This window comes from Drosophila busckii, chromosome X (genome assembly GCF_011750605.1).
Source record: "Drosophila busckii strain San Diego stock center, stock number 13000-0081.31 chromosome X, ASM1175060v1, whole genome shotgun sequence".
Classification (NCBI taxonomy): domain Eukaryota; kingdom Metazoa; phylum Arthropoda; class Insecta; order Diptera; family Drosophilidae; genus Drosophila; species Drosophila busckii.
Window position 1 is genome coordinate 14,389,201 of NC_046608.1, and position 121,105 is coordinate 14,510,305.

At 40.2% G+C, this 121,105-nt stretch overlaps 8 protein-coding genes across 12 annotated transcripts; 4 read left to right on the forward strand and 4 right to left on the reverse strand.

Annotated features, from left to right (window-relative positions):
• Positions 1-24,173: 24,173 nt before the first annotated feature.
• Positions 24,174-24,918, reverse strand: LOC108606026 (MICOS complex subunit Mic10). The gene has a single exon (XM_017995852.1). It carries the CDS (start codon positions 24,710-24,712, stop codon positions 24,491-24,493), a length of 222 nt encoding a protein of 73 aa, XP_017851341.1. The 5' UTR covers positions 24,713-24,918; the 3' UTR covers positions 24,174-24,490.
• Positions 24,919-39,062: 14,144 nt separating this feature from the next.
• LOC108605963 lies at positions 39,063-40,236 on the forward strand. The gene is given in 3 exon segments (XM_017995782.2): positions 39,063-39,076; positions 39,156-39,590; positions 39,593-40,236. Coding segments are annotated over 3 exon segments (1,035 nt in total). The 5' UTR covers positions 39,063-39,073; the 3' UTR covers positions 40,190-40,236.
• A 2,506-nt stretch (positions 40,237-42,742) lies between these two features.
• Positions 42,743-43,643, forward strand: LOC108605062 (cuticle protein 16.5). Its single transcript, XM_033294445.1, has 2 exons — positions 42,743-42,807; positions 42,951-43,643. The coding sequence occupies exons 1-2, from the start codon at positions 42,805-42,807 to the stop codon at positions 43,527-43,529; spliced, it is 582 nt and encodes a 193-aa protein (XP_033150336.1). The 5' UTR covers positions 42,743-42,804; the 3' UTR covers positions 43,530-43,643.
• Positions 43,644-44,981: 1,338 nt separating this feature from the next.
• LOC117134941 (collagen alpha-2(I) chain) lies at positions 44,982-45,806 on the forward strand. Its single transcript, XM_033294494.1, has one exon. The coding sequence runs from the start codon at positions 44,982-44,984 to the stop codon at positions 45,804-45,806; it is 825 nt and encodes a 274-aa protein (XP_033150385.1).
• Positions 45,807-47,723: 1,917 nt separating this feature from the next.
• LOC117134626 (flocculation protein FLO11) lies at positions 47,724-50,886 on the forward strand. The gene is made up of 3 exons (XM_033294495.1): positions 47,724-47,753; positions 49,444-50,187; positions 50,260-50,886. Exons 1-3 carry the CDS (start codon positions 47,724-47,726, stop codon positions 50,884-50,886), a joined length of 1,401 nt encoding a protein of 466 aa, XP_033150386.1.
• A 1,849-nt stretch (positions 50,887-52,735) lies between these two features.
• LOC108606427 (probable Ras GTPase-activating protein) lies at positions 52,736-94,674 on the reverse strand. 4 transcript variants are annotated; one of them, XM_017996533.1, is made up of 9 exons: positions 94,325-94,674; positions 82,949-83,061; positions 82,790-82,822; positions 82,467-82,653; positions 57,751-57,871; positions 57,558-57,685; positions 53,574-56,972; positions 53,228-53,501; positions 52,738-53,161 (listed from the first exon to the last, which is right to left on the reverse strand). In XM_017996533.1, the coding sequence occupies exons 1-9, from the start codon at positions 94,401-94,403 to the stop codon at positions 52,942-52,944; spliced, it is 4,554 nt and encodes a 1,517-aa protein (XP_017852022.1). In that variant the 5' UTR covers positions 94,404-94,674; the 3' UTR covers positions 52,738-52,941. The 4 variants fall into 4 exon arrangements, with proteins under 4 accessions (XP_033150435.1, XP_017852022.1, XP_017852023.1 ...); XM_017996534.1 differs by lacking the exon at positions 82,790-82,822; XM_017996535.2 differs by lacking the exons at positions 82,467-82,653; positions 82,790-82,822; positions 82,949-83,061; positions 94,325-94,674 and adding exons at positions 67,894-67,965; positions 69,799-69,869; positions 69,936-70,328.
• A 3,097-nt stretch (positions 94,675-97,771) lies between these two features.
• On the reverse strand, positions 97,772-107,266 carry LOC108606546 (inositol-trisphosphate 3-kinase A). 2 transcript variants are annotated; one of them, XM_017996745.1, is made up of 6 exons: positions 105,286-105,595; positions 100,166-101,086; positions 99,583-99,832; positions 99,262-99,530; positions 98,316-98,426; positions 97,772-98,249 (listed from the first exon to the last, which is right to left on the reverse strand). In XM_017996745.1, the coding sequence occupies exons 2-6, from the start codon at positions 101,015-101,017 to the stop codon at positions 97,833-97,835; spliced, it is 1,899 nt and encodes a 632-aa protein (XP_017852234.1). In that variant the 5' UTR covers positions 101,018-101,086; positions 105,286-105,595; the 3' UTR covers positions 97,772-97,832. The 2 variants fall into 2 exon arrangements, with proteins under 2 accessions (XP_017852234.1, XP_017852235.1); XM_017996746.1 differs by lacking the exons at positions 100,166-101,086; positions 105,286-105,595 and adding an exon at positions 106,798-107,266.
• LOC108606548 (CG15745) lies at positions 107,259-120,551 on the reverse strand. Its single transcript, XM_017996747.2, has 2 exons — positions 118,885-120,551; positions 107,259-107,315 (listed from the first exon to the last, which is right to left on the reverse strand). The coding sequence occupies exons 1-2, from the start codon at positions 120,469-120,471 to the stop codon at positions 107,274-107,276; spliced, it is 1,629 nt and encodes a 542-aa protein (XP_017852236.1). The 5' UTR covers positions 120,472-120,551; the 3' UTR covers positions 107,259-107,273.
• Positions 120,552-121,105: the final 554 nt, after the last annotated feature.

Consider the following 121,105-nt stretch of genomic DNA (forward strand, 5'->3'; position numbering starts at 1 on the left):
TATCATTTATTTACTACTCAATTTTTCTACTACTTTAGTCGCGCGAGGCTCCCTCGTTGGGGGGCCAGTTGATTTCGTATGCCAAGTAACGGCAGCTCGGAGCAATTGTTGTTGCTGCAACTGCCACTGCCACTGCCACTGCCGCTGCAGCAGCTGCTGCTGCTGTTGCTGTTGCAGTTAGGGCTGCTTGCTGCTCTCACGCGACTTTATCCTTCAAATGTCCTTGCGTGCGTTACAAACGCCCGACCGCCCGACCGCCCGCCCGCCCGAGCGACCGACCGACCGACCCACCCGCACACTGCCGACCATTTTACGTGCCTCGTGCCCCATGATGTGGCAGGCAGCGGAGGCAGCTGTGGATTTTAATGGCTGCAGCGTCGCACGTCGAGAGTCCCAGCACACACACACACAAACACACACACACACACACACACACACACAATTGCAGCATGCATTCGTGATGGCGTTGCGTCCTTGCCACTGCCACTGCCACTGCTGCCCGCCTCGTCGCCATTTTAATTTCGCCTGCTGCACAACGTCGAATTTTCTAATCTTGTGCGGACTACGGCTCCCCAGTTGCCGACTTGCCAGCCTGCAGTACTGCTTTACTGCTTTTACCCCCTTTCAGCACCCCCGCACCCCTTCCCCCACCCACTCCTCATCACCCTCGCACTCACGCCCTTGGAGCAGCTGGTGCTTGTTGTTAATGCTGGCCGCAGCTTTTCGGCGCCAGGCAACTGCGTCCAGAGGTCGTTTAAAGGACTTTGTGCCTCAGGCCTCTGTGCGTTTACCCCCGCCTCCCATCCCCTTAGCCCCCAACTCCCCACCCTGCGCTCGTTTAGTGCCTGCGTCAAGATGGATGACGTGTCAGCTGGAATTGATGATGCCGAGCAAATGGCGGCTAACAAAATGGCGACTGCAGCGGCGCCGGCACCAGCGCCAGCATGCGGCCCACACGGCGTATGAGTGACGTGCAACGTGTGCACACATGCCACATGCAACGCTCGAATTTCCGCCTAAACTACCGCCACCGAATAATCAAACAAGAGTACGAAACACGGCAGAGCAGCGTACACTGAACAAAACTGGAGCTCAAGCAATTAAGCGAAAATTTAAAAATAAATTTAACAACAACAACTGGAGAAACTAATTGAGAAGTATTAGTAAATAATGAATGTAAACAGCAAAACAAAGTAGAATTATACTTTGAAATACATAAATAAATAAGATTAAAATTAAAAGTATAAGTAAAAGCTATGAATAAAAATATATGTAAAATTTAGCTATAATATGTTTAAAATATATAAAATGTAAAAATTGCATAAAAGGCTTAAAATATAAATTAATAAATCAAAAAGTTAAGAAAATAAAATATGTATATGTGCATAAAATAAATAAATAAAAAGTTATGCATATTTTCAAAGCAAATAAGAAAGTATACAATTACAAAAAAAAAAAATATATATATATATATATATCTACATATATAGCAACAGCAATAATTAAAATATTTATGTATATACATGTTTTTTTTTTTTAATTATAGAAGGAAATTCTGCGTTGTAGTCGAAAGTTTGTATGGAAATTTATTTGAATTATGAAAATATTGCCTAATCAGACTGTGCGCTCTCCCCTCTCTCTCCCTCTCTCGCTCTCTCGCTCTCTCGCTCTACTCAAAGTTACGCTTACTCATATCGTTATAGCCGCTGGGAGTCACTGCAGATTGACAAAGTTATTATGCCCTTCACCCAAATGCCACAGCAGCAACCATCATCAGCAGGAGCAGCAGCAGCAGCTGCGGCAGCGGCAGCGGCAGCAGCAGCAACCATTGTGGTTGGCAAGAGCTGAAAGTTAAACAGAGTTTATGCACATCTTGTATGCATTTACCGGCAGAATCCAATCACAAATTGCCAGCGATGCTTGCCTCTTGTTGCAAGTCAACGTTGATGCTGCGCATTCTTTTTATTGTTAGTGTTTATGTTGTTGCTGTGGATGTTGCTGTTGCTGTTGCTGTTGTCGTGGTCATGGCAGCGATAACATGCCGCAAGATTTGTTGGGCTTTTTGACCAGCGTTTGCCACATTTTGAATTCGACTTTGACTTTGACTTGCAGCTTGGAGAGTTGCTCTCAAATGCCCGCTGTTTGTTGTTGCTGTTTGTTGTTGCTGTTGCTGTTGTTGTCATTCCCGTTGCTGTCGTTGTGCTCAACATGGTGCCTGGCCAGGCCTCTCGGCTCAAGCTGAGGCGCATGTTGTGCGCGCGTTTCACTCAGCTGGTGAGATTTGTGCCAGGAGACAAGTGCGACATGATGTTATGTGTCAACAGCTTAATTCGCAGTGCAAGTCGCAAGTCGCGAGCAGCGAGCAGCGAGACGCTTGTGGGCGCCGACGGGGCGCCAAGCGTTGCCCAGGGGCGTGCACGGGCGGGGGATGTGGCAACGCAACGGTACTAAAGCTAAAGCTAAAGCTGCAGATGCGCTGCGCTCCAATCTAGCGTCATGTGTTGCTCTTGTTGCATGTGGCGACCATGTTGCATGTGTTGCAAGTGTGTCTGTGAGCTGCGATTTCAATCTAAGCCAAAACAAACGCACTCTCCTCCCAGCGATAGAGAGAGAGAGAGAGAGAGCGCGCACTTTGGGCATTCAATTATTTATTATTTTCCACTGTGGGGCATGTGGGGCAAGTGGGGCAAGTGCAGCCTAGTGACAGCTGCTCAGCACTGACAACTGGCTGGCAAAGCGACTTGACTAATTGAGCTCGAACTCGAAGCGAGGCAACGTTGAAATGCAAAACCTCAAATGATTGAAGATACAGTTTGAGAGCTGAACATAAGCAAGTTGATATTGAAACTTATTGGAGCGAATCAATATAAAACAAGCAATGTTTGTAAATTTTAGGTTATTGAAAAGTTTTATCAAACAATAACTCTGATTTATATTATATATAAATATTGCAAATAGCATTGCCTTAGATTAGATTAGAAAATAGGTATCACTTTTACCTCAACGTTAAACTCAAAGTAGCAAATAGTTCTATAAAACATTATTACTAAATCTTATAATAACCTAATGGCCGTCTGTTCGTCTATCAGTCTGTATAAGCAGGAAGAACTCAGAAACTATAAAAGCTAGAGAGTCCTTACTTGGCATAAATATGTTGTTAATTCGCAGCAGATCGCTTTTATTTATGAAAATTGAATAAGCTAATTTCCTAATAAGAAGAAGAAGCTAATAAGAAACAGTGCCTAACGGATTTGTTTCAAGCTCACAAGCCTGTTCTGAAACGAAACAATAAATTAAAGGAGTTCAGAAATGGGCAGTGTAGGCAAGCAGTCAACTCAAGCAGTGCAACACTCAAGCAGTGCAGCACTCAAGTCAAAGTATAACAGAGAGTTGACTGCGCTGATTATTATTCTGTCTAACTCCCTCTCTCTCTCTCTCTCTCTCTCTCTCTCCCTCTCTCTTCCTCTCTATTAAGGCCAGCTTAATTAGAGCTCACATATGGAGTCTTGAGGGAACTGCTGTTGCCCTAATTAGTCGCATGTGATTTTCCCACGCCCACCCAAATGCAATGCGTTGCTTGCAAGTTCGTTGTGGCACTTGTCTGGTGCTGATCGAAATGATCCATGAGCCATGGCATGAGGCAACATGCAGTGTTGCGCCACCAAATTTGGCAGTGGCACGGCGTTAAGCGGGCTCCTCGGCGAGCGGGGTGAGAGTAGAGAGGGGAGAGCGCAGAAATCAAGGCACGCTACTTGCAACGCAAAAGGTATTGAAAGCCGCAGCAACAACAGCAACAACAACTACAACAAACACTCAGCAGAGCAGCGAAGATGAGAGCCACAATAAAACTCATAAATCAAATAAGACAAAAGACTCGAGGCGAACGCAGGGCACAACAGGCAAAGGCACAGGACATGCCACGAAATATAAAAAGCAAAGAGCAGTCTAACAACAACAACAGCAACAACAACAACAGCAACAACAACGCAAGCTGCACTGGCGTGCGTTTGTGCGGGGGGCAGGAGCTGAGGCAACGCAATATTGAGCACGACTGCGAACAATGGGAGCAAATAACTGCAAGGCATACGGCATGGGGCATGCGGCATGGGGCGTGCGGCATGCGGCATGTGGCATGCAGCTTCAACTCGAGAGCGAAGTTGAGGAAGCTGCCTGGACTCTCCACTGTAGGAACTGAGCTGACTGCAGCTGTAGCTCGAGCCGGAGCTCGAGCTGGAGCTGGAGCTGGAGCTTGGCGAATTGCAGGCGACCACCGAAGCAGTCGTCGCCAGCGATTTTCAAGGTAAGACAAACAAAGCCCCACCAGCTCAAAAGCGAACTTCAAGAGCAGACTAGCGGACCAGTGAGCATATGACGAACTTTTGATGCACTTTGCGGACTTCTGAAGTTGACTAAATCAAAGCGTCAGGCGTTATATGAAAGAAAATAAATAAACTTGCTCACGCTTGAAAGCCGCTAAGCTCACTTTAGAGCTTTGTAAGCTACTTTGTAGTCTGATTAAAACTTTGTCGCAAGCTTTGCAAGCTCATTTAATAGTTACTGAAGAGCTTTGCAAACTTCTTGATTTAATTCACTGCTCTTGGTTTCCTCGCGAGCTTGTCCGCTGCTGAATAATAATTTAATTTAAAGCTTTCAAAGCTCATTATTGCGCAGCTTTCCAAGCTGCTTCATGCTCTACATATGACTTGTATCAAAGGCCAGCCAATTGCTTCAACAAAAGCAGTCAACAAAATGATGCGCAAGTGTCGCCAGCTCGCAAAGTTGCAAGTTGCAAGTTGCTGTCTGGCTGGACTGCGACGTTGCTTTATGCATCTGTGGCAACTGGAGCGAGAGTCTTGCCAACAAGATGAATTTCCAACGTATTGCGTTGTTATTTTTTGGGCCATGAGATTGTCTTCATAGTCAACGCGCTGCTTACTCCCATTGCTGTTGCTGTTGTTGTTGCTGTTGCTGCTGCTGCGGCTGCTGCTGTTGTCAAGTCGCAAAATATCTTGAACCCCAGCGAGCCTAAGCCAACTAGATAGTTTTTTGGGCGCTTCGTTACACAAAATCACGAACCAAATCGTGCACGACTATTTTGCGTGAGTTGAGCGCATGATCAGCTGCAACTTGCAACTTGCAACTGCAACCGCAGTCTCTCAAGCCTTTGGGCTTATTGGCTCTGCTCTGCTCTGCTCCGCTCTGCGCTGTGTGTTGTGCGCTATGCGCAGCTGTGACCTGCAGCACTCCAAAGGGCAAGGGAATGGGCGAATGGGGGAGGGGGCTAGCAATTGCACTTGGCCTGCAACGCTTTTGACAGCTTTCGCTGACCCAAGCTAAGGGCTTCGAGCCGAGAATTATTTTCATAATTTGCAGGCCTTTGATTGGCACACGTCACAGCAGCAGCAACAGCAACAGCAACAGCAACAAGCAACAGAAGGAAAAAAAAACAAAAACAAAATGACAGACAAACAGCGACAAATATTGTGGCAACAACAGCAGCAATCACACGCTCTGACAAATTCCAGTGACAAGGCACAGTGGGTAAGTGCAGCACATTTGCTGGCAAATTAATGCATATGTGAATATAATTTGATTGAAGAGCTGAGCAGCTGTTAGTTTAATTTGTCCAACCCTCGGATAAGCGGTTACCCTTAAGCCTTTTATTTACTCTGCTACAATATCTATGTATATATCTATCTATCTGTCTATCTATCTAATTACTGCACGCAAATGTGTGGGTCGGCATTTCCATTTTATGCAGATGGCTCTCATTCGACGATTTTCACAAAATTAGTCTTTGGTTAAATAGAAAAGTCCTCAAGGGACCTGCAATCAACCGCTGAACTGATGAAATTATTGATTTGAAAACAATAAAAGGGAGACCTATTAGTTATATGTTGACTGATAATAAGCAGGGGCGGCAATTTGCGTAATTTATCCACAGTGCATGTTGCTGATGTTGCTGTTGTTGCTGCAAGGTGGCAACATTCTGTGCGCCTAACATTGCACGAAAAACTAATTTAAATTTAAATGTACAATTCAGTTAGCACAAGTGTTAGAGCGAGAGACACGGAGAGGGAGGTGGAGCGGGAGTAGGCAATGCGATGTGTGGTTGACACCTAAACACTTGAAAGGTTATCGCGGGCAATTAGCATGCCAGCAACAGCAGCAACAACAACAGCAGCAGCAGCAGCAACAGCAACAGGTACAAGTCTAGACAAGTCTGACTCTTTTTTTTTTTGTTTACTAAAACGTCATATATTATTATAAAAAGATCTTATGTGCTAACACACACACAGTGATTAGCCGTGTCAACTTAAGTAGCTAGTATCATATTACTTGCAACAGCAGCAGCAACTGCAGCAGACAACATTGCGCTTGACGCTGTGGCAAGTGCGCTGTGGCAGCAGCAGCGGTTAATGAACACAGGAAATTCGTTTACATTTGCCATTTGTGCGAATTAGACAAGAGTCTGTGTACATGGGCTACAAACTAGCAACAACTAACAACAGCAAAAGACAACAAAACAAAAACAAAATAAAAAAAATCCAAATTCTCTTGTCGACAGCAATGAAATTTTCCAGCAAAGTTCAACAAGCTTTTGTTGTAAGATGTTGGCTTTTCGATTTCCTAGTCAATACACCAGCTCAGACTTGGGAGATCTCTTAATAATTTATCTAAGCCTCCTATAAACGCAAAAATGAATTATGAGCAACAAACTTGGTACCCAATTGACGACAATTAAACAAGCCTACATTTGTTATATCAAAAGTTTACGGACTGCACAAATAGTTTGGCATAGAACTAATTAAAATTGAATTCGCACATTGGGCTGGGTGATATACAAGGGGGTAATTGTAGTAACGATAAGTTGGAGTAAGTAACGAGTCAAAGGGACACTCAAATGAACACGATTAATAAGCATAAAGCACATCTTGACTGTTTTTTCGTATTAGCCCAAGTGCTACTTAACTTAAGGCTTTAATTTATTTTAAGCCTATTTCTTTGCTGTGAGTTTTCCGCGTCTGCTCAACGCAACTTTGAGCTTTTAATGAGCTTTAATCGCCTCTACATCTAACAATAAGCGCGTAAGCAGCTTTCAAAGCTCAAACCATTTAATTCTTCATTCAGATTTCAAGCAGCTTCAAGTGCAGCGCTCACTCCAAATTGTTTTAGAATATTTTCTAAAATATTTGCTATTTTTTTAAGTGTTTTTTGTTTTGTTAATTTTGTTGCATGCCCAGTGCATTTGGGTTTCATTGCTCAATCGCTGGCATTTTGGGTTAGTTGGCGTAAAAAACTTTGCGCCTGCCTGGCAACTGCTGACTGAGCAGAAGAACAAAGCGAATTGCCAAAGCTCTGAAGCGCCAAGGGGTTGGGGCTGGGGGCTGGGGCTTCGCTAGTGCCATCTCCATCTCTCTCGCTCTCTCTCTCTCCCTCTCTGTGTGTGCAAGTGCTTTCCACTTGATGTAACATTACTTTGAAAATCTTTTGCCTCACAGCAACAGCAACAGCAGCAGCAGCAGCAGCCCAAATGAAAAGCAAAGAGAAGATGTTCGAACAGACAAAGACGCCAATAGCAGCAGTGAGGGGTGAGGGGGGGCAGCTACTCGGCTTAATTTTCTAGCCGACTCGCGTCAATGGCTGGCAAGCCTGCAGCCCAGCCCCAATGGCCAGTGGGCGGTGGGCGCTTGTTCTGGCTAAAAAGGTGAACGGGGTGTCGCGGTCAACTGACCAAATGCCTTTGTTCGTTCAACATGTGTGTGTGAGTGTGTGTGTGTGTGTGCACGCCGAACGCTTCGCTGGACAATGAACAAGCGAAATTAGAGAATGTAAACAGCGCATTTTATCCTGCTCGTTGCCTGCAACAACAGCAGCAGCAGCAGCAACATTGACATGCACAAACATGCTGTGGAAACGTGGACCATTTTTCTTTGGCTTTGTTAGCGACACTCGGCGCCAGCTGATACGCCTATTTGGTTTGACAAACATTTAAGCAGCGGCGGCAGCAGCAGCAGCAGCTGAAGCACCAGCACCAGCACCAGCAGCAACAATTACAAGCAGCAACCTTTTGACACTGCACCCGCGATGCCACGAAAGGTGTTGCTGCTGTTTCTGCTGACGTCATAACAGTAAATTAACACAAGCACACACACACACACACGGACAGAGAGACAGACAGACAGACAGACACACTTGCACACAAGTACAAGTAAATTGAATTTTAAAATGAAACTTTAGACTACACACCCCCCACCAGCACCACCTCCTGCTCCACCATCCCAACAACAACAGCAACTGTTGGTCCAAAATCCTTTTTTTAAATGCGCATGTGAGTGCCTCGCATTGAAATGAGAAATTTCAAAAATGTGTGGCAAGCAGCAAACATCGCAGCAACATCCAATTAATACAGTGGTCAAACGCTATAGAAGATGCAACTATTCTTCTATAATACAGCAGATCACATTTCTTACAAGTAACTTGAAGTGCGCCCAATCCTTAGCCCAATAAGTCTGTCAAACTTACTGGTTGAGCCATTATCTCGTGATCAGTATAAGAAAAAGGTATAAAAAATATAAAATAAAAAAAGAATTGTCCACATTTTCAAAAACTCTATAAATTAAATTTAAGAGCTTAGATATTTACTTGCGTAAACAATTGCAACTATAATTTTTCAAAAATAGTTTTTAATTATTGAATTACAAAATGTCAAATAACATATAAAAAATATTTATATATATTAAAGACTTGAGATCAATTTATTTGAATTTGCAATTGATCAGAAATTCAAATCAAAACATCTCCAAATCAAATACGAGCTCTATGATAACTAATTTCAAAATTAAGTCGAGAGATTGTTGAATTTTCAGCAATATAAAGCAAGAAATATACAACGAAAGGTTATTAAAATTTCTAATACGACTTTATGAATTCATTTCAAAATTATAAATGCCTTAATTCCTGATTCACTCACTCTGTCAATTGCTCATCATCTCGATTCTGAGAAATGCCACTCAGCTTTCACATCAATTGAATTGATTCGGACTCTTATAAGCGATGCGCTTTGATTATGACATATGAAAAAGTTGACATAATCACAGGCGAGTTCAATTAGCATTTAACTCAAACCATACTCACTGACTAATTTTCTGATTGCACTGACTCTTTGCTAAACTCTTAATGTGTTTATGTTCTCGATTTTATAATCTTTCTAGAACGATTATGTTGTTTTAGTCAAAGTCTAAGTTCTACACTACGTCTCATATTTGTCAATAAACTATACAATTGGTTAACGTTCAGTTGGGCTGATTTTGTAATGTATTACGTAATAAATTAATTAGGGTTTGCACATTAATATAGATTGCTATAAATACATAGATACATATATAATTGACACCAAGTGACACAATGCTAATTTTTTTCATTTTTTTTTTTTTTTTTTTTTTTTCATTTAATTTCTATTACTTGTATTATATTATCTAATTTACTATATCTAGATCTGCATGAGCTAATGGATATATAATTGTTACTCATGGTAAGCTTAGCAAAACAACTTATCCTATCAACGGCCTTCTGAGCTTTCATACAATATTGATCTGTAATACAGATATTCGTAACTGTATCTGCCTCTTGAATGCTCAACATACAGTTTCATCTTAACGCATTTATTGTTCATATGTCATCTCGACTTATTTAAACTTTTAGTTAGCTTACTTCTTAAAATCTTTCTGTCTGGCAGACCCCATTTACATGTACATATATGTAATAAACAATCAGTAATTCACGATTGTTGTTGCTGATGTTAGATGCACCTTAGGCCAGCTGGGTTTCTGCAGAACATGATTTATGAAAAGCGTTACGTATTAGTAGCATAATCATAAAACATTTGCATATATACTGATAGTGTTGTGTGTGTGTGTGTGGTGTGCTGTGTGTGTTGAGTGTGATGATGCTTGGATTGCGAGCAGCCCATTGTTGACCAGTCAAAGTGTACGAGCGACTGCGATGAATTTAGCATTTATTGTTCGAGCATTTCGTGGTGCTAACTTGGACTTTACCCTTCGTTCTCGCGCAGGCGCCTCGCTGGCACTCTGGGATTGCTGTTGGGCTGGCTAGGGCTGGTTATTGTAAATGTTAATTAACGTTTGTCATGGTCTACTGGCTGCCAGGCTTCATCATTTCATACACTCGCAAATGTCCACACATTTGGGCTTCAAGTGTGCGGTGGGTGGTGGGCGGGTGGGAGGCAAACATAACAACATTTGATTCGACTGCTCTATGGAAATTTTTGGGAAGACCTGGCGACGTTTCACTTTGCCATTTGAATAATTTAGACATTTGCGCTTGATGAATAAACGTAAGCACATTGATAGCCAGAGATATGTACACTATACGCAATGCCATGCGGACAAATATATCTACGATATATATACATATGTTATGTATACATCCATAGACAGGCCAGGGCAAGCAAGGGCAGGGCAGGGAAGTCAGAGCGGGAGTCGGATGTATGTTGGCTGCTGCTCTGGAGTTTGAAGTATTGGTCCAGTCAAGTGTGTCAGAGTCGCAGTCCACACATTGTTGTCTACATATATTTGAACCATATAGCTACATATGTATTTCCATTTGTAGTTGTATATGGACCCGTCTAGCTATGGCTTTATCTATGGCTATTGTAAGCACTTGATTTCCGTTTTGGGCATTTTGTCTGAAGTGTTTAATTGCGAATATTTAAGGCTTGCTGCAAATTCGTTTAGACTAACTTATTCCTTAAATTATAAGCTGCGTCATATTAAGAAAGAGATGAACTGGACTGCACCCAAGTCACTCCGAGGCACTCCATCTAGTAGAGTCCGCATTTCAGTTCTCGCAGGAACTCTTACGGGAAAATCTAAGAGTACTTGGAGTACCTTACAATGAGAGCTTGGTGTTATTTATTTTATTTCTATTATAACCTTTTTATTTGATGAAATTAATATTTTTAGTATTTTGTAAGCGAAGTGCAGTTAATGAATTTCTTCCAACTATTTTGTTATTAAATGTGATCTGCTGATAGCAGAATGTGCTTAAATTATCTGTAAATATTCTGATAGATCGCAGCTGGAGCAGCTCACAGATTTGCTGTGGCAGCTGTGGTTGTGGCATGAAACGCACTTTGCTGTCGTTTGTGGCAAGTGCTGCAACTGAGGCTAGTGACGTGGGGTGGGGAGTTGGGGAGCTGTACTATAAACTTGCAGCACGCCAAACTCATATTAATTTTAATGATATAATATGAAGAGACACGCTAAATTGTTTACAAGCCACGGGCTGAGTTGTAAAACTGCGTCCCCAATCATATTATTAACGCGGCTCGACGCGTTGCACCAGCCACAGTGGGCACTGGTAGTAGAGGCCCAGGGCCAGGCCCAGGCCCAGGCACAGGCTCAGACTGCGTCTCGAGCTCAGGGCCCAGCTACAGTTGCGTGTAGCTCATTAACATTTTTAATTTTATTTTATTTAATTATACAGATGTTTATAGTTTCCGCCGATGCGTTGCATCTTGCCCAAGCGCTAAACTGTGCTAACTAACGCACACACACACACATAGAGAAAAAGAGAAAGAGAGAGGGAGACACAGACTAAAGGCCGTTTTTTTTTTATATATAAATTATAAGTTAAGAGCTGATTACACGCACTATAAACGTTTTTTTGTTTTCAGCGTGTTTTTTTTTTCGCGCCACTGGCAACAGGGCCAGCTACTACTACTGCCACGCCCCGCTGCGCCTACTGTCTGCCCTATGTGGCAGCTCCTGAGGCTGTGCGGTGGCCGTTTAATTGATTGGCCTTTAGCTGGGCCTGCATGTTTATGCTTCATATTATTTACGAGTCCATTTCAGCTTAACGTCTACTTATCAGTCCCAGTCCCAGTCCCAGTCTCTCTCTCTCTCTCTCGCTTTCTCTTCGTGTGTCTGTCTGTTTGTTAGCTGCTTGTAGTTGCCGCAGCGTCGACAGCACATTAAACAAATTAATTAACATAGAACCTAGTAGCACATCCCTAGGCATACGTCTCGCTCTCTTTCTCTCTCTATCTCTATCCCACTCTCCCCCTCCGCTTCTATTTAGACGCACAACTATATTTTACAATTATGTTGGCAAGCAATTAGCCTTCCCGCTCTCTTTCTCTCTGTTTGCTATTGTTAAGTAATAATAATCACCCAGAATTTCATCATCTTGCCACTTGTGGCAAGTAGCGACAAGCTAAATGGGGCAAGCTGCACTTATGACCGTTAACTGTTATTACCGTTATGCGACTTGTCCATAGCCCACGGCAAGCGACGCTCGCTCGTAAAAAGGACCACAAAATTTCAGATCGCAAAGGTGAGATTTGCCTTCTCTTCGGAGCGTTAGCAAGCAATACACTGAGAAAAAAATTCATTGAATTTGGTATTTATTTTATTGCTATTAACCGAATAACAAACAAATAAAACTTAAAAGTAAGCTACCTACTCATTTCAGATTGAATAAATTAAAATTTAAATTTATTTTTCAATAGTCCATAATATTAATTTATTAATAAATAATCAACTGTATAATACAGTGAGCCACCCACTTGACCTTGATTTTAGGCCACCCAAGGAATGTGAGACATAACTGTAAAAACTCTGTAAATATATAAAAAATCATTGCATTTACTTATTATCCTAAATAGATATATCGGAAATAAATACATATATAATATAACAAAATAAGAATTTTTAATGGGCTACTGAACTACTACTAAACAACTTGGATACAATAATAAAGCTTACTTCCTTCGTTCCTCTGGTGACACCTAATCTGAGGACCTTAAATTAAATTCTCTTGTCATCGAGCTTACCAAAAAGAAAATCGTATGTTTAAATTAAATTAAATATTTTCCGATATAGAAATATATGATAATAATTGAATAAGAGTAAGGTTTATAATAGAGTTACAATAGTTTGTAGTTTAAGTGGCTTATTAATCATTTAAATATTTTTTAATGAATACTCAGAGCAAAAATGTTCATGGTTTAGCATTTGTTGCTTGGAACACTCGATTCCCGTCCATGGATGGGACAATTAATCAATTGGCAATGTCTTTAGCAGTTGCTGACGATAATGTTAACACATAAACCTGAGGCTATCTGGCTGGATTTTCAGCCAGTTTGAATTAAGACTAGGGGGCATTGTTGTCCAGCATAACGCGACGCAGACAAATGTTAATCCATTACGAGTGAAATACGTCACAACAACGCGCAACAGGCATGTGGTGGGTGGGGGGTGTGGTGCTAAAGGGGGAGTGGTCCACTGGCTACTGTTTTAGCAGGGCTAGGCGACCTGCAGCTTAATTGGCCAGCGGCTTTAAGCCTGCCGGCGGGCTAAGTGCAGCTCTCAAGTGCATTGACTTGGATTTGCAAGAGTGCAAGACAAATGAGTGTCATAGCTCGCGGGGCAGCGGCAAAGGCAGCGTCAGCGGCGGCAGTTGGGGCAACAACAAATTGGCAATCAGCTGCGTGCGGTGCGCACTTGCCACTGGGCAGGTGTTGGACAACTGCAAACAACTTAATAAAGCTGCAGCTGAGCCAGAGACAAACCCAGACCCAGACTCCCCACCCAAGCGAGAGAGAGAGAGAGGAGGGAGGGAGAGCCATTTTGGCGCTTTGCTTAGCGCGTGCCAAGCGCAGTTTTAAGTGCCTGCTCATTAATCGTAATCGACTGCGCCAGCTACGATTACGATAACCATAAGAGGCGTGAGTGGGGGGAGGGGGCAGGGGTTGAGATTGGTTGCACGTTGACAAAACTAGCATCGTTTGCGAATCTAATTGGGAACTGGCTGTTGGCTCTTGGGCTGTTGGGGCTGATGGCAACGCCTCTTTGTCATTTGTCAGCGCCAAACGTTTTTAGGTGTAAATATGTTAATGAGTGTGAATAATTTCCAGGAATTTCCTGTGCACAGTCCGTCCGCACACATTGCACTTAATTGCAATTGCATACGATGTGCATACGTATGACGTATGCGAGCGATTAATTTCGCTCTGTGAGCAATCAACTTGAAAATTTATTGAAGTCGCAATAATTGCGCCCAGTCGCAGTCGCAGTCAGCGTCGCAGTTAGCGTCGCAGTTAGCGTCAACAAACGCATCTTGCCAAATGCCTAAAAGCGCTCATTAGAACAGCAAAAGCTTTTGCTGCTGCTTCTGCTTCTGCTGCTGCCTGCGTGCCGCTGATTCTAGACCGCAGACTCCAATTGCAAGTGCATGTGTTAAAGAGAGGGGGAAGGAGGAAGGTAGAGCTACGCAGGCTTAGACGTCAGCTCAATGCACCGATAAAGCACCAAAGTCACTTGTTACACTGCAAGAAATTCAGCAGCCTGTCCAACTCTTTGACTAGTTCACCATGCCAAGTTTGTCTATTCAAATGTGCAGTATACGATTCGCTCAACAAAATGCTTACAATCCTTCAAACCCCAAGCTCTTAAGTACAGGGTGCTCCAAAAAAAAGTAGACAAATAAAAATTACAAAATTTTAGGAGTATGTTAGCATTATATTCATGATATGTCATTAAAATCATACATTTATTAGTCTTCGACTTTGTTAAAGCTTATTTACTATTTTAAACTTTTTTTTAATAAAAACTTACTATATTTTATCTATGTTTTAAATATAATATTGATGGAAATCCAAAGCAGAATAGAATACTAATTATTGCCGAGCAAGTTGTGTTAGTCAGCTGAAAATTTATTGCTGATGTCGCCCTGAGCAAAGTCAAAAATTGAATTCCTTATATATTTTTAGAACTAGAGCGAATGTCATTATAATATTTAACCAGATAATGAGTGACCAACCTTAGAATACCTTGTGATACTTTCGCGAAAATACGTCGTTATGTTTGGTCTTAGAAAAATTGGTTGAGTTGGTTAAAAAGTCTATTGCCCAAATATTTCATAGCTTAAGTTTAATTGAGACGAAGAGCATGTGAGGAAGACACTGGGCTTCGATCGCCTACAATTTAGCAAATATATATCATACCATATCAGTAAAAGACCTAACGGGACGCTACTATGGACCCCAGCAAGACTTCTTGTGAGGCTGCGGTAACTTTGAAGAAATATAAGGCATCCAAAATTTCCTGATTGACTGTCTGGCACTTCAGTTAAGACTTTACTGATTTTTGGATTAGAAGTTTATCGACCCTACCGGATGCTTTCATGGGTGAGCACAGAAAGCACCCACGAAACCCAAAAACGAAACATTGCCCAAGTATCCAATCCACCTTGCCCAGCCCTTGCAACCAGGGCTCATTTTCCCTTTAAAATTGACCCTCCGAACTCTCTTACTTAACCTATCCTAACTAAATATGAATTGCTCTAGCTGCAGCACCCAGTATACATGACTGAGCATGACTGCGTGTATGCGTGTGTGTGTGTGTGCGCGTTTCATGTTTCATGCATGAATTGTAGCATAACTTTTGTTGTTCTTGTGCAATCGAGTCAAGTGGCGCACAACCGCGTTGAATGAAATATGCTCCGATTTGTGTAGCCGGGCTTTCAATCACAGTGAAGTCAGGCTACGTCTTACCTACACACACACACACACACACACACACACACGCAGGTGCGGTTTACTCACACAGATACAGACTCAGAGAACTTAAGACTCTGGAGTTTAAAGTTGTTTTGGGTGCAGCACTTAGTTTAAGTTAAAGCCTACGTCTAGTTTTAATTGTTTTCTGTTTTGTTTTTAAAGCTGTTTTGTCGACTAATTGCCAAAGATATTATCGCGTATCTGTTTCAAATGTATAACATTATACGATATATTGTGTGGGCTAGGGTCCCTTTTCGGTTCTATATATCTTACACTCGCTGCCCCTAGGCGAGTTGCAAGTACGGCTGCAACCTGGCGTTAAATTTATTGCAACAAGAACAAACAGCAAACAGCTGAGCGGCTGGAGGGGAAGCGAGCGCGAGTGCAGTGGCTGCTGAAAAATTAAAACAATTGCATAGTTTGCATAATTTTAGTAAACAAAGTGGCCGAGGCGAGGCCCAACGCAACGCAAATGTGGCAGCCAGCAATCAGTGGCACAACAAACGAGACAGAGAGAGAGAAAGAGAGAGAGAGAGAGAGAGAGAGGGAACCGAGAACTGCTAAAAAACGCGCCAAAGTGCGGATTAAGCCAAACCAAGCCAAGCCTTAAGCCAAGTTTTAAGCTTCGCTGATTTAATGTGGGCGTAATACAAACACATGGTCAGCCAGGGGGAAGGAGGGGCTGGTAGGGGTTAGCTTTAAAATTGTTTTGGCAGACGCTGCAAGTTTAGGCGGAAGTGCAACTGCAACATGGCAATCGATTGCCAAATCAGTTGGCATGCGTTTGACTATGTATGTGTCTGTCTGTCTGTGTGTGTGTGTGTGTGTGTATGTGTGTGTTAGCCAGTTTTATCGTTATAACATGAAAAACCTTTTAAGTCAGCACAACACTCAGTGGGTGGCATAGGCTGGGGGGAACGCCAGGCATTGGCCGCTTATCAAATGTTATCGATAGGCAGAGGCTCAGCTGGGCCGCCATGAGTTGCTGCTGCAAATGCACAATTCGCTCTCTCTCTCTCCCTCACACCATCTCTCTCTCTCTCCCTCACACCATCTCTCTCTCTCTCTCTCTCTCTCTCTCTCTCTCTCTTTGAGTGCCACACATAAATGGATTTGCAACAGTTTTCAGTGGGAAAACTAATTGTTTTTACTTTTGCATGTCAATTAGCTGCATGTCAATTAGCTGGTAACATTTGTTCGATTCGTCTTATACGTCTTCAAACTAACTCTCAACAATTAGCATTCAAATTTACTGCAAGTCCAAATTTTATTTTATTTATTTATTATTATTTATTTTATTTATTTTTTTTATTTTATTTATTTTATTTATTTTGTTTATTAAAGTTTGTTTATAATAAATAACCCTTAAATTGTTAGAGGGTTGTAAAGTCTCTTGTGACTTTTAGCAAAATTGGTGGACCTACAAATGAAATACTTTAGCACAATGGATAATGAAAATCAGGATTTGTCGAATATGTAAACGTTTGTTGATAATATTCAATCAATTTAAAAAACAAGTTTAAAGAAAAACCCCTACTCAAATTTCATGAAATTTACATTATTAACCAATTTTATTACATATAGTTAATTCAGCAGTACCTAACATTATGCCCTTTAATAGTAAGATAGGTAATAAAAAATTTTAAGGTAATCTTAAGTAACAGCAAAATAAATACGAAAAATATTGAAGTCAGTGAAGAATTTTGGATGGCAAGCAACTTAGTTTAGTCTTATAATATGTCTTATACGCATTTGCATCTTGGCAAAATATTATTTTGAAATTATTGCTCCCCTTCAGGACACAACTAATTTAGAGTTATTCCGTATTTATATATATATGTATTTGGAATATGCTGTCTTAACCCAGTTATTATTCTCTCTTCGACACAATTGCTGTCCCACTTATGCACTAATACCCACCTAATCCAAATGTTCCCTCTCGCTCCCTTTCTCTCTCTCTCTCTCTCTCTTTATTTATTTGGCTCCTATTTGCCTTTCTCCTTTACTAATTAAATGTTAATTATGCAAAATTGACACTGGCCATTATGACAAGTTGCTTCTCACTCTCTCTATCCCTCTCTTACACACACACACACACACATACATACATTACTTCATACTCAGTTGCCTTGGACTCAAGGCGAAAACACTTGCAACTGCAAATTTAATTTAATTGCATTTCATACGCCCATTTGGCCACAACCTTCTTTCTTACTCACTCTCTCTCTCTCTCTCTCTGTCTGTCTCTCTCTAGCTGTCTGTCTTTCGCTCCTACTGTTGGCGTAACACTTGACTTATTTAGGCAAAGGCTCTGACCGCGACTGCGGCAGCGGCAGCGGCAGCGGCTGGCAGGGCGGCTTAAGCAGCGGCTGCCTTTAGTCAGCGCAAAATTTTAATTGCCTGTGCCGCAGCCAGTGGACGCGTCTACGCTAAATTTGGTTGCAAGCAGCAGCAGACTGTCAGTCCGAACAGCTAACGACATGGACACTGCGGCTTGTCTGTGTGCAACACACACACAAACATAGACGTGCAACAGTTTTAGTTGCAGCGCTTCGCTGACTTGGCAGCGCTGTGTGGCAAGCAAAGTTGCTGGCCAGCGCTTATTTTGGGGCAACGTTACGAGCTTAGCCCCCAAAATTCGGCACGCACAGTGGCCAAGCCGCATGCCACTCGCCACTCGCCAGTCGACCACTTGCCACTTGCCACTGGGCGCGTCAAGCACTGCAGACCGCCAGCGTTGGGGGCACGCATTGAGCTGGCGCGCGAAATAAATTAGCAGCCGCACGGTGTTGACATTTATTGTGCACTCCAAGAGTGCGCGTTGCAAGCAGATACGAAAGCGCGCACACACACACACACACACACATGGTAAATGCCACATGCCACATGCCACGCTTGCAGCACTTGGAGGCCTGACACGACTGTCCGCTCAATTTCAATTTATTTCCAACTTGCAACAAGTGACAATGCCACAGCCACAGCCAGAGTCCCTTTGTGCAACAAATTCAATTTCGTTTTCAATGCAAGTTGCGCCTGCGCTTTAATTGGTGCGTTGTGCTCTTGTGTGTTGTGTGCTGTGTGCTGTGTGTTGCATGCCACAAAAGCCTGCGAGAGTGACAACGACAAGGCGCAGCGGCGACAGCATCGACGTCTAAATTGTCGCACCTTTTATAATCCAACTCTAAGCTCTCAGCCCGATCACGACAGCGCCAAGATGCTGAGAAAAAGTTGAGATCAGTTTAAGAAATGGTTGCCCAGTAGTTTATTGTTATTATTTAATTTGCATTGTGATTTTCTTTACGACAACATTTTGAATTTCTTATGACATAACAAAAATAATTTCAAGGCATTGGTGAAATTAGAATTGGTTAAGCTAACATGGCGATTGCATAGGCAGTCCCCAGTGCATTATCATGAATCACTCATGAATTCTTAAACAATAACTTAACTTATTTCACCGCTTTAATTGCTGAGCTCACCAACACCAACTACAATGCACACCAATGGCCACCAGAATTCAAAGCCAAATAGTCTAGAGACTTAAATACTTGTTATCGAGTTCAATTGGTAAGACAATATATTTGGAATAGTTTTATTTGCTGTATGAAATTCATTGATTATTAAGTTTATTCAAATACTCTGAGCTAAGCATTTCAAATGCATTCAAATTGTAAAAATAAATGAAAAGACTGTTGTGCATTGTTAATTGAATTTCAATTGAAAAACTCAATTAAGTCAGGCCTGCGACATTTGCAATAATAGAATTAGTAATAGTAAAACCCAGTCCCAGTCCCAGTCCCAGTCGCTGTCTCAGTCTCAGTCGACGTCAGCGTTGGCAGTGCAAACACTTCCGTTCCTGCTGCTGCTGTCGCCAATCAATCAAACGGACGACGGGGCTCTTCTTCTTCTTTATTGTGGCTCTTGTTCCTGTTGTTGTTGCCCTTGTTGCCGCCGCCGTTGTTGTTGTTGTTGCGGCTTTTATTTATTTTGGCTCATTTTTACGCTTTATGCACTGCCTCTTGCAGTTCACCAAAGCTGCCCGCCCGCCCGTCCAACCCCCCGTTGCCTTAGCCTTTGCCTTTGCCATGCATTGTCTGCGCCCTCTGTAGTACTCCATATGTGTGTGTGTGTGTGTGCCTGTTGGCCATTAAATTTGATACCCACTTATTTGGCCAATAAAATTAACCTACCTCAACTTGTTTTGCGGCCCCGTTGCCGTTGCCGTTGCCGTTGCTGCTTGCGACTTTGCCTCACTTTAATTTTTAATGTCTGCCGGCATTTAAATGGCCTGCATGACTTTAAGCAGTCTCTCTCTCTCACTCTCTCGCTCTCGCTCTATCAATGGGGTTGTTGGCTGGGGTCTAATGAGTAATAAGTTGTCTAGGCGATGAACATTGAAGCTGCAGCTTTAAGATATTGCCAAATGGTTAAGTCGTTAGCATTTGATTTTTATTTAAAATAAGCTTAAACTAAAAATTAACAAATAATTTGCATTACTTTAAAATGTCATTTTAATTTAAGAATATTTTGCATTCTACATTTAATACTAAAATTGCATTAAATTCAAATAAAAGTTATCAAATTTTATATGTAATAAAACAAAGCAAAAGTCTTTAGTATTCGATGGAGAACTTAAAAATGAAAACAAATGTTGTGAAAAATGTGGTCAGCCACCAATGAAATGAATGCTAATGCAAACTAATAGAAATTTGAGTAATAGATATGTCAAATGAATGAATATATAGCAAAATATTAGAATAATAACAATGTGGAGTAGGCTGTAATCTTTTAAGAATTTATGTGCTCAACGCTAACAAGCAATTCACATAACTTGGCTGCAACTGCAAATGCGCATCTCAAGAGGGAGAGAGTTAAAGAGACAGAGAGAGAGAGAGAGAGAGGCTGTGGGTAATTTTCACGATGCTTGGGTGTATCAACATCGTGTAATCTGCTTAGCCCACGCAAGAGAAGAGCGAGTGAGAAAGAGAGAGCGAGAGAGAAAGAAAGAGTGAGAGAGAGAGAGAGAGAGAGACGCATGATCTCACGTTTGCGTTTACGCATTATTTAATGGGAGCTTCGTGAAAAGCGCTCAGCGATCAGCTCAGCTCGCTCAGCTGTTGATGAAGGAAAGTGGAGAAGAGAGCCGAACGCTTCCTGCTTGCACCCACTGTTGTTGGAGCAGTTGCATGGACGTGCCGCACGTTAAGTTCAAGTGGTGGGTGGAGTGGGCTGCTGGGTGGGGTGGAGGGGTGATGGGTGCCCGTACAACTTTATCACTTGCCCACAAAATATCTTCAATTGGTTCCATTAAACTTAAGATGCGACCGTGCACGTTCAACATGACCAAGGTGCAGGCGCAGGCGGTGGGAAGAGGGGGCATGGGGCATGCGGCATGCGGCAGGCACTTGAGCTTGGACTTGGTCATATGCTCAGCTTAGCTTAGCCTATTTGGCCTGGCTCTGGCTTCGTGCGTTGCCATCATCATCGTCATCATCGTGCCCAAAATTAACCTGCCCAGAACGACTTTTGGGCAGTTGGAGGTGGAAATTGAGGTGGTGGCAAGATCATGAGGACGCAGGCTACGCGCAAGCGCGCTATAAATTCCCTGGCCGTATCTATCTACACTATTTCTAATTTAGCCGCAGACTCTCAGTGTGCGCACTGCTCTCAGCTTTGAATTCAGTTTGAACGTGGACGCTTCTCTTATTGTTGTTGCCTTTGCTTTTGTTGTTGTTGTTGTTACCTTAGTCGTTGTCGCTGGCCAATTTAAGTTTAAGTGCTTTGGTAACAGTTTCGCGCTTTCGAAACTTGAGTCGTGATTTATTTTTTTTCTTTTTCTTGTTTCTTGCAACTTGCTCTCTGCTCGGGCTGCTGCTGCTGCTGCTGCTGCTGCCTCTTCCACCAATTTTGTGGCTGCTGCTGTTGCTCCCTTCTGGCGTTGAAGCTGCGGCTTTTGGAATTTTCAAGTGCCGTTTTTCACGCCACGACACGCAATCGCTGTGCTCAAGTAAATTAGGAAAATTGATCTAAATTTTCTTGGGAACCTTTCCATTTTATTTTGTTTTCTCTCTTCGCTTCTCCTATTTCTTTCTCAGTTGTTGTTGTTGTTGTTGCTGCTGCTGAACTGGCTGCGCTTTATTGTCAAGATCGTTTGCAGTTTGCCGTTTGCCGTTTGAAAACCGATCGCCAACAAGCCATCAAAATCAAGCACATGTTCTCCTACTATAACTATCCGCACTTACAATGAATTCCAAGCCATGGGTATCTCGAACTCACACCGAGTGCAGGCCCATGGTGAAGAGATAAACAAATAAATAGTTTAATAGGTGCAGCAATGAGAAAAGAAATACAGCCTAAAAATTTTTTTATAATTTATATATTATTTTACAAACCAAATGAAATTTGAGAGAATAAATAATTAAAGCAAATTCTTAAATCAGCTGCAGTCAATCGATGAACTTGATGAACTTGGCTAAGTTTTCCAAACAACTAATATTACTATATTGAAAACATCAGTTAAAAAATATAGACTTATAAATTCAGATGCAGCTCTTCATAAAAGTAAATAAAGCGAAAAACTGCATTCAATTTGAATTAGAATCAGGTAAATGCATTTAAGATAACAATTCAAATTTAATTTTAAAAAGGCAACTAGTGCAATATCAAAATAATTTTTGGCGCGTAATTTTAATTCAGATTGGGAAACAAAGGAATGCATATCTTAGTTCAAGATGAATTAATCAGTCGAATCATTCACTACTGAATGCACTCTATGCAGATGGGTATTTTAATTAATTAAACTATTCATTTAATTAATATTATAATTGTAAATAATGATGGCACGATTAATCATATGAAACACAACAATCGATTATTTCGTTTCAAATAGCGATTTAATTGTATCTAAAAATGGGTTTCGATTAATTGAATATATCGCACATTTTTAAAAGCGTTGCGGCCATTTTTAAGTTGCTGTGAAATTGAAGAAGCATCCAGATTAATCAAGAAATGCCGTACAATAATAGTTTACTCGAAGCGTAGGAGAAAATCGAATGAAAATTAGCACCGGCAGACCAAGAGAAAAATGTCTGGAAGGTAATCTAAGCTGTGAAAACAAGATTGAACTTTTTATATGCTAGAGCGCTTTATAAAATTAATATCATACATCGAGCAAGTGGTACTACATTTTACTCAACTCTGTAAGTGATTTAAACTAAAGGTGAAGATGAAATAATTTAAATTAATGACTGGAAGGAGATGCGATTGGTCAAAGAATTTGAATGATTAAATCAATATAAACGCAATATTAACGAATCTGAAATGAAGTAAGATAAAGCTAAATGCTGCTTGTAACCTAAATAGTGTAGATTGTAATCCAAGGATTAGGCCTAACGGATTCAATCGCCATCACATTTAGCAAAGTTAGTTTCAATTCAATCGCTTTTGAGCCAGAGCTTGTCGAATTGTCTAATTTGAGTTTTTTTTGCTATGACAAGCGAAAAAGCGATCGAATGTTATCGCTGGATCGATCAATGGCAATCGGTGGCAAGTGTGGCATGTGGCATGTGGCATGTGGCAACTGTGCTTTCACACAAACAGCCAGCGGGCAAGTGCGCGCATAAAGCCCAATCAGTAAATCGCATTAATTTCAAGCTACACAACATGGTGCTAATGCGACAAGTTGAGTGCAGGAAAAGTTGCCACAGCCAGAGCCACAGCCACAACCAGAGCCAGAGCTGGAGCTAGAGCTTGTGGCAAGAGTGGCGCAGCGAATGCGAATGCCTGGACGACTGACTGACGATAGATTGGCCATGCCGGGCAATTATAATATATACAAAATGCAGGCAAGTTCAAAGGGCAAGCCTAGACATAGAGCGAGGGGAGAGCTGCCGGGCTCGCGGGTTGGGTGGAAGGGGCTGGCTGAGCTATCGATAGCGCTATCGCTTCATTGGCAGCTTTGCACGTCGACGTTCGATCAGTTGCACAGAGTTGAGCTCAGCTCAGAGCCTGTAGCGCCGCTGTCCATATCAAGATGCTTGAGCTTATTGAGCGGCCTCTCGTAGTCAGCCAGAGTCAGAGCCAGAGCCATAGCCATAGCAATCGTGATCGAGTGCTGCCTGTGTCCGTGTCCATGTTTGTGTGTGTGCAACAGAATTCGGCAGCAACATTGTGGCAACGATGCGGCGACAGATTCGTTTTGGGGGCTCTACGCAGGCTTCGCTTCGATCTGGTCTGGTCTGGCGGCTGGGCCAGCAGCTGCGGGCGCCCACAACACGAGCTGGGAAGACAACAACAACATTGGCACGTTTAATAAGCAATTTTGATTTGGAGCAGATTATGTGACGGCCAATGCGCCAAGTTGCATGCAACATGAGGCGCGCTACCGACCAAAACGTGAGCTAGCCTGCTTGCTGCACTTGACTCTGCCGGCTGACCTCTCTCACTCGCTCCCAAGCTCCCAAGCTGCGATACTGTTTACAAGGAACTCGTACTGATTACTTCTAGTCATGCCCCGATTGCCAGATTTTCCATTTTGTGATAAGCCCAAGCTGCTGCTGCTGTTGCAGTTGCTGTTGCAGTTGCAGTTGCATCATTTTCATTGGAAGCGCTTTATTTATTTTTGTTCGCTTCTTTTTATTGAATTTTAATTGGTGTGTGCCAAGTGAACAGAAAAAGACAAAACAAGTCTGCAAATCTCCATGTGTGTGTGTGTGTGTGTGTGTGTGTGTGTGTGCTGGTGTCTATTCGAATGTAAAATATATGCGTTGACCGCTTTTTTTTGTTATTGTTTATATATGCGTTGGCCTCCACTTAACTGTGTGTGTTTTTTTTTTATTTTTGATGTGCTTTGGTCCGCACTTAACTGTGTCCTAGTGTCCTAGTTGGTGCCTGCTGCTGCTCAATCAGTCACTTGAAAGTCTTCAGCTCCTTCTCGCATGTCTTGTAGGCCACGCCGATGCCGAAGCCAGTGCCCAGCAGGATCGGCCACATGCGCCGGCGTAGGAAGAGCAGCGATATCACCGCGCCCACCACGAAGCCGCCTCCGCCCTTGACAATGGCATTGGCCATGCAGCGATCGAACTTCCTGCCCGGCTGGTCCTCGAAATAGATTTTCTCATCCACCGGCATCTTGTTGCAATGACAATTTAATCGCAAACCAATTTAGTTTAGTTAGCTTGCTAAACAGATTCTATACTCGCTCTATATCGAATTTTCTTTATGTATACAAATATGATTGTGTTTGTTTTTCTCTTGTCTGTCTCCGACGACAGGCAAAACAAATTAAAAACAACCAAAACAATTAAAATATGCTTGTGTGAAAATTCTAAATATGTTAGTTACTAAGGCTGTATAAATATGAAAAGACTATGAGAGTTTGATACTGAGACTAGCCCGGAAAGTTACTTCAAAGCTACTCTGATGGCCAAAGATATTTGTTGATTTGAATGAAAACTCAATGATTGCTCCGATATAAAACTTATAGCCAATCTTTGCTTAGCTATATTATAAGATAGATCTTCGATTTATTTAGGCCAAGCTACATTCAATAAGCTGCTCAGACTAAATTCCCTTAAAATTCCGCATATGTTAAACCAAAGTAGAACCGTCATAAGACCCCAATTCTTGCAATAAGTGTTGGGTCTGTAAATAAATTTATTTTTCCCTTAACTTTTAAACATTTCATTTAAATATTATTAATATATGCATATAATTAATTTTAATTCAATAAATATTATTTATTATTTGTGCAATTTTGTTTATTTTGACAACACAAATTTGCAAGTCATTTGGGAATAATACCAATATTTTAATACATTTTTAAAAAAATATAAGTACTCAAAAAAAATTATTTTTAAACGGTTGCACTTAGTGAATGAATGCTGTTTAATATAAAATAAAGTTCTTATATTTTCCATATATTTTCGTAAAAAAAAACCAACAAATGAAAACATTAACAAGCCCAAAAGAATTTACTATTTCATTTTTATATTTATCCCTTTTAGTGGATTTATCAAATCTTTTTGAATTTACCAACTTTCGCCCATAAGATATATAAATGGATAATGATTTGTTTTTATTAAGCCAATAGAGTCGCCAATAGAATATGTAACTATAACTATAAGTGAATGCAAAAATATTTGCTTAAATATGAAAAAAAAAGCATGCATTGAACTTTCAGCCAATAGAATTATACAAAATAAATGATCTAGAAATATATGTTGGCCGTTGCCAAGTCATTTGAATGGCTTTTAAGCTTAGCTGCTCTGGCACTTGACCTTAGTTGTTGGCCAAAGTCTTGAATCTTTGAATTGAGAAGTTGAAATCGCTCACGATCGATAGCTGCCGAAATAGATATAATAAGCGATAGTAAAGTGGCAGCTGCGGCGTAATCATGTGGAGCCCAAAACTGGCAGCACATATGCCCAACACACACACACACACACACACACAAGCATAGAGATTGGTATTGAATGGGGAATCGCGCATTTGCACGTTGCTTAACAAAAGCACGCTGGGAAATATAAGTTGACGAACTCTGAGTGTTGACGTGCTAAGTGCTAAGGAGACAAGCCCCCCGTAGAGCCACAACTGCCACCCAGCCGCCCACCGCCCACCGCCTGCTCACGCTTTAACGCGCCCCTCAGCGTGTCTGGCGGGCGCAACAAGCGCAGGCAGCTCAGCTCAGCTCAGCTCGACTAAGCCTATAATTTGGCTGAGGCCTAACTTGAAAATTGCAAATTCGTTTGCAACAATAGACAAAATAGCCAAAAAGCGTTTGGAATCCTTTGCCAGTTGCCAGTTGCCAGTTGGCAGTCGGCTAAAGTCGCGCCACTGTGTTTAAAGAAATTGTTGACTGCAGCGGCAGCCAGCAGCAATTTGTGGCAGTTGTGGGTGGCGGTTGTGGCACAGTTATAGAATGTGCAACAGCGATTAAGCGTATGCGGCATAAATGCTTAAGCAGCCACTTCAGCTGATTGCCACATGTGCGACTGCGACTAAGTGTTGCAAGCAGATCACAACACACTCAACTGCGCTTCAATTGCAATCGAACAAATTGGCCAAAAGCCACTTGGCTCATAATAAAGACATTTATGGCCATTTTAAAGAGAGAGACAGATAAAGAGAGAGAGAGAGAGAGAGAGTTGCGTTGCAGCAGCAAATGTTGCCCTTGGGGCTACGCAGAAGCGTTGCGTGTGCGTCTCTGTGTGTGTGTGTGTGTGTGTGTGTGTGTGTACTATGGGTGGGTGTTGGTGCAACAGCAAGCGGCACAACAACTCAATGAGCCGCATGCAAGTCAAAAAAGCAAAACATGCCCAGCCCCAGCCCAAGTCCAAGTCCAAGTCGGGCCCGTGAGCCAAAACTGCCGCCAACTTGTGGCAACGTCGCGTCGTTGCCTGGGCTCATTATAGATGCAGCGCCGATTTGTTTTGTTGTCCCCCTATTTGACTTTATATTGATAGCATCAGGCAGCATCAGCGGACGCAGCCAACGGTCCAGCTACAACTGCTGCAACTGCAACATCCCGAGCTAGTTCCAGCCGCGGGCCAAGCAGCGAGCAGCGCCTTCCATTTAAGATATAAATGTGCCTGAACAATTGACTTTTTGCAGCGCATGCGCAGCGCAAATATTTTAGATTCGCATAAACTTTGCATAGTTTTAGCTGCCCCACAGTGCACAGTGGTGCCAGCACGATATACAAATAGTTTTCGAAAAGCAAATCCAATTCTAAAGCACAAAAAATAGCTTATAGACAAATAAAAAATAACAAATAATTTAAGATAACTGTTATACAATGAAAGTTATTTAGTTGTATTCAATTAAAAATTATTTAAAAAGTGTAAAAATATACATTCTGAAAATCCTTAATAATAATATTTTGCAAAAACCATTAATTTTAAATAAGTGTTTATATACACAAAATAGTTATTGTATTTTAACAATTGTTCCAATATAAATCATAATTAGAGTATATGAAAATTACAAAACTATATTATAAACTAAAAATTATAACATGTATGGTAGTAACAAAATAAAAATTGATAAATACAAATCGTAATTTTAAGAAATGCGAATATAATAAAATAAAATAAATCTTATATACCATAACAATTAATTTAAAAAAAATTACAATATGTTTATAGAATAGTTTTTGTAATTTAATTTCTTAACAAATACAAATAATAAAAAAAACATTAAAAACCAAAATTCTATAGATGAGTGGGAGCCCTTTGTAGAAATCCTAGCATGGGGACCCACTTCACCAGTTGTGGTGGCGATGTGGTGGCGACTTCCAGACATTTCAATTGAAAAACAAAGTGATAGAATATGGATTGGTGAACTAAGTTTGCCAACTAATTTTCAATGATTTCACCAGCTAGAAACTAGAGGTGCGACCCACAGGGAATACTTATGATACATATATTTAATCTCTTAGTTGAACCAGCGTTCTGTTCACTTTGTGGCCACTTAATATTGTTTTGCATAAGGGAAAGGAACAGCAGAAGAATATAGTAGGCTTATAATTAACATTACGCACATATTCTATATGCATTGTATAAATTATTTACAAACAATTTGAAAAAAGGATTCGAGAGAAATTTCAAGAAATTCGTTCGACTCAGCCCACTGTGCCTAGTGCGAACTGTTTGCAAGCGGCGCTTGCCACGCTATCTCCTTCTCGCTCTCTCGCTATGTTGCTGCCCACTCCCTCGGTTGGTCGTTTTAGCCGCTTTGGCTGCGTGTTGTCCACGCATTCGTCGCTGGGGCCCCGTCGGCTGTTTAGCTGCGCATTTTATTTTAACATATCATTTAAAATTCATGTAAAACACATGTAGCTGAGCGGCCCGACCTGCTTTGCATACCGTGGGCATAAAGTACCAGCTACAGTCGCAGTCGCAGTCGCAGTTGCACTCGCAGTCGCAGTCACAACCACATCACACCCAAGCGCCAGGAGCGCTCTGGCTCTGGCTCTGGCCTGGCATCGGCCTCTGCCTCGGCTGTCCATTTGAGCAACGCGCATTCATAAGCAGGCTCGACTCGGGTCTTGGGTCTCTTGTGTATCTGTGCGCATATCTGTGGAAAGACCCGGGCCCCTGGGTTGGTTGGTCTGGAGAGCCTAGGATGAAGATGTCGCTGTGCCTGTCGCTTGTCGCTTGTTGCATGTTGCATTTAATTTGTAAACAAAGTCTTTAGTTTATGACTGGCGCGTTATTTTAGCATATCTGCACCCACTGTACCCATCGCCCCACCCCCATCGTTCCCCCCCTCCCGTGGTTAAGCAGCCAACTGCCCAACTGCTATGCGCCTTTCTCTTGCCCGGCGGCCAGTCGAGCATTTTGTACAAAAATTTGTAAACAATTCGAGGTTGTGCCTGTTGCCTGTTGCCAGTTGCAAGTTGCCAGTTGCCACTTGGAGTGCAGATGTGTGTGTGCACCCCCGATTTACATATGATGCCCGCCAGGCCTAAGCGAGTTGGAGTCGGAGTCAAGGGGGGCCGCAGCCACTGGCATTTCATCAATATGTAGCCAAGGCCTCTGCAAGCTCTGACCTTTGCCTCTCAGCTGCTGCTGCTGCTGCTGCTGTTGGCAGCCATAACAAATCACCAATGACTTCGCTCGACACTAAATGCAATTTATAACACTCTTTCTTCTTGTTCTCGTTGCAGTTGCTGTAGCAGATTGTCAAACAACTTGACTTAAAGGCAAGTTAACGAGCGCTCACTGCTCCTGCTGCCTCCTCATCATCATCATCATCATCATAATCGTCCTCACTATGGTCATCATTATCATTATCAGTTTGGAGACAGCTTCATCGCGACCGCTGCGATGCTGTCATCAAGGCTGAAGCTGAGGCTGATGCTGGGGATGAGGCTGAGGCTGACGCAACACCCCGAAAAGAAAACGCCATCAAAATTGTTGCTGGCGACATAAAATGCAACAAGAAATGACATTACACTCATTACTTTGCCCCCGGACAGAAAAATATAACGAGTCCCAAATACCCTAAGAACATGGAACCTTTCAAATAAATAGATGTAGAAAATATCAGATATCAAATTCAAGCTAAATTTGTAGTTGCACTTTTTTGTAAACTAATTAATTTAAAATCATTTTGGATATATTTTCGACATATATACATAATTTTTCGTTTTCTAGGTACAGCTAACTATTGAAATACAAAAGATGTATTTTTATTAGCAATTTTTTTTTTATTTTGGAAAAATGCAGAAAAATGAATTTTATATTTACGCATCATTGCGCTGAAAAGAACTTATTCTATTCTAATATAAGAAGTATGTAAAAATTAAAACAAAAGCTTTATGATATATGTGCATACATAAAATAATTATGTAAATATATCAACAAAATTTAATAACCAAATATATAAAAGCTGTAAGAAATAATTATTGAATGTAGAAGAACCTGGCCACAAAAATTAAAGAAAAATGCCCAAACAAATAAATTTAACGAAATTTAATTAAATTTATTTATTAATAAGAAATATAAAATTTTGGCAAGTCTTGAATAAAAATTATAGAACTAATATAAAAAGATGTAAATGTATATTCAAGCTTAAGAATAAATTTTATGAGCTATTAAATAAATTAATTGTAAATAGCTACGAGAGTAGTTCTAGACTAACTCACATGGAGTCAGCCTAAATTTCAGCTTGGAGATATGTCATATATATAGAGTATCCTGCGAATGCATGTGTGTGTGTGTGTGTGTGAGCACCCTTGCACCCAGTGCACTTGTCAGCTGAGTTTTTATGAACGCTGTCGCCGCGGCTTTCGAATAAAAATAAAACTACATATAAAGCCAAAGAGAGAGAGAGAGAGAGAGAGAGAGAGAGAGCCCAAGCACATGAATAATGCAAATGGAAAGTAAAAGACGCAAGTCAAAAGCACCGTTACCCTCTAAGCGAAAAATAAACTTAAATAAGTAAAGCAAAACAAGGAGAAAAACAAAAACCAAAGCTAGGCTGGGCTAGGCTAAGGCTAGGCTGCAGCTGGGCTTAATGCGACATAGAGAGAGAGAGAGAGAGAGAGCAAGAGTAAGAGCGAGAGCGAGAGAGGGCGAGAGCTTTATGCATCGCATCTAATATGGGCAAACGTCACTCATTAAGCCGCTTGCTGCTTGTCTTTGGACTTTATTGTTATAAATATATAAGTGCAAGCACGTATACATATACAAATACACAAACAAATGTGTGTGTGTGGGTGTGTGTGTTTTGTTGCAATATATAGAAACTGTTTTGTAGCCGGCGGTTATTGCGGCGCCGGAAATTGCGATTTTTCATTTTCAGTTTTTCGGGGCGCACATCAAATTTTGTCAAATTTCGCCCGTTGCTGTTGATATTTATTTTAGCAAAATAATTAACACGAGCCCAGAGAGCGACACCAGCCACACCAACATCATCCCCCGGCCCCTCGTCGTCTGAATGCTGCCTTAAGGCCATTGCTAGCTGCTGCTGCTTAGTTGCCCCCCCCCACCCCTCCCACAGACTTTGCTGTTGTATGCAACATTTTGTCGCCTTGCTGATTATTTTTCGGGCACAGCAGACAGCGAGACAGACAGACAGACAGGCAGACAGACGGACGGACTGACAACTGCTGAAAAATGCACCTCATTTTGCTTGATTGCTCCGACTTGGGCGTGCGGGTGAGCTTCGGGCCTGGGGCGGCTTTTATTACATGTTGCAACTTGAGTTTCGGTCCATCTTATTGCCATAGACAAATGCACCCCCCCCCCCCCCCACCATCCGTTCTCCACCGAATGCCTGCCACATGTGCCACGTAATATTTTACTGCTTTTTACTTAACGATAATAACTTGTCTCTGTTTTCATTTAGTTTCCCTCCTCCTCTTCACTACCAGAATTCCCTTTGATATGCATTAACTCTTCATGCCTGCCTCGGCAATATTTTTATTTTAGTTGTACTTTGTTCTTACGACGGCGCCTGCCACTTTGGGCTAATTAAAGTGACAGACAAAAGACGTTGCAGCAGTAGCAAAGCAAAGGCTAAGGCTAAGAGCCAAAGCTAAAACTACGTAGAGCCCTTAGGGATGGCCAAACATACAGTTAAGTCGGTTGCTTAAGATTGCAGGTTTGGTTTGATTCAGAATCCATCATACCTAATTGGATACAACTTTAAGATACCCATTTCCAATATTTTACAAAAAGTGTCGAAATGTATTGACCCACGATTTTTTCCTAGTTAACACCCAATCCAGTATCCAATGCTTCTATTATTTGTTTGTGTACTTCCAAGCCAGCAATCTTTTAAGTTTCCCTTAAGTCTCTTTTCTGATCATAAATGTTGACGAGACAACTCGGAGCATTTGTAATAAACCAATGAGCCAAGAGAGACTTCGATTAATCCATCGAACTTCATTAATCGTAGTTTCAGAAAATTGTGTAAATCAATTGCATTAGTCGGAGCATCTACATGGGATTCTGTTGTTAACAGGAGGACGCATTAAAGTTGGGCACAGCTAACTTTTATATACACTTTGACTACAGCATCGCAGCAAACACACGAAGTGCAAACAGCACTAACCGGGTCTCCGTTATAAGCATTACATCAATTTTTGGGCACTAGGGAATAGTCTGAGTTCTTCTATGTTCTTGACCAGTATTAGTAGCGGCTCATTCATTTGAGAAGGATTTCATGCACCAAATGTATAAAATAGCTCTCTCTAGCTTGCTGAATTTTTCATTAAAATGTTGATCATCAGCATAACCGCTCGATAGAGTACCAGCCTGATTTGAAAATACTTGTTGGTGTTTTATTTGGTTAGGTCTAGCGGCATCACTCTTATGATAGCCTATGATATAAATTGTACATTTGAGTGGTTATTTTGCTTTGGTAATCTAGCATCTAGTTTGAGCTTCCTGGCCAGTTCCATTCTGACAGTGCAGCCTTTATAGCTGGATATATATATTTATCATTATAGGAAACTTTTTTTTCAAGAAATTTCAATGGCTGCATACACTTAGGATGCACTTTATAAACAAAAGTGACTCAGCCAAGACAAAAACCACAAAACTTCATTGCATACTTTAGTGAGAAAAATATTGCATATCATATCTGTTAGTTTTAATTTCCATTAATTAGTAATGATTAGTAGTAGTGTAGTAGTGGAGTAGTGTGCATCATGATTCTGTAATGGCCAGATGACATTTTTTTTGTATTTTATTATAGCCAGGCACTATTCGCTAGTTTGATACATATTTATTGTAATATATATATATTATGTACGTATATGTAATTGTCGAATTTATATCAACTAATCAAAACTAATTTTAAGCAAGTGGACGCATTAAAGTTGGGCGCAAGCAACTTTTATATACATATACAATTTGACCTGGGGGCAACGCAGCAAACAAACACACATATACTCACAAACACATACATACATACAAACAGCCAACGCGTCACAGTTCGTTTTCGCTGTAGCGTCAGCACCGACGCTGACGACTGCGTCGGCAGCGAGGTTTATAAGGCGCGTCAGCAAGCGCACCTCGCTGTCTGTATTGAAAATTTAAATGTGAATAACTCTTCAGTTATTTATCCGATTGTTTCAAAAGCACGACAAAGCGTTTATGTGATTTGTTTAAGATTTTTCCGTTAAATATTGTAGGTGTAAATCGTTGAATTGCAATCTGCGGAGAAGGAAATAAAAATAATTAAAACAAAAGCCATTATTTTCATTATTCTTCTTACAATTTTGAAAACTCTTAAATTTGCCAATTGCACAATTCTGTAAATAATTATAATTGAATCATAAGTTCTTCTTTAAGACAAAAATAACTCTCGGCGTGCGTCTGGCCTCCCTTGGTACGTCACCAACCATGCACCATGCAATTGAAACCGACTTTCTATTAGTTCTGATCGGAGATCAGATCAACCACCACTGCAGCCGACATGCAGACAAGCTTATGGTCCATCCCAACTCATTGGCTAGCAATCTGGACAACCCACTACACACAAAGAAGATTAAAAAGAAATCAGCCAAAATATCTACCTGACAGAAGAATAACATAAAAGACTCTAATAAAGAATCGAATAATAATAACTTACTTATCATTATTTACCCAAAGGCAACTGCTTTGCAGGCAGAGACATTCAGACATAACTCAATAAAGTTAGGAACACCTACAGGACTAAGCTCTATCGATTTATTAATTGTTAATAATAAAAAAAAAAACATTTTGCTATATCAAATAAATTATACAAACGTACACAAATTGTTATAGCAATTAATTAATATACAACTGCATCTGCTTGGAGTGAAGTGGAGAGTTGCAATTAAGTTTCGGAAGGACCGGACAATTGATATTGAGCTCTAAGTTTGGAAATCAAAAAGAAAATTATTGAAGTATTATGGGCTTAATTTAGTTTTTGTAAGTTTTATATTTAAATAGACAACTTGACAACAACGAATTCGAATATCCAATTCTTGAAATTAGGCTAGAGATGAAAATTTCAATTTAAAATCAAATCATTTTATAAATTCATAAATAATAATAAATAAATTATTATACAAACTTTCCAATCTTGCTTCAATCCCAGACCAGCATTAATTATACGAAGATTCCAAGAATTAACAAAACCCCATGCAAAACAAGACGAATTCAAAGCTATCAAATAGAATATATTTATTTTCGATACGCACGGTTGGCAGTCAACACACAAGAGAGAATAAAGCAAATGCTTATGAGAAATATCTGCAGATGATGTGCAATTCCCACATTCTCTGCAAATTGCAGTTTAATAACAAATTATTGCTAATTATGACAGTTGATATAATAGTTGGGAATCAAATCGCATTGAAAATCGAGAGCAGCTAAAGACTTTGGGCTTTGAGTTTTGCGATTGCGAGCAAAACAAGTTGTGCGCTCTCGTGAGTCGACTGGCATTCATTGGGAAATAAATAAAAAGAGTTGAGGAAGGAGGTGGAGGGGGGCTCATTATTTATGGAAGATGTCAACGTAATTGGAGGCAAGTGTATGCGGATGGCATAATTATGCAAAATAATTAAACGTGCATTAAAGCTCAATGCAAATCAAGGGTGACTGCTGCTGAGAATTCAAATAGCTCAGGGCCTGAGCTGATCTTCCGTAGTTAGTTGGCCTTCACCGTCTATCCTTTAACTAAGCCAAGCCGCAGCCCTGACCCAAGGCAAGGTCACTCCCCAGCGCACTTTATGGTCGAAAGCCGCAAAATTTGTGGCAATTTGTTTATTAAATCTTTTATGTGCAGCGTAATTTTGGCAACAATAATAATAAATGCTCACAGCCATTTATTAGGTCTTCATAATTTCAACATAATAAAAGAAATATATTGGACACTAATTGTGTGAATGAATCGTTTAGCTCTGCCAACCTTGGGGCTATCAAAACCTAAACTAAACTGAGGCGTCAATTGCTGTAAATATGCTTAAGCCACAAAGCATCGCGTTTAACGCATTAGCACACAGACAGTTAGACTGACTGACTCGTAGTCAGTCAGACAGACAGACCGTCAAGCTCATTCAAACGGCCAAGCGTTAATTAAGTAAATAAGTAAATATAAAAGAGACTGAGCCCGGTCCAGCTTACTCTCTCCCTCTCACACTCTTCCGCTCACATTTTCTGCTGCTGCTCTCGACCAACTTTCGGTTTCAATATTTGCACTGTGAATAAAGCATAAAGCTAACTAACTGCCTGTAGTTAGTCTGCCTGCCTTTCGGCCCGGCTTTCGTTTAGCTTGGGTCTTGTTGGCCTAGACGGCGCTCTAACATTTAACATTTTCATAGATTTGATGACACTAACTACTAACTATTTGCTAAAAACACACAGTACACATTTGTTTATATGCTCAAGTATGTGCCACAGTAGCTGCGACATAGTTTGCTGTAAGTAGCTGCTGCAGCTTTGTTTTTATTACGCACTTCAAAGCTTTTGGCGTTCAACACGCCTCTTTATGCAAATCCTATAGCTAATAAGTTGACATATAGAACCAACACTTAGCATAAGAATACGCTGAGCTTGCTTTAATTCTATAGATTCAGTTTTTCTCAAATTTATTTAACATATGAACTCGAATGAAAATATTCAAATTAGTGTCATCATAACTAAAAATAAATCTATAAAAAAAACCAGTATTTCCAAAATATTTTTTTAGTGACAATTATAAAACTGAGAAGAAACTTCATCCCCTTTTCAATCGATAATTACACTACAAATTCTACCATAAAAATATTATTCTATAGCTTGATGTTTCATTAGCCAAAATAAAAATACTGAAATTAATATCAATATACATCATAAATAAAAAATATTTGAAATATAATAAAATTATTAATTTTTTTCAGAGAAAGAACTTAATTCTTATGGTGAAAATCAAACATAAAAATTGAAATATTATATATATAAATAAATGCATACATGAATTTCGCTCTAATGGCTTTCTTTTAATATATTTTGTGTCCGGAAACTAACTTGTTTTCATTCATAACCGATCATAAGTTAGAACAGGGCGAACAGCTTTAATTTGACGATTTCTATAAACTAAGCTGACATTTCAAGCTATGAAAAAAATAGCGATGACCTCGTCAAGTGCTTAACGCGCTTCAAAATTCTACAATAACATTTTGCCATCCTGCTTTGTGACTAAAACCAAACATAGAACAAATCTCAAGTGCCGTATATTAAATATATATTTTTTATTAGGCTTTTGATACATTCACAATTGGAATCAGCTATGATGCCATAAATGAATTCTTTTCAAATTGGCTTGGGTACAAACAATTACGCAAGAGCTGAATGGTCCGTTATTAAAATATGGAAGTGATGTTAGTGTTATTTTGTATACTAAATAGTGCGTGGCATACAAAACTAATATTTGCCAATAGATTTGCATTTTGCAACTATTGTGTGGCAGCTGTGCGTGGCAAGTGCGGTGTGTGTGTGTGTGTGTGTGTGTGTGTGCCTTTCACTGTGTGGCACTCGTATGAGCTGCATTACAACAGATACTAAACAGATTGGCAATGGCTCTGCAGCTCTCTTCTTCAACTAGCTGTGATAGATGCCAAATGTTGACAGTTGACAGCCTCCAAAGTAGCTTTGCACATGCAAAACACACACACACACACATACAGACACAGGCTCATATTTGTGTATGTGGTGGTGAGCATTGTTGCCGGCGGCTTAGATAATGTCGCGTTGTGTACTCGTCGTTGTTCCGCAATTGTTTTATGTGCGGTTTTTTCGGTTTAGTTTTATGTGTGTTGACCTCAACGCTGCATGCGTTGGCCAAACATTTGTCAAAGCCAAATAAAACAGGCCACACACACACACACACACAGAGAGAGCGACATGCATAACATTTGCCAACAACTGTTAACAGCCAATATACACAAAGCACTGATTGATTTAAGCAGCTATTAAGCCGTATATCAACATATCATTCAGATCTTAGAAGAGTTGCTGGCCAAACTGGAAACTGAAACTGTTTGGGCCCAGGCAAGACGCGACTCGGCCATAAACTGGTCCAGCCCATTATCTGGCTTTCCATAATAGTGGATGGCATCAAAAACAAAAAAGCAAACAAAATTCAAACTAGTCGCTGACGCTCACCAAACATTAATTGCCATGTAAATAAAATTATGCATATTATATATTTTCAAAATTATTATTAGAATGCCATTAGCATTTCTTGCATTGTAAGACAATATGAAAACAAATGTTTAAAATTTATGCAAAAATCAAAATAAAAGTTCCACCAATTTCCAGAAAACTAACCCGTTCTGGAGCATGCATAGGAATTATCTATGCAGAGGCTATGCCTATAAAAAGAATCTGAGCCATGCCCAGTCTCGTCTCGTCTAGTCTAGTCTGTGGCTTTGTTTGAGCGAAAGAGCAACAAATAAATAAAACATAATAAAATAAAATATAAAATTAACATGTTTAACGTGCGAAATTTGCATTTTTTGTAAGCTTAATATGCGGCAAAAAAAAAACAAGTTCAGAAGCAGAAAGCAAAAGGCAAAACACAAGCGACCTATGCATTGAATAACTAATCGTAATATTATGGTATATGGTATAATGTAAGAAAGATATCAAGTCAGAGGCAGACACAATCGATTAGCTGTTATTATACAAAGCGCTATTCATAAAAGCGTTTCAAATTATTCATATATTTATAATTGGGCATTATTAATAAGTTATCAAACGCGTTGCTTGAACTCTGAATACCAAATAAAAACAAAAACACATCTTGGATTTCATAAAGATTGAAATCGAGATAGCTAGAAATTGATTAATCATTTATTTCTGGGCGCTTTGGGTTTTTAATTTATATTACTGAATTTAAATAATTGTTATACCATTTTTGATGTCGCAATATTATTATTTATTTATATAATAAATATTATTAATAAATATTATATTTTAAGTTTCACATTTTTAGTTATTACTTCCTTTTTGGGGTTTTTCTTTTTTTTTAATATATAAAATACTATGATTTTGGTCGGTTTTCTATTGAAAAGTATTTCTGCAAAAATGCTTATTTTATAAATATTATTGACTCAAAACACTTTTATACTATCAATATTTTTATTTCCTTATTAAAATTATAATGTATTATTTTTATCGCTTTAATATTTTTATTTTTTTTTATGGTTTTTAGTGTTTATTATTTGTATTTAATTTCCAATCTGTTTTTTTTTTGTTTGCTCATGCAATGGGAATACATTATCTTTGTATATTGTTTTTATTTTAATGTGCATTTATTTTTATAAGTTTGAGTGCCGTAGTTCCTGGAAACCCCCCGTATTGCCAAAAAGCGTAACCAGCTCATGAACATATTATCGAAGTAATGCCACTAATTGGTGCGGAATAGACATAAGTCAAAGCTTTTCATAAAGGAATATGCGCTATAATGTTAATTTGATATCATAGCTACATACCTGTGTTTAGTGTTAAATCATTGATTGATTGATTGATTGCATGTCATTCAATTAATGCGCTTTGCCAAAGCTGTGGTCAACAGATCTGGGGCTGGGTCTGAGGCATGCTTTTGCTTCAACTTTAAAAACCAGTTCGAGTTGCTGTTGACAAAGGGTATAAAAAATATAAAAATAAAAAATAAATAAATTTTTAGCTACGCTAATTGGCTTGCTGAGCTTAAAGCCGTGGAGAATTCAGAATAGTTAATGAAGATTGCCTCGTCCAGAAAGGTTCTAATCAATGTCTGGCTGCTAATCCATCCATCTATGTAGATAGCCAGCAGCAGCATAATTAGCCTATTGACAAAGCCTCAGCTCACTAAATTTTAATTTCTTATTTTTTATATTATTTATTTAGATTTTTGCTAAAATAACAAAAAGCAGCGAGTATCAAAATAAGTTAATAATTAGCATAGTCTCAACGCTGTCTTCACCTTTTTCGTATAAAAATAGAAGCGACAACAATAACAGATCCACAACGAACCCAGACCCCAAACATGGTAAGTTCTCAACCCAGCAGCTAAGCTCCCAACACAGCCTATAGCCTATCTAACTATCTATCTAAACTATCTAACGCAGCACTACTGCGTCATTGCTTTGGCCCTCTTAGGCGCCGCGACCGCCGATGTGAGTCACCTGCTCCACGCACAAGCCGCAGGTTACAGCTACAGCAGCAGCTCAGCCAGCGTGCCAGGCGCTGATGCCAGCAGCTATCAGCCAGAAAACCTCATTCCCCAGCACTTGAGGTCCGCAGAATCCTACAACATTGGTGCTGATACCCAAACCCCCGAGCAGTTCATCCCCGAAGCCGATCGCGTTGCTCATGCCCGTTATGTGCAAGAACAGGCCGCTCCTGGCAGTGATGCCAGCAGCTATCAGCCAGAGAATTTAATTCCTGCACATTTGAAGGCTGAGACAGAGTCCTACAACATTGGCGCTGATACGCAGACCCCCGAGCAGTTCATACCCGAGGCCGTTCGCGTTGCCCATCAGACCTACACACAGGCTGAGGCTCAGCTCATTCCAGGCTCCGACTCCAGCAGTTATCAACCCGAGCACTTGATCCCCCAGCATCTGAAGTCCGCTCAAGTTCAGCCTCAGTTTACCCAGGCGCCGACTCCAGCAGCCATCAGCCCGAGCACTTGATTCCCCAGCATCTGAAGTCCGCTCAAGTCCAAACTCTAGTTTACCCAGGCGCCGACTCCAGCAGCCATCAGCCCGAGCACTTGATCCCCCAGCATCTGAAGTCCGCTCAAGTTCAACCTCAGGTTTACCCAGGCTCCGATCCCAGCAGCTATCAACCCGCTCATCTCATCCCTCAGCATCTGAAGTCCGCCAAAATTGCCACCCAGACCGCTCAGATTATTTCCGGTGCCGTTCGGTCCTTCAACATTGGCGCCGATAGCTTCACCCCGGAGCAGTTCATACCCGAGGCTGACCGCATCGCCCATGCCCAATATGTCCAGGAGTTCAATGCCGGGACACACGTGCCCGTTGCCATTGGACGTGACACAATCACGCCAGCTCATCTGCGCTCCAGCTCGTACTCCTCAAGCAGTTCCCCCTCCTCATCGGGCACCCAGTACGCTGCCAATGGCGGTTATGTCTATTAGATAGTAAGAGCCTATTGAATAAACAGATTTTGACATTAGACAATCGATATATTTGAACGATTTTTAATCAACTATATAGCAGTGTATAAATATTGATGTGGCTTTAAATGTCAAGCTCATACGCTTAATAAACAATCGCGCCAACTTGGCTAATAAATAAAAGTTGTGTGCATAAGGCGAATAAAGCTTCAAAAGCCACGTATAAAACAAAAGCTAAAGCAAATTTGTTGAATGTTTTAAATCAAACTAAATTGTTATTGGCTGTCAGCCGAATTGCATTTGTTTATAAATCAATAAGCTGCCTTAAAAGTTTATTAATATGCATTCCTATAGTATATCGAGTAGAACACGCTAGAATATGCATAAAATATTAACTGTTAATACGAAACATGCTTATTTAGCTTAAATTGCTTTTTATACACAACAGCTTAGAGGCGAACAAAAAATTTGCCTTAGGAAAATAATAAAAATATTATGGGTTGAACTAAGTCCAAAAAATATAACGACGGCTAATAAGAGTTATGAATGCAAATTTTAGCTTATTGAATATACATAAATAAATCTAAATGCTTTGTCACCAGGCTATTTGAAACTTATATAATATAAATAGTTTTTAATTCTTATTTTAAGTTTGCATAATAAAATAATAAAGGAGATAATAATTATATATGTATAAGAGATACAGCATAAGACCTATTTTTAAATACTTAATAAAAATGTAATATATACATATTCATTGATTTTTATTTTAAGAGTTACATAAGACTTATTTCAATTTATTTGTCAAAATTAATTTAATAATTATACATATGTATTAAGTATATTCTATTCCCCGTAATATACTTGAATTTTATTACTCATAAAGTTCATTGTATTTAGTATATAAAAATATTGTTTTTCACTGCTAACTGATGATCAAATTTCAAAAATTGCATAACGATATTTAGTAAAGCAATCAATACTGCTTACAAAATGTTAAATCAAATATTTTCTAATTGATAAAATCTCATTTTAATTGATTAAGGAATCATGCCTTTTATGAAATACTTTGTAATGTACAGAAATTGAATTTTAAAGATTTTTAAATTCCACTGTTATTTATTTGAAAGTATCAAGACTACATCGAAAATAAAATCATTGGCAAATTTGCGATACACATATAAAGAGGAAGTTGAATTTATTTTATTTTAATTTAATGACCCCTACAACGCCCACAGAACAGGATTGGCGACACACAAATTAGAGAACCGTGATGCTTTAAAATACTTGTATTTTGATTCTACACCAAAAAAAAAAAACAAAATAAAATCAAAAACTGCAAATCTATGTTGCTTTTAGGCCAAGCCATTAGCATTTTTAAAATATATGTTTGTTTAAATAAATAAATTGAAATCTGGGCATGAAACTTAACAAAACCACCAACTAATTAAACTTTAAGTAGAAGTGTTGTTTACATAGAATTGTAAGCCATTAATTCTAACGCTTTTATTATAGTGAGCATTAAAATTCCTATTTAAATCATAAAAATGAAAACTAAGCCTGTTGTAAACTGTCTGTTCGTCGACATTAAATATACGAATAAAAATGGGCGAATTAAATGTTTAACTGCAATTTGCACTTACATACGTGCTCTTGTTTCAAGTTCATGAACAGTTGGCACCGACTGGGCGGCGCATAAAGTAAAAGTTGATCTGTAACTCCCGCACTGATGTCGATGTGGATGTGGATGTGGATGTCTCTGGCTGTGACTGTGGCTTATACCATTGTGATTATTATGTAAAGCATCTGGTAACAGTCGTAAGCGATGGGGTTCTCAAGGCCGTATGGCGACCGCTCCGCTCTGTTTTGGAAAGTGTCTGCGATGTGGCAGCATTTGGCATTCTGGCGGCTTGTCTTGGAACGGGATGCGCAGCTGACGCTGACTCTGAAGCTGAAGCAGAAACTGAGAGTGAAGCTGACGCTGAAGCCAAGGCCTAACCTGGGGCAAGGCGTGTGAAAGAGTTGATTGGATTTTAGTCACAGCTCGATATGTAAAGTAGAGCGATGGCTAATTAATAGTTCAGCCAAGCCATAGTTGGGTAACCTTCAAAAGCTTTAAAGACGGGCGTGCGCTTCGTTTTTATTAGGCCAGACTTCTAAACTGACTTTATGGGCCCTAAACAGGCTATAATATATATATTATACAAATACATATACTTAGTATATGTTATTATACATCTATTTAAATGATCAGTTTGCTTACCTTAGCCCAAACATCCGTGGCGGAAAAATATTTTTGTAAATGTTTTCAAAACTTGTTTAAGCGTGTGGGCTTTTTTCTGACGTACGTCTCTACACACACACACACACACACACACACACACGCACACACACAGTGAATAACTAAGACACGTGTGTGTGTTTTAAGTGGAAGCTGCAGACGATCGTTGCCTGTTGCCGCCGCCGCCGCTGCTGCTGCTTCTTCTTCTTCTTTGCTTCAGCTGTGGTGCTGCAAGCTGAAACTGATTTGTTAATTTTTGCTATAAAATGCCGGCTCGCTTTAGGGATCAGCATCAGTTTCAGCGTCTAGCTCGTCCAGCACAGTCGTAGCCGTAACTCCAGCCATAAAAATCAACATGGTTAGTACGCGTTAACAACAATAATTAATATTTAAACAATTTAATTTTTTTGAGTGTTTTTTTTTTTTGTTGTTTTGTGGTTTTGTGCTCTTTGGAGTGCTCAAGTTAAAGTGTGTCGTGTCTAATCGCCTCGTTATTTGCAGAAATTCCTCATTGTGTTCGCTCTCTTCGCCTGCGCGGCCGCCGATGTCAGCCACCTGACCAGCTACCTGCCCCCCGTGCACAGCCACAGGCCCAGCAACGAGTACCTGCCCCCAGTGCAGCAATACACCAGCTCCTACTCCGCCCCCAGCATCAGCACCAGCTACGTCGCCCCCTCGGCTAGCTACTCCGCACCCGCTGTCCAGCAGACCTACACCGCTCCCTCGGTCAGCTACTCCGCCCCCACTAACGAGTACCTGCCCCCAGTGCAGACCCAGACCTACACCGCTCCCTCGGTGAGCTACTCTGCCCCCGCTGTCCACTACACCGCCCCGGCCGTGTCCTACTCCGCACCCGCTGTCCAGTACTCCGCTCCTTCGGTCAGCTACTCCGCTCCCGCTGTCCAGCACACCTACTCCGCCCCCAGCATCAGCACCGCCACTAGCTACGTCGCCCCCTCGGCTGGCATTTCCTCAGCTAGCTACACCGTCCCCGCGGTCAGCTACTCCGCCCCAGCTGTCCACAACGTCGATGTTGGCACCCAGTACGCCTCCAACGGTGGCTACGTCTACAGGAAGTAAGATGCCTGCAAACTGTTCAAGCTCTAACACTTACGCTATACTCATATAGTTTTTGTTCTTTTTTTTTACTTTTGTATTTTTTTATGATTATTAAAATGCAACAAAATCCCAAACATTAAACACAAACTTGTTTTTTTTTTTTATTTTAGTTTTATTGGGGAGCTAATCTGAGGTTTATAACCCAGCTGAAAAAAAGTGAACAAGCTAAATAAAAATCTAAAGGGTTTAGCAAATGCAGCAACCAAAGCCAAGCCAATTCGCCAAGCTTTTAAGCTGTTTGAGCAGCTTTTGTAGAGCTTTTAAGTGTGCAATTTGAAATATAATTACAAATTGAGGGGGTTGTACATTTCATGCTTAGAACCCAAGCCAACAAGATTCAAAATAAACTTAATACAATATTTTACTAAGCATCGATTTGATTGAAGCTGCTGAGCTTGGCTTTAAGTTCAAATTTTACTTGTATGCAAAATGTTCTTATTTCACGCTATTTTACAAATATATTCAAATTGGTAAAACTCAGTAATTATAATTGGTACAAAAATTCCAGAATATTTTTAAAGAATGCCAATTTTCAAATTCAATAAAATTGGAGAATGAATGGGAAAAGCAAGCTGAATCTTTAAAGGGTATAGAAATAGAAATACGCATAACATATGCGTTCATTGCCTATATCTCATATTAACCCATAATTAATCAAGGCTGTTTGTCTTTCTAATCCAAAATATACATACTTTAGGGGTCAGTGATGGTCTTCACTGGCTGTTTCGTACTTTTACAATTTTTAGAGCGCATTTAAATGCTTTTAAAGGTTGGTCGATATGGAAATAGATTAATGTTGCATACTATATATATATATATCTTGCATATTATATCACATTAATCAGCTACTAAGGATGGCTTGATGCCATTCCCCGTGCATCTCATGGCAGCCTCCCTCAAAGTTCAGTGGTCAGGTTCAAGAATTCCCCTGCGTGAGTGCAAACCACACACAGAATTATGTAATAAAAGTAAATGTTTATCTTTTGGTATTATGTCATGTCATTTAGTCGGCTTCTGTGGTGCCGTTAATTGGTAGGCAAACCAGTTAAGGCGATGCTTGCGTTGTGTATGCAAAATCAGCTCGAGCTACTGTCCGCGTGTGTCAGTTGTTTTGGTTTTGGTTTGGGTTTGGGTTATAGTTTGGGCTTGGATTTGCCTGCCTAATTAATGTTTTTGGTTCAGTTCAGTTTGCTGGTCTCCCCATTATGATGCAAAGCAAACGAAAGTGAGATGAAACCCCACGAAACCGTACGAAATGCATAATTACATAAGTTTTGCCCAGATGCCAATGCTCTTGCTCTTATAAGTGGCCATCGTCAGCGCCATTGCCGCACAGTTTACACCGCCCGCTTGAGACGCCAACGCCACACACAAGACAACACCACACCACAACACACCACACCACTCGCCAAGATGCCGATTCCAATAGTGCTGCTGCTGCTCCTGTTGACTGCAGCTAAAGCGGATGTCAAGCACCTATCGCCAAACTATTTGCCACCCACGGCCAAGCAGTTGGATGAGTTGGCTCCAGCCCAGGATGGATTATACTTCCCCTCCGCAGGTGTACAGCTGCCCTCGGGCTATGCCGTGCCGACAGGCAGCAATGTGGGAGCACCACCCCAGTCGCCACCCAATTTTCCGTTGCCCATTTATCCGCCATTCTTTGGCTTTGGCACGGGAGCAGAAGCTCTAACTGGCGAACAAGCCTTGCCGCTTCCCAATGAGGCGCATTTCACAGCAACACCTGGACAATTATCCATGGCAGCGCCTTTTGTGCCACAGGCTGCTCAGTTGCCAGCACAGTTCCACTTTAATCCATCCATAGGCCATCAATATCCTGTGGGCATTATGGGCGGACAGTTTCCAATTGGCGCTCAGGGTGGTGCGTTCACAGTGGGCGCGCAGCTGGGACCATTTGCAGGCCAGGGTCCAGTGGGCCCACCCGACTATCTGACGACGCAAGCCTTGCCCATGGCGGGCCCACTGCAGCCCTTCCAGCAACACGCAACATTCGGCCCTCCAGCTGGTCTTAATCCTTTCCAGCAGCAGCAACACCACAACCATCACCACCAAAGCTTTTCTCCCAGCTTTGGCCTGTCTGCCCATCACCTGGCCGATGAACTTGAGCGGCAACCAAAGATCCAAGCTCTGGCTACGAGCACGCCCCAGCCGCATCCCAAGCAGGGGGACACAGTCTATGCCCCCAATGGCGGTTATGTCTATGAGCGCGGTCACTGAGCGACTGAGCGAGCCGACGCAACTTGTCGGCCACTTTACTATTAATAATAAATTATTAAAATTTTTTTTTTGTCATACATACTACATACATATTTAGCGCCATCACCTTGTGTTTGTTTCTTTTATAAATTTATGGCCCTCAGTGATGGACAGACGTAAGATGTTTCTTTCGCTTTTGTCTTTATGCTAATCGTGCTGGTTAGGGCATTTGGCAAAAGTAGCTCGCATAGAATGTTTCATTATCGCGAGGGGAGCTAGATACTTTGCTCAAATTGCAATTCATCTTATTGATATTGATAAAATTATTCGAATTTGAAATTAACTGATTTGTAATGCGCTGATTAATGAGGAAATATTTTCCATTTTAGATTGAATTAAGACACATTAATTTAATTAATTAATGCTGTTCGCTCCATGCAAAACAGTTATGGTTATGGCCAGCGCTGTCTATGTAAAAGCCTTTGTATTCGATTGTCCAGAAGTACTCAGATTATCTTTGAGTTGCTTACTAGCTCCCAACAATATTGAATTTGACAATTCTGATAGTGCTGAAAGTCGCTAAACGCTACCAACACTTTATGACTAGAAGATCTTTTTAGCTGCCAAATACAAATTTACACTTATGCCCTCACTTATGTGAATGGCATAAATACTATTTAGGAGTTAACAATTTTTAGATTTATCAAATTTTATTCCACTTTATACTAAAGCTTAAGCTTACACTAAATAAATATGAATTCAATCTAATTTCATCGTGGTTCAGTTTAAGAAAGTTTGACCAAAATACCTCAGGATACTCCACACTCAAGATCTCTATTAAAGGAAGCAAACAAAAAGAGTAAAACCTCGACCTTGTTAAGACTTTTGGGCTCGAATGAAACTGACAATTGTCTTCTAGATCTTTTAATAACAATATCCATAAAAAAAGCCAATATTTTGTGAAAAATATTTGAAAATTGAATATAACACTTCAATTCACGTTTTATCTGTTAAATACAAATTTCCAAATATTTGGAATAATTTCCAAACACATGTATCACCCTTACGTTGATCATTTGCATTTTATAACTTTTCATAATATTTTGTGACTTTTTATAAGTTGCTAAAAAATATTTTGCAGCCTTATCAATAAAATGCTTTTGTTTTTATTTTTGCAAAATGTAAGCCTTTGTTTCCAGCCGAAATGATTGCAAAAATTATATCAATAATACCCCAAGCTGTGAATTTTTCAAATATTATAAGATAATGTTGTCGCCTACACGACTGAGTGTAGAAATAAATTTTCTAAGCTTTTATGCTTACCTCATTTACATAAATGGTCACAGACAGACACCAAAGTGTCTTGAACTAAACAAATAAATAGAATTGAATAAAATTATTGAGAACAGCAGTCGTTTGTTAACAAAATTGAAAAACTGTCTGCCTCATAAACAATTGGCAGTGTACAATGTCTGACGAATATTTTATTCATATGTATTTAGACAATGTTTGGATTGTCTTAACTGCTTGACTTGATCTTGATGGTCTGTTTTAGCTCATTTGCATAAGCCCAGACAATTGATGCTACTTGTTGCACGCTTTGAACAAATTTTAATTGATTTAGTTATAGCCTCTGCTAAGGTTAACTCTATCAGTCATAATTATGGCCAAGTGTTGCCGCCTCGGGTCTGCGGAGACCCTCAGTCTGACATTTGCCTCAACGCGCGCTTAGTGGCGCGTGTTGTGACAATAGTTGATGCCACTTTGTCATTATTTTTGATTTTGTGCTTATTTTGGCTTTTTGTTTCGCTTGCTATTAAGCGCATAATCTTGTAAATCCGACTAACTAGCTGCTGTCCATTTACATAATAATATAAGCAATTTATTATATTAATTCAGAGACGCATACGAAATGAGGTCTCAGCAGGGCTTAGGTCTATGATATTCAAGGGTTCAAGAGCATCAGAGGTTAGGCGCAGTACCTGAGAAATCCGAAATAGAACCAAACTGTGTTGAATTGTTAATAACAATTGTAATCCTTGGCAATAAGATTATAAAGCATACATATATATATAACATATATTAATAAGATATACTACTGAAACATAATATGAGTAATACAATAACAATTATTTTGGATTTTACGCAATTAATTAATTTTTACGATTTGAAATGGTTGAAAAATAGTGCCTAGACTTAAAATGCCATTGTAGAAAATAATCTAGTCTAAGATTTTTGCTGTCCCGCATTATTTCTTAAATACTTCACCAGGCCATAATCATTATCAATATAACATAAGCAAATGTTTTTGTTTAGTAATAAGCAAATTTACTGAGCATTCAATATATAAAATTGGATCGCATAAAGTGTAAGTCAAACTTGAATATGCATATGTTCGAAACTTATTCAATTGGATAGAACAATAAACTTGACTTCAGCTCAACATTAAACCAAAAATTAGATACAATTAAGTTGGCATTAAAGAATAATATATGCTCTTTATTTTAGAACCAACTAAATTATTAATATTTTTGCAATCGTTAACCATAAAAATTGACAAATAATTTTAGACACCTTTAGTGAAAAAGTTTTGATATCAGTCTAAACATGAAAATCTATCGAAATTTGCTGGCAAATCTTTCGTTTTAAATGTTGCAAAATAAATTCAAGCTATAAAAAAAAAAATTTCGTAGATTCATTCAAAACAGGGTTTTTTTTTTATTTTTTATAAATTAGCAATAACAATTAACAATAACAATATGCAAGACATTGCTGTAACCTAATTCGAAGCCCCCAAATCGGAGCCGATTCTTGCCCACATTTCCATCTCCAGAAATTTACCTAAAATATTAGTAATATAAATTTTTATAAATATATTTAAAAATAAATTAATATAAGATTAGCTTAATTAAGTAAGATTAGCTAAATTCAATAACATTCTGATCTGATGTCTTCTCGCTCCCGTCACTCTCTTTTGACCTTCATCAGTTAAAAAGTTTAGATAAGAGCATCGATAGCCGAGCCCTGTCCACACTTAGATCTTAGATCCTAGTCGACACATGTTGCATGCATGTAGCTCGCTCGCAAGCTTGCTTCAGCAATTTGCATAGAAAGCACTTTAGCTGGCGCCAGCTACTGAGCTGCGTTATGCGTTATGAATTATCGGGCTGAAAACACTTTGTGGTATCATCAGCGCGCATTGTCTTGGCCAAGTCGGGTGGTGAGCGGTTTTTAGGGCTATTGTCTTACGTTACGGCGCAGACAAGTTGCACGCTTTTGTTGCTATTGTTGTTTGCATTTGGCATTAGCATACTCGCATTCGCATTCGCATTCGCATTCGCATTCGAATTCGCATTCACATCTGTTAAACTGGCCAAAGCTGAGCCCCAATTAACCAGCGCTGACCGGCGGAGTAGCGACTATAAATGCACTGCGCAGCTTTTGAGCCGACATCAGTAATATTTTGACATTCGTTTGGTGTAGCACGCGATTCCCCAAAGCCCCAGAAGCGTCTTAGCCATGGTAAGCTGCCATGGCGCTGGCTCCTAATCGCACCTTCGCAGCTTATGCAATTTGCTTGCCTATGTGACAACAAGTGTGAATTTCCAAATCTCTTACCACCTTCTTTTTTTTCTTGTGTGTTTTGTTATGTGAACAGAAACCCATCGCGTTTGTTATTGTTGTGTTGGCGGTAGTGGGCATCAGCCATGCTCGTCCCCAGCTCAACAATCGCTACCTGCCAGCAGCAGCAGCGGCTGTGCCCAGCCAAGTGAGCTACCAGAGCTTCCAGCAGCAGCCACAGCCGCAGCCCTATGTCCAAGTGGAGTCCATCAGACCCGCCGTCTCTTTGGGCAGCTTCAGTGTGCAAAACAATGGACAACAGTATCAAACGGGACAGCAGCTCAGCAGCAGCGGCAACTTTGAGGTAACTCAGTCTATTGTCGAGACTCAGCAAGCGGGCAACACTTACCTGCCACCTGCTGTGCCCACGCAGCTCTTCGTGCCTGCTGCACCCGTTGTAGAGCAAACTACTGTGGTGCAGGAATCACCAGTGGTGCAACAGCAAACCTTCACAGCTCCAGCTCCAGCTCCAGCTCCAGTGGTGCAGCAATCTTATAGGGCGCCAGCACCAGTGGTGCAACAGACTTACACCGCTCCCGCTTCGGTGGTGCAACAGGAAACTTACGCCGCACCTGCCCCAGTGGTGCAACAGCAAGCTTTTAATGTTCCCGCTCAGACTTTTAATGCTCCCACTCCAGTGGTGCGACAGCAAAGCTACTCCACGTCTGCGGTTCAACAGACATTCTCCGCTCCAGCTCCAGTGGTGCAGCAACAAAGCTTCTCAGCACCCGCGCCAGTTGCTTCCGATGCATATGCTTACCCCGCTCCAGCTCCAGTGCAGGTGCAGCAGACCTACTCCGCTCCAGCTCCAGCTCCAGTGCAGGTACAACAAGCTTACTCTGCTCCAGCTCAGCAATACACCACTTCCGTGGCTCAGCAATCCTATTCCGCTGCCGCGCCAGTGATTCAGCAAAGCTTCTCCTCACCAGTGGTGCAAGAGAGCTTCGCATCCGCTGCGCCAGTGGTGCAACAGACCTACTCCGCTCCCGCTCCAGTGTTCCAGCAACAGCAACAATCCTACACCGCTCCCGCTCCCGCTCCAGTGGTGCATGAGACTGTCATCCAGCAACAGGCACCCATTCAGCAGACTGTTCAAGTGCAGCAATCCCACAGTGGATACAACTATCAGTCACCAGTCACAGTCGCCGCTCCAGTTGCCGTAACCCAACAGTTCAGCAGCATCTCGGCACCACAGCCAAGCTACAACACCGCTCCCGTGCAGCTGCAGCAATCCTTTGTGCCACAAGCCTCAGTTCAAACCGTCGCACCTCAGCCCACAGTGCAGTACGCACCACCCGCAACCACCATCTCGGTCCAGCAGCAGCCACAGCAGGTGGCCTACACCCGCCCAGCCACCACATCCAGCACAAGCATAGTGCAATCCACCGCTAACGTGCAGACTTCCTTCGGCACCGGCAACGTCCTGGCCGCTGGCACCAACTACGGCACCAATGGTGGCTACGTCTACGAGAAGCATTAAATGCGAACGACCAGAGCGGTGCTCACAGATCGCTCTACTTTAATTGTTAATTAGCCCAATTTTTGTCTAGCTTTAGTCCTGTTTTTTTTCTTCTAAATAAATTCACTTTTTACCAAACATTTAACCGGAATAATTAGTGCTACGATTGTTATGTTTACTATGGGGGCCCGTCGATAGTATTTTCGTTTTGCTTTTTAGTATTTGGTTAATGGCGGATCGAGTTCAGTGTTACGTAGGGGCGACTGATCGGTCCCTACTTAGTTTTTGAAAAAGAGGTAGTGGTCAGGGGGCATCGATCCCGGCGTGACTTGAGATCTGTAAGGGCGTTCCCATTGCAATGTAGAAGGAGATATATTATGCGGTGTCACGCGAGGCGAAGGAAACGAAAAGACCTTAAGAGGCAAGAACAAAATATTATAAGGAGGCACACATGAATAATATAAGAGTGCAATAAATGGAAAAACTCAGAGTCCCCAAATAGTGAGAATCATGTTTAGGCTGGGGCCACCTGGCCGACGTTTTTTCTTTGCTTCGAACCATTGCTAGTTTGCCACTGTCCACAGCAAAATTCAAGATAGGTCCCGCACTAGAAATAATTTTTTCAGTAGATGTAGCGCAAAAGTCTCTGATTCAAAAAGTTCATTTATTTTTGAGATGATCGACATATTTCAAAGTGTGAAATTTTGACTTTCTTTTTATTATTTTTGTCATATGGGAGCGATCACTGTGCATTGTACGAAATGCATAACTTTTGAAAGTTTGTGCTAGTTTTATTCTTAAAACTTATTCTTATATTTTTAGATAATATAATAGCAATTTTGAAATACTAGGCATATCAATAAGATATTGAACTGGCAAAACAACGATTCAATTAATGTTCTGATGCTGATGCTATTTTCTATTTCACCAATACTCAGTGCTGCCCAACATTGGTAATTAGGCGAACCTATCGACGTCTCTACCTCTCTTGTTCTATAAAGACTTTGTTCCTGAGCAATAGAGTCTTCTCTTTCTCTCAAATGCACTGGATTCCGAAGCACTAGAGCCAACATGGTGCCCCTTTAAAAAAAAGTGCACTTATGTACAATGGTCAAGATAGACCAAATTTATGTTCCAAAAAATAAAAATCGTATCGAACATGCGGAATTCTAGGTGTAGGATCAGGAGCGTTTTTCTGCCTAGCATGGGATTATTGAGAGGTTGATATTTTCGAGCTTATCAAAATTACGTTACCTATTTAATTGAGTTCACTTACAGTAGTAAAGCTATGACAATCATAAACCAAGCACAGCTTGCCTAAGAACGTGTGTGTGAAGTACAAATTATTCTAATGAAAAATAGAAGTTATTGTTAGGGTGACACAATAGGTCTTAAAAATATATGAAATTAAATTAATTTCACCAGGCAAACACCATATCATTTGCAGAACCCTCTTTGCTTTAATATCTGGAATATTTTACAAATTATTAGAAATTAAATTGAAGAAAACTTGATACAGAAAGTTGCGACTACGTAAAAACTTTATTTAACTTTGGTTATAATTTTATTCATTAGCTTAACTTGTTCATCATTTAAATGTTTAATCCTTCTTCATGTATAACATTATGCGTTTGTTGTTGTTTTTTTTTTTGTTTGTTTTATGATTATGTTTTACTTTAACAATATATATCTTCTGCTGTTGCTGCTGGGCATGCGACGGCAGCAGCAACAGTTGCGTTTTGTTTTTGCTTTTGTTTGATTGTTGGTGTTTTTCAGTTTTTTAAATATATCATGACATTATTTGCAATATGTAAGTATTTATATGTAAATATATTTATATATGTGTATATATTTATATGTATGTATAGTTATTAAACAGATAGTATAATTTATGTAGCATAGCAAAAAAAAAAGTATCTAAAAAAACAAAAAAAAAAGTTACTTAAGACGAAACATTGACAACATATGTCTGTGTGTGTGTGTGTGTGTGTGTGTGTGTGTGTGTGTGCCACACACAATTGCTTGCTCTCAGCCAAACGCTCACTGTGGCTTTTGGTTCTTTGGTGCTTGATGTTGCTACTGTTGCTGTGCTTGTTGCTGCTGCTGCTGCTGCTGTGCTTGCTGCTGCGTCTCGTAGCGCTGTCGCAGCGCAGTCAGCGCGCTCAGCAGTCGACTGTTGGCTGCATCTAGCGCTGCTATCTGCTGTCCCTGCTCCTCAATCACGCGCTGCTTATGCGACAGCGCCAACGTCATCTTCAGCTGCTCGCGTCGCAGCTCCTCCTCCATGGTAATAAGCCTGCAAAGCAATCAAAATCAAAATCTCATACACACAGAAGCAAGCGAGACAGCACGACGCGCTTACCGGTCGATGATGCTGCGCATGGTGGACTCCGACTGCTGGCTGAGATTGTTCACGCCATTGACATTGACGGAGCGCTGCAGCGCAAAGAGCTCATCGCTGGAATCACGCAGCTCGGCCTCGTCGCGGTCCAGCGTGTGGCGCAGCGTGTCCAGCTTCTCCTGCAGCAGCTGTATCTCTCCATTCTGGTCATAGCTCTTGGGTTCGCCAGCGCCGCTGCCGCCACTGCTGCGCAACTGGCGACGTCGCTTGCCCTCCTGCAGCTGATTGCAGTGACCTGAAACAAACAAACAAAACAAATTAGGAACAAACTCCATTTCGCTTGCGGCCCCAGCCCCAGCCAACTCACCCTCCGTATCCGTGCTGCTGTCCGAGAGCGTGCGCGCCGAGTCCAAGCTGAGGCGTCGCTGTGCCACGGCTGTGGTGGATGCTGCAGCGCTGCTGTTGCCGCTGCTTGCGTATTGCTTGTGCTCCAGCTCCAGCTGCTGTTGCTGCTGCTGCTGATGCTGTTGCTGTTGCTGCTGCTGCTGCTGCAGATTGCCATAGACGTCCTCGCGCTTGAGCGGACCATTGTGACGCGCATAGGCATGCGGCTTGCTGGAATTGGAGCTGCTGCTGCCGCCGCTCAGCGAGCGATGGGCCTCGAGTTTGCCGCCGGCAGCTGCTGCTGCCGCATAGCTGTAATAATTCTCAGCCGACAGTTGCTCGTCCGAGGAGCTGGGCGTGAGGGTGGCGGCATTCAAGGTGCCGCCGCTGTTGAGTAGCGCAGCACGTGCGGCCACCAAGCCCAGCGGCTTGGAGCGACTGCCAAAGGACGAGCCTGAGTTGCCGCGTGCCACGGCTTGCTGCGACTGTTGCTGCTGCTGCTGCTGCTGTGGCAGCTGATACGAGGGATTCTTAAAGGCCAGCGGTGCGCCCAGCTTCAGCTGCTGCTGCTGCTGCTGCTGCTGCTCGACTGGACTGTTGGACTGCGCGGGCGAGGGATTCGTGGAGATGCTTTGGTAGCCGGAGCTGCAATGGCTGCTCTTGGCCGACAGCTGTTGCTTGCCCAGGGCGGCGTGGGCGGCATGTGCCACAGCATGGGCGTGGCTGAGCGCCAAGCGCTGGCCGCTGCTGCCGCTGGGCTGGGGCTCGCCCTCGTGCTCCTCGCCGTACTTGAGCAAGTCCTCGAGATCCTCCAGATTCTTGGGCATATTCGAGTTAGAATTGAGCGGCAAGCGCGAGTAGCTTTGGCCATTCGAGTGATCCGGTATGCCCAGATTCAAGTTCAGCTGCTGGCGCTGCTGCAGCCGCGTCGTGGCGCGTGCCACAGCGGCCGACGAGCTGGCCGACTTCAGCAGCGGCGTGGGGGATTTGCAGACAAAGGCATTGCTGCTGTCCAGCCCAGAGATTTGTATAAACTCGCCACGCATGTCATCATAGCTGCCATTGTTGTTGTTGTTGTTGTTGCTGTTGTTGTTGTTTCGCGGCAAAGTGCGCGCGCGTGTGGCTGCCTCGTAGTCGTTGCCATTGCCATTGGCATTGGCATTGGCATTGCCATTGTGATATTGATAGCTTTGGCCTAGACGCTCCATGGTGCTGGCAGCGCTGCCCTGCGGCGCCGGCGGGCACAGATTGTTGACATACGGTTGCTGCTGCTGCAACAAGTTGCTGCTGCTGCCATTGAGCGAGGAGCTGGCCATCGAGCTATGCGACTGGGCATGCTGCAGCACTGGCGAACTCATGTAGCCCACAGTGGAGCCAGCTGCAATGCTGCTCTGCGAATTCGAGAGCAACTGTTGCTGCTGCTGCTGTTGCTGCTGCTGCTGTTGCTGTAGACGCGCGTTTACTGTAGGATCGTTATAACGAAAGATGTTCTTCTCCAGCGCGCTGGGCGTCAGCACGCCACGGATAATGCCACGCTCGGCGGGCACAGGTTTGCTGAAGACCGCCTGCTGTGGCTGCGCCAGTTGCTGTTGCTGCTGGTGCTGCTGCTGCTGCTGCTGCTGCTGTTGTTGTTGCTGCTGTTGTTGCTGCTGTGCTGCCAGCAGCGATGTGGTGGAGCCACTGCACTCCGCCGGCTGACGATTCTCCTGATTCTCGCTGGCAATGCTGTGCGTTGACATCACCGCTGGCAAATAGCCGGAGCCCAGAGCCTGGCCAGCCGAGTGCTCCTTGGCGCGCGTAATCTCGTCGAGTATATGCTGCAGTGGATCGAGCTCGTGCTGCCGCTGCTCCGGCAGCTTGGCGAGACTCTCGCTGAGCAGACTGTGCAGTATGGAGAGCTGCTTGCCCTGGTCGATGTAGCCCGCCCAGTCGAGTATGGAGTCGGGCAGCGCGTGCTCCGGACGCGTCGAAATGAACTCCAAGAACTGCTGCATGTGCGCCGCCTCCTGTTCGAGGAAGTCGTTGAGGAACTCCATGAAGTTCTCCTTGCCCTGGAAGCGGGTGAAGTTGGCCAGCGTCTGCAGCGTCTTGGCCACCAGCGTCAGGTTGCGTGTGGCACGCTTCGAGGGCAGCTCGCTGGTGATGTTGAACAGCGAGGGCGACAGTATGGCCGGGCAGAGGAAGCGCAAGAAGATGCTGGCCGATATCAGATTGTCGGCCATGTCCTGGCGCCCCAGCTGCTGCAGACGCTCCCGGAAGGTGGCAAAGCAGTTGCGCAGCTGCGGCGGGAAATGCTTGTGCGACTCGTAGATGCACTGCCAGGCGCTGCGCACCGCCTGGCGCAGGGCGGCCTGCTGGCGCTGCAGCGAGCCCGCCGAGGAGCTGCTGGTCTTGGTGGGGTCCACTTCGCAGTCGCGCTCCGACTGTATCAGCTCGTTGATGGGCGCCGAGAGCGTGTCCTGCAGATACTGCTCGCCGGTCAGCTTGAGAAACGCCTCCATGCTCTTGGTGGCCAGCGAGTTGCCGCGGAAGGTCAAGCGCTGGTCGCCGACGCGCAGCAGATCCAGAGCCACCACGTCGGTGAGAAAGGCGCCGGCGAGGCCCTGCGCATGCATCAGCAGCACCAGGGCCTGGCCAATGTCCTCCTTGGCCTTGACGCCGATGACCGGCTCGAGGGTCTCGCAGACGCGCTTGTAGTTCTCCTTGAGGTAGGCCAGGAAGTTGCCATAGACGTTGATGGGCAAGATGTCCGTGCTCTGGAAGCGGCACTTGATGCGCAGCGTGGGCAGCAGCTCCCCGGACTTGTCCTTGCCGCCGCTGCCGCCGCCGCTGCCACTGCCATGACCCGCACGGCCCAGACTGTCGCTCGCCTTGTCGCTCAGTATGGGATACCAGTCCTCGCAGATGGCGCGCGAGGTCACCTCGTGCACGGGAATCTTGACCGAGCCGACGAACTGATACTTGTCGCGCTTCTTCTTCTTGTCCACCTCGCGAAACACATTCACCGTTATCACATTGATCTCGGGTATGTCCGGAAAGTCAAAGTACTCGCCCCAGAAGAGCAGATCCGTCTGCAGCTTGACGCTGGTGCGTCCATACAGCGTCTTGTCCAGCTGCAGCTCGCAGAAGTATTTCTTCTTGGGCGGCAGATTCTTGGCCTCATAGACCCACAGCTTCAGCGAGTTGTCCGTCCGGCGCGTGTGCTCCGCATTGGGCGCGATCGACTTGCGCAGCGAGTAAATCCACAGGTCACGCTCCTGTCGTGAGCCGCACGAGTAGTACCGCTCGCCACGCGGCCCGCCGCGCACCTGGAAGCAATGCCGCCGCCCCAGCACCGATTGATGCACGGGCGCCACGCCCACTGCGCCGCTGCAGGATAAATCTGTGACAAAATTAGAGCAAACAATTAGTATAAATTTTGGAATTCTTTTGAGTGTGCCCCTAACTCTCGTAGGTCGTCAATTAAATTCTGATTACGATCAAAACTCAATGTTGAAAATTTGTAACTCTCATTGCAAAAACTCGAAGATCAAAGTCATGATCAGTCTTTCCAATCTTTTCGCATTATTTTTAGCATTCATTGTTAAAATAAAGTGATTAATACGATTCAGTCATAGCAACGACTATCGAATAATATTAGAAAGACTCTTGACTAGTCAAATGAATCAACAAATTAATTTAAATGGGTTTTACTGAATTTGACAAATTTGCAACTTGTGTGTATTGGATTTTAATTGTTAATGAAAATCAGCAGTGTAAAAGAATTTAATTGAAAATTGAATTATATAGGAAATTCAGCAAATTTTTACAATTTGTATTTTATTTATTGAAACTCAAATTACTACTACTACTATCTACTCAACTGGCGTAGAACTGGAGTTCGTAATGCAACACCCTGTATATTCCGCTTGAGAAATTCACAACATACGATAGCTGGGGGGGGGCACAGATTTGATTGCGGACTCACCTATGGTCGACATGACGGCATGACTGGAGAGTAAACTTTCATGTGAGCGCGAGCTGCGCAGTCCGCCGGAGCCGCGCTTGGTGCGCTCCAGCTTAGTCACCGACTTGGTGCGCTTCAGCGGATTCGAACTGTCGAAATTCAAACGAATTTAATTAAATCATTTGAAATTAATCGAATATGTAGCACTGCTTACCGCTTGGAAAAGAAGTTGGTGAAACGGGAGGCGGCATTGTGCTCCTGCTGCTGTTGCTTGCTGCCCAAGATGGGCGTGGTTGGCACCGAGCCGCGTCGACAGGCCTTCTCGTATGATGTATCTATAAATATTGAAGATAACGAAAAGGCAATTTAGATTTAAGCCATTGCATGATTTAATCATTAAAAAGCAATTGGAAACCAGTTTTGTTTTTGTTCCCAAACCTGTAGTAGAATTTCATAAATTCTATCATTGTTTATAAATAGTTAAGTGCAGATTATGAATCGCTGAATATGCAACAGTTGTTGACATTTAAATGCAATTTATGTGCGCACACATTTCAAAACAATAATTCGAATTCGAGTTCGAAATTGCAACAAAGTTGAATCGACCTTTTTGAATACATATATTTGAAACATATGAGTTGCAATGAAAAGACTTAAAATTTGATAAACTTTTGGACACAAATCAATCGGCTTACGAACTATATATAAATACATATAGTTACGTTGAAAGTTTGTGGACATTAAAAAACATTACAGGCGCACAGGTTACAAAATGCGTTTCAAAAAGAGCGAGATGGCGCGTCTGCCAGAGAGAGAGAGGGAGGGAGGGAGGGCAAAAACCAAAATCCCGCTTAGGCTGCTTGTTGGCAGCAACCGGTTTGCAGCATTCCATACAGACAGACGGAAACAAACAAAAGATAAAAAGGAGAAGGAGTCCGAATTCGAGTTCGAGAGCTCGAGTCGTTTGGTTGAGAGGTTCCACACAAGTTGAAAAGCAACAACAACAACAGCAGCAGCTGCTGCACATCACCTGCCTGCTTGCCACAATTATTGCTGCTGCTGCTGCTGCCCCGCCTCTAATTGAGCGTCAGGGCTGTGGCATGTCAGGTACTCATGAACCAAGCCATGAATCATCAGCAGCACCGAAAATAAAACCCAAGACACACACACACACACACACATATAGCTGGAAAAGAATGAAGCAACAACATGAGCTAAGAAAACTGGTTTTGCCCGCCCTCACAACGACCTTGTCTTGGCCACCCAGTTAGCTAGTCCACCAAGCCAGGCCCAAGCTGACTCATCAAGCTAAGCAAACATAATTTTGTCCTGCCTAACGGTAAATGCAAAAGCCTCATACATATCTGAGCCTCTTCCGCATGCAATGCGCTTGATTCACATTTGCTCTCCCCGTCCCGAAAGATGCAAACAGCAGCGCGATTTGTCATACGCTACCACACAAAAGACAAAAAGCCAGCCCAAGCTCAAAGAGAAAAGCAAAACTTAAAAGCTTAACAAAAATTGTGTCATGTTTTCATAAGCGAAAAGAATATTTCAAGCTACAAAGCAAGTTGATGAGCTACTTAATCATTCGCTTGGCCAGGCCAGGCCAGTCCGCTTATTATCGTGATATGTTGTGTTGGTCCCAGCCCCAGTCCCAAGCCATAATTCTATTCCATTGACGCGCACGCCCACAAGCAAAGCAAAGCATAGAATAGCGAAAAGAATAAATAAAAATACACCCACCTAATATTCGTAACTTGATGAAAGACTATGATTATGCTGCTGAAGTGAAGCGTAACTAAGCCATGTGTACTAAAAATAAAACATTGTAACTAAGACTTTCAGATAAGATTAAGTCTGAAATACTTATAATCTGGTAGTTAAATCAGCATTCGTCATAATTCCCCCAATTTAAAAGCTCAGGCTTGTTCATTTTCAATTTAATGTTTAAGTTGAGAAATGAGTTTTTTGAACTTACTTTCGACAATATATCAACATTCGTATCTTATTAACGCGCACTCTTTAGAGCGCTTATCAACACTTGAAGTGCATTAATTATGATCACAAGTTGTTCAATGGACTAAGCCGACCAAGTCGAGGCGAGTCTAAACTGTAGCTGTTGCCAATTCTGGCCTTATATAGACTGAAGAGGCCAGGGTCTGTTTGTGTGTGTGTCAAGCGTTTGGTCAAAAGACGTTAGCCAAGGTAGTGAACTACACCTTCGTACAGCTCTTAACTGTATACAGTTTTTATGGCTCATGATGATCATGAGATGAAGTCATCTTCACTTCAATTTGGAATGCAATCAAAGCGGTGAAGCTAGAGCAAAAGAGAAACACAGAGTGAGCGAGATAGAGAGTTAGACAGCAAAGTTCAGAGTTGAGAGACAAATTGTAGGGAGGGGGGCAGTGAAAGCGTTCAAAGCCAATTTGCTGCAGACGCATGAGAATTGTAAATTGTAAATTGAAAATCAAAAGAGAGAGAGAGAGAGAGAGAGAGAGAGAGAGAGAGCAAGACAGGTAAATACGATTGGTTTCGCCTAACTAAAAGATAAGGTCAAGTCAATTAACAGTGCGTTAAACAAATTTATTTTCCATGCCACAAATCTCACACGATCCGTCAACTCGCACTGATAAATGTGCCTCGACAGACGGACGGACAATATACACACATAGATAAACATACATATGTACATATGTATGTATGTGTTATGCATAAGCAATGGCGTCGATCGTTGGCAAAAGATACGCGCTCAAAATAAATAGAAACAAAGTCTGTTGAACGACTTTTCAAAAAAGAAAAATGTCAACCAGAGACTTTGGCAGCGCACATCGATAAGCAAGTGCCAGAGAGAATCTATCAATAAATAGACAGCAAACATAGTTATTTATGTACACACACACACACACACATACATATTTCCAAACATATTTCCAATGCTTCGGAACTCTTTTTAACAAGAATCCCGCAGTTTGTTGGTTACAAAATCATGAGCTCTTATCATATTTCAAATAAAATGCAACCACACATGCAGCAGCGCCCCTTTCAAGAGCTCTACATATGCATATGTCCATGAGTGTCTGTGTGTGCGCGCGCGTGTGTGTGTGTGTGTGAGCTACAAAATCAACACACACAGTCACACAATCATAAGTATAAACAAACCGTTCGGCATACACATTGCTGCTTGTCTAATAGTTACTCAGCACTGAGTTTATTTGCTTTTGATTTATAATTTTATAGACTTAATAATATATTAAAGGTACATTATAAGTTTAATTTAGTTCAACTCTGGCCCATTTGTTTTGCTTGCGAATTTTCAACAGCCTTTAAGGCTTTGTTAAATTAATTGAAAACTTCTTTTCAGTGTGTGCGCGCCATTGCATATAAAAAATCAACTAAAACTTCAAGTTGCTGCTTTTGTATTTTTATTATTATTATTTCTTAAATAAAGCCGCTTGTTTGTTTGTCCATTTGCCCTACAGATGTATTTCGCGCACTCTCGCTCATACACACCCGCTGCCGATCCCGCTAGCGCTCTCTGCGCTGCGCTCTTACTCTCAGCTTCGATTTTACTCTCAGCTCAGCGCTTTGCTATTTGGTTTTCGTTTTCGTGCACTCCTCTCTCACGTCTCAAACTGGTTTCTGTTGCGGGTGTTGGTGTGTGCGCGCGTCTCTCTTATGCATGTGAATCATAATAAAAACGCAAGGCAAAAGCAAAAAGCTACAACAAAAGCGTAAGCAAACAAAATTGAATTTGTAGCCGAAAAAATAATAACAAGAAAGTAAAGAGATCGGAAATTAAAGCAGCATGCATAACAAATTAAGCAATCTCAATAAGAAAGAGCATATTATAGAAGAAGAAAAAAGTACACATAGCGTCATTTCGATAAAATTGTTTTTATCGATAAGCGTGCACAATCAAAATAAGCAAACAAGCAAATTACATCAAATTGTAAATAATTTTAGCTAAATAACCAAGAAACACACAAAAATAACTACATATATAATTTGTCAATTATGTACACGGACAAATTTGCATGGGCACACTGAGCGAAAAACACAATAACAATAACAACAACAACAACAACAACAAGCTAAGCTAAGTCAACGTTCTAAATTTGTTGGCTGTGTAATTTGAACACAATCACTTTTTATTATATTTATACATAATTAATGCTGCTGCTTATTTGTTTTGTTTTTCATAATAATTTAGCCCAGCTGACGCCCACTGTGCGACGCTTCGTTGGCTGTCGAATATCCAGGGCCAACGCCATCAAAATGGGCTAACAATTGAGCTACACACACACACACACACACACACACTCGCGCAATAAAATTCATGTGCGATCGTATATTGAACAGCAGTGCTCTTTGGTATAAATAAAGAAGCAATAAAAAAAAAGAACAGGAAGGCTTAAAATTTTAAGTTGGGGAGGTTACGAGTGTGAAATGTGTAAAGTACACACACACACACATACACATAAGTATTGATAGCTGATCACACACACGCGCACTTTTTTTCAGTTACTTTTTTTTACTCAAAATTGGTTCGAGTTCGCTTATCTTATCTCATTGCTTTGCCTTGCTTATTTTTGCGTGCACGAAACGCACGATCAGGCAGAGAGAGAGAGAGAGCGATAAAGAGAGGGGGTGTTGGAATTCAACCACCAGTGGCTAAGTAGGAAGCAGGGGTGTGGCTATAATGTTCAATCGAGGGATCAAACAGGAAGTTGAAATGCAACGAACCGTGTCCCCGCCCCCCACTCCGATCACGCTACGTGCTCAAGAGCGTCAATGAAAAAAAAAAAAGAAGGAAGAAGAAGCAGAGAAACGCAGTTAGAACTGAAGCTATGCATACCCGAATGATGTCCCGCATCATCGTCCGCTGCAGTGCCAGCGGCTGTCTCTGCCTCTGTCACAGAAGTGGATGTGGCAACTGCCGCCGCCGCCCCCGCCGCCGGCTTTGTAGTTGTGAGATCTTTGATCATGAAGCGCTCGCAGATGAGCGCCTCACAGTGGTCGGTCTGGAAGTAGGCGCTGAGCTCGTCCATTCCCAGCGGACACACGTCGTAGTCGATGAAGAAGTGCTTGCCCCAGCTGCTGCCCATGCCCATGTCATCGGACATGGACGAGCTGTAGTGCAGGCCCGTGGAGGAATGCATGCTGCCGCTGCCGCTGCCCACGCAATGCAGCAGCGAGTGTTGCCCTGCGCCGCCGCTGGAGGCGCCTCCGCTCTTCAGCAGCGATTCGTTGCGAGCAACTTTCGTGGAATGCGTGCGACGTATGAAGCTCAAAGACTTTTTAGGTGGCGAGGTAATTGTTGTTGTTGTTGCTGCTGCTCCTGTTAGCGCTGGCTGCTGCTGCTGCGCTGCTAACGGCACATCGTGGCAGAGCTTGGGCGTCGACTTGAGCAGAAACAGATTCTTGGGCGGAAAGCTGGGCGTTATAATGCTCGCAGCTGAGCAGCTGTATTGCAATTTGTATGGCGATGAGACAGCTGAGCGAGCTGCTGATTGGGATTGGGATTGTTGTTGTTGTGGCTCGGCTAAATGGCTGGCGCTGCTGCCGCCGAACAGCTGACGTTGCAGCAGCTGCGCTTGTTTATTATGGCTATGGCTGTTGTTGTTGTTATTATTATTGTTGTTGTTGTTGTTGATGTTATAGACGGACCCTGCTGTAACGTCTAATTCGGCGGCCTCGCGTAACACAACTGAGGGCGATAGGTTCTGCGGTAACGTTTTTGACTTGGCACGCAGTGTGATTAGCGTTGTCGTTGTAGTGGTTGCTGCTGCGGCTGCCGCCGCCGAGGGTGATGACGTTGTCGCCAGTCCGCGCTCAACGCTGGGCAAAGGCACGGCCAATATGTTGGTGCGCGAACGCGACTTCATTAGCTTGATGGGCGTAGAGGTGTTGGTCTGCATGCGGCTTATCTCTGAGTCATCGTCGTCGTCAGCAGCAGCAGCAACTGTTGCTGTTGATGACGATGATTGCCGTGAGTGCGCCGGTGAGAGTGAGAGCGCTTGTTGTTTGGGCGGAGTTGCCATCACAATGTCGTTATCTTCATTAAAATGTGTGCGTGGTGCGCACCCGGCATCAATAATATCGCTTATGGTTGCTACTGCTGCTGATGTTGCCGTTGTGCTCTCATCAGCAACATCCTCACTCAGCTCGGCATTGCTGCCGTTCAAGCTAATTACATTCAGCACAATGCCATAACGTTTGAGTTTTGCAGCGGGCGTGTTGCTCGTGTTCGTGCTTGTGGTTGCTGCTGCTGCCGTTGACTTGAGCAACTGTTGCTGGCGTTGCACCTGCTGTTGCTCCTCATCATCCGAATCGGAATATTGTGCAGCGGCTTCACTGCCGCTTATGCTCCAATTAAAGCCACAGGGTGGTGACATTATGTTGTTGCTCTTGTTTTTGTTGCTGCAGCTGGTGCTGCTGCTGTTGCTGTTGTTTTTAGCGCTTGACTTACTGCGCGCTGCACACTTTTTGCCGCTGCTGCTCAAGCTGGAACTGCTGCCGCTCCGTTGTTGCTGTTGTGCCTCTTGTGGCTGCTGCTGCTGCTGCTGTTCGTCGTCCTCAATAACTAACGGCACATAGAAGGTGGAACGACGTCGCACTGTCTTTTCCTCTTGCGTTGACGTTGGCGTCGCAGTCGTATTACTGTCGCTGCTGTCAACGCTGCTTTGGCTCCTGGTAACAATTGCTCTGCTTGTTGCTCTTGTTGTTGTTCTGCTGGCGTCACTGTGCGCCTGCAACATTTTTACGCGTTATTTCAATTATGGCTGCTGCTGCTGTTGTTGTTGTTATTGTTACTGCTGCGCTCAAGCGCCTTGATCATCATCGCTCCCACTCGCACACACGTTCCAACTCTCTCAAGCATGCACACGCATACGCAGGTCTCTTGCGCTCTCCGACTCTCGCACTCTCGCTCTCTTTTGCGTTTGCGTCTCTGTGTGTGTGTGTGTGTTTGTTGTGGCTTCTTTGGTTGCTACTGCTGCTGCTGCAATTTGCTGACAAGCGCAAATTTCTTTACTGTGCTTAGTTTTTTTTTTATTTTGCTTTTCTTATTTTGTTGTGTTTGTTGTTGGCATTGTCGCTTTGCTTGTGGCTTATAAAAATTATGCGCTCAAGTGCATTTCCGCGTTTGTTTCTTCTGTTTCTTGATTTCTTTCTTATTTTCTTCACAGTTTCTCGTTTTTTTTTTTTTGTATTTTTCACGCGTCGTTGTCGCCGTTTGTTATTTGCTTTTTATCGCAACTTTGCATCACATTCGCTTGGTTTTGGTTTCGTTGCATGCCCCACACACAACAACTTAAAATACTATTTTATACATGCGCATGTGTGCATGTGTGTGTACGTATGAATGTGTTTGGCATTCCAGCGCACAACGCACTGCACTTTTACAGCTATTTACACTCTAAGAATTTCACAATTTAAGCATGCACTGCAGCCGATAACACTCGATAACAAAACTAGTAGTTGCAGTTCTAAACACAAGACAGAAAATAAATTTGATTTAATCAAACATTTAAAAAAAAAAACACGCACACACGCAAGAAGAACAAGAACACGCTGGTCACAGCAATGGGAAGTTAAACGTATATTAAAAAAAAAAAAAAGACGCGCTCAAAGGAACAGAAGAGTTCCTGTTGCCGTTTGCTTCAAAATTTGTTTTTGTTCAATCCCGCTTAGCTTCCATTCGCAAACACGCTTCTCAATCAACTGATGCAAACGCTGACGCCGTCAGCGACGCAGGCCACTGGAGCAAACAAACAAGCGGGCGAACGAGCAAGAGACAGCAATACACTCACACACACAGACGAACGATCGAGCGCGTGAGCGTGAGAGTATAACAGTGATCGAGTCCCGGACAAAACAGGGCTGCAGCATTAGCGCAGCCACAAACCAATTTGGGTTAAGTAGTGACTATTACAAGCATAAATTGCTTACACACATTAAAAACAATTTAATACATAAAAATATAAATTAATTTGAACTAATACTGTGCCAGCCCTGGTTACTGTGCCAGAGAGCAAGCAACAGTGCTGCCCATGCGCGTTGACAAAGCAACCAAAAATTGTAGACAACAAAACAGAGAGCGAGAGAGAATGAGAGAGCTCGCGCACACACACACGCACACACACACAGGCACACACAAGCGAATAGCTAGCAAAGAGCATAGAGTATGCGATCAAGAGGTTGAGTTATTAAGGCAGACAAATACTCTACAGCTGTTCAGGCACCAACTGAAATATATTAGCGACCTCAAGCAGACCCTAAAACAGCAGCTAACCACTTGCATAAATAAATAAAAATTTATTGTAATTATGCAAGTATTTCTCTAAGCTGCCGCATACAGTTTAAAGGATAACCTTTCAGCTTAATAATTGTATGCGTGAAAAGATATTTTCTGCCTACTTTGTTTGCTGAATGTATTCCAAAAAGGTCACATGTTACACACAAAGATAAGAGCTGCCTGTAAGTGCTCAAAACATTGAAATTCATCGATAAGCTGGCACAAACAAAAAAAAAATTGAATAGCAGCACAAACTGATCCAGGCAACACGATAAAATTCATATGCTCAATTGTGTTGGCTAAAGCGTATTGAGCAACATGAAGAATGGAAGCAAAGTAACAGCGCAGAAGAAGGAACTGCGGAACAAGACGGGGAGGGCTAAGGCAACGCGAAGACGCATATAAAAACGTAAAGGGCGTGAGTGGCAATGTGGCCCGTAATTGATCTAATTGAGCGCAGGTATAGGCACAAACACACACACACACACACACACACAGAGCATTATATATGTATGCGTGTGTGTGTGTGTGTGTGTGTGTGTGTGTGTGCGTATAAGTCGATACTTAAGCACACAAGGCAACGCATAATAAGCAAATTAGAGACATACAGGGTATATTATAACGCAACTGCCTTCACCCCACTGTGACCCCCTTTAATCGCAAACTCTGCTTCGGAACGGAAGTGCGTGACTTTCGTGTTTTAAGCTTATATGTGACACGTTTCCAACTCCCTGCTACCCTTTACCCATACACATATATGTACATCAGTACTATAGTATGTATGTATGTATGTATGTACATCCCTCTATGTGGCAAAGTGTGCGACTTGTTTATGTCGCTGCGGCATGCTACAAACAATTCCAAATGGATTTTTCATTGGTTACCTCAATTTGCATCTAGTTTTGGACTTGGCCAGCCGGCACAATGAACTGTTAATACCTTACTAATGTATTTTTTCTTGCTTGCTCACGACGTTTCTACGCCTTCACAGCCATGCCCTCAATGCCCACCTACACATTTATTTCTTTACCTAATGATACAATTACCGGAATTTTGGGTAAGGCCATGCTTAATAACATCTTCAATTGCTAAAGGAAGCGAAGTCAGCTGCCTATCGATAATTCTGCTTAACTAACGAGAGCACGGGAAAATAGGGTAAATATTAAGGCCAGGCCCAAGCTCGACTATATAAATTTATTTTTTCAATAATTTTTACTCAATTCATCATTTGTGTTTTCACTTTATCAATCGATAAGAACAGTATTTGCACATATGAATGTAATATAATATGGCCCGAGCCCGCATGAAAAAAGCCCGTTGGGGATTTCGTCTTAAGCAGAAAGCCCGAGGGATTCGTAGCCCGAAAATGCGCGTTTCTATTGAGTCTTACGCCCATTGACATTAGATTGACGTATTTAATATTGTATTTGTGACCACAAATCCCAGGAAAGCTCTGCGATCAGCTTATCCCCAAATGCAGCACCAAAATTTAAGTTTAAAACAAATTTTATGAATAATAATAAATTATATCGTATTAGGCATGTTTTCAATAATTAACAACTCATCTTTTGAATAATTGTGAGAACACAAAAGCAGGGATTTTATGAAATAAAATTCGCCTAATAAACTATTTAAAGCGCCGCTCAAAAGCATGCAACATTTTTAAGACCGCTTTTAATTAGCCGCTGTTATTAATGGCCAGACTCAAGATAGTAGCAACTCGGACTACAAAGAGTTTTTAGTATGATTAGTGTGCCTAACGTTGACTTTGAGATAAAAGCTTTGTATATCAAATGGCTGTGAAATAGAAAAGCTGCGCATGCGCCGCAAAGTATGCCATATTGCGTTGACTTTTGAATGAAGTTGTTGCTCTTTAATGTAGAGAAATACTCTTCTTCACTATAGGCTTAAGTTATATATTATAGAATGGAATAGGAAGAAAATAATATAACTGTAATTGCCTAGCATTTGCGTAATTGCTGAAATAATATTGTTGCTATTTATTGCTGCGGCCCAAACACTTATGGCCATAGTCAAGCGTAAAGTTGTGTTTACCTTCATTTAATGACGTATCATTTAGCGCCGTATCGAAGTGTATACGAGGCAGTGTCTTCGACTTGTACTCACCTGTAAGAGAAGAAAGAAAAACAAATATGTTTATTAAAATGCTGTATATTATGCCACAGCTGTAATAACAGCATATACTAGTACACTATAGTATAGATATAGATAGTTGTAATGTAAAACAGCAAGAAACACTTAACCCGACCCAATTTGCATGACTGAGTGACCTTTTTGTACTTGCATTTACAATGAGATGCAAATTGCTTCGAGCATTCATATTACAATTAATGCAGAAATATGAATAACAACGCGACAGATACAGATACAGATATAGATATAGAGATACAAAATGAGGCATGACACGTGTTTATAGAACGATATACGATGCCACAACAGACAGAGACCCAAGCTCATAAAATAATCAACAGTGTTCGCTGTCTATGTGTGTGTGTGTGTGTGTGTGTGTGTGTGTGGAAATCATGCAGGAAGTCAGCAGCTACTGCAAGTGAAAGCCTTAGCCACACACACCTGTCTCCCCCCCTCAACCTCAACCCTTGCCTGTTGCTGATGGTTTAGGTAGAACTCGTTGCATTCAATGCACATTCAACAGAGAAATTCTAAAGAATATATTTTTCTGTTTCTGCTTCTTCTATTGCCTTCGTTGTTGTTTTGTTATTCTTATCTTATTTTTCATTTCAGTTGAAGAAAAAAAAAGCTGCATTTAGTATTGCGCTCTCTTAATTGTCCGCTAGCGTATTAGATTTCAAAATGCTGCAATTACCGTTAGTTAGAAACACACACACACACACACACACACAGACATCGATTAGGCAAAAGGGCAACAACGGTATTCTACTCTCATCATCAAATGCAACAGCAGCGGCTGCCTCAACCTCTGACGTCTGGCGTTGCGAATTGAGCGCACACCACTAATTCTAATCTATTCTCTTTCATCTGCGCTTTCCAGCTTTCCATCTTTCACATCTTCAATATACCGTATATGTATGTACACACACACACACACACACACACACACACACATGTGTACTTATTATTATTATTTATATTCGCACTCGGCATCAACTGTAAATGACATCAAAGCGAATCGCCCGATACTTTCCCACTACACTAACCGAACCGAACCCATCATCATGATGATGATGATGATGATGATGATGATGATTCTGATGATGTCATTGGCATCATGCAGTGCGTTTCATTAGCTAGAACCGACTACAATATTTGTCACAATTATAATTCATCTAGTCCAACCATAAGTTAGTTAGAAGCTCAAATTTCTGTATTTTTCTATGTAAGCAGCTGAGTCATATCATCTTAGAGACCTTTAAATAGAGCAATAACTTATATTAACATTAGTGTCCAATTGAAATATTTTGAATTACTAAACATTACAATTGGCTGTAAATGTGAAAAATAATACTGGAATATATCAAATAATTGAAGATAATCAGCCACAAATGCATTAAGATACATTTTTACAGCTTTAATTTTTTAAATTAGTATTATTTCTTAAAAGTTTTGAATTGGTTTTGTAAGAAAATAATCAGTGCATAATTCGATTAGGCAAATATAATTGAGCACAAATTTCATCCATATTTTCAATTATTAAATGTTTTTAATAATCTGGAATAATTTCGCAGTATCTTTTAATATTTGATAATTATAAATTTGTAATTTCTAGTTCACATTTAAAACAAATGTAATCTAATTAGTGTTCAATTATAATTTTGCTACATACAAAATTCCTTTTTTATTTACTTTCTTTTCAATTCGTTAATACTTCAATGCACTTGGCTAGCTCGATTTTCTCTCAGTGTATTTAATAATTGCTGTTATCGCAAGTGCAAGTTAGCCAACAATTTAACCACTACTTACTCCTGCCCGCCGAGTCAAGTGTTGAATTAGCCACAATGTTGCTGCTGCTGCCGCTGCCGCTGCCGCTGCCACTGCACAATTGCAACTGATCCTGCTGCTGTTGCATCTGTTGTTGTTGTTGTTGTTGTTGCTGCAGCTGTTGCTGCTGTTGTTGTTGCTGCTGCTGTAGCAGCTGCAGCTGTTGCAACTCGCAGTGCACCTCATGTATGGGCGGCGTGGGCGCATCATCGCGTTCGCCACGCAGGCAGGAGGCGAGGCCACGCCCACGCGGCATAGTGCTGCGACGCAGCGGCTGCTCCATGGCAACAGCGCGACACTGCGACGGCGACGCCGACGCCGCCGCCTGTAGCTGCAAATGCGCTTGCAGTTGCGTCTGTGTTGGTGTGCGTGGCATGGAGTGCATTTTGCGTTGCGCCTCCAACTGCTGCTGCTGCGACGCCGACGTCGCTGTTAATGCTTGCAACTGCGCCTCGTCGTTAACGGTGCGCAGAGCGCCGCAGTTCATATTCAATTGTTTGTTGCTTCTTGCTGTTTGCTTGGTATATTTATTTGGTATTTTTTTGGTATTTGTATAAATTATGCGAGCGATTTTTAAATTAGATTTTGGTTAAAGTTGCGTTTTGAATTTTCAAAGTTCTTTTAGCACAGGCATCATTTCGCTGCGGAAACACAAAGAAGCGCACACGTTAGTTTCGAGCGAGTGGCGAGTGGCGAGTAGCGAGCGCGTAACCGTCCGTCAGACTGTCGAACTAATTGGCAACTGACGCCCGGCCTTAACCGCTGACGCCGCCGCCGCCGCCGCCGCCGCCGCACGGTTTCGCTTGCCTGAGTTGACAATTAAGATTTATGGCCATGGCGTGTCGGTGTGCCAACCCTAGGGTTGCCCTTGAGGCGGCGACCCCGCGACCCTTGCCACACACCTGTCCTGCACACTATTTTTTTCTAGTAGTAGTAGCTCGCAAATGATTAACTAATTTTTTGTTGTCGTTTGTGTTTTGGAGTTTTTCTTCTTATTAGATTTTATTTATTTAGGGGGAAGTGTGTGCACACGCGCGACTGCGCAATGCTCACTTAGTCTTTGTCTCTATCTCTGTCTCTGTCTCTGTCTCAGTCTCAGTCTCAGTCTCAGTCTCACTTTTCTCCACCCGCACTTAATTTTGCTTTTAAGTTGAACAATTTAACGCTTGTTGACTTTGGGCGCAACGCGGTATGGAATGAAATGGTAATGAAACGGGGCGAGTTTAGCATGCGTGAAGATTGCTGAGTGTGTGTGTGTGTCGACTAATTATTAGCATGTTATCGATAACTTTGCAAGGGCTTGACTGCTGCTTTGCAATGAATGTAACGCTTTATTATTTAAATATTGATTTTAAATAAATACTAAATTTGACATTGACACAATTTCTAAATCGACATCAAACGTTTTCTACAATCCATTGACCCTTTATCAATCTCGTTGCCATGCGTGTAACCAATTGTAAACCTATTAAGCCAAAGTTGAACATAAAGCCCTAATAGCATTATCATAAACATTAGCTACAGCTCTCAAAAGAAACAACAACAATATCAATGCCATATCTCTCAAAATATTTATATGCATAGACAAGCGAATGCTTTCACGCATAAAATTATGCGCAGAAATTTGAATTCTAGGCCGCATATTTATTTCATCTTTTTTCTTTCTACTATATTTGCTGTTGCTGTTGCTGCTGCAGCTTTGTGGCTTTTCACTGTATTGTGGTTAATGAATTTTCCTTTTGGTCGCGTTACGGTGCCAAGTTGCGTGCGTTTTGCCATGAACACATTTCCACAATCATTATTATTTTCAGCTGCGTGAGCCCAAAACGAAAAAGAAAACTCCACAGAAGACACACACACACACAAAGGCAAATATAAGCTGAGTGTGTGTGTGTGTGTGTGTAAGGCACAGTTATGGCCATACTTGCAGCGATAAACATAAATTTCGCCGTCTCTGGCCGCTTTACTTTCTCCACACACACAAATACAAATACAAATACACAGGCAGACACGCAGCTGTTCTGTTTGTCGCCGCCGCCAACGACGTCGACGTCCACTGTCTACGTCTGCGCTGGCGTAGACGCAGACGCAGACGCAGACGCAGCCAAGCGTATACCAGTCACACCTGTAAGCCCAGGACTCGGACTCGGACTCAGACTCAGACTCTAGACTGAGCGACGCAACGGAAGTGCAAGCCAATGCCCACAAATGGTCAGAACTTGATATACACACATACATGCATACATATATATGTATCTGTGTGTGTGTGTGAGTTCTGGCTGCCCAGATGGTCATGCTAGCAAACGCATTTGCATATGTGTGTGTGTGTAATGACGAAAGCATAAAGTACATGAGACACTCGCAACGGATGCGCCAAATAAAGCGAAGCAACCAACTTAATGCCCGACGAATGCGTCCGCATCTCTGACTCTGATCACAACGAACAACACAATAAGTCAAGCACAAAGCGCTTCAAAATTCTAAAGACGCATAAAGTACCTTTTTAAATATATATATATATATAGTATATCGAACTCTCTTTGAACTCCTAAAGACTCACACTACATTATTAATAATAATTCAACACAATTCCACGATTGTCACTTTTACATTAAATGTTTGTCTATTTATATATTATAATACATATGTATGTATTTCTATATAATTTTTTCAAAATATTAATTTTAATTTGTTATTTGTTAAATTTCAAAAATTACATACAAATTTTTATAAAATATTAATTTAAAATTTGTATTTGTTAAACTTCAATTTCAAAAATTACATACAAATAATTTTTTTTCTAATTATTTATAAATATTTATTTGTTTTAAATGAGTTTTGATTAAAGCTTTTTAAGTTCGTCTTTTTTCAATTTTTATTTAAGTATTATAAATATAAATTTGTTGCAAAATATTGAATTTTGATGTAAAATAAATATACCGAATAATTATTTGTAAGTATTTTAAATATTTATTGCTTTCAAAACATTAAATTGTCAATTCAATTTTGACTTTCTGTACTACACTAATTTTAAAATTGAATTATAAATAATTAACTTTAATATAATAAATATTTATTCGCTTCAAAACATTAAATTACCAAATTGAATTTACATTTTATGAAATTATAATTAGCTAAAGATTATTTTATAAAACTTTGCTTATATTGAAATTTGCATAGCAAATAAAAATTTGGCAACACTAAATTCCCACACGTCAATTTTAAGCTTAGCACAACTATTTTATACGCTTTAAAAAATTACTCCATCATTAAAGCCCGAAAATTTTGTTTTTCTGTTACTAAATAATTCAAAACTTTAGACTATTAAATTTAAATATCAATTACCCAGTTCGTTTTTGTTTGATGCATTAAAAAGAGATTACCAAGTTTACAACTGAAGCTCGTTAGCTTTGGGCTCTCAAAAGTATCTCATACTTATGCCGTAATAGCATGAGCTGGATAGCCAGCCAGCTGATTTCTGGTCATTAGCCAAGTTTATGTTAATATAGCTAAGTAATATTTTCGGACAATTGCGAGGGCAATTCAGTCAATGCCATATAGAGTTATAGTAGACGTGGGAAACTTGACAGCATTGTCAACGTGGAGAACAAAAGGCGGAGCCACAATTAACAGTCACAGTTTGGTGAGCAGCAGCAACAGCAGCTGATGATGAAGCTCAGCTCGGAAGAGCCCAGAGGCACTGAGGTCGTTGGCTTAGCCGGCGCCGTCAGCAAAAGAGAGAGAGAGAGAGAGAGAGAGAGGGGGAGATTTAGATGAGCTGAGCTGAGCTCTCAGACTGAGATCGCAGTAAAAAAGCAAAAAATTCTATTATACGGTCTGTGCCCAGTTTTTATTTGCACGCTCCGTGGCCCGAACCCGCGGGTAATTGACGCTGGCTGGCTACGAACAAAATGGACCACGATGATTGCGGCGATAATTGCGACATACATAAAGCATAGAGAGCCACGCACAGATGGACGGACAGTGAAGAGAGAGAGAGAGAGAGAGATGTATACAAATCGCATTAAAAAGAGTTAGAGCATCAAGTGTACGTGTTTGTGAAAACACTGAGGAGGGTTTTCGGGGTTAGGTGTGGGGTTTAGGTGGGAGGTTTGGGCGGTCAAGAGATAGCCATAAACGTGCTGCCTTTTGTTGTGACTGTCGCTCTCTGTTCGTCCGTCCGTCTGTCTGTCTATCTGTGATTCATTCAGAACAATGCACACAGTTGAACAACAATAAGTAGATACTTTACAGCAAAGCAATCAACGTTCACAGCGTGGAGAAACGTGGTTAGCAAAACGGGTAGAGACGGGCAGGGGGGAGGCGCACATTATTATTGTTGCTGTGGTCGTTGGCCACAGTCAAATTAAATTAACAACCGTCAAGACAGCAAATGACAACTACAAGCTACAGACAACAAAAAGCAAAAAAGTGAAAATTGTTGTTTATTGTAATTCATCCGGTTTGTATTTTGAATTTTTGACGGATATTTGCGGTTCTTTAGAGAGAGAGAGAGAGAGGGTAAGAGCAACTGTGAAATTGTCCAATTGTCTACAGCCAAATTCAACAACGACAAGCCTCGCATTTCAATGCATATAAAAAGTGGAAACATAAACACAGTAGCGTTTGCTTAAGCTCACTTCATATTCTATTTACATCCATATACAAATACATATATTTGTATTTATAGGGATATATAGCAAGTGTTGTTCAATTTGCGTTGCAATTGCTATAGTTTATTTAAAGACCTCATCAGTGATACGATTTTATGGCTCTCCAGTAAGATATACAATCGCTTATTACAGCGCGGACCCGACCGGAGCCACTAGAGCTGCTGCCGCCGCTGCTGCTGCTTTGTCTGATTAAATTGCACTTTCATTTCGCGTCTACTACGACCAGAAGAGGAGAAAACCATATGGTCTTCGTACGGTCTCCACTGACAGCTATGGACTTAAGTATTCTTTGAGTTTTACTTTTTAATTGTAAATTGCAAACTTACGTATGCAGATTTTCTAATTTTCATTTGCTGATCATAAGTGAAAAGAGATCAGCTTCAATTCTCTTTTCTTTGCAATTTGAATAGTAGTTGCAGCCTCTTCGTAGGAGAATTCATTCTTTTTCTTCAGATAGTAAAAAGAAGTTGCTCATCTTCTCTCTGACATAGACCAAATTCGAATTGGTTAAGCGGACCCTGGTTGATGCTCTGCGAATCTTATCAAGGAATACAAATGTAAGCAAAGAGCGTTTTTGAATTTTTGTAGAGAATTGTTTCGTTCAAAATATTGAATTTAAAATTGTTTCAATATTAAATGAATTCTCTAAATTTTTGAATGACGATCGTGAACTGATAATTTCTTTCTGCCTGAAGAGACTTTATTTCTATACGATCTCTTCCTTAAACGACTTTCTTCTTTTTCCAGCTATTGAGTCCGTTCTCTTCGATAAGAGTTGAACTGATCTGCAAGTCTTTTCGGAATAACAATCAAACTTTAGCTACTTTTTAGTTTTCTCTTAAGTCGGGAACTCATTTTCATTTGGTTTTCAATAAACCAACTTTATATACTTATTCCTTGCTTCTTTGTTAAGCCCACATCTATCTTTCGATATTCTTCCTGATTCTACAAGTTCGCTACTTCTTGCTACGGGGCTTTGCTGATAGTGAGCCACACTTTTCACTCAACACTTTAGTTTTCACACGCTGAGGCGAGCTTGTTGCCACCATAAAAGAAAGAGCGCGAGGGGAAGGGAGACGAAGAGGGAGAGTGGTAGTTATAGTTTAAAACAAATGTTGAGCGATTGCCCGTTTGCCGCTTTTTGCAATCTTTTTACTTCCTACACCAGCAGCATGAAAGTGGGGGGAAGGGGGACCTTTGGTAAGTAGCGCTCGCCCTCTTGCTCTTTAGCTCATTGGGAGTTCGGAGCTGGGAGTCTAGCGTCGCCAGCAGCTACCTAGACGCTCCAACCCAGCGTCTCCCCCGGCTCGTTATTCGTGTCAACATGTGTTGCATATTATGTAAATTATTTGCAGGGCAAAAATAAAACACAAGAGAAACAAAAAGTACAGCTGGTCTGGTCTGGTCCGGGCCTGGGCTTGGGCCTAAGTAGCGCCCAACGTGGCCCAACATGTTGAAATGGGCACATAAAGCAATTTAACTGTTTTATGCGCTTTTGTTAAAAAAAAATAAGAGAAGAAAAATAAAGCATACAAACAGCAACAAAGACACTCATGGGGGAGAAGAGCGGGTGGTGTTGGGGCCTTTTTGTACTTTTTTAATGGCAGAATTTGTGTGAACTTGTTATTGTTGCTGCCGTTGTTGTTTACGCGATTATTTTTCCTACTTTTTGCTCAAAAATTATCTGATTTCCCAGCAAGTCGTATCGAGAGAAAGATAGAAAGAGCGAGAGAGAGAGAGAGAGTAGTGTCTGCTGTTTTATTTTTGGAAATGATTTCAAACGCATCTCAAGGTGTGATAAACATACGTGTAAACAAATCAAATCAAAATCTACAGCGGCAAGGCCTTGCCACAGCCACAACAAGCGCAGCAGAGTCGCGTTATTTTCTATAAACAATTGAGCTGCTGCTGCTGCTGCTGCTGCGTGATTAACAAATGATATGTTATATATTTACAAACATATATATTGTTGCGCTTACATGGGACATTATTAGTTTATATATAATACTTGGCACAATGACAAATTGCATTGCATGCGATGCAGGCAACATTTTAATAATAATAATAATATATTATTTGCTTAGCAATTTACTTTCAAAAGAAATTATGATTTAATTCAGATTTCTTAGAAAAATGCTGAGCCCTGCAGCTTGAACTTAAAATTGTTTCAAAATTATCAACTAATAGATAAGAATTTAAGAACAAAATGACAGCAAATTTAATGAGAAAGAATATTATTTTGTTTGCAGTGTATTAAATTTTAGTAAAGATGACTAAGCTTAACTGTTTGGGAATTTCTGGGTTTCATTTTTGGAAACTTTAACTAAACAAGAAATTTTTATTGTGATTTATACATTTCCTTATTCAGTTTACAAATTGCATCTAAATTATGTGGAAAGAGTTAATATAAAAACTTTTAGCTGACAAAGTTTCTAGGAGTGGTTTCAATTTCAGTCACACAAATTCCTATAGCAATTAAACTTAATGCACATACTAGATTCTCACTTTTAATCGCTATAAATATCGCATGCTCATGTTGTGAAGCTATTGATGCGTTTAACATAGTTTTACGCAAGTGTCTAACATTTAAGCAGATGCAGATACAACAAACACACACACACGCACACAGATACACACATGGACAGCTATAACAATCTATTATATAATTGGCTAACTCAAATTGGAAGTGGAAACAATTGCCATATGTAGATCGACTGCTCAGCAAGACGCTGCTCAATGCTGATGATGATGTTAGTTATGATGATGATGATGATGATGATGTAGATGATGACGACATCGCGCAGTTTTTATATTTTTTGTGCAAAGTGCGAGCGGGCAATTTACATAGATACAGATACAGCTACTTATACATAAAACGACTGACTGACAGATATTTATGACATATATGAATCTAAATGTTGTTGCTGCCGCTGCTGCTGCTGCCGCTGCTGTTAATTGTTTGTCGTTGTGGCAACTTCAATGTAACGGGCAATAACAATTGCAGGCAGTGAGTGAAAACTGAATTCGAAAATTAAGTTCAAATTCAAATGGAAATTGAAATTGTTTAATGTACTCATTATAAATTATTACTGCACATTATTTTCCACTGTGTAGTGGCTATTTGCATAAGTCAGTTACAGTTGATAGATGACTGGCTTGGAAGTTGCACTGGAGTCTCCACTTTTAACTATTTGCGCATATAATTAACAGAGCCCAGACTGACGACTGAGGACTGACAATGGCAAAAGCTGTCAAGCTGCCATTCAACTCTATTTTTTTTTTTTTTTTGAGCGACAAAAAACGCCATCAAAACGCCACAATTGTTAGTTTTTCCTCTGCTGCTGCTGCTTCTTCTTCTTCTTCATTTTGGGGGCTGCCAATTTCACCCACAATGCGAGACAACAATGGCAAAACAAAGGCATTCATCATCATAGCTTATTTGCTTTTTTTTTTTTGGAGATGCACACAACAATGGCAACCAAAATCACCCCCAACTCCCACTACCCAACCACCCCCACCATGCAGCTCTAAACAAAGGCCACGTCTATTGTTCGTAATTTCCAAAGCATTGAAATATAAAAAGAGTATTTAATGCTTTAAAAAGTCAAACAACTTTAATGAGCTCTGATCCGAAAGTAAACTGCAGTTGCAGAAATTGATTTGATTTGAAATTCCCCAATATTTTAGTGGCAGCTGAGCGACTAACTAATAAGCTAAGTAAATATTTAGCAGATAAATACTTTGAAAAAGTCGCTTTTGCATTGAGCTTTGGTCTTTGAATTGTTGACAAGCAAATACTACGACTAAAGTCAAAGTATAACAAATAAAGTCAAGATCAATACTTTAGAAATTCCAATGCGTTCAACCAAAGAGAATTTTAATAAGTATTATTTTCATGCGTACAAATGTTTTCTTGCAAAATAAATAATCTCTACAGAATCACAAAGTGTTAAATAATTAATTTAATATTTAAGCTTAGAAATTTGGCAAATTTGTTAAGTCATTTTTCATATATTGTCACAATCTGTCTATGATTATTTATAGTTTATAAGCTATGCATAAACAAATTATTTAATACAAAGCTTAAATAAATATAAATATAAATTTAAAAAATACATTTTATATAAGCTGCCAAATTAATTTATGTAACACTTGCAGCTTTGCAAAAATTCACTTATGTCAAAGTTTAGAAAAAAAGTGTAAAGAGCCAAAATTTGAAATTGAATTCTAAAATAAATTTGTCAACTATTTAAGTGTATTTGAACATTCGCCTAAAGTGTATTAATATTAAACATTTGAATGCATTTTTCGCTTTATTGTTTGCCATTGTTATTGTTATTATTTGTTAAGTCGCTCCCAGGCAGCCTCCACCACAAGCGTGTGCATTTGATTAATGCATTTAAAATATGCACAAATACACACACACATACATATGCAATTCAATTGCAAAACATAAAAACAACAATAAAAAGAAAGTCATTTAGGCTACAACAATCTGCATAATAAAATGCGTATTTATGCAGCTTTGTTTTGTTTTTCGTATTTTCAGTTGCAATTTTATTGCTGCTACTTCTACTTCTTCTGCTGTTGCTGCCTCTTCTTCTTCTAGTTTAAATAAAATGTGGGTCATGTGCATCAAATTATTTAATTGGTGTCAATTGGCGGCATTTGCAAGCGTTCTTACTTTGCTCTTTGCCTTTGGCTCTGCGATTGTTTTTGCTTTTGCTTTTGCCTTTGCTCGTGTTTTGTTTTAAGCTCAACCCACCCTCTAGTTTGCTTTTGGCATTTGCTGACTAACTTGGCCAATGTGCCAATGGGTAACCAATTGGATTTCACACACACACACAGAGACACACAAATAATAATCCGGATGCATTTAAGGCCATAAACGGTAACAACAACAGCAACGTTTGTTGACTTTCCGGTGTCTTTTGGCCCGCTTTTGTCCCTCTTTTGGCGGCTCCCACGTTCAGTTAGTTTCCCGTTTTGTTATTCTGCAACGCCTATGCAAATGGTGTCAAGCACTCATTTCCCTAATTTAGTTTTAAGTTTTCTTTTCGCCTTTTGCCTTGTGTCTTTCACTTTGTTGGCGGCGTCGGCGTCGGCGTCGGCTTCGTTTCAGTTGCGCCTTTGTGGGCGTCTTACTTATTCTATTCAATTCTCAACATTTTTTTTCCTATTATTCAAATAGTTTTTTTCGCCTTTGTACAATATATTATAGCGTTAAAAATTTGCTAAATTTATAGCTCATATATGATGATGATGTTAATGATAATGAAGCTGATCATCGCTATAGCTGATCTATATATGCGTGCGGGTGCAGGGGTAGTCTACACACACATTTACACACACACACACACACTCGTGTCTTAGAATAGTTGTAGTTGCCCAGTTTTTAGTGCGATTTTTCGCTCAGCAAAATTTTTGTTGTTGTTTTGTTTTTGTTTTTATATGAATTTTTGTTGTTGTGCGTCGCTCGTTTTATTTGTTTGTTTGTTTGCATTTATTTATAGAACATTTCGAATTCGCAACGCCCAACAGCGCGCATAGTTTTACAAAAAAATATTTTTTCACTCAATACGTGCAGTAATTTTTCATTCACTTACACACGCACTCAAAAACACACACAAAGAAAATTCAAAACCAAAAAATACAAAAAAAAAAATTATTTATTATTATTTTGAGTTTGTTTTTGTGTGTGCGCTTTAGAAAAAAACTTCTAGTTGCAAATGCGGGCCAGCTTTCCAAACAAAAAACAGCCGCCACTCAGCTGTGAACTAAACCAAAACAACAACAATAATAATAATAACAACAACAACAGCAACAACAAGAAATTTGTTTAAACCCAACAACTAGTAGTACCAAAGCGAACGCGCACGACCGTAAGAGTTCCGAAACCAACCGCCTGCGCCGGAAGCTTAAAGCGAACTGAAATGAATCGAAACGAAGCGAAACACACAGTCAACAGCATTGCCAAAGCTGCGGCCTTATGCTGGACTGTGGAATGGACTGACTAAAATATTGTTTAAATTCTAAAGTCGTGGCTGGTTCGCATACAACTACAAAACGAAACGATTAGTTGAAAGTCTTTGTTGTAAAACAAATATTAACAAGAAATTGGTAATTTTCTTAGATATTAAAGAGAACAAAACAATAACGAAATTACATTGTACAGAAGAGAGTGTTTTAATAAATTCATCCTTCACTACGTCTGGTATCAATTGATGATTTTGTTGGTGATTTTGGGTAAGCCAAGCTGGTGAATTTTAATCTTATCTTCACTGACTACCTATTACCTGCTCTACCAGACAAGTGGCATTTTTATGGGCAGTAAAAGAGTTTACACCAATCCCCTGCTTAGTTTATAGATACCGAATGTTTCAACGAAATGGAGTTGAAGTACTTAAGTTAAATTATTAAGCACTTTGTATAAAAATGTCAAACGAAATTTTGAAAGAATAAGTTGAGTCACTTTAAAAATAGTAATTGGATTAATCTTTAAGTAATTTATTTATATTATGCCTATTGAAGTGAACAAAATCTTATACATACATATTTTTGCAATATTTATACAAGAAATATTTTAGAAATTGTTTTTAATAATTGTGTCAAATTTCCCATAAAAACATATGACAAGTTATAATTATTTGCTAATATTTAGTTTCTAAAAAACTGCCGCTTTGACGCGCACAACTTCTTTGTCATATTTTAATCAAATTGAGCCCACTGTGCGGCGACTTGCAATAAAATGAAACGCAACGGAAATGAGACATGTTCGTTTGGTTGGTTAGTTCGTTATCTCACATTCGCCTGCTCTATTGCTCGCTCGCTCTCCTTTCAACTTGCGCGCAGTCTCTTGGCCGTTCTCGGTTCATTAATGGAACAGTTTGGCAGCCGAAACAAAAGTCACGTTACGGCAAACGCATAACGTTGTTTCTCAAGTGTTTCGCAGTGTAAATGTTCTTGTTTCATGATTGCCGTTGTTGCTGCTGCTGCTGCTGCTGCTGCCTCTGCTGCTGCAGTTGCAGTGGCTGCGCTTTTGTTTACATGCGCAGCAACTTGAGCTAATCGCAGTTTTAATTACATTTAAGTTTTTGTTTTTGGTGTCGAACAGCGACGCCTGCGCAGCTTCGCTGCTCTGCGCTTGAGTGGATATTTAGCTTTGCATTGGCAGCAGCCTTAAAGCGCAGCCATTAACAATAGCAATGTTGCACGCATCAACAACAACAACAACAACAGCAATAGTAACAAACAAGAAGTGACCAATCATTAAATAAAAGCAATAAAGTTGACCTCAATTTTGGAGTCCAACTTTATGCAAATGCTTGCAAAATATGTTAGCAGAGCGTATAATAGTATAAAATTCGCATAAACTATTTATAAATGAATGTTTCAGTCTTCAGTCCAGCACAATGTCTGTCTGTCATTTCACATTCTATTTTTAATGCTACACACACACACACACACATAGCTGTCTGTCTGTCTGTGTGTGTGTAATAAACAATAAGTATATTTGTTGCTTCCCGACTTGGCTCTCATTGGCGAGTTGTTCAATCGCGCGTGCATTGTCATTAACGAGTTCGCCTTTATTGTATGTGTTGGGTGGATGATGGACGGCTCTTCCGTCAAAAGCTGCTGCTCACCTCTCTCTCTCTCTCTCTCGCTCTTTATCTGTTACACCTACAAAGCACTGTTGCTATTGTGCCCAATGTGCTGGCATGCGTGACGACGATACAAACAAATTTCCTGAGTGCACAAAGCCAAAGAGAGGCGTAAAATAAAGAGAGAGAGAGAGAGAGCCCGCGAGAGCGCACTATAATTACGAATGCGCTTAGGCGTAGGTCACTGCAATTAAAACACCGCTTGACCACACACACTCAGACACACACAGACACTTGGGAAGAGAGCGCAAGTGGGAGCGTCTGAGCTTAATTCTAACTGTGCTTTGAACAACGAACTTGAGACGACTTGACTTACCTAAATCATTGTAGAGCGTTGTGTTCAACACAATGTCATTGAGGCCATTCATGCCATTGCCCAAACAAGTGTCTGAATCTTCGTTCTCCTCCGCCAACGTTGGTGGGCCGTCCCACAGCGCTTTGGCTGGACGACGCACTCGATCCAGACGCACGCGTGGAATATCTTCATAGCACACATCGCCCAGCTAGAACATGAATATATAGCGAGAAAATTAAACACACACACACACACATACAAACACATATTAAAATATAAACATAAAATTGAGCTATAATGAAGGGTGCTGCGTTAATTTTACTAATTGTTAGCACATTACCCACCTCCAGCTCCTTCTTGGGCGTGGCCGGAAATATCTACAGTTCCATTATTAATGTTTGCATTAAGTGTAAAAGCACACAATTAAAATTAGTATTAGCAGGTGTATGGGGGGTGGCCTAGCACTTTTCTCATTATTAACTAGACTTGGTTAGTTTGCTTACCGATATTTCTTCGCTGCAATAGGCTGTAAATGTTTGATCATCTTGCTGTAGAACACAATATAGGGGACCCCAGGGCAGGGTTTTGATAGCTCTGGTTAGTTCCCCTTCTGATTCTGCAAAGAAAATATAGTATTTAAATATTAATTAAAGAACAAAACTAAGCATTGTAATTAATAATTAATTTAAGATCTTACAAAGTTATTTTTATAGATAGTATTAGTTATTTAATAAAATTTAATTTTTTAATTTATTGACATTTCATTGCTGAGTCAATTAGGCTTTTCATGAGTCCCTCATGAATCTTAAGCGGTGTATTTTATCTTATTTAACTATTTCTAATTAACACTAACCAGATCTGCTTGGGGTTTTCCTAATTCTTGCAATAAATGTCTAGTCTGGTTAACACTCCCATACATACATACATTATTTCTTCCTTTTACTTTTTAAAGAATATTTTATTTTTAATAGGTATGTTAATTAATTTGAAATAAAATTTTACATTTAGCGTCGACTATCCATAGTTGATATTAAATAAATCTTTAAATTTATTTTCATAATGTTGTATTAGTTTTTCATAAATCACAAGTGCATTTTAGCGCCATCTAGCGCTCGAACTCAAAAGCAACTGCAAGCACAGTGAAATATCTTGCAGTTTGCTTTTAGGCGCGTTCAAAATGTTCAAACATGCGCGCGCTACAGAAATGCACTAAAAAATACCAAGGCAAAGCAACAGCTGTTTGCATACCGTTACAAATGCTGCGACGTCGCTGCTGCTGCACGCATGCGTGTTGCTAATTAGAAGGCGTGCAAGCAAAAATAAAAATAATCATCAAATAAATATGAATGCATTTCATACATAAAAACTAATCTGAGTGTTTGAATGAGTGTGTGTGTGTGTGTGGGAATAGAATGCAACAGAACAGCCGCAGTCAGCTTGAACTAAGTAACTACAATGATGGCTTCCTCTGCCCCGCCTCTGCCACCCCGCTCGTCTAACGCAACTAACACCTGCCCGCATCTCAGCTTCAATAATGTTATCCCAACACTCGAAACTTCATCTAGCGGGCCCCGCAAAAATTCTCAAAGCTTTCGTTTCAGTTCGTTTCGTTTGCTCTCTCTCTGCTTTTTTCCAACTGCTCCATCGGCTTATGCGATAACTATGTAAAGTTATAACAAGCACAACAGAATGAGAAAAATAAAAATATGTGTATATAAACTGTTTTAATTTGATGATGTACACATTGAGAGTTGTTATTGTTGTTAAGAACGACCCAAAAATAAAAAAAACCAACATAAGTTCTACCCAAATGCGCGCAATGAACAAGCAATATAAGAATGTGGGCAGACTACAGTGAAACCTAACAAAGTCAACATAAATAGCAAAATACAAAAACTTTACATTGACTTTACTCGTATAAATTGAAGAAATTTCAACATGAAATAGATTTTTATTTTATCAATAGGTTAAAAATCTCATTTTTAATTAACCCCGTATTTGGGTTAATTTTCTTTTAGGCAACTTTTTGTTAGCAAGATTAATGCAAACAAGGTTGCGATCGAAATAAAATATACATGCCGATATCACCGAATCTGAGGTAATATTTCAATGTGCCTAATTTTGTAATGTTTTTCGTGAATGTATCTAAAAATGGTTTTATTTTACAATATTATTATTAATAGTTTTTTCCTATAATCAGAGGTTAAGGACTTGATAAATACTCAAAAATATATATAATATATCCTCTATCAAATTAAATATTCTGATTACTTTGGGAAAATCATTTTAAATTAAATATGTGATTCTAAGCTGATGATATATGCAATTATCAATATGTATTAATAATAATAATTATTAATAATTAATTATAATTATTAATAATTAATAATTATTGTTTTATGATTTTATTTATCTCTCTTTTAATATTAATTATATATAATGCTTAGTATTAAAATTAAGAAATTGCAGTTTATAGCCAAACATATTTTCTGTGTATTCAATTTATCTATTAGGGAGATTGAGTATATGAAAGAATGTGGACTAAAAAGAGAGTCTTCTTATTATTAGGCTGTCATTTAGAGGTCATTATTTTTTTTGTGTTCATCAAGTTTGTTTTTATTGAATTTATCTCTTCCTTATGCTTAGAATATTTAAATCTATGAACAATCGCATTTAAAAATGAGCATGAGCTTTAAAAACGTCCGCTGATTAGCATATCTAGGCTACACTGTACTTGACATTAATGGCAAGTTGGTGTTGTAAGGGAGTAAGCAAGTAGCTCCACTTGACTGTTACTTGCTGCTCTATCATTTTCACACACACACACACACATGTGTATATGTGTAAGTACGTTTTAAGTTCGTCGCGCATTTAACATAAATATTCTATGTAATTGTACAAGAGCACAAACTGAAGAAGTTCTGACAGTGGGACGTCGACGTCGACGTTGCTCAGCAACTTTGCGTTAATTTTGAAACGTCCGTTGGCCGTTTATATATTTATTTAGTTTTCTTTTGCTTCTTTTCTTTTTTTTTTTTTTGCATAAGAATTTCTTGCTTTTTTGAGTTCAATGCACTGTGTCAGCGATTTTTTCTTTTTTTCTCTTATGCTTGCCCCGCTGCGATCGCTGGGCATTAGCGTTGCTGCAGTCGTCGTCGCTTAACAGGTGGAACGGAACGGAACAGAACGGGCGGGGAGGGGCTCTCTTTTGCGGTTGCGACTGCGAAAAACAAAATAAAAGAAACGCAAGCGAATTCCCAAGCGTGTTCTCTCAATTCTCAATGACAGCAGCTGTGTCTTTCTTTCTGTCCGTCTCTCTCTCTCTCTCTCTCTGTCTTCTTAGCGTTACGTCATAATGTCACGTGTGCAATGAAAGGATTCCCCAGTATGCGAGGCAGATGAACTGGCAACAAGTGAAGGAACTGACAAGGTTAAGCTACAAAGCAACTCCAGTTTATAGGAATTATTATTAAAAATATCAGACTCGAATGAGAAAAACGATAAGAAGGGCTTACCAAGAAGCTGTGGATCAAAACTCAAGCCCAAGGCAGGTTATGATTTATCTAGTAACCTCTTTCATATAATTATTATTATTTAATTAAATAATTTTGTAGCCAACCAAAAGATAATTTTAAAGAGATAGAATAGAATAGTCATGTCCGTTCTTCGGACTTTAATAAGCGACATTCAAGGCCACAAAGGTCTGAGCATTGAAATTTGACATGTAGACTACTCCACTCACATCCCAAAATATTCAACATACGCTCACGAAACTTTAATAATACTTTAAGCAACAATGTTTGTTTGTTATACATAATATATTTGAAAAAAAAAAAAAATGTTATAGAAATATTTACCATAAGGGGTGCCTATCTTAATTTTAGATGAGATGTTTTTAGAATTCGTTGTAGATTCCGAATTTGAAGCAACAAAATTTACCCTATGCTACTACTAAAACTTCAGATGGGGTTTCTAGAAGAAAAAGTAGAAGGCTAGTTTCTAACCTCATCCAATGTATATACTTGATCAAAAATTAGGTTTCTATTTGTTTCTGTGAGCTTGGTTCGCATTTCGAGAAAAAGTGTATTTACAAGTTGGTACATTTATATATTATTATTACAAGTTTTTCCCATAATTAATTATTGCATTAGTCTGCTCGAGAATACAGTCACATAATATTTAAAATGTTTGCCTGCTGAAATCTTAAATCTTTTCCAGCTCTGGAAACAAAGTGTATGTGGGAAATATACTATATATTATATAGTAGTATATCAGACCAAGTTTATTTTTAATTTATAGGTTTTTTGCATAACAAATAGAGTTTATAATAATGTTAGATTTTTTATGGAAACTTGCATAAAATATTGTAAATAGTTTTAAGGAAATAGATGCATGTGTTTTATTTTTACTCTTAAATCTGTAATTTTTATATTTTTTGCTAATTATATTAATGCGTTAGACTTCAAGAGTTGCTAAGTGAAACGTCTTTAATTTGCAAGATAAATGAAATCTTGTAATAATAATAAATGCAATTAAAACTTTAACTTGTCATTGCTTTTATATATAGATATATACAGATTAACACTCTGAGTATAATTTTTCGCATAATTTTAGATACAATGCTTAATTTTAGGCGCCTATTACTATTTTGGGGATGACAGCTATAATTAGCCTGTGAGTTCAGCTGCAAGTGCAATTTAGATTGCATAGTAAATTTATTTTTTCTTTATTTTCAATCTTGGGCACACACAAAAGAAAGAAATATAAACTTTAAAATAAACTGCGACCACACGCATTACATTTGTTTATTTTAATAGTTGTATTAAAGCGAACATATTACTTGCCACAGAGCTCATGACGCTGCTGCAAGTGGCAACAAAATTGACTTATTAAAATGTTGAAGCGCCCCTCAAGAGAAGAGAGGCCTGCCCAAAAGACATTGCCAATTAAAACTAATTTAAATTAATTTATTCGATGCCATGCGTCATGTGTGTGGGTGTGACGGCTAAACATACGCATGTGTTCGTGTGTGTGTGTGTGTGTGTGTGTTGTGGTTGTGGGTGCGGCAGTAGCATATACTTAGCAGAAGCTGTGCCCAAGTAGGGGCTGTGGGTGGGGGTGGGGGCCCAAAGTGACGATCGACGCAGAAAGTTTTGCTGCGGTTCGTTGCTGTTGTCAGTTGTTTTCATTAGCTTGTCGCAGCTATAACCAAAAAAACAAACGAAACAAGCCGCGAGATATATATGAGACAACAAAGGGGGGGAGGGGGGGACATGTTGCAGCTTGTGTCGTGGCAAGCGCCGCGCCGCCACCAAAAGCAAACGCGCTCGCGTTGCAACTTCCGCATGCACAGGCAGCTGGGCCAGACAGACGGACGGAGAATCCGAAACGAAACCAAGACGCGCCGCCGCCGCCGCCCCCACCACGCCCCACTAACAAACATGCTTTGTTTGCGGTCTCTCTCCCCATGTGAGTGTGTGTTTGTGTGGGTGAATGAAAAAAGACTTGAAAACTGTCATAAGGGGAGAGCGCAGGCAGCAGTGTTGCCAAGTTTTTTTTTTCAAAAATTTCTAATTGGAAAAAAGCTTAAGTAGTTTTTTGCAATAATTATATGAATTCTATTTATTAAAAAATAGTAATTGCTTATTAGAAATGTCTTGGAGCTTTCAAAACTAAAACTATTTATTATTAATTTTTCAATATTTTTTATTTATCGTTTATTTATATTCTAATTTTTATAGCTATAAAATTGCTAATTTCCTTCTATAGAATAGTATAGTAAGTTAATTAAATCAGCTCGAAGCTGATATCGTTATAATTGAGTTTGAAAATAAAAATAAAATACGAGAGCAAACTGGGTTTTTCAATATATTCTTTGTTTAGAACTTTATATACTTTAAATAATTATTTTTTTTAAAACTATAGATACTACAAATATTTAATCGTCTAGGCTTATTATTCTGATTTATTCATTTTTAAATATTTTATTTATCTTCAATTTGTTCTAGCTATAAAATAGCTAAATTTGGCAACAGTGCACAAGAAGCCGAAAGCAAAGTTTATAGAAGGCAATTTTGGATTCGAGCCATATGCCAAGCATTTATCCCATAAGCACACACACACACACACACACACAGTGACATGCAATCTAACACAAATAGTTGCGTAAATGCAACTACAACAACAACAATTACAACTATAGGCAACAATCATAATAACAAGAGCAACGCATTTAATTAGGTTTATGGGAAATATGCGCAACTGCAAGAAAGAAATAAATAAATGAAAAAAAGCCAAACAATTCACAATTCACAACAAACCCGCCACGCCCCACTCCCGACACGGTCGGCCCAGTCAACAATGCAGAATTATAGCATAACTTGAATTTTGCATCATGTAATCATGACAGACCAAAAAGCGAACCGGGTCGCGTTTTTATTTGTCAATTCATTTAAAGATTGTTGATTTTTTTTATCTCACTCCCTCTCTCCATCTCCATCTCCGTCTCTCTCTCTCTCTCTATTTTTTGCACATTTTCTTTTGCGTCTACGCAATGCGCACAAAGTTTCGTAATATCTTTTTAGAAGACACGCGATTTCGAAATATATTTCTGCATTTGCATTTGAAATCTTTATGAATATGCATATGCCTATTCTCACGCAACAGTATGTGCTACAAGTATGCGCCACATATGCAAATACTCATGTTGAAATTAAAGCAAAATTACATATTTAAGAAAATGCATTTCGAGTAAACAATTAAAACTTATGATGGATATTTCGCATTTAAATGCGAATTGAATTTTTAACAACAATATTTTGAAATCATTATTTAAGTTAACCTCTATGACAAAGCAAATATTTCAGCATTAAATCAAAATAATGCTTATTATTCTTTTGATTTATTACAATTAATGTTGCCATATTAGCTTATTATAAGCTAGATTTTATCATTTTTGAAAATGAAGTAGCTTATACAATTTGAAAAAACCTAAAACTTGAATTATATCATAATCATATGGTTACTATATGGCAAATTAACTTCATAATTCAATGAAATTACTAGGCACAGATCTCATGAATTTAGGTTTTGAATATCTTTTCACTAGTCAGCGAGCCTTTTCTTTTTTATTAGCTACTCACTTGACTTTTAGCTTATTTTAGCTCATTTTTAATACGAACTTTAGTTTATACCGGGGCTGGCAAAACTTATTACGATATTTTTAATTTTTGATTTATTTAAATTTCACATACATCCTTCCAGTTAGAAGCAATTTGCTTGAATTTTATATAAAACTTTTAAGCATTAAGATTTTTGGTTTTTTACAATCTTAAAATCTTCGAAATATATACGAAAATTGTTGATACATATAGCTATTTGCCTGATTTGTATGTTCGTAGAAATTATCTTTGCAAGAACATATCATTAAATAAAATTCTATAAAATGACACAATCTTGGGTTCCACAATATTATTTATTCATTGTTGGGTATTTTTATATATTTTTTATATATTGATTATAATTAATAAATTTCTGTGAGTTAGTGTAAATTTCTATTTGTAACTTTACTTTATACAAAAGCATATATTTATTTAAGCCATTATAGCTATTATATTTTATATTTCATCATGGAAAGTAAAAGTCGATTCTATGGCTAAAATGCATTTTTATATATCGACTAATATTTTATAAAATATTTTTGACGTAGTAAAAAATTACATGTCAAAAATAATATTGAAGCCAAGTTAAATTTGGCGACTAGTGTATTTGTTTACTCTTGTGTATAACTGATATCTGGGGAATGTTTCAGTCTTCAGGAATCAAATTGCTATCAAAATGATATCAAGTTTTTTTTTAAACAAAACTTCTGTTTATACTATTTAGTTTATACACATTTAATATTATTCTTAGTGTCTACACACGTTTGAAAAACAAAATGTTGTTTAAACAAAACTTTGCATACGGAAATCATTTAAAAGCTGCTTAGCACTTAATAAACTTGTAGCCTATGGCCAAGTTGTCAAAGTTTAAGCGATTAACAACTATCTAAAAAAAAAGAGCATCATCTATTGAGGGCATTGCCTAAAGGCGGCGGCGGCGGCTCGAGCTTAAGCTCAAGCTCGAGAGCTTGGCTTTCATCAGAGATTTCTTATAATTAATTTGAAATTAATTAAAACAAAGTTTAAAAAACAATTTGCATATATGTATGACGGTGTGTATGTAGTAGTAGTAGTAGAAATATTTACTTTTACTCAACTTTCGGTTTTCGATTTCGGTTGATTTTCTTTCCAGCTGATCCGCTGATCCGCTGATCCGAAGATGTGGTAATGCTAGCTGCACTCTCAGATTACTTTACTGTTTACCAGTTTACAGTTTACACCCGCTCCTCCTCCAGTTCGCTCTCTCATTTCAAATGCTCAACAGGTTTTTGCATTATTTTTTGTTAGCTTGTTTTAATTTATGGCACAGCACACAAATTTCCTTTTCTTGTTGTTGCTTTCAACTGGTTTTTGAGCGGAGGGGAGCGGAGCGAGGGGGGCAAAAGGAAAAACCTGCGACAGCGACGTGTTAATCCGTTTGACGTTCGATTTGCCAAAACGCCAAAAAGGGGCGTGGCCACGGTCGAGTTGTTGTTGTCGCGCAGCGTCCCCGAAACACTTGAGGAAAAAGTGAATTTTTTCATAGAAAGTTGCTGGGCAACATTTGAAGTTCGGGGCGCGACGCATTTACTTGAAAATAGAAAACAGCCGCGCACAAGAACAACAACAACAACAATAACAACAATTGTAAACTAGCAACAACAAATGCATACTCCCTTTTAAAATGCATGTAACTTAACTTTCTAGCAACAGATGGCGCTGTTAACCCATTAAGACAAAATCGAAGAACATTAAGACAACAGCAACAAAAGCAAGTGCAACACTTTGGCCAAAACTGTGCCACGACAACAAAAGTTGTTAATGACGCCATCGAGCTTTTACACTCTCTTGCGCACACACACACACACACACACACATGTCTAGCTGTCTTCCTTTAACGAGCGTGCTTGATTTACGCTTAGAAAAGCGCTGACAGCTTTCGAAATGATCGACTATGACATACTCTGGGCTCTTGCATTCACTTCCCCTTTAGATAACTTCATTTTATTGATATTCAAAGCACACACAGCGATAAGATCACCTGTCAGCAGTTTCATTTGACTCTTTGTCCGGTCAGTATCTTATCAATTTATCAGTCAAGATTGTTCAAGAGCAAAGCTTCGCCATTAATTCAAAAGCGTTTATCATTTATAAAATTTAGTTTAGTTTAACGAGCTTTGAACATCAATTTATCATTTCGATACTAATACTTAACAAGTATTTATTGGTTGCTTTTAGTGTGGCATAATAATATAACTATTGTTATTTAAATTTTGTATTAAACATACTACAAATTATATGTTTTTGTAATTTTTTCTATATTTGTAGTACAAATTTTGGGGTGCAAAAAGTAGTGACTACAAAAAGACTTTCAAACATCTTTTTGCTTATAGTTTTTGATTTTCTGACTTTACTTTTTTGCATGTTTTCATACAAAATTTTATTTATTAGTAAAATGATTTTTAAAAATTTTTTTTTTATTATTTAGGAGCAACTTTCCATTAATATCAATATGTCAATAGACTCTGTTCAAATGGTGAATGCATTTAACTTTAGTTTTGTGCAATTTTTTATATTTTTTTTAAATATTATTTTTAATTTATTATTTTGCAGCTATTAACCTCTTTGCCAACTTCATAGGGTATATGGCTGCCATATAAATGGCAAATGGCCCGCAAGCCAATGCCCAAGAACCAAAGACTTGATAGGGGAGCTAAGGCAATACCAAAAAAAAAAATGAAAACATGTTAACCAAGACGGTCAAGTGACATGCAAAGCGAAAGCAGGCAACAGACACTAAAGCAACATGACTGAAATGATGTCAAGCCGGCGGGCACGAAATTAGCAGCAACAGCAAATATCGACGGCAGCAACAACAACAACAACAACAACAACAAGTGAACAAACGAAGGCGGCAGCAATTTTGCTCAGCAAGGGGCCATTGGCCATTGTGTAGGTGTAGGCTAAAAGGCAAGGCTAAAGCCAAAGGCTGTTAGAATGTCACAAGTGACCTTGACACACCAAACGGCAACACGCACACACACACACACACACACACACATGCATGGCATACACACCTTACTTCCGTTTTGCTGGCGGCGAAACTCCAAATCAAATAAAATGAAAAGCATAACGGTGCAAAAGAGCGAGAGAGAGAGAGAGAAACTCAAAGAAATAATAATAATGGCAAAAAGTGTCGTCGCTGCAAGCGCAAGCAGCGCAGCCAAGAGCTCTCTGCTGACATTTGCAAGCTTAGCTCTGCCTTGAAGCCTTTAATTTTTGTCACGACGCAACTTTGATGGCCACAAGGCGACAAAATTGTCAGTGGCTAGTTCGATTTTTTTAACTAAACATTAACTGAACTAGTTTCAATACCGAAATTAGAAAAACTCAATTATATATATCTCTTATATACATATATATCTCTTAAAAAATTATATTCAATTTGGGAATTAAGTTTGTAAACTGTTTTGTGCATAGTTTTCTAATATTTAATTTGTTAATAATCCACGAAAAAGTTAGAGATTCAAATCATAGGTTATAAAAATTAATCAAGAAGGAAGCTCAGATATGGCATATATTTTATATTATTATATTTATATAATTTGACTAATTTAAAATATAAATTTTGTATATTGTTCAATGCGCTAATCTTCAGATTCTTTTAAACGATATATATTCATATTGTATTTAAATCTTGTAATTAAATTGAAACAAAAAAATTAAAATTAATTAAATTAAAAATTGAAGTAATTCGCGTATTTCTTTTAAATTTTAGTTTCATTTAAATAAAAAAGTCATATAAATAATTTAGTTTATCGCGCAGTGTGCACTTTATTACTTAATTGACATAATTTTCAAATTTATGCATTGGCCTTTGTGCATAATATACTTAGATTACAATATCAAAGGCTAATTTGCTTATGCTCAATAGCATAATTAATTGTTTCATTGAAATGCTAAACTTTCAGAGAAAATAATAAAAAAATAAAATGTAAATCACAGAAATTAACAAATTAGCTGCTGGCGCTCATTAAGCTGCTGTCTTGAGCGAAACAACAAGAGAAAATATAAACAAATAAAGCCATAAAACCATAAAAATCATTAAATAAAAAATATTTCCTAAGCAATTGCTGTTCACTTTTGTCACCTGTCAAAGAAGTTTGTGCGCATACTGTGCTACATACCTGTGTGCATGTGTATGTGTGTGTGTGTTTGTTTGTTTGCATACCTTTTTTGCCTTGAGGCAAACCCTCGAAACTACTTTGTACACAATAAAAATAAAGCGGATGGTAGGACAGGTAAAAATGCTAATAGTAGATAACGGGAACGAACGGCTAACAACAAACAATGCCAATGCCTTAACTATAAAATGTTTGTTTGCTTTAGCTCGCTCTCGCTCTTTCTCTCTCTCTCTCTTACTCTCTATCGACAAATTTTCCCAGAGCTGTAGCTGCGGCATTTGCACAGGTGTCAAGCCGAAAAACTTCATAAGAGGGCAGCAGCATCCGCAACAGCTGAGCGCCTGGCACTTACCCCGTGTGGAAGAGAGAGGGAGAGAGAGAAAGAGAGAGCGCGCCTACTAGGGTTGCATCGGATGTGAAAAGTCAACGGATATGATGTGAAATTTGTTTGATTTGCGTCTAAGCGGTTGACAGGATGTGATGAGCAAATTTACATTTCATCTAATTACTACTATAATCAAAATTTGATTCCTTATTTGATTTTTATGCTACTCACCACACACATCCAGCCAGCCCTCAATGCGACTGGGGTAGGAAATTGCATTGCTGCGATTCAAATATGTGCGTCTGCCCATGTTTACTGTTTGTTCCTTTGGGTGGGTGGGTGTATGTCCCGGTGTCCCGGTGGTGCTTCACTGCTTTTGTATATTTCGGATGCTGCTCTTTGGGCTTTTGCACACACGCACATGCAATGCTCTCTTAAGCTGCCGCGCTCTCCCGCTCACGCTGACGCTTGCTGCTCGTTATCTTTCGGCTTATCGACAAGTTGTCGAATTACTCTTCTGCTGCTGCTGCTGCTGCTGCTGTCGCTGCTTCTTCCTCTTGTTGTTGTTCTGCTTAATTTGAATATTGATTTTGTTGGCCGCCGCCGCCGCTTGGCTAATGTTGCTTTTTATGTTTATTGCACTTGTCTTGGAACACAATCATAAAAATAAAAAAAATATATATTTAACACACACTGAATTGATTTGCCGTTTTAAGCACTCAGTTTGCTGTTGTTACACCCTTTTGGCTTTGGCATCGATTAATATTAAAAAAATATATACATATACACATGTATATAAAGTCAATAACAAGAGCGTAAAACAAAAACGCGCTTTAGCTACACGATTCGTTTTTTTTTTTTTTTTGCTTTTGTTTTACGTGTTTCGTGTTTTCAACCGTTTTTTGATTTATTTTATTTACGCACGGCTCAAGCTCAATGATGAAGCTCTCACATTGAAACGTAAGTATACATGTGTGTGTGTGAGTGCGTAATTATCTATTTCAGGCTCTTGGCGAATCGCCGCTCTCAACAGCTGAGCGCAGCAGGCGTTTTTGAGAGATGCTTCGATTTTTGACTCCCCCGCTTCGTCGCAGCCACCGCCACCAAAAGCTACAGACGACGACGACGACGACGCGTGACGTATTTATTGTTGTTGAAGTTGCCCCGTTATTGTTGTAGATTGTATATACAAACAGCAGCGTTTAATAGCAGTACATACATATGCATGTTTGTCTGTGTATTATTGTTAATATACCGCGTTGAAGGCCGGTCGGCGCATATTAAAGTTGTATTTATTATTGTTGTTGCCTTTATATAGTTTTTGTCGCGCTAACGAAACCAGAAACTTTTTTAGCATTCACAGACGCCGCCACCGCTGCCGCTGCCGCCACCGCTTCTCATTCTAAGCCACACAACAACAACAAAATCTCTGCATGTGTGTGTGTGTGTGTGTATGCCGCTGCATGTATATGTATTGTATGTGCATGCGTTTTTGGTTGCTTGTAGTATTTTTAAAATTATGTACAAATGCGACAACGGCGCGCATTTATTTCCAGCCAATAGAACATAGCTTGCTGCTTGTCATTAACAACACACACGCAGACCATAAATAAAAAAAATAGCACACACTTTACTACAGGTATGTTATTAAAAAAACAACAACAACACGAACACAACGCACGAGTTTTAAATGCACAACAAACATTTGAAACAACTTTATGCGTGCGCATAAACTTCTTTCTTTGAACGAAATTTAAAAAGAGCGCGATTATTGTTGCAATGCGCGACACACGTCCGCCCTGCTTAAACATAAAAAAACAACAAATCTTTAACGGTTGTTATCAACCTCTCTTCTCTTCGGAGCGAGCAGTGGCGCAACGAATAAGCGAGCAAGAGGTCCGACTGGAAACTCGATAGGCGCGTCAACAGCTGCTCGATTATTAACGTTGCAAGTATCATCCAGCACAGCAAGCCAGTATATGAATTGAATGCTCATTTAAAAAAATCGCCAATAATGTCATAACTTTCAATTATAAGAATTTATAGATTTTGATAAATAATTTGTGTTTCTAATCAGATTTAATTCGAACATCTAAATTTGATTTCCTAATCCAACTTGCGTGTGACCGTCATTGGCATACCACTAAAATACCAAAAAAAAAAAAAAATAAATGAATTCATTGCAAGTGCTGACTGCAGCATTTAAAAGTATACTCTGCTTAAGTATCTTTATCCTACTACTATTCGTACTAAATAATTTTCTGCAACACAAAGAACATATCCAAGTTAGATTTCAGATTTATGTATATGTTTCAGTTAATTTAAATAATTTTTGACCTGCAACTGCATGCATATAATTTTCATAACGTAAGCATGTGTAAGAGATGCTTTTAAAAAATATTGTTGCATAGGCAAGGGCGAACTTAAACTTTTCTTAAGGTAAAAATGTATATCTTTATTTAACAGGCTCTCTGTTACTTTTAGGGCAACTTAATCTAGTTTTACATTAAGGGGAAGAAACAACAATAGATCACATGCATGTTTATATGGTTGGGTACTTACATATTCTTTTTACATTATTTACTTTCATACTGTTTCTAAATTACAAGAGGACTCTTGTTGACGACACCTTTTTAATCTTTTTTTTAGTGAGACGTCTGTCCAGTTCATTCGAATGAACACAAAGGCACAACTCTATCGCCAAAATACCTAAGGTATTTTAAGGGAACATTAGAGATTCTTCTTGGGATCTTTGATTGAGGCTGCTTTTCGCCTCAATGCCAAGTATTTGCAGAGCGTATTTCCATATGGGGTTTAATATGACCTTGTATATTGCCACTATATTGCCGACAGGCAGCTATAATCTGCTACGTCATCTTTTTAGCGTTACGGACCGTTGCACCATTGATGTGTGCGCTTTAAACTTTAGTTTGGCATTTCTGCACAAAATAGGACTGGACAAGGAACCTTAAACTCATCTGCCAGTGGGAGGCCCAATAGAACTTTTAGGTCTCAGCGCACATTTACTCTAATTAATATTAACTAGGGGCATTAGAGTGTAGCGTACAGATATTGCCTGAAACATTTGTAATTCTCTAAAATTGCTGAATTTATTATGGCTCTGTAGACAATAAAAAACTCTTTCGGTTTGTAAGCATACGAATTAAATTTTACTTGTTTCGAACGTTTTACATGAGTTTAATAGTGTGCACGATTAGTAAAATTTAGTCATTAGTAGGTAATCAAATAAACATTAATATTAATAACAGTAGTTTTTGTTGCTGTTCTTGTTGTTGTGCAAAACTTGCGCGTACTTTTCGTCAAATGTGAAATTTGCATAAATAATGAATACACAACAGGGTCACAACAGCACATCGAATTTACTATATAGTATTTAGATTTTCGTATAGATATATAGGTGTATTTATGTATGTATATATATATGTATATGCATATTTGTTGTTCAGTCTTTGATTTTAAACTTAACGGGTTAAAAAGTATGCATAAGAAAAAAAACAAAAAAAAAAAAACATAGTATTGAAAGTATTGCCAACTAAATTAAATTTGGGAGAAAAAAATTGAATTATTATTGGTTTCAACACACTGCCCGTGGAATGCGCTAGGAAATGTTCTATAGTCGGGGCACAGCCCCGTTTGGAACGCTTCAGTTAATCGTTATGTATATATGCGTGTGTGTGTGTGTGTGGGTGTGGGTCCGTAAGTGAGAAAGTTTATTCCTTCACATTTTGCTGATCTCTTGCTGGTCCTGTTGGTCCTGCTGACTCATAGCAGGCATGGGTATGGGCGAAGCAGAACCGGAACCAGAACCAGAGCCAGAAGTCGAGCCAGAAGCCGAGGCAGTTTCATTTGCCGACTCCGCCTCAAAAGCCGCCTGCAGCTCGACAAATATGTCAATGAGATTGTTGATGCCAATCAAATAGCCATCCTCATGATTGCCCACCTTCCAGGCCGAGTAGTGATCGATATTGTGCTCCGGAGGCAGTGCCACCGTCTTGGCAAAGTCTATAAGCCAAACGCTGGCATGCGTATGATCGTGGACAAAGAGCAGCGAGCTCCCGATTACCTCGTGTGTCTGGAAAAACTCGGAGACGTCCAGGGTGCCACGAATGGCACGCAGGCGTTGTATATAACGTGGCTGCAAGACAAATGGGGATATCACAATTAGTATAACGATCTGGCAACGCCCTACGCAGCTACGCACCAGAATATGTGGATGACCGCTGAGGAACTCGCTAAAGGCCAATTTGATTTGTTCGCGTGACTTGGTCGTCTTGAAATCTTTGGAACTAGTGCCGTCGCTCTTTTTAATGCCCTGAAAATAGGTGAGATCAGTTATTGAAACTAATATAAGTTTTAAAATTACATGCCACATTAATTCAATAACCTATGTGAAAAATCAGGTGTAACCGAAGACCGTTAACCTTCTGGACAACAGCCAGCATCACAGACGTCTGAAAAGGCATCACCCTCTAGACCTTCCCATTAGGCCACCCAAGGAGTGGTAACTAACCTAACCCTGTTAATATCACGTACATGTAAAAATTCTGTCATTCGCGTAGACATAGAACTTACTTATTATCTTTAAATAGATCAATTGTCAATATTTGTGGAAAAACATTTATTCAATATTACGAAGCCCATAAAAATCTTTTATTTCAATTTAATGAAATAGAATAGCACCTAACAGTTAATTGAACAAACCAAAATCTAAACTCATTTGTTTGAGCAATCAAAATTTTTGGAATATTTGAAACATTCGTATTTTGCAATCACTCTAAAATTATTATTCATATCATGTTGAAATATTTACGTAGAGTTATAGACTGCTGTATACATTTTTTGCAGATTTTTTGATAAATTGTGATAGGGCTACTAATTAATTAAATTAATTTCAACAAATAATTGTAGTGACTATATAGTTTGACTATTTCATTAAATCATTATTAAGATTACAAAAAATCAGAATAATCCAAAATTACCATAACAAAATTGGAAAGTTATCTTCTTAAGTTGTTAGATTATTTTGATTATTTTGTTTGTCCCAAAAATGTCCCAAAACCCAAGAATGTTCATAAGCCAATTCTAATGACTACGATTAATAATCGTAAAGTAGTGGGACCTTATCAGCTGCAGGTCTGTGTATTTACCTCAATACGAAATCCCAGCGTGGCTGTGCTCGAGATTGTCTCACGCCAGACCATGTAGCGTGGCTTGGTCACCGCCTTGGCGGCATGCTCCTCAGCATTGGGCGCCTGCGCATCAATTTGTATCATCTTGTCGTACATGTCCTTGCGCAGCTTGGGCTTCTCCTTGGCCTTGGACAACTCTTCCTCCAGATAGGTGCGCACGCCCACCTTGCAGTCCATGACGCAAGGCTGCACATAGTCGCTCAGCAGATCCTGCAGCTGTAAATAGACTGTGGGGAACGCATGAGCTGGGAGTTTCGAGCTGCGGGTTTGGGGACTTACGTTCGCCATCCTCGCTGGTCACTTGACCCTTGTAGACGGGCACATAGGGACGCAGCACGTCCTGCATGAGCACCTGGAAGCATTCCTCCTCCTTGGGACAGAGCTTCTTCAGCACGGTGCCCGGCTCGGGACCGGCCTTGAAGTTGCCCTGGTGTCCGGCCAGCTGCACCCATGGGTAACGCTGCTTCTTGTATGTCTGAAAGAATGGCGTCCATTGTACAATGTTGCGTATCTTGCGCCAGCCGGAACTCTGGAAAGGCAAATGAATCAACTCAAGTTAATTGCAATTTTAATTCAAAATACGAATGATCATGAAATTAAAAAATATATTGTTATTAAATCTTTAAAATAATTAAATTTTAGTTCGTAATTATATATCGATTTAATTTTTTTTTAAATATTTATTTTTCTTTATTTTTAAAAAATATATTTTCATTTTTTTTTTAAATATTTATATTTCAGTTTTTTAGTGATGTAAAGAACTTCTAAATTGTATTAATGATTTGCATTTATTTTAAGTTTTAAAATAAATTTTTTCAATGTGTCCACTTGCGCTCAGGACTTCACCTGAGCGGCTGTTTACCTTCTTGGTGCCGCTTGTGGCAGCATTGGGACTGCCAGCGGCGCCACCAATTTCTGCAGCCGAACCGGTCGCCGATGTGGACACGTCCGAGTCCCATTCGGAGCTGAGGTCATCGCTGCTGGCATAGCCATAGTCCCGGGGCATGGGCACCTCCAGCAGCGACTTGGAGTACTGGATGTAGCCCGGACAGAGGCTCTGGCCGAGCGGCGAGTGCGAGCGACGCGGCGGCGCAGTCATCATCATCATCAGCGGCGAGTGCTGCTGCGAGAGCTTGCGGCCAGTGGAGAGGCTCACGTGCTCACCCGCATTGGCCGTAATGCTGATGGTGGGCATCGATAGTTTCTTCTCGGCGCGCTGCTTGATGCCGTGCGCCTGGGCAAAGGCCAGACTACACTTGCGTGCCTGCATATTGTTGCCGGAGAGTTTGCGGCGAAAGATTTTCTTGCTGCCGCCGCCGCTGCTGCTGGCGTTGGCATTGGCGTTGACTGTCTCGCTCTCGCTCTCGCCGCTGTGCGATTTGGCGGCGGGCGTGACATCCTCGTCCACATCCGCGTCGGCATCGTCGTCGTCGAAGCGCAGCTTGGCTATGTCCTCGGGCAGGACGTCGGGGAAGTGGAGCAGCTTGACGGTGACCTTCTTGCCCGCCTCGTTGTAGTAGACCTCCTTGGCGCTCATTCTGTCAAAGTCCTCGTAGATGCGCACCTGCGGCGAGGGTGGCGGCGTGGGCGGAGTGGGCGGTGTGCTGGGTGCTGTTGTATTTGGACTTGGATTTGGCTCGTGAGTGGTGGTGCGTGGCGCTGGCGGTGGCGGTTGCGATTGTGTGAGAGCGCACACAGACATCTTACACGACATGTGACGTCGTCCGCTTGGGCATTAGACGCACGCGCGTTGCACGTTGCAAGTTGCAAGTTGCACTGACTACTGCACAAAAGAAAAACCGAACACAAGCGACTATCAGTTGTTGCTGCTGCTGTTGTTGCTGCTGTTGTTGTTGTTGTTGCTGTTGCTGTTGCAGTTGGATTTTGATTTGATTGATTTCTGCGCATTTGCGAACCTGTTCGCTATTCGCGCCTAAGCTGCGCCACCAGACGACGCAGCAATTGACCCACCAAACGACCCAACGCCAAAGCGACGTGCCTTACTCGCTCAATCGCTCAGCAAGTCTAAGTTAACAAGGCCGGCTAAGCAAATACTCTAACCAAAGGTTAAGGCTTTCAATGAAAAGAAAGCCTCAATAAAAATTGACTAAGACTTGAAATTAATTGAAGCATAAGCTATGAAAATAACGAACGAGTTTTCATAAAATAATGCAAATTTAATAAATTAAATGCTATTTTATTCGATTGCATTTTTTTTAGTTATCATTCATTTTGCTTTGATTTATACATTTAAAAAATGTATACAAAATATTAAAATATGCATGGATAATTTATCTTAACAAATTAAAAATATTTTTAAAAATTGTAAGCGCACAAAAGCTTTATAAATTTACTTCAATTTCAATTTCAAGTAATTTTAGTTTGATTATATAATTAATTTGTTGCTCACTCAATGCCACAAATTAATTTAGCAGCACAATCTTTAGACTTTTTATATTTAATTCTAAAATTTGGAAATGGAAACTAGTAAATTTTTGACATATTATCGTTAATATTTTAGAATTTAATGTAAAATATGAATGCAAATTTGTATATAAAATATGCAAAGCAGTAGAGACGCAGGAATAAAATATTTAAAAAAATATGCTATATGCTTGAAGACTTGAAGCTGAAAGTTGGTCAAAGGACATGCGCAATTCGTTGTTGCTTGGCCAAAATGAAAATGAAAATGAAAGAGAAAAAAATCACTCGTGCTTGTTTTGGGGCTGTGTTGTTGTTGTTTGTTGTTTGTTGCTGCGGCGCACACATCAATCAAAATTGATTAAATATAATGCATATGTATGCACACACGCACACACACACACAAATACAAAGTGAGGCAAGCGCACGCATGTAAACAGGCATGGGTAGGATCTCGTTCGTGCTGGCATCTTGGCCAGCACCATCTGCGGTTAACCTGGCCAGCTAGTCAGCTAGTCATGTTTGCAGTTACATGTGTAGACATACTATATAGCAACTGATATCTGTTGGACTCCAAAAGCAAAACAGTGTTCGGGGCAAGGCAAACCAAAGACCAAAAACCAAACCGAACCGAGCCACAACCGCATTATGATAATAATGGAAATGGAAATGCCAAATAGCGACGGCGACGGCGACAGCGGCAGAGCCATTAAGAATGGCAACAACGCTATCCAGTTATAACAATGCCTGCCCTCTCTTTCTTTCTTTCATTCGCTCTCTCTCTCTCTCTCTCGCTCACTCGCTGACGCTGTTACGCGCTCCCGTTTGGGCATTTGACGTCATTTGCAAAAGTTGCGCTGCGGCGATAACAAAGCAACAAATACACTAACAAAAAAATAGAACCTTGAGCTAAGCAAAGCTTTGTCTGTCCAGCCCGCATGAGGGCCAACAATATGGCGGCTATAACGACCGATCGATATATGAACATATATCTCAACTGGCGCAGTTCAGTTCAGGAACGGACATCCGCATCAATTTCAATGGAGAGCTTGCTCAATAAATTACCATAGCCTATATATATATATATATATATATTAGTACTTAGTATATGTGTCTAGCGATATTTAGCAGACGCGCGCGCTCATTATATTAAGTAGCTATATAAATAGTGTAAATATATCAACGGGGAAATGTACTGATCGCCGGTTGTAACTGATAAAGGGAAACACGCTACAGTAAACACTCGACACATGCGAGCAATGAAAACAAAACTAAAGAACACAACACTATAATTTATATTTTCGCCATAAGCACATTTCGTTAAATTGATTGTGTTTGTAATTTGTTAGTAAAATAAACAAGCATTTGCGCAAATAAATATAAACAAATGTTTGTAGTTCGTTCTGAGAAATAAGCAACAATATACTATATGTTTATACGATATTTGGTGCGAAGCAAAGTTTGCCAGTCAAGAACGTTCCCTTGTCATTAGCAATATCATATGCCGAATAAAAGTTAATATACTTAAAAGCTATGTAAGCAATATTTTGGAAAAGTTTCTGAGAAATTTTGATTGAAATTTAAAAGCAAAAGGTAGTAGAAAATATAAAATAATTTAATTAAATTATATGCAAAAATATTCTAAAAATATATTTGAAATAATATGATTTTCAAAATACTAATATTTCCTATAGATTAATGTCATACAGATGCGAACTTTTGCATATATTTTATATGCAGCTAACTACTATAAACGATTTTGAATAAGAAGTTACAAGAGTTTCATCTATAATATTCGATATTTGCGAAGAAATAAGCTGCAAGTGTGTCAGCAGATTTAAAATGAATTTAGTGCGATTGCATTTTCAGATCTTTATTGCGTTGACATCGTTGAGTTGCATTATATAATTATATATGCATATATATTTTATGATCAAACTGCAATACTTTCACTCTCTCCATCTCTCTCTGTCTCTTCTGGCTTTCACTCTTTGGCTTTAGTCATCTGCGCTTTTTAAAATGAAACGCATATATGCTATAGTATTTAAAAACTGAACGCACTATCTGTAACTATTTTCTATAGTTTCAATTTTCAAACCGAAAGCTTCCCAACGTTCCCTCTCCCTCGAACCTTTTGCGGTCGTCTCCACTTTTTGCTATTCTGTTATCTAATAACAAACAATTTGTACAATCTTAAATGTTGTCAACAGCCAAACTAGATATATGCATAGATATATAGTATATAATGTATAGATATAGACAGTAATCGTGTGCGCTGGGAGCGCTGTGGGGATAGCGTAATGTCAACTCCGCCGGACTGAGCGAACTGCGCTTAATGTGCGGCATTCACGCCGCATAACAATGAAAAAAAAACAGAAAAAAAACTAAATAAAAAACAGCAATAACAACTAAATAGCAACGTTTTTGCTTGTGTGTGTTTTTTAACTGCCGAAAGCTTAAAATTAATAAAGTAAACAGTGTTTTTTTTTTATTTCAGTGGCGTTGGGGCGGTTGCCATTGACGTAGAACGTCGCAGCTCTAGGGCAAGGTGTCTGTTTTTTTTTGGACAGCAGGGTAGGGTGTAAGAACGTGTGTGTGTGTGTGTGTGTGAGAGAGTGGGAGTGGGAGTGGGATGTGTGAAGAGGGATCGTCGATCGTCATTGAGGGCGCTTTGATTAGGCTCTGTGTGTGCGAGTGGGGAGTGGGGGGGTGGGAAGTGGGTTGCTCAATTGTGTGGGTGGCAATGGATGTATATTGAACGCTTGACGCCAATTATAGCGCAGAGCCCCAGGGGGAGTGGGTGGGTGTTTTGCCTTAGATGGCGAGCAATAAATGTGACTTGGGTTTGCCATTTTTGGAACAACGGCGCTAAATGAGGCTCAATTGCCGAAAATTGCTACAGAGCGCATTTGTTTAATGAAACATTTGCGCTGTCTATTACTAAATTATATAACAAATACACAGACAGACACACAGACGAATGGACGGACGGCCGGACGGACGAACAAAGTGCGTAGAGCATTCTCCGTTGACGTCGTCGTTCGAAATTGTTTACATAAACTTGAATAAGTTTTTGTTGACCGACCGACCGCCCGCCCGCCCCCTGCTGCCCAGGGCTGGGCGCGTGCTTCAATTAACACTTTTTAGACACACGGCAGCAGCAACTTGCAACGCTCAGCAATTGTCAACGCGCTTTCATGTTTAACAAGCCGCAACAAGAATTAATTATGGCAACAACAACAATAGCACGCACTCCAAAATAAAAAAATAAAACTACATACGTATGTTTATTTAATTTTTTTGTGAAACAACAATGAAACGAAACACACAACAGCAGCAATAATAACCAAAAAAAAAAAAAAGAAAATTTAAATAAATATAAATAAACAAAATGGAACAAAAAACAGACACAAACGAAAGTCGAGGGCGAGAAATTAAATTCAAATTTTTGTTTTTTGTTACTTCTTGTTAAGATTTTTATTATTGTTGTTGTTGTTGTTGTTGACAGTAGCACTGTTTACTGTTAATTTTACTAGTTTTTGTTTTTTAACAATATATTACGGTTTTTGCGCTTTTGTCTCAGTTGCTGCAGCTGCTGGCGTTTGACGCGTCCCGTGCCTGGCATTGGCTTGCAAAAAATGTATGTGAAAAAAAGTAAAATGAAACAACGAAAACAACGCAAAACGCGACGCAACACTGGAACAACACAGCAAGAGCAAGAGAGTGGGCAGCGACGCGCGCGCGCGCGTGTGTGTCAGAGCGGGACGCAGTGGGTGGGGGGGCGTAGAGCCGTGTAAAGAAAGACAGAACCGAAAGACGGCAACGGACAGCAGAGAGACCAGAGCCCAGCCGCACGCGATCGCTGCGAAAGCTCAACTGGTCTGGGTCTGGGGCCTGGGCATGGAGACAGAGACACAGACACAGACACAGAGTCAAAGCAGAGGCAGCGGCAGCGGCAGCAGCGATGAGCAGCACAGAACGACGCTCGCGACGGCAAGGCGTCATCGTTTTCCATTGAACATTGGAGTCCTAACTAAAATGGTCTGAAAACTGATAAGAGCACACACACACACACACACGCACACATAGTCAAAAGAACGTGCGCGCGCCACTGAGCGAGAGAGTAAGAAATTGAGAGTGGCGCAAGCAGCGCAGCAGCGACGCAGCGTAGGGCCGAAGCTCATTAACAGCTGCAATGACGTTTGCAGCAGCAAAGAGAAAGAGACAGACAGAGAGAGCGCGAAAGCGCGCATGTAACAGGATAAGACAATGAGAGCATTGTCAGCCAACTGTAAACGCTTGTATTAAATTTCTGTTGAGGTTAATGAAATGCTAAACGTAAAGAATTAAGCAACGCAGATTAGTCGCAATTGCTAAGCTTGTGATAGCTAAATAATCGCACTGCAATTAATGATTGTAATTAATTATATTTCGATAAAATCATTGATTTAATTAATCTGCATGCAGTTTTCACAGGCAAAGATAAAAGCTTTAGGCGCTGCCTTTGCTCTCTGAACTAATTCACGCATGATCTCTCCCTCTCCCGCTCTTTTTGAAAGTGTGAGACGAAGATGAAGCGCGTCAGCAGCAGCAAATGGGCGAATGTCGCATCATAATCATAACGCGCTTGTGACGTCAATGGCCCAGGCCAACTGCTAAGGCAACAGCGAGCACAACAGCAGCAGCAGCAGCAGCAGCTTTCGGACCGGTCCAACAGTCCAATAATTCAATGCGACAGCAGCGACGACTGAAGCCGAAGCCGAGGCCGACGCAGCAGACTTGTCTAAAGCTGTTGCTACTGCTACTGTTGCTGTCGTTATTTATTTTTTACTCACTCACTCACTTACTTACTTGCTGTGTGGTTAGCCGCAAAGCAAAGCTCGGCGCGACGACTAACGATCGCCTTAGTCGAGTCGCAAACCAGCCCGCAAGCTTTTTCTACGACTAGACTAATTGACGGCACGCGCAGCTGCTGCGCTGCTGCTGTGCTGCTGTGCTGCTGCTGCTGCTGTTGTTGTTGATGAATGAATGCGCATCCCCCCACCCCAACCCAACCCATTGCAGAGCACCTACCTTCTTTTTGGCCGCCTCGGCTGCGCTGATCACGTACAGATCAACAATGCCCAGCAGGCAGTCGTCACAGCGGCAGACATCCTCGCCAAATGCCAGTGAGCCCAGGCTGCTTGTGGAGTCCAGCGAGTCGGTGCGACGCAGCCGGCTGACAATGGAGCTGGCGCTGATGCCGCTGACACCTGCCACAATCGCAAGCGGCGGCAATTCACTGCCAACACTTTTTGCCGCCGCCGCAGCAGCAGCGACAGCAGCAACAGTGCCGCCGCCGCCAGCAGCGCCGCCAGCTTCAGCACCACTACCGACCGCCGCTGCAGCAGCCGCTTCGATTTTACGCGCCAGCAGCTGCTCCATTAGCGTGCGCGGACGCGAGGAGGAGGGGAACAACGCCATTGCGTTTTGATTTATTTAATTTTTATTTTTGTCACACCAAGTTTCTTGCTTAAGTCTTTTGTTCAATTCTCCTATGTTTTTAGGTTCTACATGAGATTCACTTTAACCACAACCGAGTTGCAACATACCTGCAAAGAAAGAAACAAATATTAAATTAAAGCCTGTTTTTTTGAAATAAATAAACAACTTTGTCAAAATTTACGTTTAAAATTAAAAAAGTTAATCAGAATTATTTCGCGATTTATTATATTTCCAGCGATTTATTTATTTTCATTTTTATATACCCACAGTGTATTAAAAACTTATTTATTTAGCTAAAACTGTTAATTGTCATTTAATATTAAAAATCTATAAGCCTTGAAATTGGCAGCCTACATTTTGCTTGTGTTCTTAGATATTTTATTTTTAAATTCAAAATAGACTAACTATGCCTATTGTACAAAATAAATTTTAGTACGGCTAATGGCTGTTGATGTTTTTTTTGCAGGATTTTATCAAAATAAATTGCACCTTAGTTTATTACTTATATTGTTGGTGAATTCACTAGTGATTGATAATAAATTGGTGAGTTTCTATGACTATTTCACCAATGATTGTTGATTAGTAACTGGTGAAGTTACAAGCTGCTCACCAGTGAAGTGTTTGGAATTTCGTGATTTTATTTCAGATTTCAAAGTTCGCCAACATTAATTTCAGGTTATTGTTTTAGAATAAGAAACAAAGCAGGAGGCTGCGAATTGACCAGCAATCAATAATGAATATTTATTACACCAATGTTTGGTTTGATTAATCGAATTGGAAATTATTTGCTATACAAGGTGAAAATAATTGAATAAAATCACTTGGATTTGTTTGCTCTGCAACAAAGAGAAACATTTTTGAAAGCTGTGGTGGCAATTAATTTAGATTTTACCTATCAGAATCTAAATGATAAGAGTTCTAGTTCTTGGCTGCACTTCAAAGCACAGATAAACAGAAAGATAAAGCTAGATTCTGGACATGCAACAAATGCCTTTAATTGCTTTAAGCAGAATCCACAATAAATCAATTTGTAATTCGTATCGTATGTTGCGCATTCCTTTTGCGCGCTCTCTCTCTCTCTCTCTCTCTCTCTCTCATTAAATTGATAGGCTGCAATTTGTTGGATGTCGCATCTGTTTGTGGGACAAACGAGTGGGGCATATGTATGGGCTGTGTGGCATAATCGGCAACTGATAAAAGTCGCTTGTTAATTAACATGAAAGTGCAAAGAGTTGGAGTTGAAGTTGAAGTTTTGGCTGCGCAACATGCCCCGGCTTGGGTACAGTTCCCCCAGCTCTTTTTTGTTTGTTTTCAGTTTTTAGTTTTCTGTGTATTTCTCGTATCCAGTTGCAATTGCAGTTGCAATGCTGTTTGGCTGCGAAAACTCGTCCAGACTAGGCCTGGCTTTGGCTGTGGCTTGGCTTGGCTCAGACTCTGACTCTGGCTTGGCTAACCAGCAGTTGACTGGGGCTTTTTGTTTCTGTGGCCAGTGTGGCAGTTGCAAGCAGTCGCAGTCGTCGTCATATCGCCGCATTTATGCGCACATAAAAGTCAAATAATAGATCCAAAAGATACTTTGCCACAGCGCAACTCGTTGCCAGTTGTTGCTGTTGCTGTTGTTGTTGTTGCTGTTGCTGTTGTTACTCGAATGATTTATAAGCAGCATATGCAAGATGTTGTTGCTGTTGTTGCAGTTGCAGTTGCAGTTGCTATTGCTATACCCTGACCATTGACACTAGATGAGCAACACAGTGTTTTGATCGTGGCAATAGTCATAATAGTTATCAACATGCCTTGCCACATGATATATGCAACAATTGGGGGCATATAATTCAACATATCGTCCTTGACACGATCGACAGATTAGCGAAGATTATGCACATCACTAATAAATTAAATTACTTTTTGGCAAATAGTCGTAGAGCGAAAATATTTTCAATATGATTACAAATAATTCAAATACAAATATTGCAATTATTTCAAAGATTTTCAGTTTTTTGATTAATTATTAAAACAAAAGCTTTGCTTTGTAATATTTGTTTGAAAATATTCAAAACTTTCGCTCAATTAGCCAAAAAATAATTGAAATAAATATGAAAAATAATATCTAATCTAAAAGTATTCTCATTATTTTCGATTAATTTATTGTAAACAAAATCAGAAAATAATTTAGTTTTAAAAATTTATTTGGTTTTGTTTGAAAATATTCAAAAGTTATCTCAATTAGCCGAAAATAATTGAAAAAAAAATAAAAATAGTTTAATCTTATCTAAAAATATTAAAAGCAATTTATTTTCATTATTTTCGATTTCGATTAATTTATTTAAAAAAAAAAAACAAAAAAGAATTTCATTTTAAAAGTTATAAAAATTGCTTATAAAATTTTAAGTGAAAATATAATTTGACAAATTATGCCCAGCAATATAACTAATATTTCCCTAATATATTATTAACATTAATGCTAATTTAAATTTAACAATCAATTATTATTTTCGTCAAAATCGAATTACAAATAAATAGATCAAGCTTTAGCGCTTCTAAATCTTTCAAATGTTGAAAGAGCAACAAATTGTCTGCGCCATTGTTCAATAAATTTTCTTGTTGTTGTTGTTGTTGTTGTTGGTTAAGCCAACTGTCTTGTACTTTTATGGTCGGTCGTCTTATCAATAATTTATGTCAGATTATACCGTTATGTCACAATAAATTAAAGTTGGCAACTTATTTTTCCGCAGCAGCCGCGGCGATTTTTCGTTTCGTTTTTTATTATGGCCAAATCTGTCAGTTTAGTGGCGCATTTGGAAAATGGGGAAAAATTGAACGGCTAGCCAAAAGCAAAAGAGCCAAGTTGAACTAAACCAAGACTAGTTCACAGACAGCGAACAGACGGACGGGCGGACGGACGGACGGACGGGAGGACAGACAGCTTTGGCTTTAGCTTTGGCAAGCGGCAAATTTCACTGTCACGCCTCGTTTTCAATTAACTTGTTGGCGATCGCTGGCAGTAGACAATAAATCAAATGAGCCGCCCCATGGCCAGGCCAAACTGTTAACTGCTGCAGGCGTCGTCTCTCTTAGGCGTTTGCCACTTGTTGTTGCAACTTGCATTGATTTATGAAGATCGCTTCATTTGGCGGCAGCTTCTGCTGCACGCAGCTTCCTCCGCATGTCAAAGTTTATCGCTGCCCAAAGATGATTAATGGGCTCCACTCCAAACACACACACACACACTAAGCCTCGCTCTGTCTTCTGCTGCTGCTGCTGCCCACTTGTCCAGTTGTCCAGTTGCCAGTGTCCGTCCAGTAGCCATAAATGCGCAACTGCAACTGCTTAAGCTGCTGTTTATGGTAGTTGCTGCCACTGAATGTGGTCAGTTGGCTTGGCTGGCGGTCGGCAAGGGCCGTCAAAGCAACACACAGACAACTAACTATCTTGCACTTTTCTATCTTAAGCTTTTCCAAGCTTCATTACAAAAATTCATTAAAAACATTGCAATTGAAATTGAAATCAAATGACGCGCGATCTGCTTCAATAAACTTGAAATTAATTGAATATATGTATTTATTGTTGATTTTTTTTAATTTTCAATAAACTCAAATTATTCTTAGAAATAAGAATATATTTTGAAAAAGATAAACTACAATTCTCTACAATATCAAGGGCACCACTGAATAATTTGAATAGATTTAATTTGTATGGAATATTAAGTTAAGAGACCATTTATAAAACTTATAAGAATGTATCCCTGGTTCTGATGTCTGATTTTAATTGCAATTTGTATTATATAAAATGTTTGGACTCTTGAACAAGTACAATTGAGTTGAAATTCATCTTAAATTCAATATTTTAAAAATAATTTCCTATTGATAAATTATTTCATGTCAATTAACGAATATCGTTATCACTAATAAGTGCCCCCTTATTAGAGGATGCTTCATTTTTGATTATGGGTAAATATTTTTTAAATATTATTGAATATAAAATTAACTGGTTTTCATAGTAAATTCGATTGTTATTAGTCTGTGTAACTGCCTAACATACAATAGTTCAATTTGCATTTTATATAAAAAATTATATATAAAAAAATTATTGAAAAATTTAAATTTTTCATTGTCAACATTTATGCCGAACAAAAAAATAAGTGCTGCATTCTTAGCAGTAGAAAGGAGAATACAAAAGATAAATAAAAGCTATATATGCGTTCTTTGTTTTGGCATCATCTTCGCACCCTTAGTTAACGGCACCTAGGCAAAGAGAAGCAACAGAATATTTTATCTAAATTATTGCGCCAACGAGATCAATTGATTTGTTTTATTGATAAAGTTTAGCTATTTATTTATCCACTTGAATTGCATATTTGCAACTAAAAAAACAAAACACCATCGAATAATTAGAAACTTATGGTGAATAACTGTTTGTTTAAATGAAGCGACAAACGTAAATAATAAATATGTTAAGGAGCAACTGAACCAAATAGCAAACAAATAAAAAAAAGCCACTTAAGCCAATGTTTTTACTCACTTCTGCTGCTGCGCTTTATTAGCTTTAGTTTTTCTCTTCGTTTTTCTTTTGGCTGCCAAATCGCATGCAAACACACGCACACACAAACACAAGCACAAAAGGCAATTATGCTAAAAAACAAAAAAATTAGCAACAAGAAATCAAAAATAAACAAAAAAAAATTTAAAAAAAAATTTAACTGTGGTTTGTAGTTTGAAAAAAATGTCAAGCGCCCGCACAAGAGAATGTGAGAGTGTGTGTGTGTGAGAGAGAGAGAGTGCGTGAGAGTGAGCGGCTGACACGTTGCGATGCGAATCGAATTACGAGCAATTGGAGATCGCTTGTTGACTTTGTAACGGCGCACGAGTAACTGAACGTAATGCGGGACCAGCAGCCACAAGCAAAGCTCACTGCCAGTGCTGTCAGTTTAGCGTTTTTGCCGCCGCACCTGGGCTGCAACTGTAAACTGTACGCGTAAAGTAAAATGCAAAAAATTTAGCGATCTGCGAATGTAAATAGTAAGAACAACAAAATAGGCATGAAAATTGATTATGGAGAGCTATCGATAGTCGGCACCATTAATAATCAATCGGCAATCGATAAGTTACGAAATATAATATAATTGGAGTTACGTACTACCACTAAGCTTAGTGGTACTACTGTAATTACAACATTTTCAGCTTAGTCGCTCAATCGACACTTGCTATCGATAACAAGTCGATAGTAAAAAATATACCAACGATAGTGCCATCGAAAGCTCTGCAGCGCTATTGAAGATTAAGTCAATTACTGGCTATTTTAGCTTTTTTGATCAACCAAAACTCGCAGCACTGCTCAAGCAGCGCTTTGGCCGCGCAGCAGGCACGAGCAGCCAAACGAGCCCGAACACGAATACGAGCAAACGATTGCCAATGCGCCTTTTACGCGTGTGTGAGTGTGCGAGCGTGTGTGTGTGTGTGTGTGTGTGCCATCCTCAGCCTTTGACTTTGCTGACAGCAGCTGATTGAATCAACGACAACAACAACAACAACAACAAGGACAACTACAGTTGTCTGCAAAAGGTCTACAGGCTGTATATCGAATGCAAACAAGGCTGCTAATTGCAGCGGCAAATTGCAGCGACAATCGTCATGCATAACATTTGCATAATGCTGCACCCCGCTCCGCCCCGCCCCCTCACTAGCTTCCCTTGTTGCTTTGGTCATATGCTAATTGACTTGACTGCTAATCGCTGCCAGCAATCGACTGCGCGGCACAAGTTTATGACAGGCTCTGGCTCTGGCTGTCACAATATTTGTTTGGTATTAATTGCCCACTTGACGCCTGCATTGGCCTTATGCCCACCGCCCCCTCTCCCCACCCCTGGGCAGGCAAGAGTCTGTTTAAGTGTTTTATGAAGTCAGGCAGATGGGACAGCCTGATAAGCGGCAGGCGAACGTAACAAACACGCCCAGAGCAGAGCAGAGCAGAGCAGAGCAGAGACTAGAGCGGCTAGAAGTGGCCGCCGCTGGGGCCGCTCATAGCTCATAGCCTGTCATAGATATCGCATAGCGCTGCTCCATGCCACATGCAACAAGATACAAAACCGATACATACGGAATTAGCCCCACGTACGTATGTGTGTGTGTTGTCTACAGTTTGTCAAGCAAAACCATGAAAATTGCCTTACGTTCTGCCTCTGGGTGTCTCTCTATATCTTTATAGCTGTATTTCTTTTTTATACCATACGAAATTGGTTTCTTTTGCTCATTTATTGCATACTATCTTATCTAGCTTTGCCTATTTCTGAACTTGTTTCCAGAGCCATTTTTAAAACACGATTTGCCCATTCGCTCTGTTCTTTTGAATCAAAAATACAAGTTACCTAAGATATTTGGCAAAAGATTCAAATTAAATTAAAGGATATACAATTTTTTTGTAGGTTTAAGTTTTCTAGAAACACTATTTGTTTAAAAAACTTTAGAATATTCGGCACTACTTTCAAAACTTTTAGCTCATTACTCATGAAAACTGTTTAGATTTAAATTTATCATTAATTTTGCAATGTTAGTTGCCTAATTTACATTTAATATATGCCTAATACTTAAGAAAAAGTATTTGGCTTTTAGTTTTTATTTTTATAGTTGTTGTTAAGTTCTTTGTGCTGCAGTGCTCACTGTACTGGCGCCCAACTGGCCAACACAATCTCTGGGATTTGGAAACATGTTGCATTTCCTGTGCGTCTGTTGTGGCTTTGTGACATGCCACAAAATGTTGTCGCCATAAAAAAATGTTTGTGTTTGTGTGTGTTTCGCTTACACTGCACGAAAATTGAGTCAAAGCGAGCCAAAGACCTAAATTGGCATTGAAATTGTTAACTAAAGTTAATTGAAGTGCTGCCTGATTCTAGCCGTTGCAAGTTGCAAGTTGCTGTTGTCGTGTTTGGGTGTCGCGCGACAGGCAACATAACCTTTAAGGCAATCGTTGCTGCTTGCCACAGCGCGCAAGTGTAGTGGCAACAGCATAGATAGCAGCTTGCAACAAGGCGGCGGCGGCGGCCACAAGCGCTGGTATGACAAATATGCTGCCCCAGCACACGCAACTCCCGACGGGCTACACACACACACACACACACACACACACACACACACACACACACGTTGCCCCTACGATTGCATTTGATCTGCCGCTGGAGAGCATGAGGCTGTGGCTGCGGCCGTGTGGATTCGATTCATTGGAAATTGGAAACGCAAAAGCGAAAAAAAGCAAAAACAACATCGATCTGGGCAAATGACGCAAATTGCGAGTACAGTAAGCACGCACTAAGCCGCACTCGCTATACCCTAGACTACGGCAAATGCTATTAAATTAATTCTGAATTTAAAAATATTCGTAATTGATTTAAGAAGTTTGGGATGAACAAGTTAAGTTCAGAATTATCCAGTGGTTCGCATTGAATTCAGGTTTTTGTTACTTTGTGTACAAATATATATAAATATTAGTCTAGGGTATACTATGGCAAATGCTATTTACTTAATTGCTGAACTTAAAGGTAACCCCGACCTGATTGGGTTTTCCCCAATTCAGTATTGGGTCTCCCAATCTATAAGCATATCAAATTTAAAAACAAAAACTTAATTATTTCAATACTTTTAAATTGAACTTTAAAAATTTTTTTATCATTTTCTTTAATAAATAAAAAAAATTTAAGAATTTTTAGGATGCGACATGAATAAGTCAAGTTAGTATATTAACATAGGTTCGGATGAAATACATAAATGCATTATTTAGGTTTAAAAAATGTGCGTAATTGATTTAAGAATTTTGGCGGCATGAATAAGTCAAGTTTGGAATTATACAGTTATTAACATAGGTTCGGATTGAATGCGGCTATATAAATTTATTTTAGCTTTTTTTTTTATCAAATAACTTAACTCTCTTTTAAACTGAACTATTAACCCAATTAGTAAAATGCTGTAGCTCTTGGTAAGTGAAATAAAAAATATCATTAGCTATATGAGTATATAGTCTGTTATCTATTGATGTAAACAAATATGCATAGTATTGCTTTCAATATTTCATTTATAGCTATATAGGCAGTCTATATAGTAGGATATCTTGCCGTGTCAGCCGCAACTCCAGCGATAGGCATTGCTCATTGTTTATTGTTATTGTTTGCCACTCTTAGCATGTGTGTTTTTTTTTTTTAACTGTGTATACTTTTTGTATGCCGAACCTACACATACTTGTTTTCGCTGTTTTTTTTAACGTCTTTTTTTTATATATATATTTTTACAAGTAACGCCCGCTTGATCATGTAATTATTTTGACGATCACACGGTGGTTGCTGATGGGCTACTGACGTCAACGGAAGTTCTCCGCGTCATTGAAAGCAGCAGCAGCAGCATCATCATCATCGTTGTTAACCTTCAACTGTGAGAGATGGATGGTAACCAAGCAATCGATTACCCCTTGGCTTTATGTTAGTAGGGGCAACACAATTTAGGCGACAATCTAGAATCCGACAAAGCCAAAACTGACGATGCGTTAGATTAGATATGGCGAACCAGCTATAGCCCATTGACGTTGACGTTGACGCCGACGCCGACGCTGACGAATTGTCGCCACTTGCCATATAAAGCAGACGGCGTAGTTTCCCCATTACCAGCCATAACAACAACAATAACAATAGCCAACACCAAATGTGCCATAATAATAATAATAATAATAATGTTGGTGTGTTTTATGCGTCTCATCGCCATCATCACCAATGATCGCACTGTGACGTCAGCAGCGCCAATTTTCATGTCATTGAGCATGAAATATAAGCACAATTTAATGACACAGCTGCTACACTGCAACAAATTTGCATTTAGCAATTATAGATTTCAAAAAAGTATTTATAAAGTTCACATTCCATTGTGAATTGCCGTTTTAAATATTTGATTTAATGATTAAATTGCATTTTTTCATAGAAAATCTGAATCAATTGATAATTGAATGAAATATTGAATGCCTACGGCTGTTCCCACATATGTGTGTATTACACTATACTATTTTTTTCAGTGTTTAAGCATACAAAAAGTTCGCATTATCAATGTTGATCTTTTGTGGCAAGGCACTGATCCATAGCCAATTATATATGAAATGTAAAATATACAAAATGATTTACATGCAGTTGAAAATGTCACATAACTGCGACTACAGATTAATTCTAAATTTGTTCCGGCAGCTAAAACGAATATAAATGGCCTTATATGACGCCCAGAGGTATGCAATGAAATATATGCAGCTGCTAAGAGATTTATTAAGTTAGAGAGCATCTGAGCTGCGACTACTTCTACTTCCACTTGTTGTTTGTTTTATTTTTTTCTTTTTTAATATTTTGTGTATTTTTATCATTAACTTTTGTTGTTGCTGTTGTCGTTCGTGCTTTTGTTGCTGTAACGCTTTATGGCCCCGGGACGACTGGCAAGTCAGCCCCCTAAGATTTGCCATTATTAATGACCACAAGTCATAAGTAAATTGTGCCCCAATGACGTCACAGCTCGACGCTCGCCGCTTGCGACACCCACACACAAAGAGTTGGGCACAATCTTTATCTAGAGTAATCAACAAAGCTCGCACTCATACCTATGCACATATAGTATGTATGCATGTGTGTGTTTATTTCTATGAAAGCCACGCCGCAATGTCACGACAGCATCTCCATAATGGAATGCAAAATATTTATGTTTAGTTTAAGACTACAATGGAGCAGCAGAAGAAGAAGAAGAAGAGGCAGCTCAGTGATATGTTAGTGTGTACTATCCCAGGAAATGCTAACTGATAGCACAAGTGTCAACAAAATACACAAACTTGATTTATGCAGAACATAAGACGCAGCGACAGGTGCAAGAAATTCTTGCAAATTTCCATTTCCTGGCAAGCGCCTTATCTGCTCCAAAGTTAACTAGACTTTTCGCTAGAAAAAGAAAAGAAATCTGACTTAATTGTAAATAGACATAGACGAAACAATTCGGTTGTTCTTGATAACAGAAACTAGTTCAGGTCATGAGCAAAGAATATCAAAAAGTTTGTGCTATATATTAGTATATGATAAAGATAATGTCGAAGGTTGTTTCGTATTTAGAAGACACATGAGATCTCAAAGTGAAATCTACAAATAAGTATTTAATATATATATGAAAGCCTTTCTTTTTTCTATAGACAGCAGCACCTTTAATTCTACATTTCCGATTTTCAAAACACAATAACTTCTAATTCGAACAAGGGTGGGGAACTGATGACCCAACTCTTATTTTAATGCTAATTTTAAGAATATGGGCGCATTGAAAAACTTAAGCCCTATACTTATTTTTCTCGTGGGAAAGTGGGGATCTTTTCAAATTTCTAGATCTTCTGAGAAAAAGTAACCCCAGCTAAAATTAAATCTTTAAAGACTAACTTTATAAACTACTAAATTTTATTCATATTAAACTTCAATTTGCGTAAAGCTCTTTGAGTTAAAAAAAAATGATTTGGAATTTTTTTCAATTGCATATACATCGAGTGTGAACTAATCCCTATTCTAAATTCTTTGCATATATTTTTCTTTACATATTATCAAAATTGCTTTTGAGTTAAAATTAATGTTATTAATTGCCTGCAATTTCAAAGTTTAAAAATCGAACGAAAGTTGTTGTTAAAAATAATATTTCAAATTTCCAAAATAGTATATTTAAGGGCTAACGAGAAAAGTTTTGGTATTTCTCATATATTATGCTAAATCTCGCTAGCCTTGGATAAATGTTGGTAAGGCCTAAAACGCATTAAAATGCCATAGATAAAAGAGAGTAAGCCTGATAAGCGCATAACATATATGAATATAAACCGTATAAAAACAAAACGTGTATATAAAATGCTATACGCATTATATGGAAAGAATATTTATGAGCAAGTTGATATTCACAAATAACATTTGCAGTTGGTTTATGTTTATTGATAATACTAAAGAAAAAAAATAAAGATAGCTATAGCAGTAGCTGATATTGTAGTTGCAGTTGCAATTGCAATTGCATGTCCGTCTTTTTGTTTAATACATAAAGGAAAGTGTAGCGCAATAATAATACATATAAACAGTATGTACATGTACATAACTATAATACAATATATATATATATGTATATATATATCTGTGTGTATATATAAAGTTAAACACTAAGATAAGCATTGTTGCTGTTGCTGTTGTTGTCGTCAATTGTTGCTGCTGCTATTTTATAGCGTTGTGATAAGCGCGACTGTGCCACAATTTTTTTTATCAACGCACCCAATTTCAACATCATCATGCTGTCGGCAGCGAGTCATAAGATACAAAAAAAAAAATAACCACACAAACACACAGACTACAAAAAAAAGCAAATCTCATTTGGCTGATAAGATAAGTGGCAAATTAATTACACTCCACTCGCTGCTCTAATATCTAGCGCAAAAAAAAAAAAAAAAATTATTAGCAACACTTAATAAGAATAAATTTCAACTGCAGCAGCAGCAGCAACAACAACAACAACAACAATAACAGTAGCAACATTTAAATAGTCGCAGTAACACCCCCCGTGGCTCTTTTTGTGTTTAAGCTTAATTGAGATTTCCTACAGAATTGTGATTCTCGCCTCCGGGGCTGCTGCAACGCTGCCCATTATTATGGCAGCTGCTGCCTACCTTCTTAATGCCCTCGCCCAGCTGCGCCGCCGCCAGAAGCTCGCTGAGCTGCTCTTGCTGCTCCTGCTGCTGCTGCTGCTGCTGCGCCTCCTCCGCTTGCGCCTCCGCTTCATCCTCCTCGCCGGCACTCAAGTCGCCGCTGCTGCTGTGACTCGATTTGCGTGCGAGAGCAACGCGCACGCCGTTGACAATGCACTCGCCTCCGTCCAGCGCCGAAATGGTGGAGCCGCAGTAGTAGAGATTGCTGCAGCTGCTCGCCGCGCTCACATCCGACTGAGCTTCATCCTTGGCACCAGCGCCGCCGCCGGCGGCCGCGGCACTCGCTTCCAGCGAACAGCGACGCTGACCGCGTGCGCGCTGCAATCGAAAATACTCCATCTCCTCCATGCTGATGCCAATGGCCGTGATATCATCCGAATAGTCCGACACCACCACCGAGGGCGTGCGCACATAGCGCACACCCACCAGCCCGCCCAGCTCGCTGATGCAGCTCTGTGTGGATTCGCGGCGCGAGCTGCAGGGCGCCGTCAGGGCGGCCACCACACGCTCCTCGAGCAGCACCTTGCTGGGCACACCGCCCAGCGCTCCCACGCCCACTGCCCCGCTGCTGCTGCCCACATTCGCTGTGGCTGTGGTGGGCGAGGTGAGTGGCGAGTCCGGCAGCGCTGTGGGCTCGGCCAGCGGCAAGAGGGCTGGACGCAGCGGCAGATCGGTGACGGTTAGCGTCATGCGTCGCTGCGGCTGAGGCGCCGGCTGAGGCACCTCCACCATACTAACATCATCTAGCTCCACATCCAAGCCCAGCGCCGAGTCGCTGCTGGCGCAGCGCGTCACCTTCGGCTTGCGTGCGGCAAGCGCATCGCATTCATTGTCGCTGCTGCAGGGACTCAGACCGCCTGCATTGCAGCCCTCGTCCGAGTTGGCAGCGCTGCTAAAAGCCAATGTGGGCTTCAGCTGCAAATGCTGCTGCTGTCGCTGCTGCTGCTGCTGTTGCTGTTGCTGCGCAGCTGCATTGACTGTCTGTTCTGTAGGCTGCTGCACAATCATTGTTTGAAATTTAGTTATCAGCTCTTGTATACCAACTCCCGTTGCTATTCCCGTTACTTTTAGTTCAACGCTTTCGCTTTTGCCCTCTCGCGTTGTTTGCAAGTCCTTGAAAAATGTTGCGCGCAGTTGCGCTTTGTGCTCAGCTAACGAACGTCGGCGCTCACATGGATCAGCACTTGTTGTGTTAACGGTTGTTGTTAGTTCTTTTGTCGCTGCTACTGCTGCTGCTGCTGCTGTCGATGCTGCTGCTCTTGTTGTCTGCTCGAGGCGTGCGCAACGCTTCACTGCTCTCTGATAACTAAATGTCGTTGGCGCTGCTAGCGCGCATTTATTTTCAACGTTAATCGCTGACAGCAGCGCTGCTGATGATGACGCCGGCGTCGTCGCTGTTTCTGCCGCTAACACCGGCGTTGTCGTCATTATCTTGAGCATGGCATCAGTTTCGGTTGGGGTTACACTTTCGGACGGAGACGACGATGAAGCGATCGCGTTTACGTTTACGTTTGCCGCACTTTGTTGACCGTCGCGGCGCGCACTCATCGCAGCAGCACGACGACGCCAGCGTCAGCGTCTACGTCTACGTCAACGCCAACGCTACTGCTGGCTACGATTTCGATTCAAATTTATCGTTGCGTGTACACGTTTGTTTGCTTTTCAATATATATATATATATATATATATGTATTTATATATATGTGTGTGTGTGCGTGTGCGTGTTTATGCGGATCTCTTTTATTTCGTTTCACTTTAGCCGTCGCGGAATTCAAATGACACCTGCCGCTGCGCGTTGCCGTCGCTCAACTGCCGCTCAGTGTGCTGTAAAAATATGGTATCCAACTGCGACGGTAACGGCGACGTCGACCGCGCTGCTGTTCCGGCTGCTGCTGCTGCTGGTGTTTGGCTGATTCTATTGAATTTTCGTAATTGCTCATTGCCCGCGTGCCAGAACAGAACAGCGACCGCTGCGGCTTTGTTTGATGCTGCTGCTGCTGCTCTCTTGCTGTTTATGCTGCTAACTCAGACCGCGACTGCGACTGCAATTGGAATTGGAATTGAAATTGGAATTGTGTGTGATCTTGAAACGTTGACGCAATGTGCAATGATCCCGCACGTACACACGCATACACTGAGCGAAACACGCATACACTAGCACACTACTATTGTTGGTGTAGTT

Excerpts from the sequence above, each read along its gene's own strand:
- LOC108606427 (XM_033294544.1), bottom strand. The coding sequence starts at position 64,300 with ATGTTGCAGGCGCACAGTGACGCCAGCAGAACAACAACAAGAGCAACA. Across the intron at positions 57,686-57,750 it reads ACCAACTTCTTTTCCAAGCG|TTCGAATCCGCTGAAGCGCA; the intron begins GTAAGCAGTGCT and ends GAATTTCGACAG. Across the intron at positions 56,973-57,557 it reads TGCCGTCATGTCGACCATAG|ATTTATCCTGCAGCGGCGCA; the intron begins GTGAGTCCGCAA and ends ATTTTGTCACAG.
- LOC108606548 (XM_017996747.2), bottom strand. The coding sequence starts at position 120,471 with ATGAGTGCGCGCCGCGACGGTCAACAAAGTGCGGCAAACGTAAACGTA. Across the intron at positions 107,316-118,884 it reads TGGGCGAGGGCATTAAGAAG|GTATGTTGCAACTCGGTTGT; the intron begins GTAGGCAGCAGC and ends CTTTCTTTGCAG.
- LOC117134941 (XM_033294494.1), top strand. The coding sequence starts at position 44,982 with ATGCCGATTCCAATAGTGCTGCTGCTGCTCCTGTTGACTGCAGCTAAA.
- LOC117134626 (XM_033294495.1), top strand. The coding sequence starts at position 47,724 with ATGATATTCAAGGGTTCAAGAGCATCAGAG. Across the intron at positions 47,754-49,443 it reads AGGGTTCAAGAGCATCAGAG|AAACCCATCGCGTTTGTTAT; the intron begins GTTAGGCGCAGT and ends TTATGTGAACAG. Across the intron at positions 50,188-50,259 it reads CCGCTCCAGCTCCAGTGCAG|CAATACACCACTTCCGTGGC; the intron begins GTGCAGCAGACC and ends GCTCCAGCTCAG.
- LOC108606546 (XM_017996745.1), bottom strand. The coding sequence starts at position 101,017 with ATGTCGTGTAAGATGTCTGTGTGCGCTCTCACACAATCGCAACCGCCA. Across the intron at positions 99,833-100,165 it reads CCACAAGCGGCACCAAGAAG|AGTTCCGGCTGGCGCAAGAT; the intron begins GTAAACAGCCGC and ends TTGCCTTTCCAG. Across the intron at positions 99,531-99,582 it reads GACCAGCGAGGATGGCGAAC|TCTATTTACAGCTGCAGGAT; the intron begins GTAAGTCCCCAA and ends CGTTCCCCACAG.
- LOC108606026 (XM_017995852.1), bottom strand. The coding sequence starts at position 24,712 with ATGCCGGTGGATGAGAAAATCTATTTCGAGGACCAGCCGGGCAGGAAG.